This window comes from Callionymus lyra, chromosome 17, assembly GCF_982586985.1.
Source record: "Callionymus lyra chromosome 17, fCalLyr1.hap1.1, whole genome shotgun sequence".
Taxonomy (NCBI): domain Eukaryota; kingdom Metazoa; phylum Chordata; class Actinopteri; order Syngnathiformes; family Callionymidae; genus Callionymus; species Callionymus lyra.
The window spans coordinates 3,280,033-3,401,292 of NC_141834.1; the positions used below are offsets into that span (position 1 = coordinate 3,280,033).

The window sequence follows — 121,260 nt, forward strand, 5'->3', positions numbered from 1 at the left end:
CATTTTTTAATAGCTAGTTGAAGAAATGTTTTGAAAAAAACTCATATATACAAAAATAAAATGTCAGTTTATTTAGCTTAATAAATGTCAAGGACTAATGACGAATGTTCTTTTTTTTAGGGATTTTTTTATCTTTCTTTTTGCTCGACTGCCCCTAACAACATTCACAGAATTGAATGTGGACCTTGAAGAATTATAATTGCCCACCCCTGCTATAGTGGATTCATCTAAAAGTCATTTGGTGACATGAAAACAAGTGTGGTCTAAACGTGACATCACACCAGGATTGAACTCATTCAGTAGTTAAAGATAAAAACATTGCTACCAGTTCAACACAATAGTGAGAATAACTTCCCGCGCTAAATAAAAACTCTCATTCTCACCGTGGTTCTCGCCCTCCATCCCATCACATGACCCCTTTCTGATCTGGCCATCGCCCAGAACCCCCCTCTCCCTTCTTCCTCCCCCTCCCTGTGGGTATGTGTGCCACGCCAGAGTCCACGCTGGCATCTGGGAGTCTGTGATTGAGAAGTGTAAATAAATAATAATCCCTGGAAAGAAGACCGGCACATCAGCATCTGTCGACTCCCCAGCTGATAGTTTTATTGTGGCGCCATCAATTTAGCACTCTTTGTTTCCTCAGGCCCCCTCACACACACACACACACACATATATACACACACAAACACAGGCACATGCATATATGCACACACACACACACACACACGTGTGTGTATATATACACACACACATACATAAACACTATATATTGAGAGAGGTTTTGTGGTTATTTGTTCAGCGGTGCCTCTGCTGACAGAGAGGAGGAAATACATGATATTTAACAAGCGTCTAATGAAGAAGGCCCCGCACGGAGGGCCCCTCCTCATCAATCCATCACACAGTAGAAAGTTGCTAGTGTTAAGAAGTTGTGTTGAAGAAGTCCGATCTTGTAACATGTAACAAGTAACATGCCCATTGCTCAAGTCAACGCTAACCTTTGTTTGCAATTCCTGATATCAAAGGGGGTGAACAGCAACCACAGGTGACACATAACCAGTGGAGTAACCAGTAACAAGAGGTTACCAGTAACAGGAGGTGACCTGTTATCAGAGGGTGGACCTTTTAGCAGCAGCCTAAAGTAACCAGTAACCAGAGGCAACCAGCGACACTAGAGAAGTGACAGAGAACTAGAGGCGTGACCTGTTTCTAGAGGGTTTTACCAGGAACCAAAGGCATGAACATAACCAGAGGTTACCAGTAGCCAAGGTTACAAGTAACTAGAGGAGTGACAAGTATTGGAAGGAGTGACCAGTAACCAGAGGCATGACCATAACCAGAGGTTACCAGTAGCCAAGGTTACAAGTAACTAGAGGAGTGACAAGTATTGGAAGGATTGACCAGTAACCAGAGGCATGACCATAACCATAGGTTACCACTAACCAAGGTTAAAAGAAAGAGTAGTGAGAAACTAGGGTAGTGACCACTAACCAGAGTTGACAAATAACTAGAGAAATGACCAGTAACCAAAGGTATGACCAGTAACCAGAGGTAACCAATAACGAGAGGCAAGACCGTTTACCAGGACTAACCAGTAACTAGAGGTGTGACCTGTAATCAGAGGTGTGGTCAGTAACCAGAGGCAATCAGTAACTAGAGGCAAGACCAGTGGCCAGAGATGTGGCCAGTAACCAGAGCAGTGACCAGTCACCAGAGTAGTGACCAGTCACCAGAGGAGTGACCAGTAACAAGTAACGACAGGGTACCTGTTACCAGAAGATTGATCAGTTACCAAAGGATACCAGAGGAATGACCAATAATAAGAGTCCAGAAGTGTGACCACTAACCAGAGGCATTACCATTAACCAGGGACTTGACCAGTAACCAGAGGCAAGACTAGTGACCAGAGGAGTAACCAGTAACCAGAGACATTGTCAGTCACCAGAGGAGTGACTAGTTATCAAAGGTTACCAAAGGAATGACCAATAATAAGAGGCCAGAAGTGTGACCAGTTACTAGAGGTATGACCAGTAACCAGAGGTGTGATCAGTAACCAGAGGAAACCAGTAACTAGAGGCAAGACCAGTGACCAGAGATGTGGCCAGTAACCAGAGGAGTGACCTGTAACAAGTAACCTGAGGGGACCTTCTGTTACCAGAAGATTGATCATTTACCAAAGGTTACCAGAGGAATGACCAATAATAAGAGACCAGAAGTGTGACCAGTAACCAGAGGCATAACCATTAACCAGGGACTTGACCAGTAACCAGAGGCAACACCAGTGACCAGAGGAGTAACCAGTAACCAGAGACATTGTCAGTCACCAGAGGAGTGACTAGTTATCAAAGGTTACCAAAGGAATGACCAATAATAAGAGGCCAGAAGTGTGACCAGTAACCAGAAGCATAACCATTAACCAGGGACTTGACCAGTAACCAGAGGCAAGACCAGTGACCAGAGGAGTAACCAGAGACATTGCCAGTCACCAGAGGAGTGACTAGTTATCAAAGGCTACCAAAGGAATGACCAATAAGGAGAGGCCGAGGATGTGACCAGTTACTATAGGTATGACCAGTAACCAGAGGTAACACTAACCTGACGTGACCAGTAAACAGAGGAGTGACCAGTTAGGACTAACCAGAGGTAACAGAGCTGTCTCAAAAACCATGAAAGAAGTCCACGTCCATCTTCTAAACTAAGAATTGATCTTTGACCTGGTGTGACGAGGGAACACAAGGATCCTGAAGGTAGAGGCGTCAGCTGTTCAAGACAAGGTCAGTAGCAGCAGGTGCGACTCCGACTTGTGTCTTCGATTATTGTTTATTTGTTCGTACGAGAGGTGATTGTCAGGAGCAGTCGAACGTTCTCTGCGGGAATGAGAGACGCCGGAATGTGGAAGCTCCTCGGCAGAGGTAGAAATGTGTGTGTGGACATGGAGAGCTGATGGCTGCATAAATAAGGCATGTTGGAACATCTGGTCTTTGTTGTGCGTTCAGCTTTTTAATGTCTTCAAAGAGCAACACTGACGCATCGCTGACTACCTCTTCCTGCTCCCGCTTCATTTTACCGCGGAATAATAAACCATCTTTGGGGAATTGAGTCTCTTAGTTTCCTTCTTTCTTCATTTGGATTGCCCCTCTCACTCCCCCCCGCCCAACTTTCTTTTTTACTTAGTTGATTTAAAATTTTATACCTCTGGGAATGCGGGTGTGTGTCACCGCCGCCGTCTGTGTTTCTGCGAGTGCAATTAAAACTCAAGCACGCTCCCCTCGTCCTCGTTCCCCCGGAATGCTTCGTCTTTGGACGTCGACGGAGATGGAAAAAGTTGTACGTACTGATGATATGCAGAGCAGCTCCAGCGTCTGTCTGTCACAGCACAACTGACGACGCCGCGGCCATAAATTAAACACGTGTAGGACTTCACACCTCGGTGACCAGGACACGGCGAACAGCCGTGTTTCGCCGCCGTCGCACCGTGTTCAAGCACACTTACACGGCCGCCGGAAACATTGTCCAAGCGGAGAAACTCTTCCTCTAACTTATTTACTTAAGTGTGGCTCAAACTTTTTCATGGGGGACAGTTGACGGTAGAAACGCTGAGGCAGCATTTCATATACACTGTAGATGTGAGCCAATGGTGAGTTGTTGCAGTGGAACAAGTAACTCTCACCATGGTTTATTTTTATTAAAATGATTTTACCACTCCATTTATAGGTCTGTCTTCTACCACGTGTCCAGAGGCTGTTTGAGGGAAAATCGAGTGTTGATCGATGGACACTTTCTACCCTCAAAGACCGCAATCTTGGTGCTACATTATTCACAACGCGTCTTCGGAGCAGATACCGGTGTAAACGTCTCGAGAAAATACTAATTTTAGCACAGAACAACACAACAACAATAATAACACAATAAAACACAACGTAATAACTTGTTTCAATGGGCAAAAAGTGCTGTCAAGTGTCTGCGATAGGGTTTCAACTTCTGGTTGCAATCAGCGTTAAAAAGTAGTAGAAGAAGAAGCTGTCGAGTCATTTCTGGTAAGTGTGTAGCAGCAGTGTTTGATTTGAGACAGTACTATTTGTCAAAAATTTGAATGTGTACTATAAACAAGTCTCTAGGGTACTCTTTTTGCCCTTGGCCCCCCTTAACTGGCTCAAGTCTGATGCTGTGTCTCAAATCGCATACTACTCTTAGTATACTAGAAGTTAGTATGTATCAAATCAAACACTGATGCTATACACTAACCGGAAATCACATGACAGCTTCTTCTTCTTCTACTTCTATTTAACGATGTTTCAACCAGCTGTTTGAACGCTATCGCCACCTGCTGGCAGCACGTTTTGCAACTTTGGAAAAATAAAAAAATAAAAAATATGAGAATCGAAATATTCGCGAGATATTTAAGCTGGTATCAGCAGCGAAGACGTGTCATCCTTCTACTGCTCCTGAAAATACACCTGTAAGTATATGTATATATATGCATTTATATATGACGTAACTTCCGTTTAAAACGTCATTAAGATGGCAGCCGTTTAGGGTGGTTGGTGTCCATCGAACCATACTCAGTTTTGTGGGCGTGTTAGTACGCCAATTTAGTGTGCATGGCGCACTAAATTTCGCATACTAAGAATTGAGACGCACTAACGCACTAAAAATACTAACTTTGAGTACGCTAGTATGCAATTTGAGACACAGCATGAGTCTCCTCGGATTGACTGAGCTTCTCTCCCTGCAGAGAAAACTACATTTTAACTTTAAACAAAGTTCTAATGATTGGTGAAGATCGATAAACCGGAGTAAAACAACTACACTGACCAGTGTGTTCTTCGATCTACTTTGGTTCGGCGTGTCATGTGACTCGGTGGAGGGAATATGTCTGGTCTGCTCGTGACAGCCGGTGACGGGCGAGTCGCTCCTCGGAATAGAAATGTGTTTTCATCTCCGCATGTCGACTCATCCGCTGCGAAAACAGTCTCGCCAACGACGCGGGTTTGTGACACGAGTGCTCGTAAATCTGTCCCACAGCGAGGAAATGGCCGCCATTTTTGACTCCTTCGTCTTCGCCATAAAAACGAGAGTGGACCCGAGAAGAGGCGGAAAACTGCCGTCACATCTGTGAGCCGGATGAATAAGTCGTTAGGCGAGGCATCAACGCCCCGAACCTGGTCCTCGTTTGTACAGGAGGGAGGGGCTAATTACTGTGTGTGTGTGTGTTAGTGTTCAGGTGTGTGTGTGTGGAGGGGATGGAACACACACACACACACACAGGAAAAAAAACATTTTTCTTTGTAGAAAAAAAATAGTTAAGTTTCTGAATCCACTTCATCACTTGTTTTGTGGAACATTTTTTCTTCTTCAACTTTAAAAACATTTGATCTGATCAAAGTTCAATGCTTGGATGAACCACTACTTATTTGTTTAGTCATTTCTGGTGACTCAGTGCAGGTCAACATTTTACTAAATGATATTTAAAGATATTTCTGAATTTCATTTGTAAAATGTTATCATTTAGATATTCTGTTTAATTGACTTTCATTTACCGTTTTTCTTTCTACTACCCTTTTATTTTCCTCCAACATCATTATTCGTCTATTCAGATTGTATTTTTTTTCCTTCATTTTCACTTGAGTTAAAAAATAAAAGCATTTTTGAAAGGAGCTGACCTCGGCACTTTCCATTCAAACCATGTGACCAGCAGGACTTCTGTTAACCTGACTTCCTGGGATTGAACCAACGGACTGCGTCCGTCTCCAGCTGCGGCTGTCGATGCGTCTCAGCGAGTGATGAGAATCTCAGACGATGGATTAGAACCGCCTGCTGTCGACGACACAGCAAACAAAGAGGATCCAGTTTGTTACCTTCTTGGGTCGACCATGGAGGTCAGAGGTCACGGATAATCACTTTGATTCACACCTGTAGACAAAAACGTTTTTTTTCCGGGGGAGTTTAACGAGTTCAGCAAATAAAATGAATAAATAAATGTAACTGGAAACTTGAAATACTAAGCAATGGCTTGTCCTTAAATTAGAAATTCACTGATTCACACATTATCGCAAGATATAACAAGCTTTAAACCTCAAAAGAACATTTTGTAATATCAGTAGCTCATCTGGTCAATTGAAATAAATATTAATGCATGTATTTGATCGGTTTATAAGAGGGGGTAGTGAAGAGAGGAACCAGGTTAGCGGATGAGAGGAGGGTCTAGTTCGGAGGGTCTCAAGCCAACACGGAAATCCTTTCCCATTATAAATCTGGGTTATATTTAAGGGGAATCCTGGGATCCCTAAAATAAATAAAATAAACATTTATTCACTCTGCCTCTCTTCTTGAATCTTCCACTTTTTTCCTTTTTTGGGGGGATAAATGTTTTATTAGGCGTCTCAGTTCTTTCATGTTTATTTAATACACCAACATTGATATTTTTATAAACTGCAATGTTTGTTTTTCTTTTGTTAATCGAAGCTTTTAGGGTGATTGACCAAAATAGTCCATTATTTTTCAACAAGTTACTAGAAAAAGTAATATCAGTGTAAACTAAGAAAACTATTGTTCTCTTTAAAAGTAAAAACATTGGTGAACTGGTGAAGTTAAAAATACACATCAAGTGTCATTAGGGGTTTAGTCAACATTAGAGATAGTGGTTCAGAGCTTCTCCCACACAGGACGCCCTCTAGTGATGACGTCATGTACTACAGACACTGGGTATCACTGATGCTGCTTCTGTTAATAACCGAGAATCTTGGACTCATGGGCTGACGTTCCAACACACATCTGTCCGTCTCCAAAGTTTCCTGAAGTGTGTTCTCGATGTGAAGCTCTAGCGTCACCAACTGTCTGCAGTGAAGATCAAGACGACGGATCTTAACTCTGGATCTCACCTGCTGGGTCTCAGCGCCCCTAAAGCCCGGCACAGATGTTGGCGCGCTTACACGGAAATCCTGCGCATTAAGTTCAATAAGGTTGAAATATCAACCATGTTTAGAGAATCAGGTTTGTTCAGAGAATCATTTAACCACTGAGTCCAGTTCAGAAAGAGAACCCTTTAACTCTCGTAGAGTAGAATCAATGCGACATTATAAAAACAAGTCTATATTTCCGGCACCTTTTTTTATTGCTTAAAAAAAGCTGAAAAAAAACATTTGGTATAAAAAGATTATGTGGTCATGATTAAAAAGTTGGGGAAATAACAAACAAGTCATTGAATGATCTGATTTATCTATCTATCCATATCCACTCATGTAACTGCAAACATGTGTGTGAATTATTTAAGTTGATCTGCACGTATGACAAATTCAAAACTGACGGGAGTCTCCACGTTTACGCTCTTTTCAGTCTTGATGGAAAAGTAAAAAATGTACTTTTTTTGTGAGCATGCACACTTCTACACGATTACAAGAAACTAATTATTTTTTTAAATGAGAAAAAAAACAACTGACAAAAGATTAACTTTATTTTTTGTCAGAAGACAACGAACCAACAGGTTACCTATTGTGATTGCTCTGGAAATTCAGGCGAGCTCACAGACAGGTTGTAGACGTTGTAGTATTACAGCTGGGGAGAGAGGTAAAGCAGGATTTTGTAAACATCCAGTAACTCCAGAACGTGGATGTGTTGAGTAATAAACTGTCCCAGATCACGCCAAAGTAGGCCTGACCCAGGATATCTTCCCAGGCTGTCAGAGATGCAACAGAACACTTCAGTGCAGTGAAGGACAAATCCCTCTGGAGGTGGTCGTCTGAAGAGAGTTTCAAAAACCTGCAGAACCCAAGCACACTTTGCAACACAGGACAGCAGATCAATCTTGATATGATCATACTATACCTAGAGGTCTCTCCATGTGCGGCGGACACAGCCGCACTGGTATGTGACATGAGCCCCAGGACCCCTGGCCTACAGGAACTAAGAAGTCAGCCAGAGAATTGGCTGCATGTCCAAAGCACGAACATCTGTCCTTCATGTTCAGCAGCACCCTGAGGTACACCAACCGCTCACCGGGAGTCTGAGCGCTCTTGATGGGATTCACGATTAACCCCGGATTTTTTTTGGTAATGTGGTTCAACACTTCCTGCCTGTATCTGTATCTATTTGGGATTGATCGGGAGCATCTTTGAATACTGGGACCCATCCCTTCCCATGCACTTAAAACATTACTCAATCAATTTCACCTCACAGAAGGGGTCATGTATGTGGCGAGCGATATAGAATGTCATCCCTGTTTCTGTCCTGTTGACAAAATGGCTGTAGTTCGGTCCTCCGCCCTGGGAAGCACTGCTGGATGGCAAAGCCAGAATCAAGCATCCTGGCCGGGGACTGCACTGCAACACCCCATACAAATACCTGTTGGGGGCCAAAGCCCAAGTGGCTCCACACCTCTGTCAGCTTTGGACTAACCACCCTCAGGCCTTTCAGACCTTCAGGCATTTGGTACTCTGCTACAGGTTTGCTTCAAAGTACGGGACAGAAAATATTTTTCCGATGGAGTGGCACAGCCCAATTGATTTAAGCATCAGAATTAGAAGCTCTTAAAATGAACTGACATATTTAGAGGTAATAGCATAGTGTGGATATGCTTCATGGGCATTCATGTCGTTGGCACCATAATAGGGGGTTCAGGGGGTGCTGTATCAAGTGTGTCCTGCAATGGTAGCTCTACTGGGGAACAAAGAGGTGACGCAGATCGACATCATCTCTCCAGCATGTGGGTCTGACCCAGGACTTCCACCCATCTGGCAAACGTGTAATAGACAACGTTCACGTTTTCTGCACAGCTGCAGGTAAAAAGGCAGATTAAATTAAAATAATCTAATATACTATCATCACATTAGATCAATCAACTGGATCAGACGGAATATTCCAGGAATCCTTTTATGGACTCGACAGCTGCACATCCTAACTGACCACAACACGCAGTGAGGATCGCAGCTGGAATATCTGCTTTTAATGAGGAGAGTCAAGTCAAAAATATTTTTTCTACAGAAAAAAATGCAGGAGAGAATTTTTTTTAAATGTGGTCACAAAAGTGAGTTAACATGGGATCTATTTAAATAATTTAGCGAACGTTTGAGCTCAGGTGATTCAATCTGAATCCAAAAAGAAGACAGTACTGCGTGGAGTGAAGCTGTCGCAAAACTTTTCTTACGCAATTCTTTAATGCATATTCTGAATTCCCATTAATACACTTAATCATCTTGGTTTTGTCTATTTCACAACAAAATTAGCAAAAACTATGGTCTGTAATAGTTGAGATATTTCGATTTTTAAACCAAATACATTCTTCAGAATAACTGTTTTGTGTGAGTTATTTAAGAATATAAATAATGCCCTAACAAATCAATCAATATTTAGTTTGGCCCTTCCTCAAAATAATGTCTCCTATTATGGCGTAATGCAAAAGTATAAATAAAGCCACAAAACTGAACAAAAATCACAAGAGGTATATCATTGCTTAACTTTTTTCTATGTTCTCCCCTTGCACACTAATTTGAGCATTAAAGTTTGGGCTTGCAGACAGAAAACGCATATTTTTCATAAGCCTGGCAAAACTACACATATTTTTTCTTTAAAACTGCATTTTAATTTCAGCGTTTCTTTCTTTTATTTCACCAGCATTCTGTGTTGCATCAATGGCCTTTGAAGGAACTGAGTGGGGGGACAGAGCCGCAGAGATACTTTTTTATAATGAATGAATAAATGTTCTGGGGTTCAGGGTGGACCTCTGCCTCTCACAGTGTGTTGCCAAATGCAACATACATACAGCATTGTTTGTATAAGATTTTAAATCTCAGCAATAAATAGATATAGAATGACTTCGAGGGGATGATTTGGCAGCAAGTGAATGAGGACGTACTGTAGATAGGTCCAGTGTGTAGGAGGAAGTGAACTTAGATGTTCATGTGACCTCTGGGGTCTTTCTGAGGGCGTTGTGTGTGTCGTCATGTGTGTCGAAGCATGCGTCGTAGCTTTTTTATTGACATGACCAGTGTCACGCAGTGAAACAGGAGACGTATGTAGAGGAGACATATGTTATTTCTGGCTCTTTACACAAGTTTGTCTTCATGTTTTCATTTAGGAAACATCTTCAGTCTCTCAGCAGGGTTGACCTTGTCCGTAACTTTCAGTTTAAGAAAGAGAGCTGAGCCAGGAGGCGACTTTTTGCCCATCTTCATGGTCGATCCACTAACTGACACAATGAGCGACACTTGGTTACACTGTGGCTTTTTATTCATGAAAAAAAGAGCAGAACATCGAGGGACCGCCAGCACAAATCTCGGGGTAATAAACAGCTAAGGTGCAGACACCTCGCCTCGCCTCTAGAGGGCGAGCTCGGGGACATCACAAAGTCCCCTCGTCCATTTGCACTGTTCGCTCGGCAGGAGGAGTCCCCGGGTACAGAGGCACGACAAGAAGATTTGCACGGTGAGCTCTTGCACAAACATATTTACAGTCATCAACAATCAAGATCCAGAAGACGTGGTGATATTTACAGACTTTACAGCCACTTGTTCTTTTTTAACTCTTTTGATCCAGAGAAGAAGAAAAGTCCTCCGGCGGCAAAAGTGCAACAATACAAATGCTTTCCTTTGTGAGGAGAAACAATCACGTCCAGTTGCCTGGGAAAAGAGGAACACTTATAAAACAGTCGTAACAAAATAACTCGTGGAAATAAAAAACTTTTGTTGTTGTTTACAGAATATCTGTACAAGTGGAGCCAAGAGGAAGACGCAGACATCGATCCACACAGATTGCATATGTTCTCGTTCTAAAGTGAAGCTTATTTGCATGATCGTAGAAATTGCATACAACATGGAATCGTGAAGCTTTTTTTTTCAAACATTTTTCTTTTTTTTTGTAGGCAACCTTAAAGCATGTTTTAAGACACTTGTTTCAACTGCCCGTTCAAATGAATAAATAAAACGGTAATAAATAACAAACATGGCGTGGATTCACATTTCTAGCTCGTGTGGCGACTCGGAGAATTACAGTGACCAAGGTTTTGCAAAATAATGTCGGCAGTGCCGTATAGTACAAGGCATTGTTGGTATAGAATATTTAAGACTGTCATTTTTTCATTTGTACAATAAACGTCTGTAAATAGATATATCTATTCATTTATTTATAATTCCTCCCTAGCTAAGAGCTCCTTCCACACCCGGGGTGTCCTGCGGCGAGCGGACTTGATGGTTAAGGCTCGGTCGAAACCATTTGGTCCTCGATTTCATTCGCAATTTCTAAATAAAATCCAGTGAAACGACAAAACACATCAACATTTTTTTTTTTTTCAGTAGCTCCAAAATAATCAGTGTAAAACAAGTGCAGTCTGGAAGTTTCCATGGCAACAACGACTTGGAAATAAAGACTTTTGATTGGTGGAGTTTTGCTCTTTAACGTCAGAGAACGATCGACGAATCATCGGAGATTGTTGCACCTTTAGATTCGGAACATCTCAGGTCTCTCGATCAGATGCCAATAGTCGGGAGTTTTGAATGATCAAAATTGAGCTGTGGAGCAGTATTATTATGAATGATTAAAATGTGGCAAAGAAAAGTAACTACGCAAGTACTTTTTTAACCAAACAACTCATCCTAATTTCCACCAATATATTAAAACATCTCTTTTAAGATCAATAAAGAAAATAAAATTGGGTAGAAAAGGAAGAGAAGAATAAGAATAGTAACAAGAATATAAGTGCAGGAAAGAAAATGCAACTTGATCTGGATCTTGTGCTATGACATAGTTGGCGTGACTTTTAATTATGTTTCTGATGTTCGCAACAAGACATGTGTGACTAGTCCAGAAGGGGGGGCGGGTGAGCAACACGTGTGCAACAATCTCACTCTGACTTGTGTCGGAGGGACCGCTGACGGAGCAAACACAAAAGTGGGTCGTAGACGTGGGTTGTGCAGTTGTTGCGACGAAGCGTCAGTCTTTACAGTGGATCAAACAAGTTTTACAAAACTCTAAAAGTAGTCGTAGAAGAGCGACGGCGAGGCGCCGCGTCGCTCCCATATAAACACGCTTCTGAGGGTCAGTTTGTGCTCGTCTTAGCTCCGCCTACTCTTTAGCCTCGGCTTCCAACTCCGACTGGGTTTCGGCGCCTCGACCCAGCTGCTCCTCGATCTTGATGGAGAAGATGGTGTTGCTAGTCTGCGTGCCCTCGTCCATTTCCTTCAGCAAGTCCGAGCCCTCGCGGAAGTCAGTCAGGTCCTCGTCGAAGGCGGGGCTGCTGCTGCTGCTGCCGCCGCTGCTGCTGCTCACCGCGATGTTGTTGTTGGTGTTGTTGTGCTCCTTGTGAGTCTTCGCGGGGTGGTTGACGTAGAAGCGCTGGTTCTGGAAGAACTTGATGATGGTGAGCTTGGGGAGGTCCAACTGGGCCGACAGGGTGTGGATGGCCTCCTCGTCCGGGTACATGCCCACGTCCTGGATGAAGCTCTGCAGGATCCCGAGGGCCTCCAGGGAGATCTTCCCTCCGCCTGTGCGGGACTTGAGGCTGCTTCGGCTGACGTCGTCCTCGTTCTCGGCGGGGGAGGCGGTGGTGGGCTGGCGGGGGGGCAGGCGGGGTCCGGAGTTGGGCTGCTGCTGCAAGGGTTGCTGGGACAGCAGAGGCTGGGACGGGTGCTGGAGGGTGAGGGAGGTCTGGTGCTGCAGCGCCTGCTGACTCTGCAGAAAAGAAACAAGGGTCTGAGAGGCGACACATGTGTGGCGACACTGAGCTGAACTACAACCATGTATTTAAGGGGGAGGATTACTACATAGTATTTCAACATAAAAAAAAAACGGGATTAAAAAAAATGCTAAACATATTTAATATTAACATTGAGATTAAAAATACATAAAAAGCAAAACAAATAAATATGAAAAAGAAAAGTCAGAATAAAAAAACGATATACTTGAAATAAACACATTTTTGATACAGTAAAGAAAGTCTGACTTTATATATTTTGCAAATGTTTCACCCATTTAGTGTCTGTGGTGTCAGAGCAACACAAACCATCTGTCACCACAATTGAACCTGTGACCTGCATGTTTGATTGACAGCACCTGACCTGCTTTGTTTAACGATCCAGACGATCTCGGAGTGAGTCCGCACCAGCTGCAGCTAACACGGAACGTTAGCACAATGATCGTTGATAAAGGAAATAATGTGATTCCATCAACGCAGATAGAATTTGTGTTTGCATGCGAGCTCCGCGTCAAAACTCCCTCATTCCATCTTCCACCGTTCCAAAAACAAATCCTATTATCTCGTTAGAGCCGGTCAATGCCCGCCTTTGTGGCCGTGGTCACGTCTCTGAGCGAGCGAGTCGTCCGGCGCTCAGCTGTGGCTCGACTTCTTCGACTTCATGAAGGTGTTTAACCTGCCCGACCCTCGTCGGCCTGATCACGACAACGTTGTCCATCGACTCCACGACTAGTGGATGTAAACTCCATTATTCACAGAGAACTGACCAGACAGAGACATTCCTAATGTGGCAGAGAAATTGACTTTTAATTGATTAATTTCTTCATCCCCAAAACAAATACCACAATAAACTAATCAGGATGAGATTAATCAGCTTTAATGCAGACGATGTCGTCCCTTATTTGACACAAAAAGGTCAAAGGTAACACTTTTTGTAGGTTGTTTACTAGCAGAGATACAGTCTATTTACACTGATTAATGTTTCGCTCATGTTTATTGTCCCTTATGCTGAGATGCATTATATTTTTATTTTCTAAATAGATCATTAAGTTGATTTATTTATTGTGTTTCCATTTACTTTATTTTTTATTGTTCATTTCTCCGTGCTTCAACTGTTGTCCTGGAGTTGTTTATCTATTCACCCGTTTGTTTATTCATAGATGCCTTCATGCATTCATTCAACTCTCATCCTAGACCTGATTTATTTATTCATCCAGTCATTCATTATTCACTCTCAACTTCATTTATTCATCTATTTCTGACTTATTCATCGGACCTCCACTTGAGCGCGCTGCTGGGGGTCATGTGACCCGAGATGTCCTCACCTGTAGCTGGTCTGCGGTCACGTGCATCAGGTGCGAGGGCCGCTCGCTGTGGTGCTGCTGGCCGGCGCTGCTCTCCTGCTCGTAGATGGCGTCGCGCTCCACCTGCGCCAGGCTGAGGAAGCGGCGGATCATCGACAGGTTTTCCCACAGAGTCCGGTTCTCGGGAGACGGGTCCTCTTTCCATCGCAGCAGCTCACAGAGCCAGCCCTGAGCAGATGCAAGGATGAGGAGGTCAGAGCCAGAAGAAGACGATCACAGTACCTGGATATTGAATATTATAAATATCTTCTTCTGAAGCAAAGCTGTGAGGACGACTTCAAACGAGTCATTTATTCGTAGTCAAATCAATATTTTACTAGAAATCACGCTGATCGTAAAGATCAAGAAATATTGAATTTTACATTAAATTACCATTTTAAATATCACAGATTTGACTACACATTCTCAAATAACATATAAATATAAAACTAATTTTGCATTTTCTTGTCATTCCAACAGCACCGGACTTGCTATTTCTGCGACCTCAGACGGCTTTGTGTTCTAATAATGATACACATGTTCCGAGACAATTGGATTAGCGACAATCGTGTTGAGTGGTCACAGACACATGAAACAGAAAGATCTGATTAAGATCATCAAACTGTGCAACTTCTGTGCAAACTCTAATGGTCCACGCACGTCTGAAAAGTCCCTTCGCTGATGAGGAACAATTCAATACACACTCAAACACAGATGGACACACACACACACACCTTCTCTCACACACATACAGACACACACTCTCTCACACACACACACACACACACACACACACACACACACACACACACACACACACACACACACACACACACACACACACATTTATACAAACACAAACACGTTCAGAGACGCACAATTGCACGCAATTACACAGAATCATACACACACACCTTCACACACACATACACAGATGCACACATTTATACAAACACATACACACGTCCAGAGACACACAATTGTGTGCACATACACAAAATCATACACACACGCACACGCAGATGGATACACACACACAGTTACACGCTCATACACAGATGCACACATTTATACAAACACACACATATTCAGAGACACACAATTGCGCGCAATTACACAGAATCATACACACACACCTTCACACGCACACTAACATGCTCATACACAGATGCACACATTCATACAAACACACAGGCATAGAAATACAAACACACAATTTTACACGTACATATACACACACAGATGCACACCAACACACACACAGAGGTTTGTGAAGGCTCCAGGAGAGGGCTGTGGAAGACAACGTGTGTGTGTGTGAGTGTAGGTGTGTGTGTGTGTGTGTCGCAGCTGCTTCTGTCTTTTCTATCGCTCCACTAACGATCAACTTCACAGGAATGAAATAAATGTTTTCTCTTCAAAGCGCCAACGTCGTCCGGCGTGTCTGTCCTGAACGACCTTTTCTGTTGATGCGCAGAGAGCCCTCCATGGTCTCACGAGCTCTCTGGACTGGAGAGCACTAGATTGTTGTTTTCTGCCGCGTTGGAACACTTTATCGGGCCGGGCCAGCATGTTCTGTGATCCAATCAAGAGGTTTGGTGCTCGTCAGCAGCGGTGGAGAGGATCCACAAATGACATTAAACAATAAAGCAGGGGAGCAGATGTGCGGCAATATGGAGGCTGCAGGGGAGCGAGCAGGTTTGATCACGGACACTGGGTTTACTGAAACACTCGCAATACGGCTCGACACTTCCGTGTTTCTCATGACGAATGTCTTTTCCGATAAAACAAAAGCACTACTATTGAGCAGTAGAAATGCAAAGTTGAAAGGTAAAAAGAAAAATCCTTAAAGGTGTATCAAACGCATGTGGCCGTCACCTCTGCAGGACAAGATTCAATTGCACGAGTCAAGACTTGCACAGGCTTTTCATTGCCAAATAAAAGTTGCTGATAGCAGAAAACATCAGTGTTTCCATTTATGCTGTAGTTGTGAGTTCACTGGGAGGGAGTGAGAGTAAGAGAAAGTTTTTCAGTCTCATTTCACAGGTTTGAGTCAGTGTAGAGTAGTCTGTACGCACTCTGGAAGTGCTATCGATATTTAGCAGTACTTCCCGTCTGTGTCGCTTGTTATTTAAACTTGTGCAACAAACAAGCTTAAGTATAGACTTGTTTTCGTTTTCTCGGAACAATCTCCCTCTCTCTTCAATACAAGATGGACGATACAGATGAGCAGTAGGAAGTATTTGGATGTTTTTAAGTGTCTTATTGGAGGAAAATGAAGATGAAGACAACTGAGCTCCAGTCACTACATCAAAATGAACAAACATTTTTTATCAACAACTCAAAACAGGAGAGATTAGTCTGAAAATGTAGAAAATGGTTTGAATTTGGGTGATCTATCACTTTAAACAAATCATAAAGAAATATTAATTTTATTTCAGGAACATTGAATAATGGCAACACAAAAGTAACATGGACGCAAGTAAAGTAAGTAAAGGTTATTTGTAAAGCGCCTCGTGATCTTTAAAGGGTTAAACACATAAATGATCCAATGACCACTGCTGTGGCTCCATGTCAGGACCGTCATCACACATGGACTGTAAACATCTGTATTGAGGCAACACATGGACAGCCTCTGTGGAGAGCTGACCATCACCACGTGAGCCCGGCCCCCTCTCGCAGCCTCTGACTGTCCCGTGGAAGCAATGCAATTAGACAAACACAAACAAAGCTCTAGAAGCCGCCAGAGAAAACGCTGACTGTCCACCGTCCCCAACGCTGGCCCGCTAGCTTCTGTGCGACGCACATGAAAGGCCGACTATTGTTCCGCCGCCCACAGCTAAAAGTCGGCCATGAAACCACTGAAACCATCGAGTGAAGGCGGCGAATAAAAGAGCCGACAAATAAATATTCCTACTTGTGAACTAATAAACTCTCCCGAGTTTATTTCATCAAATGGACTTCCTGGCAGCTGAGAGGAGTTCATGCTGCGCTTTTGTTTGATTGGCTCGGCTACTTTGGGTTTAATCCTGCTGGTTTGGGGAGTGTTTGCGTTGGATTACTCCGACGTTGGGGCCGGGGTACTGCTTCCCTGGCTTTGACGAGACGGTGTGTGGTGGGTTTTTTCTCAGGGTTCTGATTGTGTGTTTTGTTTTGCGTGTCTGTTCGCCTACACGACGGAATCAGCTGAAACCACAGACCGGAGCATTGTCCAAATCCCTCTGCATGCAAATTAAAAACGCAACAATAAACGTGGCACAGGAACAAGGTGGGCATGCAGGCTTTACGGCCCCTGCGCTCCCCCCTCTCCTCTCCACTCCCTCTCTCTCTCTCCCAACACCCCTTTAGGTTTTGATGTGGCTTATGGGAGGAGTTGGATCGGGGGACAACCAAACTGCTGAGTTATCTCTTGCATGCAGTGAGGCGACGTCGGCCTTGTGTGTGTGTGTGTGTGTGTGTGTGTGTGTGTGTGTGTGTGTGTGTGTGTGTGTGTGTGTGTGTGAGAGAGAGAGTGTGTGTACGGACTAGCATCGCGGTGTAATCCTGTGGAAATGAAAGGTGCTGCCACACACTGGACGGGAGATTACAGCGGCGCTCTGTCACCCTGCCAGGACACACTATTGGCTGAGCGACTCGCCCACACAACACACACCTCACTGCTTCTTTAAGTGCTTCTCACTGGGCCTCACTTTTTCTTCCTCCTCCCGCGTTGCACACTGAACTGTTCATTCATCTCTCTTTCACAAATCTCCAACTTTATCAATCCATGTCCATATCAATTCACTTTTAGACGTCTTTAAAACCATCTTTTTTTTTCATCCTTTTTTTTTTCCTCATTCACCATCTACTGAGCAGTGTTTCCTCTTATATCCATGTTTCCAGCAATAGGCATGTTTTGAGGTTCCCTTCCAAACGAAAAGTAAAGAGGTCCAGACTTGCCTCTCCTAAGAAACCTCTTCTCCCCTTTCTAGGAGAACACCTATGTGTTCCCAGAACAGACCCTTTAATATAGCCATGGAGTCTCCTGTCAATTCCACGCCTAAATCACCTCCACAGGGAGATGTGCGGACATTAATAAGTCATCATCCTCCTCAACAGAATTCTTAACCCCTTTGTTGTCTCTGGGTCAAGGTGAACTGAAAACAAATGTGTTTTAGGTATCCCTTGTGTTCCTCTGGGTCAAGGTCAACAACCTCCACCACTGCATATGTATTTCTGGAAGCCAGGGAGGTCGTTCACCTTGACATAGAGGAAACACAAGGGTCAAGTGAAAGAGCAGCTTGTCTCTACCAAATGACAATTAAAGAAGACCACGTTTCTTTCTGCATCAGCATGACCCATACTGAAGTACCTGTCATGTCCAGCATCTACGTATTTTTTCTCTTGACTATTGGAATATTTCAATGTTTGCAAAATCAACATGAAGCAACTCACTTATCCAATGTTTAACATAATGTCTTGAAGATCCAATCGTTGCTTTAGTTGCTTCAGTATGAAAGAAGCCATCATCCCTCCCTCCGCCAGTTTTCTCTGTATTTCTACACTGAATCGGATTGAATAGTTGTTTGCGCTAATGCTTGTTTTTCTCCCATGTATCAAGGTGTTAATGAAGCTTCTTTCATAATCTGTATATATTGGACTGTTGACAACCGTTTCCAGAAGTTTCATCTGTCATTTGTATGAAGCTCAGGTTGGTCGACTGTTGGTTGACTGACAGGTTGGTGGATTGATTCAAGCAGAGGATGTGTTGTTGTGTCTTGCTCAGAGACACAGTGATAGTTCACCCAAAATTCACTCATTTTCTACTATGCCTCATGTCAATTAAGGGTTGGGATTATTATCAGAGTAATATGTTATTTTTAGAGTAAAAGACAAAAATGTAAGTCCATTTGAATAAAGCGAATGACACTCAGTAATCTTCGTCTTCATATTTGTCCAAAAAGACACTTTAAAACATCAAAATACCTCCATGGTGCTCGTCTGTAATGTCCATTTTGTATAGACGATCTTAAAATATAGAATAACCAATTTAACCAGCATTTTGAGGTTCATATGTTCCCAATATATACAACTATTATAATTTCAATGGAAACCAGAGGACCTATATTTACTTATTAAGACTGTGGATTCAGAAATATGTTCTCCTCTTTATTGAGGAAGTGGTGTAACAAGTGTATGTTTTAACGAAGCTGTGATCAATAAAGCTTCTCAACCCGCCGATATATGATGACCAACGCTCTACGTATTTCAAATGCAAGCAATGGAAAACTGGTTCTCCTCAAAACGTTGCTCAAATGTTTCTCCAATCATCACAAGCTCTTAAACTGACCCACATTTGTCTCTTCACATTTCCGGAGAGCAGAATAATTAGTGAACTGGAAAGCCGTTTTATTTTCCGGCGAGATAAATTTCTCAGTTGAACTCACAGATGCTGTAAACAGGTTTATCCGAGCAATAAGTACTGACAGGCACAGGATTATCTTGCTTTGTTGGCACACACCTGTGACATTATTGCACAATAATCCTCCGCTGCCGGGTCATTGTCTCTTAATTATTTATTCCCATTCCAACAATGAGCGCTCAGGAAGCGGCCGTCTGTGCCTCGCTGCACCACCAACCCAGGGGACCGCCGGGTCAAAAGGTGTCACATTTAAGGGGTAATAAAGACTTCAGCGGGCCATTGTGCTGGACCAGTATAAATAGATGAACAATCGACACGACAGCTCCAGTGTGAGGCTCAACACATTTTTCATGTGAGAGCTGCCAATCACAGCAAAGTTCCACATGGACAAGTGCTAAAAACAGCCCAAGATTTGGGTGACGGAGCGTCCATGAACACCTCGGCCTAATCATCAAGATAAATTGATGGTACGAGGCAACAGATGCCATCATTTTATTGTAGATTCAGGCGATTCCAACTGTAACACGTATCCACAAACTCATTCAGGAGATGGCTTGCAGATATCTCTGTTAATATGAATGTTGTGGATAACAATGTGAATAAAAGCGATTGTTAGCTTTAAACATACATCCAATTTTAATGGAATTTTAACCAGATGTAAGTAAGTCAGATTTCCAGAATTTCAACTACTTTTGTTATTCGTTAGGCCTATAATCTGCCTTAACTTGCTCTCTTTTCTCATCCACTTCCACAAGATTATTGGGGATTTTCTTTTCAGTGACTAAATATCCTACTTTGAGTAATTAGAACTATAACAAGATTATTATCGCTCAATAATGAATAATACCTAATTATGAATAATCTAAAAACTGGTATTAATCTGATGAAATATGTATTTGACGGCACTACTAATAACATTCTTGTGCTATGGGACGTCAGATCTCTGGATGCAAAATAGAAGGTGAACTGACTCGACCGTATCTCATATCAGCAGTGTGTAGTGAGCGTCAGACAATACGGTATTGTCCTCCTCCTGTAGCCTGGCGCAGGCACAGACGCCGCCAGCCCAAAACAGATAAACGTGGCCGATAACGTTCAAACCTGTTCCTCCTGCCTGAGCGAGCCAAAGAGCACGGCAGCACGTTCGACCCGACGGTAGCGTGTTGCCGTCCTGTGCACACGTGCACGGACGTCCATCTGCCTGCCAACCATCTTTTCCTGATGCAGGGCATATGCGGATCTCCCGCAACAATAAGCAATAACTGAGTGCACCGTTCGGGCCAGATTTTGGGGGCGGGGAAAGTCTCTGTGTGCAAATAATTAAATCTCAGATGGATTTGTAAACAGACGTTCACGTGTTGGGAAGGAAAAGTCGACAATTTAGAAATCAAGGAAAATTATGTTCACCCACATGGAGTTTCGAAAACCCTCCACTACACCCCAAGACTTCTCAACATGTGAAAACGGTTAAATGGTTTTCACCGCAGAGACAGCACGACCTTGTTGCCTGCCATATTCGTAAAGTTACGACGTTCAGACAAGAGAGGCGGTATTAACATCATCAGTTTACACATAAATGAGGTTGTAAAAATTTAAATCAAACTATTCTGGAACACTTTCAAAAGATTTACAACGCAAAACTAAAAGAAATACGACTAGGGATAGTAAACAGACCGAAATCATTGTAGACTTTGGACCATCATTTGGTTTTGGTTAAAAATTATCAAAAAAATTAAACAAACTTTCATCGTTTTTTCTAAATATCAGCGGTGGTCTCTACTGGCAAAGAACTTCATGCACTGCATCCAACACACAGAACACACAAATATAACAACAAACAAGACAAAGTATGTCATAAAGGATGAAAAATAAAAAAATAATGGTTATAAAACTGGATCTTGACAATGTTTTTCTTTGTTTCAGTATCGTTAAAAAAACTACCTATTTGGTTCCAGTATTCGATAAATCCTTAACAATAGCTTCTTTAGTTACAAGAGTATCTGTTCTGGAGCGGACAAAGCCTTCAACTGACACCAATGTCCGTCTAAGCTCCAAACCTCATGAAAAGTTAACGTATCTTCTTATAATCCAGCTCTTCTGAAGCAGGTGGACGGCGTTAAGGATTGTTAACAATGGTGCTAAGACTACAGTGTAAACAGAAGAGGAATCTATTCTTATTTTCCCGCCTTGAAACAAACAAGTTTAGACGAGGTATATGTGAAATAAATCTTAAATGTAGGTCCACGGCAACTATGGTGGTTTGAAGACCAAAAAATGAAGCGAGGACACTTTTAGGACTTTCCTGATTTGACCTAAATTTTAAAATCATTTAAGACCTTTTTATTTATCTCCCCTGAGGTTCCTTAATTCCACTTTAGTGTCCAAATTTTATTTACGCATTTTACCTCAATATTATTTGCATAAGCTGTAATTTCTATTTTATTTACGGCGAGTAACACAACGTAACACAGCCCCGAGGACGGTCGGATGATGAAATTTTAACTTCTGCAGTGAAAAGAGGGGAAATGTTTGCGGATTAGAAACTGAATCATCACAGATCGAAGGTATTAATAAATGCTGTGACTCGCCGTGGACGCCATCCAGAGCAGTGTGCCAGACTCCGTCTTCTATTATGAAGACGTCAGATTGCAAGAAAAATGCCGGCGTGAATCACTGACGCCTGACAATTCACTTCTAAATCAGCGGTGGCCAAGAAAACCGGTTAACACTCTTGGGGTCGCGACCCCTTCGGGTACAATAGACAAGTCGACAACAAGGACTCACTGACAACATTGTGCGGACGAGTCGTGATTGTGCAGGAAGTTCACCGTTTCTGTGTCAGTACTTGGACACAATGGCGAGCGTTGGCACTCGTCACATGTCTGAACCAATTGATGGAGCAGAGAGACGCTCAGAGTCGTTCAAAGAGAACGTTTTACATCTGTGTGGATACATGTTCTGAAGCCACGTCACTTCAGTCATTCACATGTGCAGTAAACATTCCCCTTTTCTTAAGTATCATTTATGTTTATTTTACTTTTTTATTTTAACAATGTTTCCTGCAACAAAAGCTATTGTGTTCATGTCCAGACTGAATGTAGCACAATATCTTTAATGTTGAGTGTTTAACCCTCGAGTTTACCTCTAAACAAATGTGTTTGGTATCCCTTATGTTATCTTTGGGTCAAGGTGAATAAAGGCCAGTGGGTCACCTTGACCCTGAGATAACACGTTAAGTGTCCCTTTTAAATTTAATCTAGAGCCGACGAAGTGTCACTCTTCCCACATTTACAGGAGAAGGAAGTTTACACTTACTGTCAAATTACTTTCTAAGATCAGGAAATTAAATAATTGCTTTAATATTTTTAATATCACATTGTTATCTGTTTTTAATATAAATATTTTCTGCCACAATTGCTTCATTTAGTCAGTATATCGATCGGTTTTAAACTCATTTGTATGAGATAGTTACTTTTTACTGTCATCCTTCCGTTTTAAAAGAAATGGAAAATAAAAATAAAACATGTTGTTGTTTGATCAGTGACTGCTAAACAATGTTGCATTCATGAGAAGTCAGGTGTTTGGATTTTTGTCTCCATCGCTACGAAGAAAACTATCAAAATACTCTGGTTATATCTGCAGTTTACTTTCTCTTAAGAAAACATTATAAATCGCAGCTGCTGCTTCTCAGTTCCCTCTTGTGGATATAGTCCCTTTCTCCTGCTTAAACTGTGAGTTTAGTTGATAAAATTATATAAAATCTCAGCACGTTTTCTTTGTGTTAAATTCAAAGCTGCTTGAAAATAGATCCAGACGTGAGAATAAAAATCCAGTGAAGTCCTTCAGGTTTAGTCGGGAGAAGTGTACATTTCTTGAGCAGCATGGATGCGGGAGAGCCGACGATGCTTGTGCGTGCGCAGACTTCTCATCAAATATTAATATTGTTAAAATTGCTCCGTAATCTTGTTTATCCCGTCTGATATTTATTTGACTAGCTGCATTAGCGGCTCGGCTACACCGAATGTTCAAAGACTGCGCCACAAAAATTCACTGACTGTTGAAACACACACACACCTACACACACACACACACACACACACACACACTTCAGAGGCAGATGGAGGAGGAATTCACAAAAGACGACAAACACACTGGAGATGAACTGCAGATAAACAAGGACAGCAGCGATGCAGCAAACACAGACACGTCAATTAAAAGAGCCTAATTGAGATTTAATCCAAACTTGCTTGAATTACTAATATCAAGGTGTAATTAGGAGACACTTGGAAGATCAGCCCCCGACACTCTTAGTAGTTCTCACAACATTTACCACCAGATGAGCTCTTATTGTGTCACTCATTTTGCCGCCGGAGCTGTAGCTCAGCTCAGCTGCTTCCTGTTTGTGTCAAGAGTGGTCAGAACGGCTTCAACTCTCCTGATGATTCAACATGTTGTTGACAACTTAATGACTCGTTCAGATTGTTCCTCAAACTCTTTTGGATTGTGTATTTGATGTGTTGACTGAGCTATTGTTTCATGAGTGAATTTATTTATTACATACATTGTTGTTAGTTGATTCATGTACTCTATCATTTTTTGTTGTTGTTATTCATAGATTATTTCTGTCATATGAAATATAACATACGCTCATTGTAATTATTGTGTGTATAGTGATGTGTTAAAGTTTTTTTTATTATGTTAAGTTAAAGTTTGTGCACTTGTTGTTGATTTATTATTATTTCTAATTTTGTAAATAATTTGTATATTCTTAAGATCGTTTTTATTTTATTTTGTATTATCTCTTTTATTATTTCTTTTTCCTTGCACTTTATTTTTTTCAACTGCGCTGTTGTGAAAGTGTGTTTCCCCTCTGGGGATGAATAAAGCTTTTCTATTCTATTCTATTCTATCCTATTAAGTTTCTATTGTTATCATGTACAAAGATAATTCAGTGATTTTTGTGTTTGTGAGTCAGTTTCTGTGACATGTGTATGATTTATTCTTTAGCTCATTCATCCAGTCATTTGTTGTTGTGTTCATTTACTCGTTTTAGTGAATCAGTGGCTTGTTGTGTTCATTTACTTGTGTTAGTGAGTCAGTGGCTTGTTGTGTTTATTTACTTGTGTTAGTGAGGGATCCAGCACTATTGTTTTATTTTGAGAGTAACATGTTGCTTGTGTAATTATAAATGGGTATAACAAGGTCATGTGTTGATAAGTTTGTAAAGAATGGTACTTTTATTGTTGTTTGTGTTTTCAATTGAGTTCTGTGATTTGTTAATCTGTCTGATTAGGTTTCATCTGTTTACATTATTTTAGATTTGGTCGAAGTGAAACAAGATTTCACCAGAGACCAGTAACAAGTGTTGATTTTGGACAAAAAAAACAACAAGAGTACATGAAGCCTGATTCACTCTCTGAACTCGATGACATCTTAACTCGAATTTAAAGATTTCCGACAACAAAGAAGTCAGAGCAAAGAAATTAAGCAACACTGAGCGTCGGCTGATAATTCCAGTAAATCCAAGTGCACACAAGTACCAGCCGGAGCGTCGGGATGCTAATATCTGCCTCCCTCTCTCTCCCCGGCTGCATCTGCGAGCGGCTGCAGTAAAATTGAAATATTTCTCGGCGTGTGTCAGAAGCATGCAGGATGGTAATTATGACAGATCTGATTAGGCGGGCCGAGCCGGGCGGCTCCGGGCTGCAGGTGCGACCTTGTGCATTCCTGCGTGTGTAAATAAAATTAATTACAAGCATAGGGGGCGCGCCGCGCGTGACATCAGAGCGTGCAGGGGGGACTCCCACGGGGGGCACCCTAATGGAATATTTTCCTCGAGTCTAATAATACAGTTGGTATTGACTTGAGGTAATTAGAGGGATCATTAAAGCGCTTTTCCCGGCGTATTTGCCTGCCTGATCAGATTAGCGAGAATGGGCCTCAGAACAAGCCCTGAGTGGTCTGTCAGGAGAGGTGGAGACAGAAGAAGCAGCTAATATCACAGGCAGAGGAAATACGTGGTAGAACAGACTCCCTCGGAGGAGAGCAGACAAAGAGAGGACCCAGGGCTGCCGGGTCGGGCACGAATGAGAAAATCATTCACAACAAGATGCATTTCATCTCTGATTGGATGAGCACATTGGATTGACATAAGGAGTATGTGTCCAGGTGCTGTGCGGCTTTTGATTCACTTTTATCGATTTCACTGATGTGTTTTTAATGCATTCTAAGTCATTTCAGTGACTTATAGAATACATTATATCCATCAGGTACATCGTTGAATAATTGCGGTGGCTCATCATTTCCTGAACAGCTACTTTTTCATTGATTCCATGTAGTTTTTATGTTGATGTTTGATCAATTTAAATGAATCGCTATTGTTTATCGGTTTATTCTGGTGTTCAAAATAAGTTGTGTTGATGATGAATCTGGTTCTCCATCATCGTGCATCGTACATTTTCTGCTTGGTGAGTCACTATTGTGTGGATAAATTATTGCTTATAGATTCAACTATTTTAGCTATTTTATTGGTTGAATTTACTGGTTTGAGGTCTTTATGATTGCCTATTATTTGTTGTTGTGTTAAGTGATTTAACGTGAAACACTTTTGTTGGATTTATTTTATGACTGAATCGAAAGACTTGTGAATGTTCCATTAAGGGAAACACCGCACACTGAAAATACCTACAACTTTTACCAGGAGACCGAACATCAGGTGTGTGTGTGACCATGACTATGTAGAAAACAGGAGCTGTCATGGGGGAGTCAAGAATTACCCGATTTGGACCGAGGTGGAGGAGGGTGGCGAGGTAGGAGGGAGTTGTGCAACTGGGAGCAGATGGGGTGAGAGGTGGCGTGTGAGGAGGAAGTGAGAGCAATGGCAAGGGGGTGGGGTGGGGGCGTTGGAGTGATCTGAGCATGCTCAGTAAGACTTCCGTGCTCTGGCTAAAATAAAGGTACAAGCTGCCAGGAATTCCTCCATCCATTGAAGAAGAACGACAGAGAATCACTCACTTTATCAATTATTCAGACAGAGGTTTAAGCAAACTCTGTGTTTAATAAAGGAGGGAATTTAACTCCAGTCTGTTTCCCATGGCAACCCAAGCGGCAGGTTGAGATTAAATAAATAATAAAAAACAATTAATAAACAGTCACAGGCCTTTTAAACCCTCAAAGGGCTTGTTATGCCCCCGTCTATCCGTCAAATCTCTTTGGTGAACTGCGAGTACACAAAGCCTCTCTGGAACAGAGGGTCCAACTTTGTGTTCAGATAGTCTCCACAGCGTCACCCCTGGCAACCAACTCAGTCAGATGATTGACAGGTGAAAACAAAGATGCGGGTGAATCTTCAATTTAAAATTTAAAACATATATAATTTAATTTCTAATCATCTCCAAAAATGTGTTCTTTCTAAATCTGTGGTTTTGCACTTTTTTGCACATACAATTTTCTATTAATCTTTATGGTTTGAATGGTTTGTTGTTGTGTTTAGTACATAAGTATTTGCTGTTTAATTTAAGTAAAGTTGCATTTGATGTGTTTATCTAGGTTTTGTGTTAATGATAGTTTTTCGTTAACTTTTATTTCAGATAAACCGTTGTTTTTTTTCCCCTAAAAATGAATAAAAATGGTTTTATTTGTAAAAAGGGTCACTTGGAATTCTTGGTAACAAGTTTTGAATTATGTCCGCTGGTGTTTTGACCCGTGGCGGCTCTCGAGAAAATTCTCACATTTCGAGCAACAGACCCCAGGAAAGGTCAACCATCTGCCCTTCTTGTGTTGGCATGCCTCTGGTCACGTGCTGAACCACAGCTGACGAAGTCCGTGGCTACGGATTCACCCGGGACTAGCAAATGAGTCTTTTCTAACCGAGTCATTCCATCACCCAGCCTCTGCCCACCCCTAACCTGCTCCGCCCACTACCCCGCTCTTCCTAGCTAACAGGGCACTCTCTTCCCTGCCACCCCCAACCCCTCTAAACCCCCCCTTCGCTCCCAGCTCGAGGGACTACTGTGCCAGGAGGGTGCAGGATGACAGATGGCATACACCAACCTCCCCCCTTCACTCTTCCCTCTTCCCCAGCCTCCCGCCTGGCCCCCCCGGTGGCGCAGCGGCGGACCAGATCAGTGCCATTCTGTCTCATTAGAGCTTGGCTAATTAGCGTAGCCCCTTCCAGGGGAGAATGAGCGAGGGAAGCGACAGGGAGGGTGGGCAGTGTTGGTGGCAGCGTCGGCGTCCTCTCCTCTGCTGGTCATTGAGGAGATGGAGGTCTTTGAGCCCTGTGGTGTGCCGGGTTCCCAGGGCGCGTGTTTTATGGCAGCAGAGACTCTGATTCCATTTGTTGCGCAATCACATGAAATGTCTCATCCGAAAAACTCAAAGATCAGCGAGCTGATAAGCTCCGCCCTGGCCCTCGGCTAACCCCCTGTAGCTCATGTGAACATGAGCTGCCATCTCTCCCTGGCTAGCCAACACAGAAACCTCCTCCGTTACTTTGAGTGAAAACAAGTTGCTCTGTAGACTGTAGCCTCTGCAGGCTTAAGTAAAGCGACCTGCTGACTAATGCTCGCGACCTGTTGTCATCGCTGGACTCAAACCAGCGCTTGTTTTCTTGCAAAGTCTGCCAAAGCTAAATCAGAGAATAAACCATGGATGACAAAACCGTCATAACGGACATTAAATATCTTAAGCTTGAACATTAAACATATTTATCTTTTCTCACGCTTTGTGACCCTGGTCTGGAAAAGCGCTATACAAATAAAAATTGCTTACTTACTTACTATTAAGCACAAATAATGACACCAGAAAAAACAAGAACTAAAATAACGGCTGCTGATAAATTCCCTTCGTACATCCTTTGGTGCAAACACTACAATAGTAAGCGTAGCAACACAATGATACATGACGCAGTGAACCGTCAACATTTCATCATCTCTGACGTCATTTTCTTAAGATTGCGATCAGCTTAAAATAATTATAGGATATACTTCTGATATTTAAACGTAGCAATTATTTCTACTTTGCTAACAACAGAGCAGTTTAATAAGTGGACACACCAGATCTCCACAGAAGAGTCATCATGTGATTGTGTGAACTGAGAGACAGTTCTCATGCTTCCTTCACTCCATGGATAACTAGGATTCACAGTAAAAGGAACAATTGAGGAACTCAGAGACAGATCGATGTCGCTGAAAACACATGGTCACACCAGGTGTTGAGGGGGGGTCGACATATATCGCCAAATATTCCAGGACGGCTTCACTGATGGCTTAAAAATGACACTGCACTAACTTTAAAGCAAATGTCGGCCATTAATCTGATAAAGTGATACAGCCTGGCCCAGATTCACTGGCGTGCTGGATGTGCGGCCGTAAAAGAGTGATTGAAATGCAACATTGAATACGTGAGAGGGTTCCGGGTGGGGAGGGGCAGTTAAAGGCTGGCAGAGGCCGGCTGTGGTTACGAGCCCTGAGAGAGGACGGCGTGGCAGAGTTCCAGAAACCCCCAATGTTACAAACACATACTGGAATCAACACACAAAGAGATGCAGTGAACCCTAATGGATCGACTCATCTCTGGGTTAGCAGTCCTCGCAAGACCTCCGCCAACACCTACCTCCTGAGATCACACTGACCGAGGTCGCCCACTCTGAGATTCCCGAGCAGAGGTCAAAACCCACATAAATCTGACTCCCGGCCTCCAGCCCATCCTCCCGCAACATTATTTCCCTGGACCCCATCTGGGCACCCTGCCAGTCCCAGCCCATCCTCCACCCCATAACCAACCACATCCACAACAACATCCCAAAACCCTCTGCTGACCTGGGCTTCTATGATGGATACAGAGGCTGACATGATAACTACCCTGACATGCGGATATTTTCTCTCTTTTCTTGGATCTTTATAAATGTAGCTTTCCACAAATGAATAAGAAAACATAGATATACCTTTCCTTCCAAATTGTTTATTGAATCTTGGATTCAATAAACAAAGCAAAATTGTGTAGAATGAAAATTCACTACACATCAGATATAAAATCTCTCACGTTTGGTCACACGATCAGGAGCAGTAACTTTTAGTGAAGTGGCAAAGAGTACTGGTTCATAGAGTTTATTGTGAAGTTCAAAAGTTATTTTAACTGCTGGACAGACTATATCTATATCATCTTCCGCGAACACCTGTCCTGACTACATGACCCTCATCTTTTTTTTTAAAAAAACCCAGTCTCTCCTCTCAAAGAGAAAGGAGAACAGCTAAGTTTCTGAAGGTATAGTTCACCCAAAATTCAGGGCTGATAATACCGAAAGTACTACGAAAGTACTTCGCCCGTGCTTCCAGTTTAGATAGTAGGCTGTATGAGCTCTTCAAGCGCTCGGGATATTTAACGGTATTTCCGGTTTACATGGCTTGTTGTTCTTTAAACATCTGCCACAAAAGAGTGTAAAGTATAGAGTTATTTTTATTTTTTTTATTTCGAGATGTACATGACAGACAAGCACCACAGAGGTATTTGGATGTTTTTATTTGTCATTTTGGACGAAGATAAAGATGAAAACCACTGAGCTCCAGTCGCTACACTCAAACGGATGTACAAATTTGTTTATAACTCTGAAAAGGAAAAGATAACTCGCATGAGGGTGAGTAGAAAAATGTTCTAACTAAATTAGGCAAATGTTCAGTTGTACTTTGAAGTTAATCGACAGATTATTTTGCTATCATGTGGGGACGAAAATGTTTCTTTTATGATTTGTGGTATGGTTGACACACTGTAGTAAACTGAAATACCGCCTGAAGTCTCGCCACCAAGTAAACACCTCACTCACTTTTCTACTATCAGACTTGAAAACTGACTCAATTTTTTTAGGGTGCAAAAGGTCCCGCCGGAAAGAGACAGCGGCTCGGCGTGCTGTGCCGGCTGGGTGGTATGACGGTAGAGGGGTAAAGGAGGGGGGGCACCAGCTGCCCGGGGAGCGCCCATTACGAGATGGAGCCAGAGATAAGTGCTCTCCCAGGCCCCCTTTCACAGGCATAATTAGCACACTTCTTATCTGCTGCTCAATTCTCATTCACACCCGCCCGCCATGAATGGAACGTAGAAGAATCAGGAATCCTGAGGTAGACGAGCGATCGCCGTTCCCAGACAAACCTAGAGACTAGTTACCCCCCCACCTCATTCCCTCTCCATCATTCCGAGCAGTCTTTGAACTCCTTAACAAAAACAGTGGTTTGTGCATCAAACTGCAATTTGGTAAAACAAAGCTATCGGAGGGTATAATCATCCTAATCAGCAGGAAAAAAATAAAGCCTTGGCAGATATTTCCAGATTATTCCACCCTGGTGATCCGTGCCTCCTCTCCTCTCTCTTTTGAAAGCTACGAATGTGGAAATCTGTCTGCCTCCGACAGAAACCCCCTAATAACTCCTGAGTGCTGCATTTTTGACTAATGGCTTTGTTGAAGAGTTAAAATGATCGCTGGAACTCACCAGGTTGTATTGTTAGTGTGTGTGAGAGAGTGTGCGTGTGCAGATAACCGCTCAGGAGCAGATCTAATGTAAACAGGTGTGTTTGCTGTTACAACAGAAGCAGCCGCAACAAATCATAATGAAGAATAATTCACATCAGTTTTTTGTCGATTCTGCTTCTTATATCAAGATTCCAGCTTCCACAGAGGATTTTTTGTTGGTGCTGTCGGTGAATGACGTCATTAAAAAACATTAATCTATCTTACATTTAACAGTTAATCATTTGGAATGAAAATAAAATAGATACAATAGAGAATATATCTTCTGAAATAATGTCTTTAAAAATAAAGAAATTGATTGAAATTGTCATCCCATGAATCGCAAACTCTTTATAATATAACAAGTTTAAAATACATTAAGAAAATATATTTTTGTTATATTACACATCTTTTTTATTAGGTTTATTTAATTTCGTGATGACAGTTTCGGAGACGGCAGAGAAATCGAGGACACGTACCTGGCTCTTGGAGGCCGCCACCTTGGCGAAGAGCGCCTGAGAGACCTTTGCTCGCTTCATCTCCTGCTGGATCTCATCATAGATGGTGGAGTTGATGTTGAGGATGCAGCTCTCCGTCTTTCCATTCCACTCACTGGGCAGAGGAGACTGCTTCACCTGACGCACAAGAAACCAGAAAAATTAACTTTTTATCATCTCCAGAGAATGAGACGGACGTTAACCAGATTAGTTGTTTTTCATCTCTTTAACTTTCCGGCATAGTTTGAAGTTACCTTCTTGTCAATTTAATACATTTTTTTTTTTTTATTATTTCTTTTCCATTTATTTCGTGGTATAATTTCAGGCGTTAAAATACATTTTATCTCTTTATTTATTGAGATAAAAAGGGAAGACAACACGCCCTGTCGCATCATTGGTTTGCTCAAAAACTCAAATAGTCACATTAAGAATGGAGTTCCTTACACAATGATTATACTGGCCTCGGAATGGAACCGTCAACACTTCCATGTCCAGTCTCTTAGCAACCTTCACACCGCAAACCAGGCAAAAGAATATATAGAAATTAAACATAATACGATCACATGCATGATAACGTGTGTGTTTCCCGACTGTTGCACCCGAAAGATGAATTGACATCTTTTCCTGCTTCACCAACAGTGAATGAGTGAATGGGCTGCTGGGAGGCGATAAGCGCGTGTGTGTACATGAGAGTGTGGTGAGGGGTGAGAGTTGTTTGCTCACAGGGGAAATGCCCACTGGGATTCGGGGATTCCAGTCCTCCGGCCGCACGCTGTTGCAGTCTTCCCTCCGTGGCTGCAGACACACACACACACACACACAAGCGTGTTTGTTCAGTCAAGTGCAGGTTACACTCCACTCCGATGTGTTGCACTTATTATTCGTCAAACTGATGATTAAAAAGTCATAGAAATGGAATCACTAAGAGGCTTGTTGCGTCTTGACAAATTCTTTTGACGAGCTAACAAGTATCCTAATAAAAGCATTAACCACGAACCATTAGCATATGAATCATCACACGCACACTCGTCCTCGTAAAGAGATGGAAAAAGAAAAAAAAACTGCTGGAATGAGCGCACGTACAGTGCTGAAAGCGTCTCTGCCAAATCTGAGTGAAGTTTCATTTTTAGCCAAGATGATTTGCTAATGTGGGATTCATTAAGGACAGACACACACTCGTGTGAATAATGTGACATCGTATTTCAGAATAATATGTTTATTTATTGTTTCGTTCATGTTTATTTTGAAACCCTTGTCTCCGTTTTCCTCGCCACACCTGCCAGCTGATTGCTCTCACACCTGACTGCAACCCCCCTCTCACCCTAGCCCACCTCACTCAGTCGCTGTCGCCTGTTGTGTCGTGCAGCCGGAATGAAAAACACTGTTCACCCACTTCATCGAATCAAGAATGTACCTTCATAAAACTATACCTTAATCTACCTTATTCAATGTATCAATACTTCATCAAAATGTCACCAATAATTCAGTCGAGTTGCTCGGCTCTGAACTGGGAGGCCTTTGAGCAGCAGATATTGACAAACAAACAATATGTGCTCAAGTTTTATCCCCTTTTTCTGTGCCACACGGTCTCGCTCGCCAATATTTGTGCACACATAAATTTGATCAACGTGACCATGAAAGTCTTCTAGACAAATTAATAATAATTTTGTCTTGGAATAATTCTAAATGTACTGATTTGGACCAACTAACATATATATTGAATATACAATTGGAAAATCAAAAATGAAAGGAAATTGTATTGTTTTACCTTTTCTTGGTTTTGTAAAAAAAAACATATATACTGTATATATTAGCCAAGCAAGCTCAAAGTCTACCCAGTGGGCCATTTGTTGCCACTGATCAGGTTTTAGTGATCAAATATATTGATGGTTGCCATAGGTTCGGACATTGTTAAACATTCTAAACTCTATGATTGGTCACTCACACTCATCTTACTCAAATCTAAGCTTCTGCCCGTCTTTGTTGATAGATGAAGATATCCTGGACAGTAAATGTCGCAGACTAGAGGTCTAGACGAACGATCGTCCGAGGGCAAAACTCAAGTTCCTGAGTCAGAGCAGGGAGGCAGCCATGTCGGGTTAATCGTCGAGGACGTGCAGCGACTGGCTGCTGGGGGAGTCTAGCGAGCGCATGAAGAGAAACATACCTCTGCATCTGCTTTTACGAGGCTCATAAAAACCTCCTCTGTCTCGGACTCGGTTGATTTATGCTCCTGGATTCACACCGCGCCGCTCTATAGGAGCGGCTGGCGGCCGGCCAGGTGCATGAGCGTGTGTTTGTGGCGTGAGGACGACTTCAGTGTGGTCGCTGATGCGAGTGACGCGGCCTCCTGATATGTGATGTGAAAATTAGACAAATTAGAGCGGAGAAGTTTGCAAAGTGGAGAGGCTGTTTGTCGTGCTGTTGTCATGGCGGCCCTAATTATGGTGTTGTTTTCCCAAAGTGAACGTTTAATATGCTTATAATTTAGCGCATATAACTTTTTAGGGTCACTTTAACTTTGATCTCACATCATTGGAGTATTTGATGAATCTTTATTGGACAAAGAACTCGGAGGGATTATTTGATGTTATTAACCAGTCTAGCTTGAAATTAAATCAGAATGATGAACAGTGATTCACATATGCGATAGAAAAAAATATTTTTGTGTAGAAATAGGATAATATAGTTTTAAGTATAGCCATCAGCACTAGTTAATAGTTAAAGTATTAGTAGCAAAGGTATAAGCAGTGGTTTCAGTATTGTATACCGTCATGCATGTTGTAATAATGGTGGACAAGTAGGAGCTTTAGAAAGTAGAAGTAGTACATGTTATCCACAGCAGTGGTGCTAATACTAGAAGGGATATAAATGCAGTGTTTAGAATTGTCCCCTCTATGAGACGTATAAAGGATTGTAACAGTAGTATTAGTACCAGCAGTAAGTTATTAGCAGTAAAAGTAATTTCTTTAGAAGTAAATGTTGAAGTAGGAGTTGAAGACAAAATAAATGTACTGCAGTAATTGAAGAAGTCAGTACTCTTCGTTTCAGTAGAAGTAGTAAAAAGTTGTATCTGTCATTGTGATAGTAGCGCAAGTGCAGCATTGTGGGTGTATCAGTTGGGATGCAGTCACTATAGTACTGATTGTAGTTATCGTCACAAAGCGTCAGCAGAAGTACAAGATAAAGCCATAGCAGTTGTAATATGTATAAAGTGGGGATGTTGAAGTCAAGCTATCTGTTGCTCAAATAAATGTCCTGTTGTAAATGGCAATGAGCTTTGGTGTTTCTAATTGCTGCTTACTACAATATAGTTAAATATGCAGGATTATTAGAAGCCATTTAAATGGCTTCACCTGCAGTGAGAGGTCAAAATGATATCTGTACTCTGGTGGGGGGATGTCCTTGACTATCAGAGGTGGACAACAGATGAAAAAGTGATAGACTTGTTCAGTGGGATTTGGAATGGGCTCTGACGACAGCACTGGAGCAACAGAAGCTTCTGTGAGCACTAACGAGAGTGGACTGTGATCCACTGAACAATCAAAGATTCATTTGAAAGAAGCTGCTGCCTCATCACGGCCCTCGACTGCACCCAGGGCGGCACAGAGAGGCCGATTGTGCTTCTCCCAGCTGACCACAAGCTAGCAGGGAGACGCGTCACATATCTTGTAAACAAGCGACACGGGTTCGTGGTGAGAGTTGAAATTAAAAAACTCAACATCGACCGGAGTGCTCAGATTCCTGTGGTGGACTCTCCTAATCTTCACGTGGAGGGTGAGGAGATCCACAGTGAGTGACAAAAGAGGGAGAGTGTAAGGTAGGTGCTCAGGTGTAAAGACACCAGAGCACACTCTGGTGTCTTTAGAGATCTGAGAGCCAATTAAACAAACATGAAACTGAATCTGTTGTTCCATGACGAAATTCATAATTCACAACCCTGTTACCTTGGAGAACTGGGACATGATTTATTAGCCTTAATAATCCTGAATCACATTTAAGTCGTTCTTTTAGTCATATTCCTTGACCTCACTTCCATTTTATGTCACTTTTTTTCGTAAGATTCTTCTATCACAGATTGAGACATTTTGTCTTTTCAGCTCGTACGATTAGATTCCTTCATCGCCTTGTCCTTCTTATGACGAACACATGATAAAGACAAACTGATTTTGCCTTTACGTCCTTGAACTCTGTGCCAAGACTCAACTACTCATCTTCCAACACAACATGTACGACTCTGACATGCTGACATGTTCACATGTTACTACTTGAAGTGGAGCTTTACCAGCATCTCCTGGCGCCAATGCGGCTCTACTGTCACGATCTCTGGTACCTGCACAGGCCGGCTAGGCGGAGTGCTGATGAGCGGCGCCGAGCCCATCGCGGAGGCAGCGGTCAGACTGCGCTCCCTCTCTTCCTGATAGATGCGGTCGCGCTCCGCCTCAGGAAGCTGCAGGAAGTTCTGCATGGCCCGCAGGTTGACCAGCAGGGACTGGGAGGCAGTCTTGGGATCTTCTTCTTTGCGAAGGATCTCCGACAACAATCCCTGGAAAGAGAGGATATCCAAGATTGAAGATGAAGAAATGCATTGAGCAGTTTTGGGGGGAGCTTGAGTGAAATAATTATTTTAAGAATCTCATTACCTTCCCAACATAAATGTTAGATACTCGACATTCAGCTAGAGGACGACTGATCTGAAGGAGACTCATAGTTACCCTCTACTATCCCACATCAAAACAAGCTGCAGCCCTAGATTAAAATGTGCCTTCATTGTTACCCATCAACACACACAACTGATGAACAGTTCACCATCAGGAGCCATCAGGATTAGGTTTCCTGCTCATGGACAGGACACGACACAATCATAGTGTGAGCCGCGACCGTACGTACGCACTCACTTGTGAATGAAAGAGTGATGTCACTCTCAAAGTGGACTCATTAAAACATTCATTCAAATCTGAAAGAAGGATTTGTACACTACTGTAGCAGAATTTAGAGGAGATATTTGTTGAGGTACTGCAGGAGATCAACCTTCACCTCCTGGATGAGTTCTTATGCAAGACTCTACAGTTGTCCAAATTGAATGTGCCGACTTGCAGGATTTGAGGTTGTATTAGTTCTGTCTTGATTGGTTATATAACAATCTTTTACTTGCAGCCTTTTAACACGTTGATGATTCCTTAGGTAGTCAGTCTTGTGTGGCAAGTAATCAGTCCGATCCATATTTATTCTCAATGGCGCTCAATTCCATCAGTCGGTGATGACTCCATTATCACAGTGGTGTGATTGGGCCTTTTCATCAGATCTTGGCCTGCTCGCTGCACTTCTCTCGCAGTCAATGGACTGTAATTTTCGACGAGGAAAACATGTTTTTTATATTTTTTAAACATTAACGCAGGTATTCATGGGAAACGAGTTCACACGTGTGCTGCTGGGAAAGATTCGGTTTCAGGACCAGAGTGCCGATAAGTATGTGAAATCATGGTTCTTTATGATCCGAGTGACTCATGCAAACTTGTTATTTTTATGTGTTTGTGTCGGCGTGCTCATCAATCTGAGTCTTTTAAAGAAACTCACGGCCCCGCCTCTCAGTCAGCCTTCCCCGACTCTTTTATTAACACGTCTAATAAATAATCCGCCTCCTCCCCCGAAGAACTCACTGGATATTGCCTCGCATGAGCAGCCGATAAGACTCTTGAAAATCTTTTGGAGTTCACGACGCACAGTGTTGTGTGACACACACACACACACACACACACACTCAAGGATTCATATCGCCTCCTGTTTTTACACTCACTTGAAAGCTGATGGAGTCATAATGGAGTTGGCGACAGTACGTCTTAAGACATAAAGACCAGCGCGCGTGTGTGTTATGTGTGTGTGTGGTCTGAAACTATGAAGTGAAAGCACATATTTTGGCAGGGAGCGAACACGCTCCGGCGTGGCAGCCTGCCAGCTGTCCTGAAGTACAGTAGAGGTGCTGAAGTGATCCAGAATGATGAAAGAATGACACGATGAAGCCGATTAAACGAGAAAGGACTTTTTTTTTTTCATGGTACATTTGTGAAAGAAACTGCTGGACGTTTAAAAGACTCACCTTGAATAAGATTTGGCATGTTGTAGGGATGTGACACATCTCATCACACAATAAACTCACGGAATGAAAGTTCGAACACTACGTGATGTTTGGGAAAGATCCCAAAGGTTGACTGGCACTAGTCAACTTTGTGGCGCCATTTCATTATATTTGCAACCACATGCTTTTTATATTTTTATGTCCGTTTATACATTTTCTCTTTCTCTTTACTCTTCTGAGAAGATGTTCAGAAACAGATGATTTTGGTGTGTGTGTTGCATATTCTCCTCACCTGGGTTCTGTTGAAGGCCACTCTGGCGAAGACGGCCTGCGAGATTCCGGCCCGTTTCAGCTCGTCCCTGACCCACTGGTAGATGTCTGCGGACACCTCTGTGTTGGACCCCAGTTGAGGCTCCATGGGTTTGCTGTGCGAGTTCCGGTTGACGGGCGGGTGGTTGAGATACTGCTGCGACAGCGACTGCTGCGCCAACAACCGGTTCACCGCGTACTGCTGGTTGAGGATCTGAGCCATCACAAGCTGCTGGTTGACCAGCTGTGGGCTGATAGGCGTGGACACCAGGCCCGGGTGGTGCAGACCAGGGAGCTGTGGTTGGCGGCCGCCCGTCTGACCAGCATGTGACGGAGGTGCGTGCGGGAGAGGGGGCACCGGAGATGAGGGGGTCTGTTCCGCCGTGCTGCCCGGGATGGGCTGCTGCTGCTGGGAGAAGCTCATGTGGTTGTGGCTGTGGTTGGACCCAGGCGGGGACAAGTCAGCCATGCCGTCCATTTCAGCTGTAGAGGGACAGAGAACGGCCGATTTGTTATTGTCATGACAGAAATATCGAGTTTGGTCAAGAGAACTGTGGCAGCATTGAGTCATCTTGCGGTAGAAACCTTGTAAGAACCTCTTGTAATGTAGGACAACCTTTTAAAACAACTGTATACATTTGTAACTGTTTCTACATGAATGGAAGTGTGTTTTCATTTTCGTTACTTCAACATTTGGCAAAACCTGTCTTCAATACAGATAGTGAGGACAAAAATAAAAACTCCACTAGAGTAGATTTTGATCTGCAACTGCAAATTAAGATACTGTAACTTAATTTAAACGTATAACATGGACCGACACGGCTGATTAGACAGTGACCTCTTAGAGGGAGAAGTACTAAGAACTTCATTGTTCCCGACCTGTGTCTAACGCAGTCCATGTCCATGAGATTAACTCAGAACGTTCGTGGCTTCATCATGTGGGCAAAAGTGGAAAGCAACAGTCGAGTGTGTGTGCGAGTGTTTGTGGGAAGGTTTGCTATAGGTGCGTCAGCATTTTGACAAGTGTCATTCACCGAGCAACATTGAAGAGTCATAAACATGTAATATTAGAAGTTAAAAGATGCTGGTTTAAGTCCAGAATTAGCAAACAACTCAAAATGATACATTTGTTTAAGGGTTTAAAACAATTACAAAATCGAACTTATAATACTTCCGTTGGAACTTTACTGCCAAACACCAATGTTGTGACCCAAACCTTCAAATCATCCGCACAGAATTGTACTCAGGAGAAGTTGGAAAGTGTGTATCCTAAATTCACTGAATTAGATAAGAGAAAAAGACGACTGTCAAAATAAAAGCATTATGGACCCAATAATGCAGTTCATTCCATCACTGTTAATTTTTCTACTGTAAAATACGGTTTTAAAAAAATTGTCTGCCATAAGATTGCTCAAATGCTAAATGAAAGTTGGGCAGAAAGAGTGATTTATGTAGCCAACCTCGCCTGTCAAACAAAAAAAAGAAATAGCGTCATGAGCCAAAGATATCTGCTGCTAATTTTCCTTACTGGAGATGTGACACAAGTTTGTGATGAAACAAAACTGCTGAAAAGAAAAATCGCACAGTTGTGTAATCTGCTGCTGTGGTGGAAAAGTAAGTAAGTAGGTAATTATTATCTGTAAAGCGCCTTTCACAGAACAGGGTAATAAGGCTCCTAAACAGAAAAATCACAGTCGCGAATGAGGCTCTATTTTTTAATGAAAAAAAAAACAAAAAACATACAAATGGCTTTATACTGCTTGTGTGTAATGTCCATCTTATATTGAAGCCTTGAAAAAGGAATCGTTCTGAAAAAAAAGACCAAGTCTATATTTTAAGCTTGTTTGTAGCAGAAGCTAAAAGCTAACATTCTACACAGAAAGGGAAATCATCCAGGTAAAAATAGCTAGAGCTATTAGAATAGACAGTAGTGCAACTGTCAAATGAACATACATTTCTGCCTATAAATCCAAAAAGTGACAGATTACTCTAAAAAATAACCCCAGCCAAATTTGAGTTTTTGGTGAACTTTCCCTTTAATTGAAGTTATTTTACTTGATAAATAAATATATATTTTTAAATGCATTGGCACATTTAGTGTAATGAATCTCTGGCAACTTGTTACCTAACATAAAAAGTGGGTTTACTGCTTTAAATCAGATCAAACAGGATGATAGATAGAACTGCTTGACTTGACAGCCCAACATCTAAAAGAAAAGATTTAACCCACACATACCTTTTTATAACCAGCCTAGTGAGAAAAGTCAGTAAATTATATTTTAGGGATTTTTGTGGAGAATATTTAACTCTATAAATGCAGCGGGAAAATACTTTAAGACAGGTTGAAATTATGAGCTTAGGGGATGAACACAGTGATTTACTGCCCACAGAGAGAGATTTGGAGGCGTTCAGGGCTCTTCACTCAGGAACATGTGTGCGAGGGTATTTTCTTTACCATGCCGTGAGTGAAAGAGTGATTGAGGGGGCAGCGTTTAAGAATTCATGGCAACATTAACACCTCGGAAATGCGGCCTCCACATCCACAGAAAGCCTTGTATGGAATTGTGAAAAGCATAAATTGCAGTTATGGGTAATAGGAGAGGGGAGAGGGGGGGGGGTCTTCACCACGCTGAATGTGTGGAGAGATTAAGTGCATGGATGTTTTCCAAAAATACCCACAATAATGTTTTTAGCCGCCTGTTTCTTAACTGTCAACGGGCACAAAACCCTCCGCCAAGATGGGTCTATTGAGCAGAAACAAATGATGTTGGGGGTGAAAGAAGAGAAACAAACAAAACAAATAAAAAAAATCTTGGTAATAATCACATCTCTACCCATAATCCCTGGCATTCCCCGGCTCTGATGGTATGGTATTCACTCACATGTGTGTGTGTGTGTGTGTGTGTATGTGTGCATACGTTGGGACTGCTGGGGGGCACGATCGCGACACACAAACACACGGAGGCATTTCCATGCAAATTGAAAAGAGAAGGGGTGACAGAAGAGCATGGCAGGCCCTGGGAGAAAAAGGCTGCCACAGAAGTCCTCGTGTGGAATCCTGCCACAAAAGAGCCCGGATTAAACGCACAATAGGGAACGGGATGTAGGCTGATGAAGGGAGGGAGAGTGTGTGCGCTCGTATGTGACTCAGAGTGGAGCGAATATGAGAAAGTGACCGACGCACTTCAAGTCAAGTAGCTTTTCAGTACCTGGAACCAGGTGCTTGTTCCCCCCTCGACTCCAAACTACAGAACTGCTGTTGCAGAAAACAAAGAGACAAGCGAGCTGGTCTTCAGGGAGACAATCTGGCTTCAGGTGTTTCACTGACTTTGTAAAACACCTTAATACGATGTTGTTGTGCCTTTTCTGAAATCCTACAATTAGAATGTGTTTCTGTTACACTTTGCAAAACTTTGAGCAAGTGTCTCCTCATCTCATCAGGGAGAGCTAAATCAGGTTAAATGCAGGAGAAAGGTCAATATCAATATGTCCGAAAAGGTTCACAGAAGCAGGATATTTGGGAGATTTTTACCAATTTCAAAAGTTGTAATTGTGTGTGTGCGTTCAAGTGTGTGTTAGCCAAGGAAGCAACATACCTAGTGCATTGGCACGTGGGCTCTCACGGAGGACACACGTCCCAAGGTAGCCCTCCAGCTGAGAGGTCTGACGCATGCCTGCACGATTGGATGGGCATACACACACACAAATACACACACACACACACACACACCATACAATATGAAATTGTGAGGAGGAGAGAAAACAGAGATGTTTTATTTTGCGACAATTTCTCACTCCAGCTAAGCAGCTTCAAACTGGCGACAGAGAGCAGTCGAGCAGCTGCTGTCGCCCGGCGTTTGAAGAAAACAGTTGTTGTGCAGATGAGTGGGAGTATGTGCGAGTACAGCGGGTCCGCGGTGAATAATGTTCCCGGCGTATGTCGCTACTTGAACCGGAGATGAGGAATCTGATAAGATATGACCACAACATGCTAGTCGCATGCAGGTTTGATAACACATCTCATCTGTCATCGCGGCATTAGAAGAGATTGTTCCACAGATTGTTAAGGCTAATATCTCAGCTTTACGAGAGTGTGTCGCTGCTTAATCTGCCTCACTGCTGCTTGTGTTACATAATCTCGGGGTCAGAAGGGGTCTTTCTTCGATAAACATGTGTTTCTGGAGCTTCGATAAGAACATCTAATTGAATTTAAGATGAGGCGTTGGCACAGGGAGCGCAAGAGATTGCGAGGAAAAGGACTATATTTGGCGAAACAATAGAGGATGAATCAAGGATAACACTGTTTCCTGTGGAGTAATGTTAAAATTATTAGATAACAAGATAAAAATGTATTTCTGCTGGAGCAGGGAGACAAAGGGACTGAACATATTGTATTGGGGACTGCTGTGTGAGTGAGAGAGCAGGGAATGTGTGCGCTATACTTTTGCGCCCCGCCGTTTTGCTTACCCATCATATCTTTTGTCTTCTTGAAATGTTTATACCAGCGCCCAAATTCCTGACACTTCGCCGCCGACACATTTGCATAGTAAGTGCTGTTCACGATGGAGGAAATCATACTCTGGAAGGGAAAGAGAAAGAGAGTGACTTTAGGAGAACAGAATATTAGAGCTTGTGAAACATGCAGCTACACTGGAGCTTGTCAAAACAAATGAAGTACAAGTGGAACGAGGAAAAGAAGAACCTGAAAAAGAGGGCAACTAAAAAGCATGCAGAATCTGGAATTAAAGCAAACATTAGAGTGCTCTTTTCTCTCGTCAAATGCCGCTGAGTTTGTGATTTTCCAAACCAAACATCATTCAAGCATGAATGGAGCTCTTCGCAACAAACTAATTTCCCTTTAGCTCAGCTCCCTTTTATGCTAACTGCGAGCAGCCAATAATAATGAGGAATAGCATGAAAAGGCACCATTGCAGAAAAATATTGTCCTTCAGAGAAAAATCTAACAAAAAATATGCCTTATTTAATCTAATCAGCCACAAATAAATCACTAATAACTAACTACATAAAGACTTATATAGCTGACAGACAAGTGCTGTTCAAATATTTTATAAAGTCAAAAATGTCACTTAAGGAGAAACGGAGGAAAAAAATATGCGAAAGGAACGAGATGAGAGAAAAAGTATAACTCTAAGAATCACAACAAACAGGATGATTAAATAAATGTACCTTTTTATCCCTAAAAAGAATATTCACAAAGAAAAAGTCCAGGAGACTAGAAATCAAATCAGACAAGAATTAATTGTCAATTTGAGGCCTGATCCAGATATAAAAATCAGATCCAGCGGCTCACTTGGCAACACGTAAACAACATGTTAAATATTCTAGCTGCAGCTCAACTGCAGCTTCTCTAAAATATGTAATATCGCAACAGCAGCAGACATGGAGAATCTGGTCAAACAAGCTTTTATATCTGCTTTCATCTTCATCACACACATTATTTTTCTGCATCTGTTGTGGACCAGAGGAAATACATTAACAGTTAAACTGATTTAATGCCAACATGTGTCTGGATGTAAACACAAGAAAACCTTTTATTTTTCAATTCCAACAATCTGTTAAAGACAGCAACTTCAAATGCGACCAGGGCTGCGACGAGCATGTCGTTTTCGACATTTGCTTCAGCTACAAGGAGGCATTATTTTTCCTTACAGTTTCATTAATATGAATGTTTTAACACCTCGCTGGCCTGCGGGTGAATAGCAGGTTTGGTAGCTGGGAAATTGTTTGTGATATTAATATTCAAACGAGACAAACCATCTGTTTTGAGACTACAGGTAGGCCATCTTTAGTATCTTCTGTTATGTACGTTGCTTGCAGGGAGGGTGCGGAAGAAGCAAGCATCCAGAAAAGATGCATGACAACCAGGTTCTACTGTTCTTCATCTGAAGACTGACAAGACTGAGGAAGGATTTCTTGTCACGCTAGTTTAATCTGGAACTCACTCGCTCAACTTTTCTGTCAACAATCGTGTTGTTCAACAAACGATATCGGTGCAATGTTTCCAGCTCACTAGCTTGCATTGGACCAAATGATGCATGGGTTCTTGAATCCTCTAGAAACCTTGTTATGTGATCTGCAAAACTGTACTTTTTTAGGGGGGAAAAATAAGTAAGTAAGTAAGTAAGTAAGTCATTTTTATTTGTATAGCGCTTTTCTAGACTAGGGTCACAAAGCGCATAAACAATCAAAACAATATTCAATAAAGTATATACTTTAAAGGGCAAGATAAAACTGATAACACAACAGGAGTTCCATAAAATCAAGGAAAGTAACAGGTAACTCAGCCAATCCATGCCTTCTCCTATCTGACAATGTCTTTGGGGTCACAATTTGTGTTTTACAAGATGATGTGATTTTCCACCTCCAACATTAATGTCTCTTTGTCATAGTTCCAAGTGTATGTCACAGCATTCACACAGCCAAAGAAACAAGTATGTAATTAAATGAACATTAACATTCTGTGTGGGAGAGAGTGTGTCACTCTCAAATGTACATTCTGTACAAAGAACCTCCAGTAGCATTTTGGTCTAAACACAAGTGGCTACACGATAGGCCTGAACCGCAACAGTGACAGACTTTACGTTGAGTTTTGCCTGCAGATACAAATAATTCCTTCCTTGACTGCAAAGTCACAATCTTTATCATTCCCACGCTGACGGAGGGTGCCTTTAAGGGGTCACGTTGGCGACACATTTGTGTCAGCCATGATGTGGAGCGTCATGCTGTTATGTTGTGAGAACAGGAGGGCGCAGAGATCCATGTTTGGACATGCACAGTCTAACAAAGGCCACTTTTATAGATACGTGAAAAGGCTGCATTGAAGGAGAGTTCAGGTTGAGTTTAAGCGAGTGGAAATTGCTCTTATTAATTGGTCTTACATGACTGCGTGACGCGTATCCCTCAGTCGTATTTGTACCGACTAATCTTTAACCTTCTGGTCGATAGGCTGGATGGATTTCACTGATATGTTTTAATCATTTATAAAAAATACATATCATTTCTTAGGAACATTTAGACCAATATGTTCATAGGCGTAGAGTTTCTGTTAACATTATTAACAATATTACATGTTCTGTAACAATATTTTAATTACAATTATCATACAGAGATTCCACTACATTAAATATACTCTCAACAATATATTCCTTAAAACATAAACAATGTAAGTAAATGTTTCAAGAATTAAATGTGCAAAAGCACATTCCATCATCGGACCTTTGAATTCCTAAACTTGCTTTCTTAAACAGTTTCAAGGTTATGTACTGCAACCTTTTTTTTAAAAAGTTATAGTTAAAAGTTATAATTAACAATATGGTGGATAACTTCTCGTAAATACATGCAACTTAAAATGCTTAAGGAAGGTATATTTCCCCAGACAGAAATAAAGTTTGTATGGCTGAACTTTTTTGACGATGCAAACTATATAAATTTATTTATGTAAAGCCAATGCAATAATACTAAAACATTTTTTTATTTTTTGGCTACGGCTCAAGCAGTACTCCTGACCTTCCATCATCCCACAGACGTTGCATCCCCTTTCGGGTTTTTATTAAATCACAAGATGATTTATTGCTTTGCAAAGACGGAACATTTTTGGTGTGAATATTAGTAGAGGGCTCTTTATATTAGTGGAGCAGCAAAGCACATATCCCGTCTGAAGCCCACACATCAAAAGTAATAAGAATCCTCCACTAAATCAGAAAGATAATGAACTCCTCTCCTCCAGCCTGCCATCTTTTATTTACAGTATATCTGGGCTACGGCGGCTCCAGGCAACAAACAAGAGGCCTGCAGAAGACACTGCGTCTACTCTCTTTTTTCGCTTCCGTCTCTCTTCGCTCCTGTGTTCTCCGCCATCTTTGACACAGATGTTCTAATAAACGCTCCTCATTAATCAGCCCTCTCCCTCAATACATCACTCTACCTCTCACAGGGGGCCCAGTGTGTACGCGAGTGCCAAACAACACACACCTATTCGCCTGCTTGTCTGTCACACACACACACTAAGTGAAATCAAGCAGATAACCGGAGCTCCTCTCGCCCCTGCGGAGCCAGCGGGGGGGCTCTGCTGCTGCTTGTCAACAGGTAGTGTAAGTGCACGTGTGTGTACCCTTTAAGTGATAGCCATCTGCAGGAGAGAAAGCTTATCAGCAAGACCAGGAAGTGGCACTGGGCTACTATCTGTCCCGTGCATCTACTCCGCTCCCCGTCAAGGGAGGCAGGAAGAAGGGAGTGTGTATGTGAGCTGGAAAATAGCAGGCACGCAGGTAGTGAAAGCTCCCAGCTGTCACACACACACACACACACACACACACTTAAATCTTAAACCTCTAAGAGGGCAAAGGTGCAGCCCATCTTGAGACGTAATGCGTTGCCCGTCTATCATAAAACACATCGACTTGGACGACCAGCGCCCCCCCCATCCCCCTGCTGAGCCGACACACACAAGCATGACATGAACACCTCCTTGGCAGAGATGTTGGCGAAGGCCCGCAAGGATGGCATTTTGATGACTGTTTGCTGCTACGCAACACGGCAGCTGGTGCATCAGAGGCCGCCCAGTGATAGTGAGCAGGGGGTGAGCGCACGACGGTGACAGTGGGGATGGGGGGTCGTTTGTTGCCATAGTTTCTGGGAATACGGGCGAGAGGGCGTTTTGAATGTACATCCAACCGCGACTTGAGCACAAGACTGGAACCGTACATAAACGGATGAAAACTTATCGTGGCATATTTGTCAGTCAAATGAATAGTTAGGTTATCTTATTGAAGTTATCACATCCAAACCTCCCCAATCTGACACCATTTTTTTCTGCTCATTTCTGATGTTACTATTTATTCTCTTCTTCAACACATGCCATTGAATTGGCCCATGTTTAGTGGAATGAAAACAAATAAAAGGTTCAAAAACTGAAAAGCGTTTCAATCTTTTTTTTTTCTTACGTTCCTACTCTTTCAGATCACTCGCCTACTGTGTATCAACGTGAAGAAACCGACCTATCAAAGAACCTTTAAAAGTAAGTTGAAGCTAAAGATCTCTGAGAACACGAAGAGTCTCTGGAGAAGCATGTTTCGAAAAACAAGAAGTGTACGGCTGGAACTGGGGATGCAGTCTTTGCTCAGCAAACCCAGTTGTTCCACCTCAGAGTAATGTTACCAGTGTATGCACTAGATTTCTAATAACAGAAACTTGGAAAAAAAAAGAGAAAAAACACTGATAAGTATTAAATACGCATTTTCAGTATGACTATACACATGTAAAAGTAAGTAAGTATTTTTGATGGAACTTCCAGGTGAGACACCAGGTAGCTGTTCCTAACTTCCTTTTGTGTGATGTCAAACAACGTATGTTTATGTTCATTCTTATTGAAATATTTTTACACAGCATGCAGCTTTACAGTCTTTTTGATGCCTTTATGTATGTGTGAGGGAATTGTTCCTGCTGATCAATAAAGATCAGAGAAGAATCAAAGTTCTGCTGTGCCTCTCATCTAGGGGCGTACATGAACTGAAAGGTTCTTTGTAGCTGCATTACTTCAACAGAAGAAACTGAGTTTTCAAACGTAGTGGTACAAATTATTATTTTTTTAAATGGCTGTGTGGCTGTCCTACAAGAAACAGGACATGACTATTTCTTTAAAAAGCTTTGGAAATTTGATGATCGATTTTGCATTAGATGAGCAACAAAGACTTACTTTGAGTCACAATGTCAACTTCAGGGAAAACAAGAGATTTTAAAAGACATTATTAATGCAGCCTGTTTTTGAGTGGTAACAATGAGAACTTTAACTTACTTTTGTAGAGAAATCTGGAAAGTTAGCTAGACATCGTGAAACGTCCATGACTACTTAATGACTCCTTATGGGTGGCAGTAGAATAAGATGAGTATACTGATTTCTGTCATATAATATGATAATAATATGATATAATATCGGTTTCTTTGTAGGACAAATCCAGCATGACTGTAAGCAACATGAAAATTGGTGAAAATAATTGGTGATGGATCTACTGATAAATCTGAACCAGCACTCACAGAAGTATGACAACCATCAGACAAAAATAAATTAAATTAAACAAAAGAAACCAACTCCATGTGAGTGGGATGTTGAACCCAGGACACACTCCAGATATAGTGGTTCTTAGTTAAGGAACTGCAGCTTCAAGAAACTGAAGATTGAGCTCCAACGATTCAAGTCATACAAAAGATAACATTTTGATCAATTTTGTTCTCAAAGAAGTCATTTTTACTTGTGACGGGAACATGATCTGCTCAAATATATCCCTGCTCCAATATTCTCAATCATTAGTGAGTGTGTGAGGAAGGAACGTGTGTGATCCTCTGAGCTGTCTTCACATATGGACCGTAAACTGGGTGATTACCAGACCGGGCTGGGCTGCGCCTGAACGCCACCCAGGGACTCTTTACATCATCAGCGTGCTGCTCACGCCCGGATGCACAGGCAAACACACATCGGTGACAAACACACAGATCCACACACACAAACCTGGGTCTCCGGTTGAGTGTGGAGAGCCGGACTTCGGAGATTTTAAGCCAAATCTTACAGCAAGCAAGTGAGCAGGCGTTTAGCTACACACACATACCGCTGCTTTCATGATGTACTGACTGCCGCGCCAGTTAGTATGTATCTGTGTCAGTGTTTTCGCTCTAAAACACACCAACACGTAGCCTGTGTTCATAGTCACACGCAACAATAGTGATTGGTTTAGCGTCCCAGATCAATCAAACTCCCGGCATTTGACAAGAAGAAAAGAGATTAAGAAAATAGAGACAACTGTGTGTGTCGGGATTCATTTTCGAATTTCTGAACAAGCAGACTGGGTGTCAGCACCTGTGATAAGGGACATTCTTTAGCCAGAGAGCTCTGATTCATGTCTTTGAGTAACTCCTTGAGGGCGTTTCTTACTGTAGAGTGGCTCCATTGCTCGGGCGGTAGGTCCTCCAGCTTAGGACAACTGTGTGAGACAGGGAGAGAGAGAGAAGGAGGGGGTAAGTTCAAATGAAGAGCTGGCGATGCACCGCTGATGTTATCGGGAATTAAATTACAAAGTACACACAAGTTGGGTAACACAATATAAGAAGTGATTTAATCTTCAATGAGTCGGTCATTCTGCTGATATATGTTGGGAAAACAGAAATCTCTTAATCTCAGAGATAAATTCACCCAATTTGCTGTTGACAAATGACTTCTCTGCAACTTGGGACAGTATATCGCAAGTTAAGTTTCACAAAAAACACCTTTTGCTCCTGTTGATAGATGCTTGTGCTGCTTTCTGACATTGACCAATGATTAGCTATGCCAAGGAGTTTATATGTTGTTCATTCCAACTCACAAGTGATATCAGGACAAATAGTACATCGTTATAGTTTGCTGTTGTCTGTCAGAACTAATCCCGAATTTATAACAAAATGTCATTTCATGACATGATTTCATACTAGTTATCATTCATGGATTACTGAAAAAAGCAATGGGCTTTATTGCGTAAGTTGTGTTGTTAATATTTGTTTTGTGATGTCTGGCCCTTGGCTGCAGTATGCACTGTAAACATGCTTTGAGTTTGGCATGTTATAACACGGTGTAAGTAAATAACAATGACATTATACTGAAGCTTATATTCATGTGCACACGCTTGTGGAATGTTACTACCTTTACAGGTGAAAAATATGAAGTTTAGCCACAGAACAATACGGACAGGACAAAATTCAGAAATGCAAGAAATACCATGAACCTGCCCGAATCTGTGGTAACGATGGCTTCTTCTACCAGGCTGCTTTTGATTTTACTTGGTTCTATGCTGTGCAGTTCTAAGACAAGAATATTAACTCCCGACTGTTCTACAGTAGATTTAATTATGGATCCAGTGAGTCGCCACTAGACCAAAATAAATAAATACTCTACTAAATGTATCTTGAATCTGAAGTGAATCATATAAGAGAAGCTTGATGAAAAACACAACATACAACTTTCTTTGGTCAAGTTTGAAAAATGCATAAAAAGTACTTTTCCCGGGAGCCAAAATAATCAACCCCAGTTCTAAAATAACTGACCGCAGCAAGTGAGGCAATATCCACCGAAACTGCCACTCTGGTGTCAACAGTCTACAACCCCACACCAGTGGTCATAATGATTCTTGCTGAACCTGCACTTTATGAATACGCCATCACAATAAATTTAAGATACATTAAGCTGCTGGATTATAAAAAACGAACTCTTATTAATTCAATTTTCTAATTAGTTCCAAAATGAAATGATTAAAGAAAGAGTGGGATGATGGCAGACTGTCCGGCGCTCCAAAGCCTGAGGGTATTAAAAGCCACAATAAAATCCTCACATATGACGAGCGAGGACTAATGACCAGTAAGCCGATATTATTAATCACATTAATTATTCTCAACTGGATTGACAGGTTTTTTTTGGCAAGGGTCCCTGAAAACCTGCAGTATCAAAGCTGCAGTTGAAGCTCGGTGTTCGTGCTGCAAGCGCCCCTCCAAGACAGACAGATTTCATTTGGCGCATCAAGCAGATGCATCTGGAGATTGCTCCCTCTCTTTCGCTCCCTCTCTTTTTATATCCTCCCTCTCTCCCTCTCTGTCTCTCTCCTGATTGTTCTGATTAGTTAATTACTTTATACAACACATCTGCTGGATTGATGCATGAATTATACATCAGCTGCATGTGGCGACTATTATTTCGTGTTACTTCTACCTTCCTGGCTCGTTGTGCTCAGCCAAACAATTTAAGGTGTTACTGGATAGATATCTGTGGTGGCTCATAGAGTGGAGTAGAGGGGGGGGAAGGGGATTGTTGAGGTGGAATAAAACAGAGGAAAAACACTGGCAACAATAAACTGCTAGCTAAATTTGTAACGTACAATCATGTGGCGCTGGAGAGAGAGAAGGACGATAGTTGTCTTTTGTTGTACGATGTGACTTTCCATTTGTTATGAATCTACATTGGGTCTGTTTGACCCAGGTTATCGTTTAAGTTGATTTTAGAGAGTCAGAGATTTAGAGAGGAGGATTCCTCAACTGTTATCATTAAAGTGGGGGCGGTCAGGCTAATTATTAAGAGATTGAACATTTGGAATTCGTTAACATACTTTTGTACATAGAAAGTAGACTTCACAGAAATTAGCTTTTAATAACCAATACATGTTAATAAATCGATGAACTAATAAATCACTAAGAGACTTGGTAGAATGGTAAGTCTAGAACAGATTTGGTAAAATCACTGGTGTGAAAAAGTCCTTGCAAACTGGAAATCGGAATTAATATTTTTAAATGTATAACTTGGTGTAACAGTTTGGTGTAACTTCATGAACTAGAAGTTGGGAATGGACTTGAAAATTGACTGAACAAGAAATTTAAATAAAGAATTTAAGTGATGACTTAAACGATAAAGCGACTAGGGAGAGTAAAGTTGGTGAATTATACCATTTATAAATGTAATTAGTCATGCAGAAATTTCTACACCATTGTATTGAAATGGACATGCCACAAGCCTGCAACCCACTTAGTAAAATAACCAGTATAAAATAGACATGTAAGAATTTGTTGGAAAAAAAAAGGGTTGTCAAAAGAAATGCACTTGGAATATATATTCGACTTGCTCTAAACGTACATGTCAAGAAATAGATACTAAGTCAAGGATAGACTAGGCAAATGTATGAGTGCCAAAAACGTTGCGAACAATGTTTTTTAATAGACTTAGCACACTAATAATGTAGAACCAGAGAACAGGTTTATTTATGGTTCCATGTGGAGTGAATTCATGATTATTCTGACCAGTGAACATCTCCTAAAATAAACATTACCTCCTTCTATTCTCTCTGCGTGTGAGCTCATACCACTTTACCTGCTAACCACCTTCTAATCAAGCAACTTTGCTCAAATACACTTCTCATTATGTGCGAGTCGTATTCTTTCATCTTAAATGGAACATCTGTGATGTCTTGTCTTTCTTCATCACTGACTGAGTGTCTCGTGGTGTTACATGTTCTAGTAAAGTCAACCAGGGCATCTCTCTACAAAGACCGTGCATCCATGTAGTGATCAAGGAAGTGTTTGCGTATCAGTTGTGTGTGGATTTCTGGATGTCGCAGCCTGATTGACGACACACAAACAATGAAATTTTGCGGAACACCTTAAACTGCTCCAGCAGCTGTGAGAGCAGCGAGGAAGAGATAGAGAGAGAAAGTGAGAGAGCAAGAGAGAAAGAGAGAGATAACTAGAGAGAGAGACAGCTATCCATGCGTTCAAGGCGAGCGAGCCGGAAATAAACACAACCTTCTGCACACTCACTGTTGGACACTGTTCATGTGTGTGTGTGTGATGCTGGTGAAGATGGGTGGTGGTGAGAGGTGGGGGAGACAGAAGGAGGAGAAGAGGGGGAAGAGAGGGGCAGAGAAGGAGAGTGAACAGATCTCCAGAGGGTTGCAGAACACTGGGTTCGCGTGCAGCTGGCACAGGCTTCAACACCAGTCCCACTTGGCTGTGTGTGTGTGTGTGTGTGAGCATGTTTGCATCTATTAATGCTCGTATGCTCTCGCTGTGTGTATAAATACAACAAAAATCTTTGTGACGGCAGAAGAAAGCTTCAGTATACGTCGGAGTTTTCTATAACGTAGCGTGTCGACTTAAAAACCAAAATAGAATCCTCCGAAAATATCTGTAACAGCTTGGCTTTATTTATGGAGCCATTTCAGGTGAACAAGGGCCTATTCATCTGTGGAGTGCTCATTTTTAGACCTCGGTGGATGACCACCACATTTATTTTTCTCCAGGCAAACACACTGGGAGAGCTGCTTCTTCGTAACATGCTGCTAATGTGTTATCTAGTGTCCATCTCTATATAAATATTGACTTTCATCACTGAAACATTCTATTACTGGTTTGACATGAAGCATAGTTAGACTTGTCGGAGGCTATGATTGTGTGTACAAGGTGCTGAGGAAGTTTTACGTGAGCCAATCAAATAAGGTCAGTTTTCGGATATGATTAATGGCAGCTGAACGGAAATTCTAAAACAGACAAGGGGAACTCATCTCTGGCTCAACGTACTTAAAGGGCAACTAATGTAAAAAACCAACTCTCTTGAATGACTCAGATCTCAGAAGACAATTTCTTGAAGTTATTACTTTAAAGTTCTCCCCTGTCTGAAATAACGGCGAACGAGAGGTTACAAAAGCCCTAATATAGATTATTGGGCTTCGCTCTTCCTCCCACCCTGCTTTGAGTCCCTTGGAGGTGGAGTCTTCTGAGATTGATGACACACAGTGACAAACCTTGATGTGTTTTCAGTGGGGCTCAAGCACATTTGCTAATGTCAATATATCAATTAAATGTTTTTTTTTACAAACATACAAATACAGTGGACTACAATAGAGGTCCAATGTCGATTTAAGATACACCTAAATCAACACATTAGATGATTGATCAGAAATCAAATTGTTTCCCATTCATTTGGAAGGTTAATTTATTTTTATTAATTTTAACGTTTCATCAGATACCAGTGTTTAACCTGTTACTTTGAATCTATGCTGTTATTTAAAAACTTTCAACAAAATAGGATTTGATGGTGTTTCTGCTCTAACAGACTTTGTCTATGTTTTTGTTCGGTCAGGATAATTTCATGCTCAATCGTGTGTGAGACAGCTGCATGAGGGGAGTTCAGGTGAAGCAAGAAAGAGAGGGGTATTCGTGCAAACTATTAGACCATTTTTTGATACGTTCAAACATGGAATGACAAATTTTAGAAAACCATTTTCATTATGGAAAATGAAACCAATATCTGTGTTGGTTGTCACTGCTATTACAGTAACAATTATTCTTTGTTATTCAACAGTGGCTGTTAAAGGCATGGGTCCAACATCACAATGATTTACAGCGTTACCTATTGTTGGAATTCAGAATTATGACGTTACACATAAAAATGACTTTCATGTCCTCTTTTGTTTATGATTGCTGAGTCAGATTCCATGTAGCATCACAAAGCCCGCTAAACTGGTTTACCATGTTGAACATAATGACTACATATGTCAAGTCACATTCCGTTCACACCTTTACATGCGTTCGTGTGTAAGTAAGTAAGTAAGTAATATATATTTATATAGCGCTTTTCGAGACCAGGGTCACAAAGCGCTTTAACAATCAAAACAATACTCAAAACAGTACATACTTCAAAGATCAAGACAACACCGTGTGTGTGCTTCTAACCTGTGCAGCTGGATCTTGAGCGTGACCACGTGGTAGACGTCCTGTAGCATGTCGGCCACTGTGGCGTCCGGTGCGTCTGTCACGTATGAGAGGGGGACGGGATTCCACTTCCCCACCTGAATCATACCTGGGTGAGTCAGAAGGTATAAAAGGTTAAAGACAGACCTGCAGGAGGTGATAGTGTGTGTGTGTTTATGTGAGAGTGTGTGTAAGAGACAGAGCGTTAATAAAACAGCACGCTAAGGCACCTTGAAACACCCCTCTTGATTTGTCAAGTGTAATTAGCCGACCCCCTCATCCCTTCCTGTGTGAGTGTAAATATAGCCTGTGTGTTTTAATGCCTGCTGCTATGTGTCCATCCTTGGGAGAGTTCTCCTGCCCAGGATCAGTGTCAGGAAGTGTTACCGCTGCTTCTGATCTGCCTCATTACGGTGTGTATTGTGTGACCTGCCGCGAGGACGTAAGTGAGCGCTGGAAAATGGATTGGGGGGGGCGTACCTTTGGCCTGGGCGGCCGAGCTGTGCGAGTATCCCAGTGACAGGAGCGCCATCTCGATCAGCTGGTTGAAGAGCATGTCCTTTCGCACCAGCACAAACTCTGCGTGCTCCTCTTTGCTGTCGAAGTCCATGGGGTTCTCGTAGTGCTCCACCACGCAGAACACTGGCAGCATGTTGCCTGAGGACAAAAAGACTTGTGTAGTGAGACTGGTGACGGTCAAGTGACCTATAATAATAACAAGGCTGCAGCAGTCTTGGAATTGCTGAAATGATTCAGTTTGTTCCTGTTATTTTCATTTCAGCACCTTAAAGTCTATCTTTACTTCAGTCCCCCTCCTTGTCCATATTGAAGACATCTAACAGAGACCTTGTTGTGAATGTTTTGTTTTTTTATATTTCGTACTTTTTCATTCATTATCATTGCTTTAATTCTAAATATAACTGTTGTGTTGCCACTCTCTTTCTGTTTATTTTCAATGTAGCTTTTTGTGAAATGCAATTTTGTACCTCAATTTAAATAAATAATATTTGCAATAAAGAGCAGTTTTTATTATGTGATGGTCCAATCAAGTTATTTATTGGATGGATAATGGCAGCTCTAAGTGTCATGTGTCAAACTCAAGGCCCAGAGGACCTAATCTAGTGAATTTATGTGGCCCGCCGGATGGTCGGCTCAAATCAAAGTAGAATATTATGCATGTTAAAATGTTGACTGATTTGAAATGTTTTAATAAGCAAATGAATAGAGATGACCTCATGTCAAAAAATATAGGTAGAGAATATATAAGATTTAAAGATATACATTTCATTCGGCCCCTAAACAGCAAAATCATTTTGGCCCCCTGTGAGTTGTAGTTTGAAACCTTTGGTCAGACTCTGACCCTTGTATCATCTACTGTCTACCCCTGAACTTGTTTTACTTTCTCACTACTTCGACAAAATCACTGCCTTTTCAAGTAGAGTGTCTTGCTGTGTGTTTTCTTAATAAAGTTCTATCACTTTAATCCTGGTAAGTCTGGTGGTCTTGACAACAAAGACAAACTATAAACTCTAGGGAAGTGTTTCCTGGCACTGACCCTGGTTCTTGGAAGAAGCAAGTGACAATATTGCAGACAAATTGTTTTCAATCTTTTATAGAATTTATTTTATCCCAGCGACGCCTTCCAACTCTCGCATCAACAAAAGGTAATAATTTCACAAAACAAATCTATTTTAATGCCTTTTTTTCCCAAAAACACATTTCACTTTGTTCCGTAATGTCCCTCATATTCATCCCACTTGTAATTCCATTTTATTTTTAATAAACAATTTCTTCTGCAGAACTTTGAAAATATTACATAAAAAAAAACCTCCTAGAACTTACTTACTAACTCACAGAAGACTAGCGACAATATATTTGATGGAGGCAAAGATTTATAGAATAATACTAAGAGACATAAATAGCATGACTCTACTGAAGGAAACACTGGAAAGGAGCTCCAACCAATCATCACCCTTTTTTCTCCTGCCTCTCCAAAGCACCCCGAGGTCAAATGGAGTTAATGTTGCTGTCAGTTTAATAAAGCAAGAGGCAGGAGACACCCTAGAATATTTATGTTTTGCCTCAGTTTTCCTAGTCAGGAAAACATGGTGTGCACATACATAGATATATAACCATATTTCATGATAAAGGGCAAATGAACAATAATTAGTCCCATAAACACCAATACACAAGACCAGATTTGAAGACCACAATCAGCATCTGTAAAAGCTTGTTACAGGATAAGTGACAACTAATATTTTCCACAGTTTGCTCTGATTGTTTTCTTCATATTTCTTCTTCAAATGAAAACTTTGGGATCCACTAGCCGAAGCATTTAACCTTAACCCAAGCTCACACGAAAGCCGAGAGTCAAGTGCTTTTCAAGATTTCATGTTTGCTTCTATGAAAATGATATATATATATGAATCTATTTACAAAAAGTATGACAGAAAACTTACGGTGAGTTAGGCCCAGAGGGTATAATAATGTTTTCTTTGTACAGAAAGTTAAAATAGTGTTACTGTGAGTTAACTGTTTGTAATAGAAAGTTTCAACTTTTCATTTGATGCTGCTGTAGAAGTACTTCACTGACACAACATTGTCGAAGTTCATCCTAATTGTAGCTCAAAGGAAACCCTGGAAAGATGGACTATTCATTGTGGCACACAAAAGACCTTTCTCTCACATCAGTGTCCAGAGGGACTTAAAACGTAACAATTCATCCGTTTTTGGAATGTTAAGGGAAAACCACCGTCTCCCGGGGAAACCCTGGAAAGCGTAGGAAGCACACAAACTCCACGTAGATGAGCCAGCTTTTGCATCACGCCGGTCTCGAAACGGCTGGCAAAGAATTAAAACCATACGAAGCGTATGTCGCAAATATTTGTGAATATATAGCGAAAGCCATTTTTGGATATCGACCAGTGTTATTGCAAGTCTAAGTGCGGATTAAAATTATCCGAGGAATCCCATGGCCCAACTTATATTCCGTCTCCTCACACTTATTGTCCTTCGAGCTATGAAAATGATTCACTTTCTAATATTTCCGGATCCCAGGCATTCCAGAAGATGTGCGCGGCTCTGGCAACAGAGTCAATAAGCCAGCAGATGCCAGGGAATGTGCTGAAAGAGCTGCTTTTCTCCTCCCCTGATTTTAATAGATAAAGATCTAACAATAAAGACTGCTGTGTAGGTTCATTTGTGGGGATCAATACTGGCTTTGTTTCCAGGGAGCCCACAGAGGGCAGCTGTAAATATTGTTTCGGGTTTGGTCACAATGCCCACAGTGGGCCCGGCACTGAAGCCTCCCGCTCGCTTGATTCCCCCTAAATGAGCGAGGAGCGCGGGTAGCAGGCCAAAAGAAGCTGCGATGATGAAGGTGAGGAATTAGACGCTCAGCTGGGGAGCAACATGTAGATTAAACGAGCAAATAAGAGGCGGAATTCATCCGAGGACACTCACACAGCGACATTCCGAGAGTTCCTCAGTCCCACTTGACCGAGGCAGCCAAAGTTTCGGCAGCCAAGTGCCATAAGCGTTCCGAACCTGCAGCTTCTCCAAACTCATTTCAACGTAAATAAAAAACAACAAACATAATTGCAACTGTTTTTTCCTATTTGAGTCCATCGTGTTTTTCAACATTTGATATTAAAACGCTAAATCATAATCTCAAAGTTAAGTCTTTCTGTAAACGCGCAATGGCTCTTAAAGGACTTTCAGTGTTAATATACAAATGTGGGAGCAGAAGGGCCACAGTTGGAGAGAGCAGCCGCGACACAGTGCGACATTGCGCGTCGATTAGATATGTTGTGTGTGGTCATGTAGAGAGGGCATGTATTTAAACTGCATTTAAGTTTTAGAACCTCAAATAAAATAGGAACTGAATAAGAACTGAGTAAGACAGTTGTCAGTGGGATTTTCTTTGCTAATAAACTGACAGTGGTCTACATGTGCCATCTACAGTGCCCCCCACTTCCCCCTCCAACTAGTACAGATTGTAACCATTTTTTTTTAATGGAAAATTAACTTATTCAAGGATAATCAAAAGAAAAAGGAGACCTTGGAAAGTAAGTCATCCATCAACAACCAGTTAAACCTAAATTCATTGGATTGGTTTTTATACCCAAAGTAATGCAAGGTGGAAATCCTGAAAAGCACAGCAATAACACACATACGTGAATACAAAAGGCCTTTTCCTGACCCAAAAGACGCACTGTTTTTGACAAGATTTTCAAGATACATCCAAATGGTTGGTGGCACAACATCCTAAAACCAATTAAAATGTTTGCGCGTGAAAACAGTTTGAGCATCATATTTTTTGTTAACCAATGAGGACTTGTTTGTTCTAAACTCAAATTTTAACCAAGTTATAATTAATATTTAATGGACACTGAGAAAAAAATTTAGCCTCTGGGAAATTTGATTTTCTCCCTGATACTTGAACATCCGATATAAAAGATATAAAGTAATGTTTATGTTTATTTATGGTTAAAAATATAAGAATAGTCACACACTATTATTGTGATCCTTGAAAATGTAGAGTTTCAACAACAACAACACATCAGTCTTGTTCTGTTTTTTTGTAAACTTCAGGTCAAAATTAGATTCTCATCAAGCCAAGCATCACCAGAGACCAATAATCTGATTTTATATACTGAGCTCATGCCCATTAGAGGTGACCCTGACATGACCTCTTTACCACCATCCCTCCACCTTTAAACATCCTGGCTCAGTGATGTTGGACCACCAGAATCTGCCGTGGTTTTATTTGGCGTCAGTCTCACAAAGAACAAAACAGCATTTACATTGCATCAGTCGCAATTAGGACTCTAAACGGCCCATTAAAGGAGATCTGGTTAAACAAGATGGACAACCTTGACGAGGCAGATGTGATGCATTCTAAGATTCAAGTCTAGCATGAGCTCATGTAGGCACACTCAACACACAACGCTGACCGTCTCTATGTTTCTCAATTCTTGATGTGCTTTTCTTTTTAGCTTGCCATGTGTTGTGGAAGTTGTTTTGTAAATATTTTAAAGTCCTCTGGCTTCTATTTGCAGTCCGACTGTGTGCAACAAGCCCGGGACAAAATTGGACTTTGAGGTCCACTTAGAAACAACGATCCACAGAGGAACAACAATCGTGAGTAAGTAAGTACAACGATGACCTGAAAAAGAGCAGAAGTGTTCCACAGTGTTGTGTTCCTGAGGTTTTGTATTCGGCAATAAAGCCATTTGATACAAGCAGCTGTGTCCTATCAACACCTCCATTAACTAGCAACTAGTCTCAGCTGACCGGACCTTTATTTAACCCCCTTCTGGCTGGACACACTCAGGTAGGAGTACTAGCTGGATGTTACAGTCAAAGATCCAGATGTTAGACCGTCCAGTCGATTTTTTTTAAACAGGTCTTAGTGTCTGTTTCTGATAAATTATTGTTTCACAATATTAAATTATACATTTATACTTCTGCTTTAACTAATGCATAATATATATAGAATTTTCAAACTATATTGACATATATATTCACAGATTAATTACCTGTTAAAATTATGTTGTTTCTTTGATTTTATTCAGTCTGAAATGTTTGACTCTAAAATTAATTTTATCTGTTCAGGTTTGGTTAAACATTTTTGAAACAATAAAAAAAAAAAATATATATTTAACTGTTATTATCTCTGTACGTTTAGTTTAAATAGAATGATGTGCTCCAGACTGACACCAGTTGTGTTGGATTTTTTTCATTTTGTTACATTTTTTAAGTCGATTTTAAAATTTATCTCGCAATTTCACTTAATAAAATTTGATGTTTTAAAGCTGTTTCCAAAGTTTATTTCAATTCAGGGGCCACAGTTGACATTTAAATAATTGGTAAATGCAGGCATGTGTGCACGAGTAGAAAAACATTATTATTTAATAATACACAGACCAGTACAAAATTCTTTTTTAATACATATTTTTGCTGATTTTGAGTGTGTGTTAAATTTAAACAAACCTGTATGTGTGTGTTTTAATTATTTTATTTATCTACGCTTAAGACACCTTTACCTTGGGACACAATTAACAAACGTTACAGAGAGTGTATTTGTGAGGTTTTATAATCTTACCTCTCTTGTGGCAGGTCTTCATCAAGTGGCCTGTGGGTTTGTACGACACTCCAGCTAGTTTGGCCCCCGTGCTGCCCAGCCTGGCCCGACCGAGGGGACTGCCGTTTTGCTCCATGCGAAGCATTTTGGCCGGCGGGGCCTTGGACTCGGCCATGCTGCTGACCAGCTCGGCGTTCTCCTTTCCCAAACACGCTTCGCTGAGATGTTCCATCATCTTCAGCGCCTCAGCTCGCTATCACCTGCAGGAGAGAGACAAAATCACAAATTCAAGAGCCGAATTTAACACCAGTCTGACTCGAAATTACTCTTAAAATTCCACTCATGTATTATTCACTAGAGATACAAAAGGGAGACAAACCAACTGGGTTGGGATTTAAAAGTAAACACAATAATTTTCTGAGGGATTCCACTTGACTGAGTCTAGTACAGGTCAGGGAAGATGGCGCACGCACAGAGGAGAAAACTACAGTAATTCAGCTTTGAGTCACTTCATGACGCGACTCAGAGAGACAGACAGGAGGCTGTCAAAGGTGCATCTATCATGAGACCATGTTGAATGAATCAAAAATAAAGGGAAAATTAAAGTTTACATTTTCGCTTTATTTAACCCTTAAACAAAATTTTGAAATGTATCTTTTATTTGTATTACAACATGTCTTAGATTGTTAGTTTAAACAGAGATACTGGAGTTGATTCTAGTCTATTTTAATGAGAATAATGAACTAGTTTTCTACTGACTTAATTGCTTTATAAGTTTAAATATTTAGCTTTTTCCTCCTGTAAAAAAAAACACATTCATTACAGGGACCATTATAATACATTCCACTTTGAGTACAGGAAAAAATGAGTTATTCAGGTGTGAACACCTAATAGGATGATCATTTGTATTAAAATTCAACCTTAGTTTTTTTAAATCAGTTTGATTTATCTCTTGTCTGTTTGCGAACACACAGATTTATGTGTTTGGATAGAGAAGTGTGTGTAAAGTTGCTCAGACGAGTTCCACTGCAGCTCACGGTAATTACCATCATTATTGTCAGGACGCGGCGTTGCGTTCACTTCCATTTCACAAGAGGACTTTTTTTTAGTTTAATAAAGTTTTGGGTGACTTTTGAATCGGGTTTTTTTACATTCGTCCCGGACTCGCAAATACAGTTTTTATACGAGATATAAGAGTGACAAGGGCAACCAGCATGCACAAAAACAGATCATGAACTGTTTCATTCATAACACGCAATGAAGCAACTAATTCCCCTCAAAATAGTGGGGAGGCCAAAAAAGAATCCTGACCCGGATAAGTTTCAGATGCAGGTCAGGGTTTTTTATTTTTTAAATGAACTGTCAGACGATAAAAACGCGAGTTTAAAACCTGCCAGTGGAGGAAGAAGTCGAAAGATTGAGACCAACCTTGAACGCAGCACTTCTGCACCGCCGAGCACACACCACCACCTGGGCGACTCTTCGAGTTCGTCCAGGGTAGAAATAAGAAAAAAAAACAACAAAAAGAAACTTCCTTCTCGTGCGGCTCAACTCATGCGCGGATTCTTTCAAAAAAACACCGTGTTCGCCGGCTCTTCTTCGCGGAGGAGAGGCGGGCGGTGCGAGAGAACGACAAGCGGGGTTTGAGGCTCAGGCGACGGGGTCGAGATGCACCGAGACCGGGGAGCATTGGGTGAGTCTCTCCCGCTTGACTAGCTAGAATATGACGGAAGAACCAGGAGCAGGTGGACCGTCATATGCGGTTAGAAAGTGAGCGCATTCTGACCGCGTCCATCGCTTGACAAGTCAAGTAGTTTCGCCGCCAACAAACATCCGAGTCGCTGCTACCGAGCAGCGGTTAGCAGCCGCTAACGCTGGCGGAACAAACACACCGACTTCTCGGCTCGAAGCGAGCCTGAGAGCGGCGTCAGGCGGCGGTGAGAGGGAGCGACGCAGACGCGGCTTCGGAGGTTCGGTTTTTTTTTAGCGACGACCGGCTACATCGTCGCGGGCGAAAAAAACAAGGCAAAGAAGGGTCAAAAAGTGGCGTCTTCGGTCCGGTGCTGAGGATAAACGTGGAGGATATTTCCCCGCGTGGATGTTTTCTAAGAAGCCCGCGGTCCTGGTCGTGTTCGGAGGCGTCCTGGTCCTGTCAGCGTCCGGACGGAGCTCCGCGGTCTCTATCTCTCCCCCGCTCGCTCCCTCTCTGTCCCCATTAAATTATTAGTTGTATTGACTCATCACTCCCCCCTCTCTCTCTCTCTCCCTCTCTCTCTCTCTCTCTCCTCCCTGCTGCTGTTCCTCTCCTCCCGCGTTAGCGAGGGGGTAAAACAATTAAGAGAAAGGGGGGATGTCAATGAAAAGAGAGGATGAGAGAGAGGAGAAGAAGAACAACAAGCGGAGCCGCCGCTGACGCATCCGCATCCCGGGAGAAGAGAAAAAAAAGTCCCAGCAGTGACGAATAAAAAGTTGGGGAAAGTGGACGAGAGAGAAATAAAAGACACGTTAACAAACACGGAGCGAGGAAACGACCTCACACACCGGTACACGCACACACACACACACACACACACACACGCACACCCACACACAAACACACACACACACACAGTTGCACGACAGGGACGGTGGTGCGATTTCCGGTTGTGCGCGTAGGAATTTTTAATCAGCTTGATTAGTGTGAGGCGGTCCTGCGTTGTTACACACACACACTCATGGTAATTGTTGTGTCCTCGTGTGCCGTTTAACAAAAGTTTTAATGACGGAATGAAATACACCCAATGCTCTTAGACACACGAGGAACTATCTTTCATTTGCATGATGGTAATGTTTGTTGTTTTTTTACTTTAAAATACGGTTTCTTGTCTTTTGGTGATGCTTCAATAAAAAGTTGTGACCCTGGTCTGAGAAAGACGCTTTAAAAATAATAATTACTTACTTAGTTTACATTGTGTGGTTCATAGAAAACAAATTTAGGATTTAAGTAAGAGAAATTTGTATTTTTTTTTATATTTAGAAGTAATAAATAATGAATTTATATTAATATTGTCAAGCAAAAATTGTGAAAATATTTAGTCAATTTACATTGTACGTAAGTAAGAAATGTATATTTGTAAAGCGAAAAGAACATCATCAACTACATATTAATTTAAATATATTATTCTTATATTATTAAAATAAAATATATTTATGTCTAATAGTTAGCACTAAACACTTACAATCAACCTTCGATCAAATAACAAAATATGTATGAATTCTATGATCACATCAGTGATAATAATCAATGAAGCTACACTGCTATTATTTTGTTGTATTAAAACAGTGCATTAAATCCAACGATGGCGTCGAAGCTCTTTTAGTCGGGTGGTGAAAACATCTCGATGAGACTCTTCCAGAGTCATTCATGAGCCGACGTCAATCTGAAGCCACAAAACAGGTTACTGTTATTATGAAGCGTTCTTTAAATTTACAGTAGGTTTCAGTCTTCTTCAAGTTTAAAATAAAATAGAACGTCTATTCAAACAAATGAGCTGAGCTAGAAGACAAAATACTTCCCATCAGCTTCGAGACCCCATAACCTTTTTTTTTTTTTTTGCAAATTATTTATGTCAATTTGCATAAATTTAACTTCCTATTATTTCACAATTGTACCCTGGGTTATGTTAAATTGACACATGTTTGCCATCTGATTTTTTTTTTCTTCTTTTGAACTTGACCCTGAATCAGGCCACAGTGTGTCGAACTGAATCCTACCTAAATATTACACACTCTAATCTGTTGATAGAGTCAACACGACGGCCGGCAGTCAAGAGTTGTGGCCGCGTGAAAATAAACAAAACCAAAGCAAGTTAAAACGAGCGACAATCAGTTCATTTAAAGTCAGTTTTCACCTTTACATCCAGGTGTTTTGGAATAACTTGGAATGTTAATCTGGTGTTGTTCATATCAATAGATCTCATATTGTTGTTGTTGTTTTTTCATTTTAGATGATCCCAAACCTTCTGTCAATGTTGGTTTATTTACATCACGTACCTGAGATTTAAGATTGACATTATCTTCACTGACTCATTGTTTAGACTGACTGACTCATTTTTTTTTCTTTCTCTTTCTTTTTCTTTTTCTATTTTAGTAATATAAAATGACGCGAAGCTCTTTCATTATTTATTCATGTATATATAAATAAATATCTGGTACATCCCATGTTTTTCATTTAAAGTTTATAATGTTTTTATTCTTCTTCTTTTTTTTTTGTACCACGTTCAGTCACACTTTATAATAATATTAACAGACATTATTTCAAATTTGGAGATTGTTTTAAAGTGATTTAAATACCCATTATTATATTTAATCCACACCTACAAAATGTTTTCACCGTCAGTCATACTTTTTTAGCTTTAATCTTAAATCCAACTCTACCAAGAGGCAGTAAAGCTATTTAAGACTAAAACGATTTTTTTTTATAAGACTGTTAGTTATGAATGTAAATTAACTTTTTAATGGCGAAGTTTGAAAACAGCATCCAGTTTAGTCTGTTTAAGCATCACAGTGCTACATATGAGACCCAAAGAAATGTTGAACGACTTGAGTAGACCACTGGCCTCTCAAGACTTACATGTACTAAACACGATTCATTTTAAAATTAATTAAAACTAAAAATTGAGGGAGTTTACCAAGGCTTGAGTAGGTCTCGATGTTCAAGTTCCTTCAAGTCAAGTGCTCGACTGCTCTTGACTTAAATCAAATGATTTTTACCATCATTTCAGTTTCTGGTGACACCAAACCGAACGTTCACACATCCACAGGTGTGTCTGTCCAGGGTCTTCTCGTACAACAACAGGAAACCAACATCGAACAGGAAGTGTGCAGACTAATCACTACAACAAAACACAGCTTCTCTCTCTGACTAACAAGCATCTTCAAGGTTCACGACCTGCAGCTCAACAAATGATCTAAACTGTGTAGACCACAGATCTGAGCATCAGATGGGGGTTTGCAGTGCTTTTTCAGTTTTTTAGTTAATCTTTGTGCTTATCCTGTAGCCCGCTAAATCAGATAAGAAAGATCCGTTTAAAAGAAACCTAAAGTGTTGATTTAAGTTTGTATTAAATAGATCTTAGGCCTCTATTGTACTAATCAGTATGTGTCTGTTTGTAGAAAACTCTTATTTCATGAAAATATTTAAATTATAAAATGTGCTTAAGCCCCGCCCACCAGTCTCCTCCAAGGGACTGTTGTATAAACAATACAATTACAGCTGGCTGGAGGAGGAGTGAAGCCATTATTACATCATAATGGACTCCACTCTCGTAACCTCTCGTTCGCTGAGATTTTATACGGGGAAGTTATAACTTCAAAACATGGTAATGATGAGAGAGTTACTGCATCTTGGAGAGGAAGACTTGTGAGTGAGCCAGGAGAGTTGGGTTTTAACATTGCACAAAAAATTGATGCAGCATTGGTTACGATCAGTTTTAAGAGCTTTGATTTATTGTGGTCAACAAGACACTATCTTCCAGAAAGCTGCTCCAGATCTTCTGCTTCTGGCTCAGCTCTTTTTATTCAATGACCGACCAATATGATGAATAGGTTTTTGTGAGACTAAGGAAGTGAATTTCCAGGAAAGTTTAAAATTCTTCACCTGCTCACCACCATCTCATCCCTCAAACCCAAGAAAGGGTCAAAGTTTTCTCATTTCCAAATGCATGGATGTTTAAAAAGCATTAGAGATTCAACGCCAAAGGTTAAAATGCTTTTAAGGGAGAAAACTGGATGCGATTCTCACCTGTGGACCTGAGACGCAGCAGCCCCCTCAGTATCGACACCTTGTTAGCATAAATCTGAGGGGGTGTTTGCATTTTCTAAAATGTCTCCGCCACTTTCAGGAAGTTTTCAAAGCCGCCTGCGTGAGACCCTGACATTTGTATTAATTCACCGGCACTCGGCTGCCGGCAAGGTTCACTGATTCCCAACTGTAATAGTCTCAGTGTTTTGATGCCAACTCGGTGAACTGGTAAAACTCCCTCTTGACCAGCTTCAGTGAGGAAGTCATTGTGAAACATGGACGTCCGTCAGTGTTTGGTCTAATGAACGCGTAAACAGCAAATATGTATGAAGATGTTAAACTGATTGAATGCTACGATGGGAAGCAAGTGTTTCTCCACGAAAACAGCTCGATATACCCTTATTTAATTCAAAGAGATGTTTTAATTAAATAAAAAATGAAAGAAAAGGACATTTTAAATATCGTATTAAGCACAAATTCAATAATAGTATTATTTATTTCGTTAAATATGTTTTTTTAGTTTTACACAAATATATGAAGTATATATATAATTACATTTTTATACTACCGCTTAAACTAAAACATAGCATATTTCTTAATTAATACATGAGATTAAAAACATAAGAAAAGAAATACATATATTAGAAGTTAATATCTATGAAACCATTTTGATTAATATAGGACTTTTTTATGATCTTACGAACATTGATTTTAAAATGATACTAATATTTATATTGACATTGTTGCTGCAAGGGGGCGCTAGTCAGGCGCAGCAAGAAGGTCACGACCTTGTCTGAGCGCCGTCGCCAAAGCTGTCACTCGGCGTGTCCAACACGTCAACACGCTCCACGCATGTTCCCACCATCTTTCCCTGCGTTGTGCGCATCATTCCCGCAGCGGAGGGGCGGGGAACGACTTGTTTCAGCATCCGGGAAGGAGCGGCGGCAGTAAAGCGAGCCATTGTCAGCAAATGCTCTATTTTCTTTCTGGCATGACGCAACCAGCCGCAGTCATTTCCAGCGTGATTGTCGGGCGCCATCAGAGAGCATCGATAACCCTGCCAGGCCTTGGCACCGCCAACAGGTGCCACCACTGCCAGCGAAGGTTGGCACCGGCGACGGCTGCGAAAACCCTCTGACATCCAGAAGGGCACAGATTTGCTCTGAACGCACCGCTGAATCAACACTGCTGATTATCAATTAACATATACCGCTTTTGTATCGCGCAGAGAGACGAATTCTGAAGTCGGTCTGAAAGAGTACCGGGGTGCTGAGCGGGTTTTAGGTGGGTTTGTACACGCCGCTGCTGCTTTGTGTCAGGAAGTGGCGAGCTGCACACGATGCTAATTGTTGAGGGTGTTGGCTGGTGACGACGCGATGAGAGACTGAATTATCATGAGTTTTGATTCAATTCTGTAGGTCCGTTTTTGACCGCTCGTCCAAATCCCTTTACACGTTCTTGTTATTTGTTAATTGATTCATCCATTGTCTGACTTAAAATTCCCTTAATTTTACAATTATAGGCTATCCCAGCTACATGGGGATAGAGGCAGGTCCATCAATCATCTAGATATAGTCTTCACTGAACCTCTCCCTGTGTTTAAACTCTGGATTTACCCTCAATAAACTAATATTTCTATGTCATTTTTAATAATTTGCTTTCAAAGACACCTTTTGAATTGGAGACAAATCCAGATTCATCATGAAGTATTCATGTGACAATATCAACTGGTAGATTCAGTCAAACGTCCAATGGCTCTGCTTCAGGTGTTAACAAAGCATTATTTCCGTGATTCCTAATTCATGCTTCTACTATATTTCATTTCAGTTTCAATTCTTTTTAAGGCCAAAAACATTTACAACTGAAGATGGCGCTGAAGCACGAGACAATGACCAGGTTCCCATGAGGAAGCCTTGTCGTTGAAGTCCTAAGGCTATCACTGGCCTCCTCGTCTATAATTGATAATTGTCTGTGTCCTGGAGACCTTTCCAGGGTGTCACTTTCTAGTCACACACATTAATAGCTGGGATAGCCTCCAGTGGAGGGAGTAAGCCGAAAACATGTGAGCATCAAGTCCATAAAAACTTCAACACATCTGACCCTCTTTGAAAAACCCTTTTTTAGACGAGAGCGATTATTTAACGGCATTTTCTCTAACAGACAAAAGGAAGAACGTCTTTAGAGCAGAGGATCCTTGATTCAGTGTGGCAAGCGGAGCTATTAGCTCTGCACGTAGGTGTAATGCCTTCATGCTCGCCACTTTAGGAGCCTCTAATAGACATTAATACGATTATTTGGATTGCTAATACAAATTAGTCTGAGCTTCCTGTCTGAGCGAGCGAGGGGGGCTGTCAGCGCGTCGACGTGGAGTTGATTCTGCGAGTGTCTCCCCCCTTCATAAACACACACACACGTAAACATAATGGCATTATTAGAGGCAGCCGAGGATTTAATGTTCTATTGAGGAACGTGTCAAAACACGCCCGCAAACGTGTGGGAGCATCGTCAGAAGAAAGTGGCGTTCAGGCGCAGTTAAATGAGTAATAGCGGTGTGGAAATGAAATTAATCTCCTGTTCACACTGCGAAAAGAAACGTCATATCATTTATTGCTCCTTATGTTATTTCAAACAATAAATTAATAAAGAGGAATTCACGACGCCAAATCCGACGCCTTCCTTCGTGGAGATGTTTCCTGCTCAGAGTTGAGACATCCAACGCCGTGAAAAATTGCCTAATCAGTTGTTACGAGTTTAGCGGAGATGGACTGAATATTGGGTAATGAGCACGTCCTCAAATCAAATTAGCTCCCTGTTTTCTATTAGACACTCACACTGCCAGCGTGGCTTTCAATTACACACCAAATAAGGTGATTTCTACGTTTCTCATATGTCCGCCGCCTCAATGTGGGAGGAGGGAGGGAACAAGGGCCACGTAATGAACCGAGAGTCGTCTCTTAAGTGCTTAATTCTTTTATAATCACATAAAGTCGACCGAAATAGATGCGAGCGGACTCTTGTCGGCCCAGGTCTGATGACATTGAGGCCTAAACTTCAAGTCTTTCGTCAGCTGACTTCTCCATTGACAGACAAAATGGACCTTTTTCACGGAATGCATCAGTTAAGCTAAAGAAGCTCAAGGTTCTGTCGCACCTTTGTTTCTTGCAAAGGTGCGACAGAACCTTAATTGAGCCCATGGCTACATACAAAACAAACACAAGTTCATCAGCGACATGTTTCCACTACTAAAGTGCATTCATTAGAAACACAGACCAACTTCTAATGTAATTGAAAGCGTCAGTCCGAGCGTATTGTGACCTAAGAACACATCGAGAGTCTGCAACTTGATGTACTCGTGCCATTTATTTGGTCTTTCTTCCATAGGAATGAAATTCAAGGAGAATGATTTCTGATTGGTCCATTCAAAGGTTCAATTACATCTTGAGATATTCTCTATTTCCTGAACATTTTCCTTTTCCTATGTACGAAGGGCAAGTATAGGTCACTTTTATAGGAGTTATTGAATCAGAATCAACCGATGTATGTGTGGAATAGTTTTAAAATCTGCAGATATGCTTCATGCGTTCCTTCAAGAGGGTCTTAATGACAACGTTAACCCACTGAGCAAGTCATGTTGTCATTATAATTTCACTGTCTTTGTGGTATTATAGGAATTATTCGGGTTCCCTCTAGGGTCCCCAACCCTGTCACAAATACAATAAAATAATAATAATAATTTATAATGCTTTAGGGATTGACAGTTGTAGCATGTGAGTGTGTAGAGAAGATGATACCAGCGGATTCATTTCATCCCTTCAATATAAAACTCCAGACGAGTCGAGGAAGTGAGACAACATCCAAAAAGAGAGCCACTGACCCCGGTCATCACATGGCCCCATAATTACAGTCTAACGTCTGCCTCGTGGACGGCAACAAATAAATTAATAAGTGTGTGTGTTTGCTGGAGAGCGGGCGAGAAAGGTCAGTGCAGAGTCAAGACCAACCCTCGAGAGGGGGATTCTGGGAAATATCTGCTGCTTTTCATCCCAAATAAGAGGTGTTGACTTAAAACGGGCTTCTTTATCGACATAATGCTCTTCGCACATTTAATCCCTCCTCAAAAGAAACATCATCCGACTGCCGACGAACAAAACAGCTGATAAGGACGACATGTGTGTGTGTGTGTGTGTGAGAGACGGAGAATAGTGTTGATTTCTTTGGGGTACGTGGGCGGGTATTAACAACCTGATCTTAGCTGGATGCGCTTCCCTTCCAAATTCAACAAAAGAATCGGAAAAAAAGAAGATGGGATCGGAATAAGAGACATGTGTGACCTGTAATCGGCAAAACTTCAGAGCGTGAAGCGCAATATGAGGAAACAGTGGGGACGTCGCTCCTTGTAAAAGCGCGACAAAAACCGACACGACAGACTTTTCGGGGTGTGCCTCTTTATCTGCAGGGAAACAACGAGACGTCTTTATCGCTAAGCCGAAGATTCTGGAAGTCTGTACGCCTGCACAATCCCCTCGCCGCTCCTCCTCTAATTCTCTTCTAAGGAAGTTTAATGACTCCTGAGTCTTTACTCGGCTGGTACCAGAGGGTTGGTGGTCCAGAGGTAGCTGAGGAATGCAGCCGCCCATTATTAATACTCCAACCATGTCTGTCGGTAAAACCAGTCGCGACATGTCATCATTGTTCACCCTTAATAGGGATCGCAACAGCGACTTCACACGTGCGCAGAGGTGGAATCCCCGAACACACACATTAAAGAGGGCGAGACAGGCTCTTCTTCACTGGCGACAGTCTAATAAATACATTTGCTGGCGGCTGCAGGTATTTACGCGGCTCCCTACCGCAGCTATAATTTCACTGTGTGCTGAACTGTCATTGTGCTGCACACATCATCATCATCAGGCTGGTAAAGAAAAAAGACAATTAATGGTTTCGTCGGCTTCACCAACACACTCGGCGTCACACTGTTGTGCCGGTGTGTGTCGGTGCAACTCCTGAGGCTCGGCTTCACTGTAGAAAATTTTTTGTAAGTTCACCAACACACCCTGGCAGCAGGTGTGTGAGGATATATGTGTATACAGTGCATGAAGGTGTGCGTATAATTAACTACACCGGAATATATATTTAGAAAGGTGTGTTTGTGTGCATAAATTTGTGTAATTGTCTTCTAAACTGGTGGGTCTATACGTGGAGCTGTGGTGAAGATGTGCGTTCCAGTTAACGCGTTCTTGTCTTGATGTGTGTGTTCACACTTGCTTTTGTGCGTGATTGATTCAGGGATGTTTTAGGTATGTGCTCTGTTCATGTGAGCTACATAGTTTGACATGTGTGTCCCTTTATGTTTGTGTATGTCAGTTTTAAAAAGATGCATGCGTAGTTAAATGTGCGATGTATACCCTTATATGTTTGAGAGGGTCATTGTGTGTATTCACGCATCTATCGTACTTTTACTAGTGTGTACTTGTTAATTTTTGTGTCAGTGTATATATACTGTATGTGTTTGTGTGACCTTTGTGTCTGGGTAACACACACGCACACACACACACAGAAGAAGCCGCTACAAAGACACAAACGTGGCGCAGTGTTGGACAATAGTCTCATGGAGCGTCAGCTGATTCAGGAGCGTCGTGAGCGCAGTGCGAGCGAGCTCAGCGTACGAAACAATCGACCCCACACAGCGTGACCTCACTTCCCGCTCTCGCGCTGGAAAACAAAACTCCATTGAGCGCGAGGCCAGCGGGGTCGAAGGGGAAAGGTGTTTTCCCAAACACGGGTGTTAATTGTGAATCACATACGGGTTATTGTGGGAGATGAATTCATGACTCTCTAATCAGATGTGACAGATGTTGGAGGCTCCAGTGTGACCTGGCAGAGACCGGCAGCTCCGTTCCTCATCCTTGCTGCCAAACTAGTTTATAGCTCGGCTCCCACATTCTCCACCAGCCAGACCCCAAACCTTCTTTCTCATCCAAATGAATGAACAAATGACACTATTTTTATATCAACTGCGGGGCCAAAACCTCCAGCATCAACCTCCTGCCGATTCTACACGGAGCACTTGAACGCACCATCACACCATTCTAGACAATAAGAAAAAAGGAATTTTATCTTTAATATTTTCGTGTAAGCAATTCGAACATAAGGTTTTCATGATTCAAATGCAAAAAATGAAAATGTTAAATAATATATTATTATCAATAGAAAAAAAATGTAAATTCCCATCAACTATCTATTGGAAATATTGGAACGTTGATGTTGAAAAAGTGGATTGTTTCTATTTTTTCAATATAAAACATGCCAGAGTACATGTTTTAAACGTGTTATAGTTATCCGAGAATCAGATTCTTATTTTTTTGATCAGGATATGATCTGAACTTTTTCCGTGCTGCCGCTCCTGACCGGAGAACACCTAAGCGTGTCGAACCGAACACAGATTAAACTGATGCCACAACGTGTTCCCACGCCGGAGTTCCGGGTTTGACCTTTGAGAACACACAACACGACAAGAGACGATAAATAAACGCTGAGGCGGAGGATTATTTGGGGATGTCGGCCCTTTAATTATGAGCTCTCCGGCTTACTGTCGGACTCCTCGCTGTGTGTCGTCGGCTCAGAGCGCCACGGAGGCAGAAGACTCCTCAGACAAAAGAAATCTTTGAGCGTCACTTGTCAGGAGGCTTGTTAAGGATCTCGCTGGGATACGAACCCCAGACCTTGTTCTCCACTTTCCTTTTCTATACACTGACCCCTGCAGGCCGGGGAGAGGAATTTTAGAAGCAAAATTAGATCTAACAGGTGGTCATAATGTTATGGCGGGTTAGTGTGGTACACGGTTTTGAATACGTTTTATTAGAGGGATCCAGGTCGGTGTCCTTGCTCAGTCATCCATGAGAGACACGGAGCAGAACAACAGACTTTAGAACTATCTTGTGTTCAACAAGAGATCAACGACTAAATAGATCTGGACTCTGGAAAAATGTATCATTTAAGTATTTTTGTCAACGCTTGGTCAAACTTCAATTGAAACTTTTTTTACAGATTCACAAGTGAGAGTGACTGAAGATTTCTCACGTTTGAGTTCAAGAAAGTCTAAATATACAAAGTCAAAGTTAACCTCAAATGACGTCTGGTATGATTCGAAACGACGTTCGTTAAAAAGTTCAATATAACAGGAAGGAGCAGACACGTATTTAACTTTATATTTCTATCTTGTGATCCACTAATGTAGCTGAACTTTACCAACTTTGTCGTCTTATTTGATCTCACAAACATAAAGACACAAAAATATCGTCTCTCTTCAAGGCCTTGTTGATCCAAATGAAAAAAGACACTTTGGTAAATCCACTTAAATTGTTGTCGCCTCTGAAAGTCGTTCGCACACACGACAGAATGACGCCATCTTCGTCTCATCCAAACCTCTGAGCTCAAGCCTACATTTAAAATCGTGAACGGACAATCACAATCGTAAACGTGTGAGCGTCGACGCTATTTTTAACGACGGAAAAATGTTTGACAAAATCCACAAATGTCAGCCCTGAGAATACTGTGGTCAAATTTGAGCTTCGTGTTACTAAAACGTTCCTTGAGTTTCTATCGTTTCTTTTTTTTCAGCCCCTCGAGACGTGCAGAGTGAAACCTTGTAACCGCAGCGGCAGCAGCACCCACGCAGCTACACACGCGGGTGCAAACACACACATGCACTTATTTCATCTGGCACAGAGATGTACGTCGGTGCCACGCGGATGCGACACTCGACACTTTCTTTTAAGGGGCGACACAAAAGCGCTCCTGCCGGGACTCGAACCTGTGACCCTGGTTACTGAAACGAACGCTCGTGGAGTTTAAGATTTTAAGTAAAACCTGTGAAACCACAGGAGCGTCTGTGCCCCCACACACACACCACCTGTCTCACACACAACATGTCTTACAGGTCAAATGTCTCACACACAAACTGTCTCACACACAACATGTCCTACAGGTCAAATGTCTCACACACAAAATGTATTACATGTCATCTGTCTCACAAACATCCTGTTTCACACACCACATGTCATACACACAACCTGTCTCACACACCACCTGTCATACGCACAACCTGTCTCACACACCGCCTGTCTTACATAAAACTTGTCTTACAGGTCACATGTCTCACACACAACCTGTCTCTCACACAACCTGTCTCACACACAACATGTCTTACAGTCACCTGTCTTACAAAAAAACTGTCTCACACACTGCCTGTCTCTCACACAACCTGTCTCACACACCACCTGTCTTACGCATAACCTGTCTCGCTCCAAACATGTCTCACACACGACATGTTTCAAACACAACCTGTCACACACCACCTGTCTTACGCATAACCTGTCTCACAAAGAACATGTCTTACACACAAACTGTCTCACATACCACCTGTCTCACACACAACAAGTCATACACACCACCTGTCTTACTTGTTTATTTCTTACTTAATTGTTGACTTTATCTGTGCTCTTCATGTCTGGCTCATGTGCAGCAGGTCCAGTGAGGGTCTTCAACAAGCGTCGCCTGTTTCTATGACGGCAGCCACTTGGTCCCTGAACTCATCACTCCAGTGCCAAATGACTTTTTAATAGAAATATCACTCATTTACTTAGAATTAATGCACGTATTATTGATAACATCATTTAGTGATGACTATTGATGCTTTGAATCATTTAAATAATTAAATATTTGCAACAAAACCAATTTACAGAAGTGAATTCTGATGATTTTATCATTCTACGACATTAAGTGTTCAAAGTTTAACAAAAATGTGATTTGAAAAAATGTCTGTAAATGTATTAGTATTTGCTCACATTGGCCCTTTAAATTAGGATCTTTAGATCTTAAATTAAAAATATATATATTTGTCAGCATTAGTAGCTGCTGAAATGTACAACGTTCTCTGATTGTGACAAAAGGATTTCTGCAGTAATGCGCTTAAGTTTCATTTATGACAAAAGTCAACACTTTATTTTCTTCATTTTTAAAAAGCGAATCCCCAAATTGAATATTTTAAATACATTTTATGTCAATAAAAGTAGAAAATAATTATGTCATTTAATTTTTAAAGTTTAGAAAAAAAGTTTAATAATAATTTGAGACACATTTTCCATGAATGTTATTTTTTTTTACCATTTCTGACTTCATATAAAACACATGGTTATTTTTTTTATTTGAAATGTTCAGCATGTATAATACATTAAAATGTACAAGCTGTGTTCGTCTTTCTAATATGTACAATTTATTTATTATATCTAAGAGTAAGTCATGTGCTCAAACGTGATCAAATAAAGAGAGTATTATGAGTTATTTTTTTCCCTCTACGTGATATTGAAACATTTGAAGGTAGGAACTGACACTAAACATATGATGTTCAAAATAAATATTGATCTTTCAATTCATTTTCCTACTTGGCAGTTAAAATAACATCACGATTTAAAAAAATAAAATCAAAATCACCTTTTTAATGTGATTCAACTTTGTATTTAAGGTTAATGTTGAGTTTAAGTTGTTAATATAATGAATATAATATAAATCAAATTAATATGTTGAGCAAACTGTAGAGTTTTTATTATTTAATTATAGTGATTTCTATTGTAATGACATTTTAATTTACGTTTATATACAAAAGACACTTGGATTAAACAAATGATATCTTTCAAGCGGGATGAATGGTTCCATGAAATATGAAAGTTGTTCGATTATTTGCTGATTTTGGTGGAAATAAAACTCTCATGGATGACAATTAAAGTTACGTTTCCTCTTTGTTTTTGATAAAACAGACAATGAACGAAGATTTTATGTAAGATTTAAGCGTGTTCCCCACAGGTACTTGACAGATATTTTAATAATTAATATTCTCTGTTTCAACTGAAGCTTCCATTGACATTCCGTCATTTCTTCCGACACTTTCTACAAAAAAAATCGTCAATTATTTAATTCTCATCTCACAGACGTCTTTTTCCTCTCAAATCGTCGGTTGACGTAAATCAACTTTCATTTATGTTTCCTGAGTTCCTTCGCACTGGAACAAACAGGCGCAACTTCAAATATTAAACGCATGTTTAGTTTTAATTTAATTTTTAATTTTTACTTTGACAAAACGATTGCAAATAAGTCCTGATTATCTGCCTTTTTTATATATATATATTTATTTCCTCAATTATTCACATGTATTAGCATCTATAAAACTCCAGAGAGCAAGCGTGTTCATTTTTCCGTTTCAGTTTCAGTTTATTTAAAAGAACAATGTGCAGTTATATTAAAAAAGATCTCTTTTTTTGGGTTAATAGTCGCAAATTTATTGCGATATTTGTGGATCGATAACAAATATTTCAGGATCAACGCGGGAAATTAAACAGTAACATTTGTTTAAAATGATTGACTTTATTTAACAAAGTTTAGAAATAAATCATATTTATTGGTTGATAAATCTGCACAAGTTTGTTCATTTAAGTTGAACGAGTCACGCTCGTGCGCGTCGAGATGAAGCGCACGGCGTTCTTAATTTACCGTAAAACCCTTGAGAGCGCAGAAGAAAAGTGAATCGTACCTGTGAAAAGTCAGCAGTCACCAGACTTTGGCGTTTTCCATGAAAAGTTGAACGAAACTCGAGGATCCGAGAGGAAAGGTGGTCGTGGGTGGAGGGAGTCAAAAGTCCTGCTCGGCGAGGATGATGAGAAGAAGAAGAGGAGGAGGAGGAGGAGGAGGAGGAGGAAGAAGAAGCGCACCGGCGGATGGAGCCACGGGAGGGAGGAACCGCTCGGTGGGCAGCGTGGGTGAAGTGGCGGAGAGTGGCGGCATGTGAGTGAAGGGGACGCGCTTTGAGGGGCTGGCAGGTAAGCGAGGAGCCCCTCCCCGCTTCTGATGCTCAGATCGATGATTTGCCAGCTGTGGCTGCGGCTCGTCTCACTGCCCCACTTCCACGCGGCTCTCCGGGGACGCGCGCGGGGGGGAGGAGGAGGGAGGAGTGAGGGGTGAGGGGGCGACACCGCTGCCAGATCCTTCATGCTCATGTTTACACGCCACATGTTTGCGGGGCGAGGGGAGGGAGGAGGGGCGGGGCCAGAGGACCCGGCCGTGGAGCGTCTCTCACCCTGACTAGCTGGGACAGAACAGAAAAAGTTGGTGTTTGACAGTTGTTGCTCATGGCAACGGTACGAGTTGATGAACTAAAGTGAACAAAAAAGTATAGTTTCTTCACTTTTAAATCAGAAAAAATACGTTTTTAAAAAAGCGGAAGTTGTTAAAATAAAAGCTATAATAAACAAATACAACTCGAGTATCAGATGTGTGGATAGTGATATATGTTTAAAATACTATCGTTAAAATGTGTTTACATGGTAATCAAAAGTCATCATGAACTGAATATTATGTGCAATATTTGAAAGTTCCGAAAAAAAAAGGTCAGAAACAATTGATAGCACCTAAATTGAGATTCACTTCAATTTAAAGCGCTACAAATCTATGACCAGATGTTAGAAAACACATTTCCAACATGAAAAGTAAAAATACCACAAGACTTAATTAAAAGATGAATTGTTAGAAGAGGAAGTAAAACATAGTGTAAGAAATACATTCAAGTGAAGAATAATAATGTCAAAATAAAACAAAACGTAACCAGAAGGAAAATGTAAAAAATAAATGGATAAAATGAAACATAAATATAACTGTCCTTTGAGCTTAATTTTAACTTTAATTGAATTCTACTTACACTACTTTAAGCTCTTTTGGTGAGACGCTTTTATGAAGGACAAAAAGACACTGAAACCACAAACCTTGTTTCAACTCAACACTAGGGGAGAGAGTCACATGTTCGTCAGAGAACAAAGATATGAATAAACATTTATCCTTCACTTGTGCCTTTTAATTGTGCGTTTCTGCACAAACACCACTTGTACACACGCACATACACACACACACAAACACAGACTGAGAGCGTCATGAACTGCGAAATACGTTGTGTTTTTTTATGATTTATATTCATTTGTTGTGTGTGTGTGTTGCGTGTCTCTGTGCATGTGTGTAAGTGTTCACATCCAGGATGATTGACAGTTTGCATCTGCACAGTAGCAGGTGTGCCGGGGCCCACAGGTAATGCAGATGTTTACTTACAATATCAGAGACGTTTTTTTTTTCTTCTTCAGTGTTTAGCATAAATAAGACTGCCATCCATTTACATTTACACTTCATTTACACGTCCTACTCTAGCTGGAATCACTGTGTGTGCGTGCATCTGCGTGTTTGTGTTGGCTGGAAGTCAACAATTGTGTTCCACCCCTGACTGAATTTTGTTTTCCAAAGTATTTAGACTTAAGTTCCGAGTGATTGAAGTTAACTTTCATCGGTGAAATTCACTAAATGTATAAACACGTTGATGAAAATGGCCGATTGTGTGTGCATTGACACACGTGATGTTTAAACTTTCTTTCATCATCAGGTTTCAAACCACTCATGACACCATTTGTGACATCGCCACTTACAAGCTGATTAAAATGAGCGAATGCTACGTCACTCACAAAGAAACATCATTGCTGGGTCGATTATAATGTGTCAGAACTGACTGTCTGTCCCAGCTACCTGGGGTAAGAGCTGAAGGTGGAGGTGTGATATTGCCTTACCCCTCGACCTGGTGACCAGCCATGTAAATGACGTGATGCTTTCCATCACGTGTGTGATTAAAGTGATGTAAACGTCTTGTTCAGTTCACAGGTGGTGTCAATCGTCACTAACAAAATAAACAACCATCTGAAGCCAAACTCTCGAGCTCAAATGTTTTTATTTTTTTATTTTACAAAATATAGTAATTTCGTTGTTTTTGGTTTTTCCGCTGTATTTGAAATTACCAGTAAACCAATTGCCCACAGTGTATTTAAAGCAAAATTATTATAAAATGATTTATTTATTATTTCATCGAATAAGGGAGTTTTTTGTTTTGTTTTTCTGCTCACATGCTACTTCATAATGCTAACCTGTTGCTGTTAGCTTTCTTCTCTTGATGGCAGCAGTCTATTTTGTTTATTTAAAATTCAGTTGTTAAATTTCAACCTTTTTCTTCCGTTCACTTGTTTATTTGTCAGCTATGAGTAGATCCGATGGCTGTCAGCTTTCCTCTCTTATTCGTGTGTTTCAAGTGAAATATATTAATGATCAAAATATTTTTGTTGTCTAATCTCCTCTGTACTGATGTGGGTTTCCTCCAGACACTCTGGTTTCCTCCCACACTGGAAGACATACATTGGGGTCAACTGGCAACTGAATAGAGAAGTGTGTGTTTGTATTTGAGCACGAGTGTGTGCAAGTGTGTGCAAATGTGCGTCTGTGTACGACAATGTTGCCTGAGAGACGACTTCATTGTACAAACCACTTCAATTATCATGGCCATGCCTTCATTAGACACCGAAGTTCATTTGTTGTTACGACAGCAGAGAGAGTCTCTCAGTCAGAGGAGGTTTGAACTGTTGAACGTCATTAAAGATCATGAGCCGACATGTGTTGCACTTGCCGTTAGAAACCACAAGGGGGCTCCTGCTGAGCCTCACATGCAGCAGCTGATGGAGCAGGAGGAAGCAAAGGACCTCACAGACACACACACAAACACACACACAGCTGGTTTAGTCAATATTTATGACTCCTGATGAACAGAACCCTGACCCACACAGCGTCTGCACAAAGAGGAGCAAGCGTCGTGGACCAGCTCCAAGACTTCTGCCGATGTTGACGGAGCGCGTGGAGGCCGCGCTCAGATCGCAGGAGACCTTGAGCAAGACGTTTGGCTACTTTCTCAGAAAACAAACAATAAAAAGCACTTAGAAAATTACACGTGTGGCACAGCCCAGAATTAATCTTTGCAACCCGTAACTAAAGAGAAGCGAGTCGCCGCTCCTCCATCAAGTGCTGTAGTGTAATTACACACTCTCCACCACTGAAGTCATTTGTCTACCAAAGATGCCGCGAGCGAAAGACAGACGTCTAGTCTCAGCCAGGAATGTTCAGCTCTTCTCTGGTCTCTGTGGCTCCTCTGTGCCACTTCCATTCTTTAGAGGAAGAGTCACTTGAATGAGTCAAACTAAGGAAGAGCCAGAGAGTCAAACTGGAGAAAGTCAGAGAGTAAAACTGGAGAAGCGTCGTAGAGTTAAACTTGAGAAGAGTCAGGGGGGCAAACTGGAGCTGAGTCGGAGAGTCAAACTGGATCTGAGTCGGAGAGTCAAACTAGAGCTGAGTCGGAGAGTCAAACTGGAGAAGAGTCGGAGAGTAAAACTGGAGCTGAGTCGGAGAGTCAAACTGGAGAAAAGTCGGTGAGTCAAACTGGAGCTGAGTCGGAGAGTCAAACCGGAGATGAGTCAGAGAGTCAAACTGGGAAAGAGTCAGAGAGTCAAACTGGAGTAGAGCCTGAGAGTAAAACTGAAGAGTTGGAGAGTAAAACTGGAAAAGAGTCGGAGAGTCAAACTGGAGAAAGTCAGAGAGTGAAACTGGAGAAGAGTCGTAGAGTTAAACTGGAGCTGAGTTGGAGAGTCAAACTGGAGAAGTGTCGTAGAGTTAAACTGGAGAAGAGTCAGGGGGGCAAACTTGAGAAGAGTCGTAGAGTCAAACTGGAGCTGAGTCGGAGAGTCAAACTGGAGAAGAGTCGTAGAGTTAAACTGGAGAAGAGTCGGAGAGTTAAACTGGAGCTGAGTTGGAGAGTCAAACTGGAGCTGAGTCGGAGAGTCAAACTGGAGAAGAGTCGTAGAGTCAAACTGGAGAAGAGTCGGAGAGTCAAACTGGAGAAAAGTCAGAGAGTAAATGCGGAGCTGAGTCGGAGAGGAAAACTGGAGAAAAGTCGGAGAGTAAAACTGGAACTTAGTCGGAGAGTCAAACTGAAAAAGAGTCGGAGAGTCTAACTGGAGAAGAGTCGTAGAGTTAAACTGGAGCTGAGTTGGAGAGTAAAACTGGAGAAGAGTCGGAGGGTCAAACTTGAGAATAGTCGGAGAGTCAAACTGGAGAAGAGTCAGGGGGGCAAACTGGAGCTGAGTCGGAGAGTCAAACTGAAGAAGAGTCGGAGACTCAAACTGGAGAAGAGTCGTAGAGTTAAACTGGAGCTGAGTTGGAGAGTAAAACTGGAGAAGAGTCGGAGAGTAAAACTGGAGAAGAGCCGGAGAGTAGAACTGAAGCTGAGTTGGAGAGTCAAACTGGAGAAATGTCGGAGAGGCAAACAGGAGAAAAGTCGGAGAGTCAAACTGGAGAAAAGTCGGGGAGTTAAAATGGATCTGAGTTGGAGAGTCAAACTGGAGAAGAGTCGGAGAGTAAAACTGAAGCTGAGTCAGAGAGTCAAACTGGAGAAAAGTCGGAGAGTCAAACTGGAAAAAAGTCGGAAGAGTCAAACTGGAGCTGAGTCGGAGGGTCAAACTGGAGAAGAGTCAGGGAGTCAAACTGGAGAAGAGCCGGAGGGTAAATCTGGAGCTGCGTCAGAGAGTCAAACTGGAGAAAAGTCAGAGAGTAAATGCGGAGCTGAGTCGGAGAGGAAAACTGGAGAAGAGTCGGAGAGTAAAACTTGAGCTGAGTCGGAGAGTAAAACTGGAGAAAAGTTGGAGAGTCAAACTGGAGCTGAGCTGGAGAGTCAAACTGGAGAAGAGTCGTAGAGTAAAACTGGAGCTGAGTCAGAGAGTCAAACTGGAGAAAAGTCAGAGAGTAAATGCGGAGCTGAGTCGGATAGGAAAACTGGAGAAGAGTCGGAGAGTAAAACTGGAGAAAAGTCGGAGAGTAAAACTGGAACTGAGTCGGAGAGTCTAACTGGAGAAGACTCGTAGAGTTTAACTGGAGCTGAGTTGGAGAGTCAAACTGGAGAAGAGTCGTAGAGTAAAACTGGAGCTGAGTTGGAGAGTCAAACTGGAGAAAAGTCGGAGAGTCAAACTGGAGCTGAGTTGGAGAGTCAAACTGGAGAAAAGTCGGAGAGTCAAACTGGAGCTGAGTCGGAGAGTCAAACTGGAGAAAAGTCGGAGAGTCAAACTGGAGCTGAGTCGGAGAGTCAAACCTGAGATGAGTCGGAGAGTAAAACTGGAGAAGAATCAGAGAGTCAAACTGGCGTAGAGTCTGAGAGTAAAACTGAAGAGTCAGAGGTTCAAACCGGAGTAGAGCCTGAGAGTAAATCTAGAGCTGAGTCAGAGAGTCAAACTGGAGAAATGTCGGAGAGTCAAACTGGAGAAAAGTCGGAAAGTACAACTGGAGAAAAGTTGGAGAGTCAAACTAGAGTAGAGCCTGAGAGTAAAACTGAAGAGTCAGAGAGTCAAACTGGAGCTGAGTCGGGGAGTCAAACTGGAAAAGAGTCGGAGAGGCAAACAGGAGAAAAGTCGGGAGAGTCAAACTGGAGCTGAGTCGGAGAGTAAAACTGGAGAAAAGTCGGAGAGTACAACTGGAGAAAAGTCGGAGAGTCAAACTGGAGTAGAGTCTGAGAGTAAAACTGAAGAGTCAGAGATTCAAACTGGAAAAGAGTCGGAGAGTTAAACTGGAGAAAAGTCGAAGTGTAAAACTGGAGAAAAGTTGGAGAGTCAAACTGGAGTAGAGCCTGAAAGTAAAACTGTAGATTCAGAGAGTCAAACTGGAGAAAAGTCGGAGTGTCAAACTGGAGCTGAGCTGTAGAGTCAAACTGGAGAAAAGTCAGAGAGTCAAACTGGAGAAAAGTCGGAGAGTAAAACTGGAGCTTAGTCGGAAAGTCAAACTGGAGAAAATTCGGAGAGTCAAACTGTAGAAAAATCGGGGACTAAAACTGGAGAAAAGTCGGAGAGTAAAACTGGAGATGAGTCGGAGAGTCAAACAGGAGCTGAGTTGGAGAATAAAACTGGAGAGAGTCAGAGAGTCAAACTGGAAATGAGTCAGAGATTCAAACTGGAAAAGAGTCGGAGAGTCAAAATGGAGATAAGTCGGAGAGTACAACTGGAGAAAAGTCGGAGAGTCAAACTAGAGTAGAGCCTGAGAGTAAAACTGAAGAGTCAGAGATTCAAAATGGAGTACAGTCGGAGAGTCAAACTGGAGAAAACTCGTAAAGTTAAACTGGAGAAAAGTCGGAGCATAAAACTGGAGAAAAGTTAGCGAGTCAAACTGGAGTAGAGCCTGAAAGTAAAACTGTAGATTCAGAGAGTCAAACTGGAGAAGAGTCAGAGAGTAAAACTGGAGAAAAGTCGGAGTGTCAAACTGGAGCTGAGCTGTAGAGTCAATCTGGAGAAAAGTCAGAGAGTCAAACTGGAGAAAAGTCGGAGAGTAAAACTGGAGCTTAGTCGGAGAGTCAAACTGGAGAAAATTCGGAGAGTCAAACTGGAGAAAAGTCAGAGAGTCAAGCTGGAGCTGAGTCGGAGAGTAAAACTGGAGATGAGTCGGAGAGTCAAACTGGGGAAGAGTCGGAGAGTCAAACAGGAAATGAGTCAGAGATTAAAACTGGAGAAGAGCCGGAGAGTAAAACTGGAGAAGAGCCGGAGAGTAAAATTGGAGAGAGTCAGAGAGTCAAACTGGAAATGAGTCAGAGATAAAAACTGGAGAAGAGTCAGAGGGTCAAACTTGAGAATAGTCGGAGAGTCAAACTGGAGAAGAGTTAGAGAGTCAAACTGGTGCTGAGTCAGATAGTCAAACTGGAGACGAGTCAGAGAGTAAAATTGGAGAGAGTCAGAGAGTCAAACTGGAAATGAGTCAGAGATTAAAACTGGAGAAGAGCCGGGGAGTAAAACTATAGAGTCAGAGAGTCAAACTGGAGAAGTGACGGAGAGTAAAATTGGAGAGAGTCAGAGAGTCAAACTGGAAATGAGTCGGAGAGTAAAACTGTAGAAGAGCCGGAGAGTAAATCTAGAGCAGAGTCAGAGAGTCAAACTGGAGAAAAGTCGGAGAGTCAAACTGGAGAAAAGTCGGAGAGTCAAACTGGAGTAGAGCCTGAGAGTAAAACTGGAGTAGAGCCCGAAAGTTAAACTGTAGACTCAGAGAGTCAAACTGGAGCTGAGCTGTACAGTCAAACTGGAGAAAAGTCGGAGAGTAAAACTGGAGATTAGTTGGAGAGTCAAACTGGAGAAAATTCGGAGAGTCAAACTGGAGAAAAGTCGGAGCGTAAAACTGGAGAAAAGTTGGAGAGTAAAACTGGAGCTTAGTCGGAGAGACAAACTGGAGAAAATTCGGAGAGTCAAACTGGAGAAAAGTCGGGGACTAAAACTGGAGAAAAGTCGGAGAGTCAAACGGGAGAAGAGTCAGAGAGTCAAACAGGAGCTGAGTTGGAGAATAAAACTGGAGAGAGTCAGAGAGTCAAACTGGTAATGAGTCAGAGATTAAAACTGGAGAAGAGCCGGAGAGTAAAACTGGAGAAGAGCCGGAGAGTAAAATTGGAGAGAGTCAGAGAGTCAAACTGGAAATGAGTCGGAGATTAAAACTGGAGAAGAGTCGGAGAGTCAAACTGGAGAAGAGTTAGAGAGTCAAACTGGTGCTGAGTCAGATAGTCAAACTGGAGCTGAGTTGGAGAGTCAAACTGGAGAAGAGTCGGAGAGTAAAATTGGAGAAGAGCTGGAGAGTAAAATTAGAGAGAGTCAGAGAGTCAAACTGGAAATGAGTCGGAAAGTCAAACTGGAGAAGAGCCGGGGAGTAAAACTATAGAGTCAGAGAGTCAAACTGGAGAAAAGTTGGAGAGTCAAACTGGAGAAGAGTCTGAGAGTCAAACTGGAGCTGAGTTGGAGAGTAAAACTGGAGAAGTGCCGGAGAGTAAAATTGGAGAGAGTCAAACTGGAAATGAGTCAGAGATTAAAACTGGAGAAGAGCCGGAGAGTCAAATTGGAGAAGAGCTGGAGAGTAAAATTGGAGAGAGTCAAACTGGAAATGAGTCAGAGATTAAAACTGGAGAAGAGCCAGAGAGTCAAATTGGAGAAGAGCTGGAGAGTAAAATTGGAGAGAGTCAAACTGGAAATGAGTCAGAGATTAAAACTGGAGAAGAGCCGGAGAGTAAAACTGGAAAAGAGTCAGAGAGTCAAACTGGAGAAGAGCCGGAGAGTAAAACTATAGAGTCAGAGAGTCAAACTGGAGAAGAGCCGGAGAGTAAAACTATAGAGTCAGAGAGTCAAACTGGAGAAGAGTCGGAGAGTCAAACTGGAGAAGAGTCGGAGAGTCAAAATGGAGAAGAGTTGGAGAGTAAAACTGGAGATGAGTCGGAGAGTCAAACTGGAGAAGAGTCGGAGAGTCAAAATGGAGAAGAGTTGGAGAGTAAAACTGGAGCTGAGCCAGAGATTCAAACTGGAGAAGAGCCAGAGTAAAACTGGAGAAGAGTCAGAAAGTCAAACTGGAGACTAAGAGTAGAGCTGTATGTAGCAGGTAGCATGCTAGTTGATTAAATTACTTATCTTAGCAATATAAGAATCATTTGAGACGTTATAAAAACGTTATTGACATTTTTCCTAGCAAATCTGAGCTTCTTCTGGAAAAGCAATGTGATCGTCTTGAAAGGCAGTTAGAAGTTTGACTTGAGAGAATATATTTGCGACGTCTCTGATTAATTGAAACGACTCTGAGGTTAAAATCTAAACGAGCGAGTCACATCTGTAAGAAGTTCCAGCTGGTTAGAAGAGACAACTGCAGCTAAAGTCCGCCCACATTCCTCCGGCTTAATTACCTGTAATCAATCTCTTATTAGCGATCACCTTTATACCGACGCGCCGCCTCTCTGCCGACAGCTCCGTCTAATCTGTGAGTGACGAACTTCAGAAGTCGTCCAGAAGTCGCGGCGCATAAGAGTTGCTATTAATAAAGCGGAGCGTGACGAGACTCTCTGGTGGATGACTCCGTAGCCTCGGTGTGTGAGCGGAGATCCGACTAATCACATTTGTTTAATTAAGCTCGGCTAATAGACTCTCCAGGAGACGCGGTGACACCGGCGCTGCTTTGAAATGATTGTCAAACAGAGAGGACTCACGCCTCGACACTCCCGTCGTCACTCGAGGCAACGATCCGAGGATCATCGGAAGCCCTCCGCTTAAACAACGATGACCCCTTCTTAGAGTCTAAAAAACCTTCTTAACCACAGCTCCCCCCTGACAAGGGAGATCCTGGAGTAGACCTTAACTTTCATTATTGAATAAAACTACACATTTAGGTTTAAAAGAAAACTAAACTGCAAACATTGTAACAAAACCAGAGGAAACAGATTGGCTGCCAAACAGGAAGTTATTCAATGCGGCTAAACAGTTGCACAGGAAGTAGACAAATATTGTCCCGACACGAAGACATCAAATGTTGTCGTGGTGAAATATCATCTTCATTGGATGTAGTCATAGGTCGCCTGTACAGGAAGTAGCCAAATGTAACATGATAAGTAAGTTGCAAATTTCTTTCCAACCAGGAAGAAGTTTGATATTCTCTGAACAGGAAGTGGTCGAATGTCCCCCTCCCATGAGCCGATACCCTACTTCACGACGTCATTTCCTAGCCCGCGTGCACACATGGTTGTATCAAAACTTCGCACAGAAACCGACTTAACCACTAACAAAAAAAAATGCATAAAAAACAATTTGCACACAGTAATTATGTTGTTAAACAGAACACAATAGTCAAATTTGGTGATCACCAAAAAAATCGTTATCTAGTTCCTGTTGCAAAAAAAGACAAAATTCCTGTTTCGTTCTTACATTACATGCAATAAGGCTTTTTATGATTCTTTAAATAAAGAAGATTCAAATTGAAAGCAAGTATGAATGACATTAAAGATACAAAGGAGTTACATGTTAGTTTAGATCACATTTCATCTTATTTTATCATAGTTCACATGTTACATGCATGTCCCAAAAGGGAAACAGTGGGAGAAGCCAAAGCTTATCAAGTCCGGCCCCCATTACCCTCAAAATATTGGTAGAAGTAGTTGTAGAAATTTAATATCTTAAATCAGCATTGATATGCATTACGATCTCACATATCATATTTCAACAGCAAATCACAGTTTGTCCGGTCGACAGGCAGAATATTAGTCAGTCTTTTTTTTTTGATGTTGGACGAATGAGAGGAATTTTTTTTTGGAATGAATGAATGTAAGAGTAGAACTACTGTAGAAGTAGAATACGTAGTAGTAGAAGTAGAAGAAGTAGTGGTAGTGGGAGTAGAGGAAGTAGTAGTAGCAGTAGTAGAAGTAGTAGTAGCAGTAGAAGAAGTAAAGGTAGCAGTAGAAAAAGTACTGGTAGTGGGAGTAGAATAAGTAGTAGAAGTAGTAGTAGAATAAATAGTAGAAGTAGAAGTAGAAGTAGAATAAGTAGTGGTAGTGGGAGTAGAGGAAGTAGTAGTAGAAGTAGTAGTAGAAGTAGAAGTAGAAGAAGTAGTAGTAGAAGTAGAATAAGTAGTGGTAGTGGGAGTAGAGGAAGTAGTAAAAGTAGTAGTAGTAGCAGTAGAAGAAGTAGAAGTAGAAGTAGAAAAAGTACTGGTAGTGGGAGTAGAATAAGTAGCAGAAGTAGTAGTAGAATAAATAGTAGAAGTAGAATTAGAAGTAGAATAAGTAGTGGTAGTGGGAGTAGAGGAAGTAGTAGAAGTAGAAGTAGAAGAAGTAGTAGTAGAAGTAGAATAAGTAGTGGTAGTGGGAGTAGAGGAAGTATTAGAAGTAGTAGTAGAAGTAGAAGAAGTAGTAGTAGAAGCAGAGAAGGAGTGGTAGTGGGAGTAGAATAAGTAGTAGAAGTAGTAGCATAATACGTATTAGAAGTTGAAGAAGTAGTAGAAGAAGCAGTAGAAGTAGTAGTATTAGAAGTAGTAGAAGTAGTAGTAGAAGTAGAAGTAGTAGAGGAAAGAAGAGTTGAAGAGATAATAGAAAGATAGAATGTAGCCCACATTTCTGGAACAAGACAAATTGATAAAAGTTTGCATGGTTAAAATCGGACAAAATTTGTAGGAGGAGATGCGGCACATAATTTAAGTCAGAAGACCAAAAGTGGATCTGAAATTGAACAATGAAAATGTCCTTGTAATCCAACGTTTAATGCAGAAAACTCCCGCAAAGTTTTTGATACAACCATGTGCGCAAAGGAAATGACATCATGAAGTAAACAGAATATTGTCCAAACAGGACAAGGTCAAATGTTGTCTTATCAGGAGTGGTTAAATTTCGTTTAAACAGGAAGTAACTAAATTTTGTCCGGACAGGCAGTATCAGATGTGGTAAGCTCAGAAAAAAAATCTTTTCCTGGTTTCCTGGTTTAGAAAACTTTAATTGGCTTCACTTTTCTGATAAAGACATAAATGTACATCAGAAATGACTCCTGATCCTTGAGTTGGAGCAGGTGAGGAGATCCTTGACTCTGTGTGTGTTTTTACGATGAAACAAACACTTTGATATGAAAATATTTCCAGCAGCGACTGAGGTGAAGATATTATTTTAACTTCTGTGGCGTTTGCACCACAACACAGGACAAGCCGGCGTCCTCTAATTTGACGCCGCGGAATCACGAGGCACTTGATTGTAGCTGCAGCGGGTTTTTATATATCGCTGGCGTACTTTTTTAGCTATCATTTTCACACCACTTAACGCTGATTACAAAGTAGAGAGGAGAAACTTCTGGAAGCTGGTGATTATTTATTTAACTGTGCGACTTTAGAAAAGTGCCGGCGGAGTCTCGAGGCGGTGATTCAGAGTCAGGAGCTCTCGTCTCGTCACCGTCCAGAATTGAAGCTTCTTTAAGCCTCTTCGGTCCGTTCAGCCAACGTCACCCTCAGAAGTTCAGTCGCGTGTCGTTCAGGTATTCAGAGGTCCTGTGAGGACAATATGGACGTCAGGGAGAACATTCGTGTTGCGCTAATACAATACATGTACTTCAAATATAAATGTTTGTTTTGATAATATTTGTGATGCTTGTTTTAGTAAATGTGTTCATGCTTTTGTTCTACCCTAAGATTATTTTTCTCTGAGAGTACTTTTAGATGTTATTCCATTACCTTGAAGTTCGTTTTTATTTTTGTGTGCGTATTTTAAAATATATATTTGTGGTGTTTGTCAAGTTTTTTTTCATATATAACAACTATATAATAACTTTAACAAATGATATAGCAGAGTATAAATATGTCCCTTGATCCAGGGGCCCCAAACTTTTTTTTTAGCTCAGGCCGATGAAATGTCAGTATTATCTTCACGGACTGACGTTCAGATGGAAAAAAGTAAAAGTAAAATAGCATGACCTGCAAAAAAACTACAGTTAAGTGAATGAAAACCACTAGATATTTGTGTTTGCATCTATGTAAGTAAGTTAGTAAGTAAGTAATTTTTATTTGTATAGCGCTTTTCCAGACCAGGGTCACAAAGCGCTTAAACAATCAAAACAATACTCAATAAAGTATATATTTTAAAGATCAAGATAAAACTGATAACACAACAGAGTTCCAGAAAATCAAGGAAAAGCCTGAACAAATAGAAATGTCTTAAGATGTTTCTTGAAGGAGTCAATAGATCCATCAAGCGCAAATAAAGAGGAAGATCGTTCCAAAGCTTAGGAGCAACAGCCTGGACAGTAGATTCTGATCCACAGACCTCAGAGCCAGATCAGTGATGTAAGGAGGAGCCTGACCATGAATAGCTCTGAAAGTAAGAACCAGAATTTTAAAGTTGATCCTGAAAGAAACTGGAAGCCAGTGAAGAGTTTTAAGGATCGGAGAAATGTGAGTTCTTCTAGTGGAGCGGGTTAGAATTCTCGCTGCAGAGTTTTGAATCAACTGCAGGCGAGACAGCTCCTTCTTGTTAAGACATGAAAATGTATGACATGTATGTTTTATTGTATGCAGACGATGGTGTTCAGTATGTGTGTGTCTCTTTTGAGACTTTGTGTGTGATTATTATGTGTCTAAGCATTATAAATATGGAATGAGGACTCTGAAACACAAGTTCTGTTTCTAGAGTTTGTGTTTAACTAGTCACACGCTAATGTTATTTCAGATTTTCTAAATAAAACATCTTTTAGTTAGTAATAATAAATGGAACTTTTTTCTTTTTTTGTGCGACCCGGGAACAAACGGGTCACGGACACAGTAGGTCGGGAATCCCTGCCTTTATGTACCCATCAGCACAACATTGCAACATGAGTCAGATCGCAGGAGGTCAGACATGAGTTAACTATGACATCATCAGGAGCGTCTCTCGCTCATCAGATCCAAACATTCCTCCCGGAGTCTGATCCTCTTGACAGCAGCTTAGCCCTCCTGCCATCCAAGTCAGCGGGGGAGGAGAAGCCCTCTGGGGCAAGATCACCCAACACAGCTCCCCAGGTCGCCCCCGGTGACAGAAGTCTGTAATCGCTGCCACGTCAGACGGCTTCATGTAGACCAGCGCCGCCACTGGATGCTGGAGAAAGTGCGGTTGCAATTACGCCGCTGACAGGTGGGGCCTCCGACTCCGGGCCCCGCGCACTTCAGGGAGCGCATCATTTTTCAAACCCCCTGCTGTCATTAGTCGGGTAATGATTGGATTATTTTGCAGATAAATGGAAGAATTTGTCTCTCTCACAAACATCGCCAGAACAAATTAATCAACGGCTTCAAGGAAGTCGAAGCAGATCAAGAAACCAACATGTCTCAATTACAGAACGCCGTAATACTTCACCAGCGACGTCTAAACCCTTCAACGAGAGACACGCCGTCATTATTTATGGATGTCTCTGACTTTGTCTTTATGAATAGTCAATTATTGATGCTCTTTCTGCTTCATTTCACCAGTGAAGAGAAAGCTAACAGCCTGCTAGCTTGATTTTGACTAGATTGTTTTTTGACAATTTGACAAGATTGTACTTCAATATTTCTGAGAAAAAAATGATTGGATTGGATTTTTTTTAATTTTCCAAATGATTTAAATATGTCTTAATTTTAGCTTTTATTGAGATTTATTTAATTCTTAGTCTCTTCTGTAATTTTTTCATTGTTTTATTTGAAATTATCGGTTATTAATCTGCTCGATTTTACTTAAAGTGATAGTGAAAGTAAAGTGATGTAAAATTCAAATTTCACTCATTGTTTCCAGAGTATCTTGAGAGCTCCCAGTTTAGACAGTAGGGCTGTGTACTGGGAAGAATCTGGCGATTCAATAGTATTGCGATACATGTGTGACGATACGCTTTATTGTGATACCGTAGGAACAACGTTAAATTGTTTCATTTTTTCTGGCTTTTACAACAAATAACTGAGAAAATACTCTCTCTTATCAAATGTGAAAGTGCTTCTCAAAATATTAACAAAAAATGTGAACTTATTAAACAATGAACAATGAAGTGCATTAACAATCTGGAGCAACATGTAATATCCATTATCTGTCCGTGCTGATGTTAAATAAATATATAAAGTTTGAAATAACATTTTACTTCAATTTAAAGTTGTTTTATTTGTTGATTTTTGGAGAAAAAAAAAAAAATTTGGTCTGTGATCACCACGATAGTGAAGCGCTTTACGCTGATATGACTAAACTAAACTTGTTAATTCTGTTATTGGTTCATCAAGTTTGTGAAAGTTAAATTTAGCGGCGCTTTCGCTGATGTCACAAACACGGAACTCTGCGCTGTCAGCCTTTATTCAACCTGCATTAAACACGGAGAATTGTTTCATTTATTTCTGAACAATTCCTCTTGTCGAGATATGACAAAAAGAGTGACATTACAGGCGAGCATCACAGAGGTATTTGCAGTTTTTAAAGTGTCTTTTTGGACAAGGAAAATAGAGCCCCATCCAAGACCGGCATATGGACAAACATAATCGCAACCCTTAGTTGACGTGAGGGTGAGTAGACAATGAGTGAACTTTCAGGTGAGCTATCACTTTAACTGTTACTATTTTGCAAATGTTGTCCCACTTGCTTATTAGAAGTCGCCAACATTTCTTTTGGATCCGCGTCATCTTCTAACCTCCACTTGAACATGAGATCGCTTCATTGAAGTTTATTTCTGACCTTCGTTACTCAACGGAGCTTCACCTTTATTCCGATTAAGGACCTGATCTTGTTCCAGACAGATGCAGGCGTGAAAGTACTTTGGTTGAGTCCACCTCCAGCAAAAAAACACATTCCTTTTATCCCTTCAAATTCCACACGAGTGGGATCGCCCTCGGTGGAAACATATCATAGCCTTCCACCGCTCTTGGATGGCTCCCATTGGGTGGTTCGAGTCATGCCAGGCGTCTGGGTTGGCCGAGAACCTCAAGGGAGTCCGGGGTTTTCGTCTCCACGGGCCAGTAAGCCTAGAGGTCTGTTTGCCCTGGGAAATGTAGCAAATCAGGGGAGCACCTTGGCAGTGACGCCCTCGCCCCCCTCCCTCCCTCAGCCTCGGGACGGCTAGAAAAGACGGCTAATGGTGGCCAACTGTGCAGCGAGTGGGTCTGTAGGTTCATCTGGATTGGCGTCGATAAGGATGTGCGCTCTTCGTCCTCTGCCTATCACCATCATGCACCGGGTGGGAGTGGGTTTATGTGTGGAGACACTGGCAGACCATCTCCAGGATGCCAGCAGTGACTGATGCCACACCAGACATTCCTTTCAGAGGAGGCGGCGGCGTGGTCAGTGCCGTGCCAGCTTCCAAAGACCCTCAGGACTCGCCATCCCACAACCTTCCGCCTTCCAGCAAAGACCTGGCACCGCTTACACCGGCTTCCTACCAAAGGCATGAACTTGTGAGAAAGAAAACAAACAAAGTGGGAATTTGTATCTTAACTTTAGTCTTTATTTCATTTTCTTGTACAACAGTCGTGTGGACGTTTCTTCACAGGCTTCTTTTTTTTTTTACCAGAGGCCGTGGAACACCAAATGTGAAAACAGTCAAACATTATCTTCAACATACAGCATGTATTTAATGTTTTCAACTGCTTCTAATGGTAATGAAATAACATTTTACTGTAATTTAAAGTTATTTTATTTATTGTTTTTTTGAGAAAAAAATAAATTGGTCTGTGATCGCTACGATAGTGAAGCGCTTTATGCTGATATGACTAAACTAAACTTGTTATTATTATTATACAGCATGTATTTATTGTTTTGATCTGCTTCTAATGGTAGTTCCTTATTATACAATATATATATATTATTATATTGCTATATAAATGTAAGTAAGAATTGTGAGATGAACTTGCAGATAGATGTATGAAAACAAGATTATTGGTCAAATAATCTTGTTATTTAAAATAAAATAAATTGTGTTAAAAAAACATTCAGATATGTTATAAATAGGTCAAAGTCAGAAAGCCACAAGACAAAAAGTTCCAGGTAAAAGTCAAAGTAATTCAGAGGTTTTTATTAAGTCGTTTTAAGTCAGATTACGCAATCAAAACAAGGGTTAGGGTTAGAATTAGTGTTAGGGTTAGGGTTAGAGTTAGGGTTAGGGTTGGGGTTAGGGTTAGGGTTAGGGTTGGGGTTAGGGTTAGGGTTGGGGTTAGAGGTTGCAAGTGCAATGACAGAGGAAGCAGAAAATCAGATCCTGGCTGGAACTAAATTAGTCATCAGAGACTCAGAGTAGAGCTGCTGTGTTGTCACAAAGAAAAGATCAAGAGGTTCTATGTTTCAAGGGTATCCAGGTGCGTCCAGGTGAGAGGACATCACATTGCACTCTGAAACTGGAATGTCTTGGAAAGAATGTAAAACACTGAGACCAGGATGGAGAGCTGGAAAACTGAAAGTTTGATACATGAGTTCACCTTAAAACAAGAAGAAGTAATTTGAATCTGCCCAATAACCTTTAATTAAATCTGGATTATCAGACTGGCATTTTAATCAGGTCCAAGTGTCAAACTCATTGGTACAAATCTGAAGGAAAATCATAAATTGAATAGGCTCATCAATGAGGTCTCGTACATGTCACGAACACGCACAATCTCTCCGACTCCATCACCGGTCTGAGATTATTTTGGGTGGTTCTTGGGGTATTCAATCGCCGTGGCCCCTGGTGCTCCAGCAGGGTTTATAAGTGGTGACACGGGACGATTACAGCGCCGTTAAATACCTGTTCTAATGAGCCAATTAGCCCTATTGACACCCGCCGCTGCCTCCGAGGTGGAGCCGGCACCGAGTACACGCTCCTTAATCAGAACCAATAACACCATTTAGCCTTCAAACGCTAATCCTGACTCGCGGGCTCACTCCAGAATCCTCTATGATTTCTCCGCTCTCACCGTGAGTAACTTCACGCTTGACTCGTCTTCTATTGAGCGCCGCTGTGACTCGTGCGTCTGCGACCACCGCTGGTTCACTTCCATCCTGAAAGGGGTTCCCGGAGAGAGCAACAGTCGGAATTCTCAACCACTCACCGTTGAAGTTGAACAGTCCACCGTTCTGATGTGTTGCTGTCGATCTCCGAGAACAGATGAAACATCGTCAAAATAAAAGATTTTCTGGCAGATAGTTGACTCTAAATCTGCGGTCCAGATGGTAGAAGATTGGAACATCAGCCCATCCATTCCCGGTGGACCAGGTAAATCCATCCGGCAGCGCCTGTGCCTGATTCTGCATATGGTCGCTCGGGACAACCAATTAGTAGCTCCCATGGAGACACACGGCGATCCGAATCAAAGATGGAGGAGGACAATCCATTAAACCTTCACTGACCTCTGGAAAGAAAAACATACATGCTGATGTAAGTCGAAGTGAAATGTTGATCATCAGTACAACAAGTAGAGGTTCAGAAGAAACATCAGTTCATGACTGATGACATACACACATCAGAAAGCTTCGGAAATTGTTGTTCTAAATATGAAAAAAACATATTTTTTTAAATATCAAAATGGATTGTTTTAATTCACAAATATGTTTTTTAGTGTGTTTGTGTTAAACTTCATTTGCCATTCTATTCTTTGATGGAAAAGGAACTCTCCTGACTTACTCATGTTTAAATGTTGAAGTCTTCCTCTCCAAGACGCAGTAAGTCCCTCATCATAATGGTGTTTTTAGGTCATTACTTTATAAAGTTCTCCCCCGTCTGAAGTCTCTGCGAACAGGAGGTTACAAGAGCAGAGTCCATTATTATGACGTAATAGTGGCTTCACTCCTCCTCCAGCCAGCTGTAATCAAGCCCCGCTTTGTTTATACAATGAGTCCTTTGGAGGTGGAGATTTCCGGGATTGAGTTTCGTAAAACTGGACTATTAACTCCAAAATTTGGTGTTTTCGATCGTGTGTTCAATTGACTACGCAGAATGATTTTGAGGCAGCAGTACTTCCTCCCCAGAGTAGAAGCATCAGCTATAATTTTATTTATCATCACTGAATAGACCAAGTTCATATAGAATGTTCCATCTGCCCTTTGTGCGTAGGTCAATCATTAGGTAAGTGTAGTGAAGACTGGAGCTTAAACAATTCACACTTTATTTCATATTATATTCCATATACAAATATAATGCTGTGCGTAACAATCAGCTCTTGTGTTATTGTCTTCTCTCAATGTAATCTTTAGGTCAATGACAAGGTGAGAAGCCTCGACTGCCTTATCTTTTATTTGATGTGATTTATGTAAGTATTGTTGAAGTCGGCTACATCTTTGGGCAACAACTTCAGTGTCACTGGAGAGCTTGATTACGAGCAATAAATCAGAGCCTGGAATTAAATTGCGCTTCCAGCTCTTTTAATTTCACTTTAATGAAACAATTCTTTATAAACGCTTCTTACAATGACCAAATATTTCGATGCAGCCGGTCCCCAGGTGTCCCCGCTGATTCTGCTCTGGTCTCCGGGGGGCGTCTGTTTGCAGCAGTGACAGCTGATGACTTTAAAAAGTTAATTAACTTTTCAATTACCGTCTGCTGATTGACAAGTTGTAAACAGACGAATCAGATGAATCAATGTGGTTTTATTTAGAAGCAAAATAATACAATCTGAAATATATAAATGCATATATATAAAGTGTTGAGTTCAGTAACAATTGTGCATCTTCTTTATTCATTCCCATACACTGCATTTCTGTAGCTTGCTTTTCTTTCACTCTAGTTACATTTGTGGCATTTATTGAAGTCAAGACCGTGTACTGATTTTATATTTTCAGTATTAATAATTTATATGAGCGCTGTAATTACAGATACACAAGCCGGGTAATGACCTTTTCCTATGTTTATTAATGCATATATTTGCAGGCAGTTTTTAATTTCTCACATGAAGCCTAAGTAACGAGTATACAGTAAATGAATGATTAATAGCATGCTGCAGCAAATACACAATCAAGCATGCGTGATCGAACATGTTCAGAAAAATAGGCTTCTAAAACATTTATACGAGTCAATGTGGAGCCTTGAATATTGCTCAGAAACCTCAGTGCAGATTGAAAACATGAAGAGAAATAATAAACTGCTCATCAAATTAGTATGAAGAATAAGAATATAGATTTATATGTTTTTAATTAATAATTACGCATCTCTGAATGAACTTGTACATGTAAATTCAACATGTAATAGAAAGTTGCAATACAAAACATAATGAAAAAAAAGAATCAACACTATGTATTTTAATGATCCTCATTTTACTCAAATATGTTTGTATTATTTAGTGAACAATACAATAAATACCAAACTGATAAAAAGACCATTTTTAATTTCAATTTTAGAAAAAATAAAGTGTAGCTTCAGGTTTCACTTATCGTTATGAATAAATAGGGGTTTTGTTTTATTAAAATATATTTTATATTTTATTTTATATATACACATACAAATGAAAAAAAGTCTGCAAAAAAAGCCTTTTTTAATTGTTCGAAATGAAACTTTTATTTGTATCGAACGTTTACAATATTTTTTAAATGATGCTGTTTTGACATCAGCAGAGAGATCATAGTGAAATCATGGTTGGGAAAAGAAACAGTAGTTGATTCAAAACTACTGACGTAACCCTAAATGTTTTTTTGTATAAAAAGTTATTTAGAAGATGTTGTGTCTGTGATAATAAGCTACGTTGTTATTATTTACTGTCAGACGAACAGGGTGGAGGTGCTTTATCTCAGCACAAGGTGATCCATTAAAATACATTTCTGGTCTATTTTTGTTGCTATTGATGAAACTGTTGCCATTTAGGCACAAATAACCTTCATCTGCAGCAGCAGGAGCCCCCTTGAATCAAATATTAGGGGGTTTAAACAGCAAAGTGTCTTTACACATATTGTCCGTGGCTATAAGAAACACTATCTGCCTCTTGAAATGTGTCAGGAATTACCGCCAATTCCAAAAACATGCATTAGCCCCCACCTAAGGTGTGCGAGTTCTTTTACATCGGGCAAATATCGCAGCGGAACATGGCGGTGCGCGGCAGCTAACCTGGCAGCCAGCGGAGAATAACATAGCACGGGAAGAAAGCGAGCATGTTATCACGCGCACACATGTGGCCCGGGTAAAGATTAAGCCGTATTCATCCCTGGCTGCGTCGCTGGCTCCTGCCTCAGTCCATCACCAGATATGGCAGCGGTTCAGCAGGGAAGCAGGAAAGGTGCCACGGATTTCACGGCGTTCCCAAATCAGGCCGTCTGGAGACTCAGGCGAGCTTCTCACTCTTCAGCTTTTCCCACAGATCGTAAGCTTCATGCTGATGCTGGGGGTTCGGAATTCTGTTGATGTCGACGCGCAACCCCCCCCTTTTGCTCCCCGAACACTCGCACACAACAATCCCCTGTTGTGTGCATGGAATTGGGAATCATCTGCTGATTCATGCTTCCCTACGACTATTGTTCACACGTGTTAATATTTTCATGACTTCTCTTTCGTGGATTTACGTGAATGAAAGGGGGAACGATCGTTTAGCGCAGAGAAGTGAGGGATCACTGCAGGTCCCCGCTGACGTGTACATTATGGCTGAATGGAGCTCAGCAGCGTGTTGGTCGTGACAGGGGAGGGGGGCTTACACCCTGAGAGCTACTTAGGGGCCTCTCTGTGTTAAGCTGCTAATAATTCCTGCACTCCCCTCTATAAAAAAACACACAAAAGGTGTGAACAAAGTGGAGAATGGTGTACGGATGGTGACACGCTGCTGTGACGACGAGTCGACGTCTAGAACACCGACACACTGACAGGTCGGAGACAAGTTTGAGTCGAGGCCAAGGAGCCCATACTGTAGATGTCAATCATTCTGCCTCCATACACCTTCTATAACAGGAGCTTAGAAGTAATATTCGTGTCCAAACACCTCGAGTTTTTCTCTAGGTGACTTTTTCAAGTATATTTTTTTTGTACATTTTTGTTCCATTGATCAAAATATTGTTGATTTAATCAAAAGTGTGCTACATGTGTAGCAATTAAATATTTTATAATATTTTTTTTATTGTTCTTTTAACTTTTTTATTTAGTAATACATATTTAGAAGCATTAGTTTATTTATTTATATTATAATTTAACCCTTGAGTTATATCAGGGTCCAGGTGACCAAAAGGCCCCGAAAAAAATGTGTTTGAGGTATCCCTTGTGTTGTTTTCGGGCCTCTGGGTCACCTTGACCCTCAGATAACACAAAGGATGATTACTATCTATATTGTCAATATTGTGTTTGCCTGTATAGTAATCAAGGTTTTCATTTTAACTAAAAAAAAAAAGTTTTTTAATGAATGTATTCAAAAACATAACGCATAAAATCGAATTAAAATCAACAATTTCCTAGAGTTGTTATTTGTCTTTGAAATAACACATCCCAGATAATCACAACAATGAGTCGTTTAAGCGGCATTGGAAAAAAAAAGGCGCAGGTGTGAGCATTTGCAACCTCTCAAAGTATTCCTGAGCAGCATGATTCCGTTCATTACGGCTTAATCACGGATGACCAGGCTTCATCAATTATCTTTATTTATGTTCTTATTGGCACCGGAGTCATCAGCGAACCGCATTAGTGTGTTTACCAGTGCATTCATGTCGACCAACTCAGGTACGTCGCTGAACGCTCTGGCGCGCGTGAGTGGCTTCATACGCTATTCTGCTTGGACAAGCACTCTAAGTACTCTGGACCAACATTTACAGGCGTGACCGAGAAGTGGAGGAGATTATTGGGAATATTGTCTTCAGGTAGTCTGGGTGGTTAAATACTGAACAGTAAAGTCAAGTATTCTCACAACTGAGTTCATCTCTTTCAGCTTCTCGACTTCCACTCACTTCAAACTTCATTAAATATACATTTTACTATGATTTGTCGGTAAAGATTGAAGGTTCTGGACTCTGTCTTTGTTATCATCCATGTGATTGTAGACTCTATACGACCATGATCTGAAGTTCAGAGCTAACACTGAGCTCTATGGAATATTGTTGGTGGAAAAGGCGATACCTGTCTCTGAAGTGAACATATGGCCCTGACAGGACAATAAATGCAGCGTTGATGTGAGTCATGAATTAATCAAATGTTTTGTTTCCTGTCTGCATCGTCTCCGAGGGTGAAGTGGAGTTTGAGCGTCTCTCTTGTCGGCTGAATAAATCATGACACGTCCTCTTCCACTTTATTTATGCTGTGCAACCAGAAATGACCGTGTTTGACTTCACCTCTGGCGCAGGAACACTTCACGGCTCTACCTAATAATAACGATTTTCCGTTGGTTAGGCATATCAATCTCATGCAGAATGTTGTGATTTTGGTTGCCATGGCGACCTGAAATAGCCTCTTAAACCTATAGAATTTCAGACTTCACTCATTTTCTACTCACCATCATGTCACCTAAGGGTTGGAATTATTTTCAGAGTAATCTGTTCCTTTTTAGAAGTATGGACAAAATGTATGTTTATTTTATTGTAGCGACTGGAGCTCAGGTGTCTAAGTCTTCATTTCCTTTTAAAAATATGAAGTCAAAAACATTCAAATACCTTCATGGTGTTTCTTTGTAACGTCCATCTTGTATTGAAGCCTCGACATGAGGAATTGTTCTTGAAAAAAAGGAAACAAGTCTACACAGTGACACTTGCAATGTGTTTGAATGAGGAAAAACATTAGGCAGGAACTAAGGGAATTAAAAAACTGCTACAAATAAATACCGACAGATGGGTGCAGGGTCTACAGTCATGAGGTCTCTTTATCGGTCTGCCTTGATAGAAGTTGAGCTGAGCTAAAAGGCAATCTTGGATCCAGCTGCTAACCAAGTGATCTGACCTCAGGAAAAGCCAGTGACCACTCAAGTCCCAGTATTGCAGGTAGTGTCGTCAAAGTGCTGTTCAGTGTTGCCCGATAGTTGGTTTAAAATCTAATTTGATTAATTTCCATGTTGATACCGCCACTTACAAAGGTGCCAGTGTGTTATGTTTTGACTTCTATTTTGTTCTCACACTTCTTGTTTTCTTCCGCAGTCAAGCAATGGCAGACGACTGGACCTCATGAGCGATCAAGGTGCCTAATTCATCCACCTCTGTGACCTTGTGTTTGACCTTTTTTTCCCTGTGCCTTAGATTTTTCGTTAGAGCAATGGTGTGTCCCAAATCACACATTTCTGCACTTAATAAACAAAAAACAAAGAAAATGCAGTGCACTATGCACACTCAATTGGCGCACTCAAACAGCCAGAAAATTGAGTGTGCATTATTGGACACTCTCAACCTCAACGGCCGCCATCTTAGTGACACAGATGATGCTACGTCTAGAGCTACGGCGCCAATTGGAAAATACTTCACTGCCTTTATGGAGAACGAAACTCAACTTAAGAACTTGTTTTCGTTTGGTGAAGAGTGCTGTCATTGTCGATGACAGGGTTCAAACTTCCAGTTGCCATCAGCTTTAAAAAGTAGTAGAAGAAGAAGTTGTCGAGTCATTTCTGGTAAGTGCATAGCGGCAGTGTTTGGACTAACTGTCGAAATTTGCACACTGTAAGTAAGTAGTAAGTAAGTAATTTTTATTTGTATAGCGCTTTTCTAGACCACGGTCACAAAGCGCTTAAACAATCAAAACAATATTCAATAAAGTATATACTTTAAATATCAAGATAAAACTGATAACACAACAGGAGTTCCAGAAAATCAAGGAAAAGCCTGAACAAATAAAAACGTCTTAAGATGTTTCTTGAAGGAGTCACTGGACTCCATCAAGCGCAAAGAGAGAGGAAGATCGTTCCAAAGCTTAGGAGCAACAGCCTGGAAGGATTTCTCTCCTCTGGTCCTGAACCGTGTGCGAGGAACCATCAGTAGATTCTGATCCACAGACCTCAGAGCCCGAGCTGGGGTGTAAGGCTGGATCAGATCAGTGATGTAAGGAGGAGCCTGACCATGAATAGATCTGAAAGTAAGAACCAGAATTTTAAAGTTGATCCTTAAAGAAACTGGAAGCCAGTGAAGAGTTTTAAGGATGGGAGAAATGTGAGTTCTTCTACTTGAGCAGGTCAGAATTCTCGCTGAAGAGTTTTGCATTAACTGCAGGCGAGACAGATCCTTCTTGTTAAGACATGAAAATAAACTGTTGCAGTAGTCCAGGCGAGAAGACACAAATGCATGGATTATTATTATTTTTATTATATTATAACTATTACAACTATTCACTGTGCAACTAAGTACACTGTCTTGCAGTGTACTGTAAAGAAGTGTACTCCGAGAAGTGCGCGATTTGAGACACATCATAATTATTTTGTGTTTTATTTGCGTGTTTATTTTCCTGTTGTTTCCTGTTTTACTCTCCGGTTTAGTGGGTTGTTTTTTTGTATATTTAGTGATTTTAGATTTTTCTTTTTTGTTTTCCTTGTTTAGTATTCATGGTATTTTATTATATATTATATATTATTATTATTAGAATATATTATATATTTTTCGGACTTGTTACTTAATGTGTACTTCAAACGTGTTGTTTATAAAAAATTTAAAGAGGGTTACTCTCGCCTGCACTTGAGTTCCACCTTGTTTAAATCGCAACACAGTGTTGAATATAAAAGGGAAAGATTGTGCTGACTTAAGGTAAAAGTAAATCTGATGTTGGTGGAATTTGCCAACAATGTTTGGTGAATAAAGTCAAACTGTAAGATCGGTAGAACGTCCATGAATGACAATATCACAAACAGACTTGTACTCTCTGTTACATATTGTTGAGTGAATATAAACGACCCAGAGAGTTGGTCTCCTGTGTGTTTGAGTTGAACACGCTTGATGTAAACAAACATTTAGAGAAGCTCATTGAGTGTCAGTCTGCCTCTGCTTCTTCTGATCCAGTATGTAACAAGTTGCTCCACAAAAAGAGTTTGCACGAATTCTCTCTCTGGCTCCGTCTGTACACAGAGGTCACCTGGAGTGTGTTGAGAGTCCTGGCAAAGATTAGCTGATCCAACATGAGCGATGATCGTCTCGAAGCCTTCACATGTTCATTCAATAAGAAGGGTCGTTTCATCGGGATCGTACGTTTACCGTTTCTCTCTTTGGCGCTCGCTAAATAACCTGTACGTCAAGTGCTGCGGCTGATTTCTGCTGTGAGCATTAACTTCCACAGTAATTTCATCACCTCGTTTTATTAAATTTGTTTATGAAGCGGCTTGACAGCTCCAAAGCCTCTTCCTGCCTCACGCGCCGTATTTATGTCTGAATACGTAAACGGGGCCATTATGAATGTCCTCAAATCAGATTTATTCCAGTAAATATATTCTCATTCCAAATCATTAAAAAAAATGGCAACATGCTGTGTTTATCTTTTTTAATTTTTTCACAGGAAAGAAAATAGCAGAAATGTGGCATGTGAGAAATGTGCAAGGTGGCCGTCTTACAGAAGGTGTAGAGGTGGGATAAATTTAATTACGGCTTCAAATATTCATTTGGCAAATATATCAAGGTTGGAAAGACGGGCCCAGAAATGGCAAGCCCGGCTGGCAGACGCTCACAATAGCGGATGGCAAATGACAGTAATCCATGAAAAGAGACCAGACATTTATAGAATTTATAGAGACCAAGTCTCTGGATTTCTGATGCTCCTGGGATTTGCTCTACTGCATTTTCACAAATGTTTAAATCCCATAAATGTTCCTAAAACCAAACTTGTCTTTTCTGATCGTTCAAAATATACAACACATTTATAAAGTCAGGAACGTACATCCTTTAAATTGACATTGAATTTGGTGCATTTGAGACTATTTTAATGGTTACTATGTCAAACAAGAAGAAGAGTTGTCAATAAACATCAATGCTTGTTCAATTAGATCTATATGTTTTTATTTGAAAAACAAACACACTTTATGGTTTATTGTTTTATTTATTTTCATAATTTTGACTTTTATGTGACTGATTGATTTTGAATTTTTATTTATAATGTGTTTACTTGTGGTCTTGAATCAACTTGCCAGTGTATAACTCATCACTGGTACTTGAGATTCACATAAAACCTACTCTGAAAAGGGTCTCCAGGGAGGGTATTGGGACCTCAAGGAGCCTCTGGTGTCAGATTCAGTGCTTACCTCAGATTCAATTCCCGTAAGTGAAAGTGAAAGGCACAAAAATGACCTGATCACCTCTGATACACGTTTGTATCATAAAACACGAGTAAATAAAATACAAACAAACAAATAGTATTGCTTTTGTTAGGAGACGTTGTTGACATAAGACTGTGATAGCAACAACAGAAATGCTCAATGCTAAAATGAGGGAAATGAACGAAAACAGAAACTGTAGTGTCTTTATGAAGTGGTTTGCTTATGTATGTTTGTTTACAGAATACTATAAAAGAAATGGGAGCATCGAGTCTAAGCCTCTTGCTCGCCGTTGCACCGGGTACTTCCTGTGACAGCGGGCGAAGCTGCCCTAGTTTGGTTTTGTGATCTCACTTGCACAGTTGATATGATCAGAAGATTGTGTGTGTGTGTGTGTGTGTGTGTGTGTGTGTGTGTGTGTGTGTGTGTGTGTGTGTGTGTGTGTGTGTGTGTGTGTGTGTGTGGGTGTGTGTGTGTGTGTGTGTGTGTGTGTGTGTGTGTGTGTGTGTGTGTGTCATCACCCCGAGGCTCCAACATGATACACTTCTGGAGCCAAACATATTCTTGCCGGTCTCTGACGCCTCATAGCTCACACCTCTACGTCCAGTCTGTAGTTCCAGTCTCTGGAAAGTAGGGGGTCCAGGACCAGCTGGTGTTCAGGTGTTACTGTCTGCTCAAACAGTAGCTAACCATGACCTACATTCAAACAAGAGCAGCAACCTGCAGCATTGTGGTGAAGTCAAGTGTTGAGTTTGTCAAAGGTTTTTAGTTTAGGGTTACCCTCCACAACCCCTGCCATCTTTTCCCCTTTTGTTTGTAAAATATAACGAATAAAAAAACATGGCCACAAAATGCCCCATTATACTGGGGAATTTGTAGGATTTGGTAACATTTATATTTGGTTCCGTTTTGAGAAAGAAGAAATATCAACGTAAGTTTTTCGATCCACGCTTCAGCTTCTCAACTTCTGTGTGGTGAATCAAGATTAGTGGTGTGTGTTGGTAAGAATCTGACGATACAATACGTATCACGATACAGGGGCAACATTACGATATATTGAGATACTGTAGAAACAAGGATATATTTGTAGTATTGCTCTGCTGTTGAAGAATTTTCAGACCACATGACTCTTGACGAAGTCGTAACTGCTTTCTTTTATTTGGAAACCAAACTCGAATCAGCTTTAAAAGCTGCTGCAGTCAACTGTATCCTCTCGTCCTAAGTCATCACCGGGATCTTTTAGGATTGTCCCTTTTAGCTGTGGAGGACGTAATGAATGCTGCCATCTTAAGTGTGTGAGTATATGTTAATTAAAAATACAAAAATAAATAGATTTGAATGAAACGATAAACCATAAAAGAACTATAGTAACACATAAAATAAGATTTGCAAGAATTATTTTTTGAAAAAAAATCAATACAGTGCTGACAAACATCGCAGAAAAAGATTATCGCGATATATTGCCATATCAATATTTTTTTAATACTTCTATTCAAGTTCGTGTTGTCTCTTTTTCACCAGTTGATCTATTGTTATTTGAAAGACTAGTGAGGGTTTTAAAGAAGTCAAGGTTTAGATGGATCTGGACCAGGCTTTTCAAAGGTTAAACGTGTGCACTACAGTCGACAAGACTGGTGAGGGTAAAAGCCAAACTTTCTGTGATTTAACTTTTTCACTTGCGAAACCAGGTGAGCGTAGAGAGGTAGAGTAACACGGGAGGTAACCGAGGAGGTATACTCCAGGAGAGAAAAAAGGATGGATGCAGAAGAGAGGAGGAGGAAGGGAGGATTGATAAAGACTGATCTGTGCCACGGGGCATTTATGGCTGCTGGGGAGGCAGAGGGGGGACAGGGATAGAATGGGGAAGCGGGTGGGAGGCGGTATTGTCTGCTGTGTCCGCGTGTTTATAGGATTGAGCTCAAGTTTCCTTTGTGTTTCCATTTTGTTGAGGGATTATGTTCTTTGAGAGAGTTGAGCGAGCAGGCGGGCGCAGAGAGTGGAGGCGGAGAAGAGAGAGCGAGAGAGAGAGAGAGGGGCCGGGGCGAGGGAGGACGTCTTTGTTCGCAGAGTTGATCATGAACATGACAGATAGCGGTGTGTTTTCATCAGCCAGAGTGTGTGTGCGAGAGAGAGCGAGCAAGATGTCAGGACACGTAAGCAGCCGTGTAACAATTTAAAATCAATTTGCCTCCCGAGAAGAAGCCCCGGAGAGAGCCGGGGCCCTCGCTGCCAGCGCTTCCCGGACTTCGGTTTCCTTCGAGCTGATATCCGTTACACAGGCCCACTCCCTCTTCCTCGCTCCTGCTCTTGGTTCTGATAACCAGCCGTTACATTATGACCGCCTGTTAAATTTCAAACAAGTTTGTTTTTTGGGATCACCAAAACAGAAGTTAATTAACCCATCTGTCCGTCCTTAAAAACACTTGTGTCCAGAGATGTGTGAGTACAACATACATGTTCAATGTACAGTACTACTTCCAAAATACTGCCTCACAGACCTCAGGAGAAGTTGGTTCATTTGCCTCAGAGCATTTGATGATGTGAGTCGACTTGGTTTTCTCCGACTTGACTCTGGAGAATTCTGTTATTCTTGAAAATGAGACACTTGTTTTGAGACGTGAACTAAACCTGCCAGGTCTTCATGAGCTCGTCTCGTTGAACCTCGACCCTTGACGCGTCGTGTCAGACTGGATTAGCTCCAGCATCCCTCGTCTCATGCCTTGCTCGGCTGACTCATGAATATTGGATCGAAACATTTGTAACATCCTCTCCTGAAGACCAGGTTTCATCAAATCTCAATCATTTCCTCTGATTTCAACAGAGAGATAATTGAAATAAGTTCATAAAAAAAAGCTAAAAACACTAAAATCAAGTTTGTATGTGACGCCTTATAAAAATACACACCTTTTGTGTTTCAACTTCTTAAAACACCACATGTCGCATTTGCATTAGTGACACACACAAGCACACACACACATATAGATCCAATGATTTGCATCCCTGAAAGTGCACTTGAGTAACCGTAATTACACGTGACACCAATTACTCTGTTACTTTGTATTAAATTATAATGGGAAATTCCACTGGAGAATTGGAGCCTAATTGCGTCTTCATTTACATAATTTTGCATATTAATCGCATCTCAAATGAATAATAAATTTCAGCAGATTTTTTTAATTTATGCGCAGATACAAAAACAAGTTGGGAAATAATTTGGGGACCATTACTTACAGCCTTTGTGCTAATTTCTCTCATTAGCGAGCGATAAAGTTAACGATACCTGCGCTCTCGAGCATCAGTTGTGACAGTTTTTCTCTGTTAAACATAACGTGATCAAAGATATTAATACAATTCACTCTTCACCCACAAGTATTGTTTTCTTCTTGTTTTCCATCTAATCTTCATTCATTTGTTCAATTAAACGACAAAACCATTTCATAATTTATAATTGTAATTATGGCTCCATTGTCCTTGTCTTAGTACTTGTTTATATATTATTATACACTTTTAATTGCAAAAGTAAAGTGTGTTTCATTTAGATTTGTGTTACAATATATATACTGTAATTGTTTTTCCATTTAGTTAATGATTTTGTATGGATTGATATTTTAAATAAAATAATAATTTCTGGGTTACTTAACTTTACTTTAAACAAATAATATTATTTAAGATGTATTACCAAAGAGACACGGGATATCCTAATAAAATAATTCCTCCTTTATTACAAATTAATTTGTTTCCTGTACCGCTTAATCCCTTAGGAGGGTCGCGGGGAGGGGGCTTGGGCCTATCCCACCTTATTCTAGCGAGAGGTGGGGGACACCCTGGACAGGACGCCTGACTTCCGCAGGGGACACAATGACAGACCGCCATTCAGACACACACTCATACCTACGTACAATTTCCCCAATTTCCCAATCAACCTCTGTATGTTTTTGGACTGTGGGAGGAAACCGGAGTGCTCGGAGTAATATGAACGATATTACAAATTATTAGTAATTATTGTATATACATGATGCGTGTCCATTAAACTAAATAGTATTATTATAATATAAGTATACGGTAATAGTAACTGTTCAAATATAACAAAAAGTGTCAGATAATGGAAACAATTAAATAATTTGTTCTTTATTATTATTATAATGTTTATCTGTATTAAATGTTAATGAAATATTTATAGACAAAAACGTCTTTAAAAATCGGTGTTATTTACTTATTTTTGTATAGTTAATGCATAAATAGCTAAACGCATTTTAGACGTTAAATTAATCAACCGTGAAATTGTTTTTGACCTCCTCCAAATAAATATTTTGAATATTTTGCATTTTACATTTTTAAATCTTAAATTAAATGGTGTAAAATATTCGCTGATCTGTGATGAGAGAGTGAGAGAAGATAGAATAGAAATCAAGCACAACTGAGCCTCACTAAGTCCTCAGCTCTTCTGTGGACGATGCTGCCTCTCAGTCGTGAGGCAGAATTCAACATGAGGCCTTCTGGAAAATAAACAATGATGCTCCTCAAATTTAAAGATTCCTCTCAAAGACGGAGGAGAGAATTAATGAATCATTTCTCCTTGGATAGATGATACAACATACAGACAACTTCCACTAACCAGCACACCTGCCCTCCCTGCTTTGAAAACCAGGTCTCACACTTTAATATTTGATACTTTACTGGTTACTAAATAAAGTCTAAATGTTGTCAGACATGTGAGGATGTCTAAACCAGAGCAGCAAAGTGAAGACAAATGGCAGCCATTTAACTCTAATCATGATGTTGCTGTAAAGGTCAAGGGTCAGCGATTGAACTCCACTGGTTGATCAGATATTTTTGTGGGGATTCTTCAGTGTCTTTCTCTCTCCGTCTCCCAACAATTAATCCATTTCGCGCGCGGTTGTTAATATTCTGCTCCATTCCACGCGCAGATGTACGACTCAATCTCGGCTCCAACAATTACCGATGATGTTTGTTTTTCCGATCCTCGTCCGCCGATCATTGATGAGCGGATTCATTTATTAACGCGATTATTGGCGGCGGTGGGCGTGGCCTCGCGCACAGGTGCGACACTGACCTGTAATCAGCGGCGGCGGCAGCAGCGGGACTTAATGATGTTTCTGCTCCGTTGATCAAAATTCACATTTCGGCGACGATTATGGTCGACACCTGCGAGGGAAACAAAGAGAAGAGAAAACAATTTAGAGAAAAGTTCAGTCAGTGAGCGAGCGTGGAAGGAAGTTCGCAAACATTAATATGTAGCGACCTCTATTGGACACTTTTAAAACCGCAACTCGTCTACGAATTAATGGTGGACCTGATCAATTTGTCAATCCTCGTTTTTATCATGTTAAAGGATAATGAAGGACAATTTTATTTTTGGTTTGGAGTATTTAGTTTAAGGTGATTTATTATTTTGAAACAAAGCAACTCTCTCATAACACGATTCATCTTGATTTATATCAGTGAAAGTAAGTAAGTAAGTAATATTTATTTATATAGCGCTTTTCAAGACCAAGGTCACAAAGCGCTTAAACAATCAAAACAATACTCAATAAAGTATATACTTTAAAGATCAAGATAATACAGGAGTTCGAGAAATGAGACACATTATCATTTTTATTCATTGTCGTGTTAGTCATTTTCAAAAATAAAAATGAAATATGTTTATCAATCTATATCATTTTTATTTTTATATTATCTGTAAAAAAAAAAAAAAGATTTTCATTACAAAATACTGACTTAAATCCTCCAAATGTGATGACAATAAAACTACCTTGAAGTATCACATGTATACTATGAATTATTTGTAATTTTACTCTTATTGTAGCTAAATATATTCCATTCACTATATGGGTCAATGAATTTTTTGGTTGATCAAGTTTAAAACATCAACATTTGAAATTAAGTTATAACATGCATTAAATAAGTACGTTTGACACTAGTGTTTTTAAACTTTAATTTATTTTACACAGCCATAAAAAGTCATCAGGGGTGACTATGATTCATCTAAAGTTAAATAACGTTAAAAATAGTTGAACACACATCAGTAAGTAGATAAAACTATTTAAGACAGACAAACTAAGATGCCCTTTCATTTAATGAAAACCACGAGTTGACCTTTTTATTTAATAATCGCAGTTTCTTCCTCATAATGCAGATTCAATGCCAATCTTTAACCTGAAACCCATAAAACTGAATAAGCCTTTATACAGATATTATCATATTAACAATACTATACCGCTAATAAATATTTGAGCCAAAGCTGATGGATATTTTGTTTTGAACTTTCTAAAGAGAGACATTTGTTGTTTACCCCACATGGCATACGGTCGACCCAAATGATAAAAAAAACCACATTCCATTTCAATGTACACAATAGAGCACTGTTTAAAATAAAACAATTTTTATTCAATTGACATTTCAACTGTTAAATATCACAATTAATTTATTTTTTATTATTTTGCTGCAGGGTTGGAGTTGATCCAGTGTCTATTTCTTGTTAATGGCACCATTTATAAAATAGGTTTAATATGTTGAACATAAAAATAAGTAATACATGTACAGTGAGAGAAATGGAATGTCATGCTATGCAGTTTTAGCTTTTCGCCCATAAGATTGTACAACAACAACAATAACTGCTGATGCTTACAGGTTGTACTTTTTGGATTTGTGGCAGCAAGTGAACATAATAAACAAGTTAAATATTTCCTCTTGATATTTATATTTGCTATTACGTTCTCAATTGATAAATCACTTGATTAATAGGAATTGAAAATGGCTGAAATTAATATATATATAATTATGCGTGAACAATTAAGTTAAAGTATAAAATATGAAATAAAACATAAAAAATACAGGACATATCTAGCACGTCAAAACCATCCTTGTGATGGTTTTAAAATAGAAAAAACTAAATTTGTTTTATTTGTTTTATCGATGGTCGACCCCAGATGCCACGTAGAAATAACAATATATTTTAATGTTAGTGTTTTTAAACGTTCTATTATATCTGGATCATGGTGACCAAAAGGCCCGAAAACAAATGCTTGTGGTATCCCTTGTGTTGTTTCTGGGTCAAGGTAAGCGGCCTTCCGGTCACCTCCTAAAAAAAGTCAAGGCCAATATGTTATTTTTGGCACTTCAGAGTATAAAAAAATAAATAACTTTTGTCTGTAGAAGTTGGATTGGTTTAGTATATGGGGAAGGTATAAAAAGTAGATTGTTATACATCTAAAGTAGATGTTATACAAAATAAAAAGTAAAAGAAGTAAATTGGGCAAAAACTCACTGACCCACGTATATTAACAGTTTTTGACAAACAAATATATTTATGAATAGATTATTAATACATATAATATATTACTAAGATAAATATATTGTGTAATATTATATATTCGTCCTCTGACTAGTTGCTTTTACGACTTTTATTTGAATTTTTATATTTAAATATATTAATGTATTTATCTGTTTTCATTATTATGTTGTGTGGCTATAGGATTTTTAAAAATTGAGGGGATTTAACGTCAACTGTCAGTGAACGCAGCAGTCACGTGTGTAAATTTAGCCACGCTGCATTGTGGGTAAAATATGGGCTGCCTTGCTTAAGATGCTACATAATTGATGGAGATGGGATCTTCTGCTTAATTCTCCGGGGCTCGTGCAACTTGAGTAAAATCATAAAAAAAGAAACCTGTGTGTAGAGATACTAGTATATTCTAAGTAATACATAATAAGTGGCAGTTTTTCTTGTGTACACTAGTGTACACATTGATACTATACAGTGCAGGCAAAAGGTTTGCAATTTTCTGGTCTGGCTGACCTTCAGTTCTTAAAATAATGATAGTCACTCTTTTCTCTTAATTTAGACCATTAAAGATTCAAGAAATTCCACAAAGTAACACAGACAAGACACATCTGTGACTTAAAATCCATGTGTTGTGACTACCTCTTGAATTCATCCATGTATTCATTCATAGATTTGATGCCTTCAGTGATAATCTATACTCTTAAATAGTCGTGAAAATAAAGAATACACCTTGAATGATAAATGAAGAATTTTTGGAGGCATTATAAATACTCTTTATAAACCTTTCCCAAACTGTCATTAACATTTCCCAAATTCTCACACAGTTTACACACTCCCCAAAACATTAAAAAATGGGAAATTGCTCATCATTTCAACAAGTACATGGAGAAAAATTAAATGAATAAGATGTATTTAAAGACATATATTTTAACTCAACTTTGCATATGAGATGCAATAACAACCCTCTCAGTAAAGTTAACCAGTATAGCTCCTGTAATGCTTTGCCGCCCAGTCAACCAATCACTGCTGACGATTACTTTTTACATTGTGACATGGATTTAGAATTTAAATACACTTTTGTAGCCCCCTATCACCCTTCACTAAATAGAGAAGTGTGTAGAAAGGGATCATGGGAGTTCACTGTTTTTTACCGGTTTGTAACAAAGTGAACGGTTCCTGACTGCAGTTTGCAACTATATATTTCACTTTTGCATTGTATGCAAAAAATAAACTCTGCGAAACTGCAGAAGTTGAACTGAGGGGATGGATCATAATCTCCAGATGAGGACGATATTCAAATGGTTACTTTATCACGAAAACCACTGAGACTCAGGTTAATGCTTTTTTTAGTGGAAAGTAAGATTTTTCCGGAGGGAGGCTGTTGTGTAGGAGGAATGAGTCATCCTATATTAAATGCCTTGTCAGGAAAAAATGGGTAATTTTTCTTTGAAGGGAAGTTTGCCACAGATGTGTAGCAAGGTGAGGTAAAGAAACTGAGCTATTAGAATGTTGAACATTTAAACCATGGTTATATGAGATAATTCTCATCAAAACCTGTACAAAAATGACATCAATAATTATTTCATGATCAAGTAAAAGTGACGAAAAATGAAGATAAAATAAAAGTAGCGTCATTTGTGTGATCTTGACGTCAGACATTTTGTTATCACGAAGAAAACCCCTTGAATTGAACTCACGTCCTGTTGCTTCTCCGATTTCCGAGTCCCGCTGAGGGGATTCACAGCTGAGGAGGAATAATTCCATTCACAGCGCGAGTCCCAGTCAAAGCCTCTTTTTGGAGTCGGTAATCCTGTTAGTTTTTGGACCCCACGCCGAGGTTCTGCTACCTAAAGCCCACCTATCTATTGAGCCAGACTCTACTCAGAACCGTTTCAGAAGCCCCAATCCGCCTGAAAAAAAGCATGTTACAGGGGGAATGTTATCCCTGAGAGTCCTTAGCTCATTATTTTCAGGAGGAAGCTACTTTATTTGCTGCTCATCACTTCTCAAAATGACTTCAACGAAAACTCTCAATAACCTGCGGCTGTGATGACACACTGATGGTCAGGCAGGTGCTGAACTATTCATCATTTAACCGACAAAAAGGTTGCTTGATGTTAGCTGAGAAATTTCCTGTAGCAGGTCACAGCCAAGTTCTAAGGGCAAGTCTGGACATGGACTTTCCCATCTGGACTTCCCAAAGTCATCTGGAAGGTTCCAGTCACATTCTTACAATCACATCGATCTTGAAGGCACTTAACTTGTGATTTGTATATTGAAAGGCTATATGGATTACTGTTCATTACGTGTTCATTTTGATACAGTAAAGACGTCACCATTCCAGAAAGTACCACATTTATTGACCTACTTTGAGTAGGACTGGGCGGTATGACAACAGTAAAATCATGACCCCTTCAGTATGGTGGCAGAAATTAAGTTAAAGATAAGAATGAAAATGGGTGCAGTCAAACTAGAACATTTTATTGAACATAGTTTGCATAATCAGTGCAGTTAACCATCATTATGGTCATCATCATTATTATCATCATTGTTATTATATGCATCTACAGTATTTACAGGAACCATATCCTTGACAAGGAATGTGATCGGTTGGTTATCTCGACCCACAGCTTGCTTTTTTCTCATAAGCACTGTCTTTAGCGAATGCATCTTGAATGGACGTGTTCTACTTGCAGGTTGAGCTTTTTTGTATTAGTTAATCTGAGGCAACAACGTGTGCTTCGCTTTAAACGCTCTCGACGGCAGTCTAGGCTCTTAACTTTCCCTTGCAGACGCTGGTGTCTTTGTGCAGCAGTGAAATGGGTCCCCGCTGAAACACTTCCTGCTGCTCACATTTGGGACGTTGTTTGGACTATTCACCTGTATGGCAGTATATGGAAAATTCATATCATAGCAAAAATAAAGAATGTATCGGTAAGTACCTGTATACCGCCCAGCCCTTACTCAAAGGCTTCACTGGAAAGAAATAAAGAAAGTACGCAAAATACTTTTGAAAGGTCTATTTTCAACTTGAGGACTTTCGAGTGTGTCATGCTTTAAGGGTCTGTGACACAATGTTAAACCGTAAAAATATTATCTAGAATATGATCTTGTGTTGTCCACAAAGTATGTTTAATTGATTTTAAAAATAAACAGAGAAAAAACATTTAGAAGTTGATATAAGTGAACTCCCTTGTTGCACTTTGAGATATACTGATACAACACAGGATAGAAGTCTGAAGGCCGATTTATTAATTTCAGTTTAGTGGTTCCACAAGTGTTCAATTGATCCCGTGGTCTTATATCTTCTAGGTTCCGCCAAGAGTTGAACACTGGATCTTCGCCAGACTGGACCATCACAACCATCTGGCACTGGAACCAGTCCCGCTGATTCACCAGCAACTAAGAAAAAATGCAAACATTTAAAAATGTCACAAGAAGTTTATGTCCCTTTTAAAATGCCTCCCTACCAGGTTTCCACCATATGCATTTGATTCTATTCTGTTTCTAGTCTGTGCCTCCATCACATACCAAAAGGAAAACTCTAGTAGACACGGATACAAATAATTGGCCTTCTCATTCAATTCAACCTTACAAAAGTAAAACAACATGGTTTTTAATGAACCGCAATTATTGTTTTATTAACCAAAATACATGACAAAGGTTCACTTTAACTGTCAGGGAGCAGGACTGGTTTTCAAATGGTTCCAAAGTCAATAAAGCTAGACTTAGAGAAGTTATGCAGGTAAACTCTCTGGAGAGGAGTTGATGGATGCATGAGGCTCTGTCGTTTGTAAAGTTGCTCACTGTCCTCATTCCAGCTGAAAGATCTTGTGTCAAGGATTACATTGATTAATCGATTGATTGATTAATTCCATTAACACAGGTTGAAGAAGAAATTAGCTACATGGGTTTTTTTCTGGAATGAATAGCAATCGCTCTATAATATCTTTATTTTAACCAGGTGTTTTTATTTTCCTTATGTGAACTACTTTCTCTCCCACTCGAGCTGTGCTGAGCTGAATTTGTTTGTGATCCAAAGTCTTGCTTGACTTACCCTCTCAGAGGTGCTTATAGACCAGAGTTGGATGAGTTGCTGAGGTTTTGTGGAACTACAGTTCCATCAGTGTCGACGCAATAGCCACAGAGAAAGTCAACCCCGGGATTTCAACTTTATTGAAAACATATTAGTGTTCTGGGCCTGGAGATAAGCAACAGGCAGCAAGATAATCCATTACCATACTAAGCAGGAGGGGGCGTAAGACCTGCCACATGGTTGTCTGTGACACTGTTCCTGCGACAAGCGAATGAGGTCGATGTGTGGAATGTCTGCGAGTTAAAATGACATTCCCCACCTGATGGTTCTAATTCAGGCTAGGGCCCGCGGTCACTGCCAGAGCTGTGTCACCCTTCCGAGCCATCAGCGTGGATTGTGAATGCCGTCTTGTTCGGCTGAATATGACTGCAGTATTATTAATGTTGACAACATATCTGACGAACAACAGAGGCTTCCATCATTAGGGGCCTGTAATTCATGCATAATGAAATGCGCGCAGGATTAGTCTAATTTTCCCGCACTGATTTGAGGTCTGCGGAAGTTTGCGTGGGTTTTTCCTTTTCGGTTCCAGTGGAGTCTTAATGAGATTAAATGAGAGCTGTTAGCTTAGCACATGTCAATACGCTCATGGCTGTGCTGAGAGCACATTAAGCACGCCTCTGCATTGCCGCCCCAAACAGAAATTAGCCAACAAACAAAAACAAGTGGTCTTTATCAACATCTTTTATTAGTTCTATTACTGTTTGGTGATGCTTCGACGTCGACAGGATGTGGCGGCGCGCCAAACCGTTTCATTAATCTAGTTAGCGAAACCGATCGCAAACAATCCATATTTGCGCCTCAGCGTCAGAGCGACAAATCGTCATCTCCGTCAGACTCATTTTTAAGGTTAATTAATAGAATTAGCTGATGATTGTGCACCACAATTATGTCTAATACTTTGACAGAGGCCCTGGTGGCGTCTGGAGAGCCGTGAAACGCCTAAATGACACAACAAAGAAAGATGTGTCATCTCAAACAAAAGACAAATTAAATGGACAAAACAAATTCTTCACAAACGACGCAAAGAAGAACAATAGTGTAACTACTTTGGAGATCAGGTTGGATCTCATATCTCTGCCTTAATGTTTACTGACAATACTGGTTTCCTCCTAATTTGCAAAAGAGGTTGATTGGGAAGTTGTCCATAGGGATAAGTTTGAGTGTGAATGGTTGTATGTTTTTGTGTGCCACCACTTCTCGCCTGTCGACGCCTATAAAAGGAAATCGGCGGTAGAAGATAGATGGACCGAAGTAGGATAGTGACGGTCCCTGGCCTTGTCTTTAAAACATCTTACCATTTAAACAACTGCTTAGAATGTTGTGTCTTTCTTTTAGAGATACTATTTCATTACATAAGTGACATGTCTGTGTGAGAGTAACTAGGAGTGACACAGTGTTATTATCACTGCTGAGCTTTTACATCGCCCCCATCTCCTTCAGAACAGTCCGGAACACCTCAACACAAACGTTCCCGGCACGATCTCTCATGGCTGCCATCTTCCAGGCTTCCTCGAACATCTCGTCGGAAATGCTCACCCCGACATTCCTGAAAATCTCCCTCATCTGTGGAGGAAATAAAGGAGATTTATAGGAGGAACATATTTTGCTCTTTTGAAACAAATACATTAAAGCTAAGCCAACTCAAAGAAAGTGTGAAGCTATAAGTGATAAGATGAAAAGTTTTATTAATGCCTCTTTCTTGGTGAGCGGGGAGAAGAAGTGCTGCTCATACACTCCCTGGACGGAGTGAACAGATGGATGCAGGAGGTCGGCCGCTGTGGACGTGTCACCGTAGTTTGTGGAGTCGCTCACTCTCTTTACTCGAGGAGCTGGAAGATCCGAGCGCAAAGTGGGGATCCCGAACGTACGGCTGTCTGGAAGAAGACGGCTGAGTCAGCAGCTTCAACAAAGTCAATTAAAAAATAGTTTTTCCTTGGCGAGTTAAGGAACCCTCAGGCATTGCCAAAACCCTATTATGACGACAGGGGTTCCAGGTGATTAACTAAGGGCTGATTGAAAGAAACCTCTTTTTTCAAAAATAAGGCATCATCTCTCAACACAGAATCCACCCTTCTGCTCAGTCCAAATTGAGAATACCCTAGTGAGACCTTGAACTCTTCAGCTTGAATCTGGTCTAAGTACTGTATCTATAAAAAGGAATGGGATGCCTAAATCTCTCTTGAGATGTGGTCACTGTCTTCACTTCAGACCAGACCAGCAATCAAACCTCCCCAGACAACATGGCATTAAACAAACCAACCACCAACATAACCCCTTCACCCTCTCTGTGTTGACACCTGACTGTGGAGATGATTGTCCGTTGCATCTTCCGAAGATGGAAGAGGAGGTGGCGAAGTGTTCTGGGTCCGTCTGGAGTCGCCTCAGGGTGCGGACGGTCTTCAGGGAGCTGCCCGACGCCACCGGCTCCAAGTCTTCAGGTTGAATAAGAGCTTTGGAAGCAGGAGCTTCGTTGTCCAGCGCTGAAGAGGTTTGTCGTTCTGACGAAAGACGACAGGAATCTCAATAAATCTTGCGTCTGAATCTTTCATTTAACTCACAACAAACCATTTGTTATGATACTCTGCTCGCGCTTGTTGAGCGGTACTTTGTCCTTCCAGTTCAAGAAGTTGGCAAACTCGAGGAAGTTGATGACGCCGTCATTGTCGATGTCGCAGTGACTGAACAGCTCTTCCAGAACGGAGATGCTCGCGTCCAACTGAAACTCACGACACACTTCCTGCAGGTTCTCTCTAGTGATTTCTCCATTGCTTTCCTACCGAAGTACAGATAAAAGACAAATACATTTTTGTATCTTTATGGCTGGTTAAAAATAAAAGACATGTAATGGTTAACCTAGATTTGTGTTGATAGTATAGATACATTCAGTGAAATGTATTCAAAGTTAATTGAATAACAACAAAAAAGCTATCTATGTACTTTGTTTTCAGTGCCTACATAAGGAAATTAATCTGTTATAAATCTTGCTATTGTTACTTGTTCAATGCAGCTAGAAATTTGCTGTAAATAAAAACTAGCATTTGCCATCATCACCATCATCAGATTTGTTTCTATTTTTTTTTTTTTCTATTTGGTATTTTTTATTTCATTTTAGGAGTGTGATGGACAGGAAAGAAACTGTGAAAAATGAAAGTGAACCTTCTTTATTACTCAGTAGCAATGTAGCATGAGCGTGAAGTGTCTTGAGCCTCATTGACGAGAAGTTTGCTACGCTTTCACTGATCATCACCTTGTCGTAATGCCTGAACGCCTGCAGCAGCGACGGAAACTTGTGGTAGTTGATCTTCTTCAGCCGGTGCTGCAGATCAAAGACCTGAGCCAGCTGCTTGTCTTTTTTTCTGTATGAGTCGGTGGAGGTGAGTAGATCTCCGACACCTGCGGAGGTCAGAGTTGACAAGTACACGCAAATACACATGTTTTCCTATTTTCAGAAAGTTAACTCACCGTACTCGTCACTCCGGCCTCGAGCGCTGACGGACTGCTCTGCTAGAATGCTTGGTATGTTTTTACTTAAAAACATGATATTAAGATGAGTCAATGTTAAATCACATTCAGATAAAGAGGGAAAACTCACGTCTCCTTCACACCATACAGACGCATCATCTTATCTCTGGATTCTTTGGATCTCGTCCATGTTGGCTTGGTGTTGTAGAACCTCAGTGACTGGTCATGCCATCGCAAAGTTTTCCTGATGTCCTGTCCATCGTTGACGTGAGTAGTGACGACCCGGAACCTGCTGTCTCCACTGACCTGCTGCTTGTCGTCAGTCTGCTCACTTGCAGCGCCAGAGTCTTCTGTCCCAAGATCTGTTATTTGAAATCTTTTATGTGGACGATGTTTTGCTCAAATCTAAGATTAAGTTCATCTTATGGAGACATCCTTTGTTTGTTTTGGCGACAATAGCAACACTAGTTACAGCTTTCTTCGTAAAAATACAACACCCCTGCTTTAAGAAGTCCAGGACAAATCTGTCACTCCAGGCGGTTTCAAAAGGTGCATATTATTGTGGCTACATAACAAAAAACTAAATATCTCCCTCACCATTGAAAGAGTTTTTTCCAGGTTGAGACTCGCCGCCTCCACTTTCTCTCGCCAACAGCTCAGATGACTTGATGATGTCACCAACATTCAAATCTGGACGACATCCAAAGGTTTATTTGAGTTGTCGAGCCGAGATTCATCTCGCACAAACCTCTTGCACTTTTTATGCCAAAGGTGACGTCACTGTTGTACCAGGAAGGAAGTCCTGTCTTCTGGTCATGTGACCTTCCCAGCGGTGCTTTACGTCTGGAGGCGTAGCAGGATTCACTGAGATCCTGAAGTGTCTCTTGGAACAAGGTTCTCGGAGGAGGATTCAGGATCACGTAGCTCTGGGAGAAAGAACATATGAAGTATTGTGTATTTATTGTAGTTTTTATTAGTGTGGAATAATTATCAAATAAATAAATAAACTTGTGAGGCACATTTCATGTTATTTAGTATCAAGCATCTTTTTTTAAATCAGTTTTTTTACATAATAAGATTAAACATCTTGACTTCATCTGTAATCGACAGACATTGTCACATCTCTTCGTTCTGATGCCATGAATGAGTGAGCTGGCAACATCTGGATCGTTGGCTTTTCCTGGATGTTTTGTTGGCACTCCGGGCTCAAGGTTGGCCTTGAATTTTCGCACTTCAGGTGGCGTATGAGGCTGCAATGAAAGAAAGATGATGTTCTATATCTCATGTTTTTTTTTCTTTTCAAGTGAAACAATGACTTTGACTCACCCCTAAAACGTCCTGCAAGCAATTCTCAGTTCTGTCACCAACTGGTTTCACTTTGCCAGCCTGGAAAAGGAAAGTTCGTATGTTGAATTTAAACAGACAAAAGTATTATTTACGCTGCATTTTTGTACTATGGAGTAAAATTGATTGACATTTTTCACGTTCCCCTTCTGGGGCTTTTATTTAGTATTGCTGGTTCCAGTTCCTGACCTCCTCTCTCTCTCTCTTGACAGTTTGTGGGTGTGGCGCTTCCCAAGGTCCACAGCTGCTGACGTTCAGACGATTAGACCACCGGGGATAAAGCCAAGTCTCTCCTGTCAATCAGCGTCAACAGGTTGCTTTCTATACCTCTGTAAATTTTGCCCCCTGCCTGACTTTCTGGATACTTACTCATTCCTCGATTGTTTTCCTGACTGAATTTAGCGTCAGCGTTTTTTGTTTTCTCTGGTGAGTTGCCTTCTAACTTTTGTTCTTGCAGCCACGCCGCCCCAAAATGTCTTTTTCTCTGCTCAGAGTTTTGTTGAACTTAATAGACTTTGTGATAGAACTAAGATATGGACTTGTTTTTTGCAATGAACACTTTTGATTGAACTGAGCTACGGACTCATAGAGCAGTACCGCCATGTCATTTGTTGTTTCATACGTTGTGTTGTATTAAACTGTGTTCTTTTATTGTCACCTAACAGCGTAACAGAACCTGTTGACCATCATGAACCCAGCAGGAGACGATGACATTCTATGAGCTCTAGGACTGCCGGTCTTGAAAATGTTTTGCAAGGGGTTACTGAATCCCTCCAGAAGATGAATGTAGCTCTTATGGCACTCGCTTCGGGCCCTTCCTCGTCCTCTCCTGTCACGGACCCCACGGCTACACCTACGTTAGCTTGCGAACCATCCCCTTCCCCTCAGTGATTTTCTGGTGAGATGGCCTAGACAGTGTGAACAATATTTACTCTAGTGTAATTTAATTTTTAGGAGTGTGGTTGGAATAAACCTGCTCTGAAATCCGTGTTTACCTCCACCCTCATTGATGAAATTCGTAATCAACTCTCGGTCGGGACGAGCCTGATTTCCCCAGACAATCAAATTTCTCACCAGTTATCGTGGATATCAACAATCGGCTTCGGGAGCGTAGATGCAAGTGCCGCTTCAAACACGAGTTTAAACCCTCTGAATTTCTTTTTCACTCCAAGTCCCCCTCTGTACAGAGGTTCTGCGGACCCTGAGCCCATGCAGGTTAACCCCACCCGTCTTACTCCAGAGGAAAGAAGTCGCCGCTTCAGTCAGGATCTCCGTCTTTATTGTCGTCTCAGTGTTCTACCCGTCCTAGTAGATCCCGGCCTTCGCCTCAAGCCATGAGTCAGACTAGCACACATACCACATACTCTCCCTTCACGCCTTAACATTCCCGTCACCCTCTTTGTGAACTCACTTCTGACCAGGTTCTTACGAAAATTGTATTGATCGTACTTTCGCTGAGTCTCTTCCTCAGCCTAGACGACCCTGCTTCCAGTGAGTGCTATTGACGGGAGGCCTCTCAAGGATGTCACCCACCGGACCACTTCCCCCATTGTGCTAGGTCTATCTTGGCTCCAATTACACAACCCGAAGATCAATTGGGTGTCCATCTCTGGATTGAGCAATGGTTGCCATTCCCGTTGTCTCGGTTCCGCTGTTCCCAAGGAATCTAGCACCAATTCCTGCACACCCACTGATCTGTGGTCCCTTCCGAGTACAATGCCCATGGTGAGGTATTTATCTAGGCTAAAGCAGTCCCCTTACCCCATCATCGCCCTTATGACACGCAATTGACCTGCA

At 41.0% G+C, this 121,260-nt stretch overlaps 2 protein-coding genes across 8 annotated transcripts in view; both read right to left on the reverse strand.

Annotated features, from left to right (window-relative positions):
• Positions 1 to 10,203: 10,203 nt before the first annotated feature.
• Positions 10,204 to 76,840, reverse strand: satb1b (SATB homeobox 1b). 7 transcript variants are annotated; one of them, XM_087778908.1, is made up of 14 exons: positions 76,527 to 76,840; positions 60,181 to 60,419; positions 54,555 to 54,731; positions 54,057 to 54,183; positions 48,673 to 48,796; positions 42,270 to 42,381; positions 41,399 to 41,476; positions 37,786 to 38,285; positions 35,703 to 35,963; positions 32,141 to 32,212; positions 31,862 to 31,924; positions 31,400 to 31,555; positions 14,005 to 14,211; positions 10,204 to 12,657 (listed from the first exon to the last, which is right to left on the reverse strand). In XM_087778908.1, the coding sequence occupies exons 2-14, from the start codon at positions 60,392 to 60,394 to the stop codon at positions 12,052 to 12,054; spliced, it is 2,697 nt and encodes an 898-aa protein (XP_087635034.1). In that variant the 5' UTR covers positions 60,395 to 60,419; positions 76,527 to 76,840; the 3' UTR covers positions 10,204 to 12,051. The 7 variants fall into 7 exon arrangements, with proteins under 7 accessions (XP_087635034.1, XP_087635037.1, XP_087635033.1 ...); XM_087778911.1 differs by lacking the exon at positions 76,527 to 76,840 and adding an exon at positions 61,588 to 62,364 and having other exon boundaries at positions 48,748 to 48,796; XM_087778907.1 differs by lacking the exon at positions 76,527 to 76,840 and adding an exon at positions 61,588 to 62,360.
• Positions 76,841 to 115,276: 38,436 nt separating this feature from the next.
• Positions 115,277 to 121,260, reverse strand: part of efhb (EF-hand domain family, member B) — a 9,794-nt gene continuing 3,810 nt past the window's right edge. Inside the window, exons 2-12 of the mRNA XM_087812149.1 lie at positions 119,446 to 119,505; positions 119,232 to 119,369; positions 118,868 to 119,045; positions 118,717 to 118,809; positions 118,250 to 118,481; positions 118,120 to 118,184; positions 117,905 to 118,050; positions 117,223 to 117,430; positions 116,955 to 117,155; positions 116,350 to 116,531; positions 115,277 to 116,220 (exon numbers count right to left, since the gene is read on the reverse strand). Of these exons, the coding sequence (XP_087668275.1) occupies positions 116,074 to 116,220; positions 116,350 to 116,531; positions 116,955 to 117,155; positions 117,223 to 117,430; positions 117,905 to 118,050; positions 118,120 to 118,184; positions 118,250 to 118,481; positions 118,717 to 118,809; positions 118,868 to 119,045; positions 119,232 to 119,369; positions 119,446 to 119,505 (1,650 nt within the window). The 3' untranslated portion in view covers positions 115,277 to 116,073. The remainder of the gene's footprint in view (positions 116,221 to 116,349; positions 116,532 to 116,954; positions 117,156 to 117,222; positions 117,431 to 117,904; positions 118,051 to 118,119; positions 118,185 to 118,249; positions 118,482 to 118,716; positions 118,810 to 118,867; positions 119,046 to 119,231; positions 119,370 to 119,445; positions 119,506 to 121,260) is intronic.

Coding starts and splice junctions, on each gene's coding strand:
- satb1b (XM_087778908.1), bottom strand. CDS start 60,394: ATGATGGAACATCTCAGCGAAGCGTGTTTGGGAAAGGAGAACGCCGAG. Junction 54,184..54,554: donor CTCGGCCGCCCAGGCCAAAG/GTACGCCCCCCC, acceptor TGACTCACCCAG/GTATGATTCAGGTGGGGAAG. Junction 14,212..31,399: donor TGGCGGCCTCCAAGAGCCAG/GTACGTGTCCTC, acceptor GCATCTGCTCAG/GGCTGGCTCTGTGAGCTGCT.